This window comes from Primulina huaijiensis, chromosome 4, assembly GCF_012295235.1.
Source record: "Primulina huaijiensis isolate GDHJ02 chromosome 4, ASM1229523v2, whole genome shotgun sequence".
NCBI lineage: Eukaryota > Viridiplantae > Streptophyta > Magnoliopsida > Lamiales > Gesneriaceae > Primulina > Primulina huaijiensis.
The window spans coordinates 25,397,679-25,537,451 of NC_133309.1; the positions used below are offsets into that span (position 1 = coordinate 25,397,679).

Sequence of the window (139,773 nt, forward strand, 5' to 3'; positions counted from 1 at the left end):
TAAGTGGCAGCAAGCCTGAGAACGATCCAACTCATCCGGTAAAAATAAGGTTATAATTATATTACGTGTATAAAAATATAAAATATTTATTTTTGAGATATTTGCTATATGTCTTGTGGCCACCTTACGTTTATGGGTTTGGAAGTCGGTAGGCGCAACCGAGGACCTCTCCGCCCGATCACTTACGACCGGTTTATGATTATGTAGGGGTACGGACATCCAGTCCAAGGGCTGTGATTGATCTCTACCGCCCAGTATACTGTGGTTTAGTATGATCAGGCGCTCATGTTATGTTATGGGCCACTTGCTTAGAAACATTATCTCTACCAGAAAAATTATGATATGCTATGACAGAGCTCTATTGAGCAAAGCTTTTACGTATGATTTTCAGATATGCACGTAGTTATAATTATTCATGATACGATTTTCATCGTACGCTTTACGATACTTTATTTTTACGTTGCATGCGATTTTATGATATATTTACTTGCTATTCACGATATATATACATATTGAGTCTTTAGACTCACTAGACTTGATTGTTGTAGGTATTGATGAGGTCGAGACCGCGGGCGGCGACCAGTGAGCGATCTTGGGACAGCAGTAGTAAACCCGAGGAACTCATGATTTAATTTATGCACCTTTTATCATTCAAACTCGATTTTAACATGTTGGATTATTTTTAAATTGTGTTTGAAATACAATGTTGACTTCCGCTGTTATTTTAAGGTTAAAATTATTTACATATTTATTTTATAAATTGGACAAGTTATTTATATATTTAGAAAAATTTTAATAATTCCGCAAAATTATGAATACGAAATACGGGCCTTTACAGTATGTGTGCATGGCAACAGGTGAGACAAGATCAGGGTCGAAGAGATGAGGAGAGATCGTCATTAGAGTGGAGACTGCGGACTTTGATGTAGATAGGGTTTGAATACTTGACATTAGTAACTGAACCTTAGTTTGTATTGATGACAGATTGTACTAAACTTGTACTTTATTATATACTGAGATGTATATTAGATTGATTTCACTACGTTCCGCATTTAAAAAGGAAAAAAAAAATTTATGTCCCTAATTACTTGATTAGTAATTGATCCTAATGATGATTAAGAATTGATTTAGCGTCTGGGTCTCCACAATTATATACTTCATAAACTTAATAATATTATAATTTCATGAATTATCGAGAATCAAAATATGATTTACGATAATACGATACAAGGTCCTTACAAATTAATAGCATCAATTAAAAAAATGATATTTTCAAAATTGGGGATGGAAAATTCAGGAAAAATAGAAATAACTGGCCGAATCTTTAAATTCAAAATTTCATTTTGATAAAATTCTGAAAAGTTATTTTATATAAGATTGATTAAAATGAGATAACTTACGAGTCAATATTTATTTTTTCCTTAAACTTTATTGATTTGAATACAAACCAAAATAATCGATTTCTATTTGATTTGATTTCTATTTTTGAGTTAAATCAATTTTTCAGCTTTTCGATTAAACTGAAATTTTGGTAATATTATTGTGTTGTTCTTAATTTTAATATTTACTTCATTTCTAAAATTTTTAAAATTATTATTAAATTTTTTTTAGTTGCAAGAACCATTTATTATATATACTAAGATATAGAGTCTGTTATTTATGTCTTATAATTATAATTATAATATAATTTTTAAATAAATATAATATTATTACAAAAATGAATTGTTTCGGTATGTCAAATCTTATCGGATTTTATTTCCAACAATAATCTCACAACGGTCATATGGCCAAAGCCACAAAGCAATAGCAGCCCCAAATAAATCCATATCCCTCTCCGCTCCTCTGCCCCAAATTCGCGCTTCAAGTTGGACAGATTTCTCCGGCGTTCAAGAATCGAGTTTTTGAAAAGGTGAGAAGACCCATTCGATGCTTCCCCCAAATTTCAAACCTAACGTTCTTATCGATTATCCGTCTCCATTCCTCTCTTCCTACTTCTTTCATCGAGTTGGACAGATTTCTTGGCATTCAAGAACCAGCGATGCTTGATTAGGTTCGCGTCTTCTCTTCCTATCACAATAAATTTCTTACTTCGAAGATTTATATTAAACTTCAGTGTTCGCATATTCTGATCATCATGTTGCAAAACTTTTGAAGCTGATCATTACACCGAGTTTTGAACTTTTAATTTTGTTTCTGGCATTCAGCATTGTGTTGTGGACCAATAGCGATGGAGTTCTGTAATTAGATGATTTTTTTTCGATGACATACCTGAAATACTGATGAAACACAAGTGAATTGCTTTCTTGAAGATGATTTGACCTTGTTATGTTGATGTTGCTTGTTTTTGTTGATTTTTTTTTGCAATGCAGGCATGCATCGGTTATTTAATGATCTTCGCTAACGTTCTGGTTTTCAATTTTGAAGTTAATTGGGAAATCATGCATCTTGAGAGGTTTGGCGCTGGCCTTAATGAGGCGTTACCTGCTAAGGTATAAAAATTTCATATATCATTAAATTTATAATGACGTGCAAGAAAGTATTACAGTTTGCAATAGTTATTCATGATTTATAGAAAATCAAAATCATAAATTGGAAATCTCTGTGATGTTTATAAAGTATGAAAAGTTTCATATATCATCATATTTATGTTGTAGTACTAGAAAATATTTCAGTTTGCTATCATTATTGATGATTAATATAAAAAACTATATCATAAATTGGTTTGGTTTTTTTAATGTATTCTTGAGAAAATTTGATATGTATTGCAGGCTACTTAGTGGGGGTTTTTTTTTTTTTTTTTTTAAATCCTTACAAATAGTTATTTTATCGCAATTTTGTTTCATTTGACAATGTTGTACTTTTATGTAGATCTGACAAAAATTTGAGGCTTAATAATTTTTTTTTCATTTTTTTGAAAAAAATATGTAAAAATTAAAATCATTTAATATTATTGTTGTAAAAAATTCTTTCATTTCTATGCAGAAAATAGTTTTTGTGAAAAGTTATTTCATTATAAAATGTTAAGCACTTTTAATTTTTTTTTTCTATAGATCTTCGCTGACAAAACTTTGATGATTAATAATCTTTTTATATTTTTTTCATGAAAATAAAACATAATTAATACTGAAGTTTCTGTAATTTGAATATAACTGCCATTACAATTTTTTTTTCAAAAATATCAAATTTTTTGGGGTTTTTTTTGAGTTTCTTGTAAATTATATGTGCTAGATTCTTAAATAAAGCAACTTATCTGAAAAAAGGGGTTGATTACCAATAAAGAGGGAGTCTTTTTTTATATTTTAGCATCATCCTTGAATATTATAATTTTATGCGCTAGTTCTTTTTTTATGAGTATCATCAACTTGCGTCGATAACCTTGTGTTTTAAATTTTGTAGTTTATCAGGAAATCAAACTTTTTGAGAAGCTTGGCGTAGAGCTTGACAGGAAGATGGTTTGATTCTTTTATCCACTATGTATAAAAATGAAGAAACTGAGACATACATGCCTTTTTCTTATCTTGGAGATTATGCGACCTTTCTTTCAAATTAAGATAAGTAATTTTCTTCTTCCTTATTTTTATCGTTTCAAAATTTTTGGTAATAGAAAATTAGATAATTAAACATCCTAAAACCAAGTCACCTAAACTTTGATGTGAGAACTTAATTTTTGCAAAATAGTTCTTCTAACAGTTTTCATCCCAACGGATTTTTTTATGTTAGAGGAACTATTTTGTTTGGCAAGATTCTCAACAAATTAATAATTTTAATATGTAATTTGTTGTAAAAAATCATATTAAAATAGTTTAAATTTTTTTGGAGCTCATCTTTATTATTAACTGTTACTTGCAGTATTTGTTTTGACGTCTTCTACAACGATCAAGAACGAGTGGACGGTAATCTCGCATGATTTATGTTGACAACCTTCTTACTCATATTATAGAATCGGAGGTTGAAGTGTTACAAGTCTGATTGAACAATGAAATTCTCCTTTCTCAGCTCCTGTGTTATTGGGTTTTGCAGACTTGTTTATGGGTGCAATTACTCTATGACATTCCAAGCGAAGATAAGTGATTCTCCTCTTCCTTATTTTTATCGTTTCAAAATTTGTGGTGAAAGAAAGTTAGATAATTAAATATCCTAAAACCAAGTCACCTAAACTTTGATGTGAGAACTTGATTTTTGCAAAATAGTTCGTCTAACAGTTTTCATCCCAACGGATTTTTTTATGTTAGAGGAACTATTTTGTTTGGCAAGATTCTCAACAAATTAATAATTTTAATATGTAATTTGTTGTAAAAAATAATATTAAAATAGTTTAAGTTTTTTTGGAGCTCATTTTTATTATTAACTTTTACTTGCAGAATTTGATTTGACGTCTTCCACAAGGATCAAGAACGAGAGGACGGTAATCTCGCATGATTTATGTTGACAACCTTCTTACTGATATTATAGAATCGGAGGTTGAAGTTTTACAAGTCTGATTGAACAATGCAATTCTCCTTTCTCTGCTCCTGTGTTATTAGGTTTTGCAGACTTGTTTATGGGTGCAATTACTCTATGACATTCCAAGCGAAGATAAGTGATTCTCCTCTTCCTTATTTTTATCGTTTCAAAATTGGTGGTGAAAGAAAGTTAGATAATTAAACATCCTAAACCAAGTCACCTAAACTTTGATGTGAGAACTTGATTTTTGCAAAATAGTTCTTCTAACAGTTTTCATCCCAACGGATTTTTTTATGTTAGAGGAACTATTTTGTTTGGCAAGATTCTCAACAAATTAATAATTTTAATATGTAATTTGTTGTAAAAAATCATATTAAAATAGTTTAAATTTTTTTGGAGCTCATCTTTATTATTAACTTTTACTTGCAGTATTTGTTTTGACGTCTTCCACAAGGATCAAGAACGAGTGGACGGTAATCTCGCATAATTTATGTTGACAACCTTCTTACTGATATTATAGATTCCGAGGTTGAAGTGTTACAAGTCTGATTGAACAATGCAATTCTCCTTTCTCAGCTCCTGTGTTATTGGGTTTTGCAGACTTGTTTATGTGTGCAATTACTCTATGACATTCCAAGCGAAGATAAGTGATTATCCTCTTCCTTATTTTTATCGTTTCAAAATTGGTGGTGAAAGAAAGTTAGATAATTAAACATCCTAAAACCAAATCACATAAACTTTGACGTGAGAACTTGATTTTTGCGAAATAATTCTTCTAACAGTTTTCATCTCAAATTATTTTTTTATGTTAGAGGAACTATTTTGTTTAGCAAGATTCTCAACAAATTAATAACTTTAATATGTAATTTGTTGTAAAAATCATATTAAAATAATTTAAATTTTTTTGGACCTCATCTTTATTATTAATTTTTACTTGCAGTATTTGTTTTGACGTCTTCCACAAGGACAAAAAACGAGTGGACGGTAATCTCACATGATTTATGTTGACAACCTTCTTACTGATATTAAAGAATCCGAGGTTGAAGTTTTACAAGTCTGATTGAACAATGCAACTCTCCTTTCTCTGGCCCTGTGTTATTGGGTTTTGCAGACTTGTTTATGGATGCAATTACTCTCTGACATTTCAAACGAAGATAAGTGATTTTCCCCTTCCTTATTTTTATCGTTTCAAAATTGGTGGTGAAAGAAAGTTAGATAATTAAACATCTTAAAACCAAGTCACCTAAACTTTGATGTGAGAACTTGATTTATGCAAAATAATTCTTCTAACAGTTTTCATCCCAACGGATTTTTTTTTGTTAGATGAACTATTTTGTTTGGCAAGATTCTCAACAAATTAATAATTTTAATATGTAATTTGTTGTAAAAATCATATTAAAATAGTTTGAATTTTTTGGAGCTCATCATTATTATTAATTTTTGCTTGCAGTATTTGCTTTGACGTTTTCCACAATGACCAAGAATGAGTGCACGGTAATCTCTCGTGATTTATACTTTTGTATGGGTGCAATTATTGTCTCGCCTATCAAACGAAGATAATTGATTTTCCTCTTCCTTATTTTTATCGTTTCAAAATTGGTGGTGAAAGAATGTTAGATGATTAAACATCCTAAAACCAAGTCATCTAAACTTTGACGTGAGAACTTGATTTTTTGTAAAATAATTCTTGTAACACTTTTCATCCAAAGGGATTTTTTTATGTTAGAGAAACTATTTTGTTTGGCAATATTCTTACCGTTTAGTAATTTAAATAAGTAATTTTTTGTAAAACTCATATTAAAATATTTTAAATTTTTTGGAACTCATCTTTATGATTAATTTTTACCATGCTGTATTTGCTTTCATGTCTTTCACATGAACCAAAAATGAGTGGTTGGTGATCTCGCATGATTTATGTTGTCAACCTTCTTGCTGATATTAGAGAATCGGAGGTTGAAGACGTATTTTACAAGTTCTAATTAGAGAATCGGAGGTTGAAGACGTATTTTTGGATATTGTGTATATGGATTATTCAGTCTTCATTGCCTTTATTTTTTTAGGCTTTGTGATGTTTATATGGTATAAATATTTTTAATATATCATTAAATTTATAATGTAGTGCAAGGAAATGTGTCAGTTTTCAATCATTATTACCACTCAATTTAGGCTGAGCTTCCACAGGGTGGCAGATGTCCACCATCTTCAAGTAATCGTCGTGGTGGTTATCGGGGGTGCAATGGGGGAGGAATTTGAAAGGTCAGTTGATGATTATCACCTGGCTTTGTAAGCTGTAAGTTTTGGTCTTTGTAGCTCTTGTGTTATTTACTTGTGTAACATTTCAGGATTATATGAATAAAGCTAGGGATGTCTGTTTTGCTGAAGTTTATCACGATGGTGAAGTTTTTCATTTTCAGCTTTGTAATTTGATGTATGACTCTTTGCTTTTGTGTTTTTTTTGTTGATCATTACAAGCCATACACTTCCTTTTTAGCATTAATTTTTTCCTTCTTCGATCTTTGATATGGAGGTTTGAGGAACAAAAAATTGACCTTTTGGTCATGGATGAAGTTCAACATTTGCAAATTTGTTGTCTGAATCAGTAGCAACTTCTGAACTTTTTTTCGGCACTGAAACTTTCTATTCAAACAGGAACTTATGGCCTAGCTGATTATACTAATTATGTGGACTTGAGATATGCTGTAAGTAAATGGTAGACATTTGTTGTAGTGTTCCTTCTTCGGCCTCTTAGCGAGATTTGAAGTTCAGTTGATTATCACTTATCTTTTTACCTATTGTGTTATTTACTTGTGTAACATTTCAGGAACATATGAGAAAGAAAAGTAGGGAATGTCTGTTCTGCTGAATTTTATCTGACTCTGAAGGTGTTACATTTTCTTCTTTTTAATTTTATATATAGTTGTTTGTTCATGTTCGTTTTTTTATATATCATTAAGTCCCGTACATTTGTTTTTTATCATCCATTTTTTCCTTCTCAAATATATGATTTTGAAGTTTAATGAACAAAAAATTGACATTTTGGTCATGAATGACAGTCAACTTTTGCACATTTGTTGTCTGAATAGGAGCAACTCCTGAACTTTTTCCACACTGAAACCTTCTATTAAAACAAGAACTTGTGGCCTGGTTATCACACTAATTTTGAGGACTTGTGACATATTCTATAAGTAAATGGTAGACATTTGCTGTAGATTTACTTATGCTTTTGGTGTTTGCTTTTTGATAATATCTGAAGTATTTGATCAATCAGATTGGAAACTTGATGATACCGAGTTTAGAAATTCTTGGACTAGAACTTATATCTGGGTAAAGTCTTTATTCAATCTATGCTTTCCCAGGTATTTTGTTTTTTGACTTCAAAAAAGATCTTAAACTTTAATTTTTTCACCTTTCGGTTCTCTCTTATGTTTGCAAACTTTCTTGCATTTTAAAGTGTAACACATGACAAAATAAATGAACATCACTACTTGCTGTTAGAGAATATGGTGAATTGAAATTTCTCTGATGTCTTTGTAAATTCGATAATGCTAAAAACCATGTGCTGTAATTTTTTATTTGGGCGTGTGCTTGGTTTCAACATTAACTTCTGGTTAAGGGATACAAAGGTAGTCCAGTAAGATGTACGGATAGTTGGGTTACCCAAAAGAAACGATGTACGGATTTTATTCTCTAGGAGCAGAGACCCCTAGAGGAAGAGTATGTAATCCTTGCGTCGTTTATTCTCTTATTTTGAACTTTATTGAATTTTATGCTCATTTTATGTGAACTAGACACTTATAGGTACAAGGAATGAGTTAATTGGCTGTATATACTTTTAAATCATTCTTATTCCTTGTGGTAACATGACAAGAATGAGTTAATTTGTAAAAAGAAAATGTTATGAGTGCCAATGCAGGTTGAACCTTATTTTAGACTAGGTACAGTCAAGTTAACTCTGTCCATTGCAGATCGAAAACTTATTTTTCTATTTTCCCGGTCAGTTTTAATGTCTTGATTCGATATTCTTGAATTTTCTTTTAGTTACGACCTTAGAACTTTAAGCACAGCCTCTTAATCGATACGTGAACTTTTGGTTGTTTTGGTTTGGAATGATTGTCGGTTGATAGTGGATGGTCATTTATATTTACATATACATAATGGAATCTTTAGCCTAGCATGCATATGAATTACTCAGTCTTTATAACCTTAATTTTTAAAGCCTTGTGATGTAAAATTTTCATATATCATTAAATTTATAATTTTTTACGAATAGTTTTTTTAAAATTAATTATTTTATTTTAAAATGATATGTTTGTTTATTTTTACCTTGCTATTGATCTTCGTTGGCAAAACTTTGATGATAGATAATTTTTCTCATTCTTTTTCAGAAAATATTTGAAACATAATCCGTACATTTGTTTTTTATCATTAATTTTTTTCCTTCTCATAGATATGATTTTGAAGTTTAAAGAACAAAAAATTGACATTTTGGTCATGAATGACGGTCAACTTTTGCACATTTGTTGTCTGAATCGGGGCAACTCTTGAACTTTTTTACACACTGAAACCTTCTATTCAAACAAGAAATTATGGCCTGGTTGATTATACTAAGTGCGATGACTTGAGATATATGCTATAAGTAAATGGTAGACATTACATTTGTTGTAGATTTGCTTATGCTTTTGGTGTTTTCCTTTTCATAATATCCTAAGAATTTGATCAACCAGATTCGGAAACTTGATGATACCGAGTTTAGAGATCCTTGGACTAGAACTTTTATCGGGTATCGTCTTTATTCAATCTATGCTTTCTCATCTCTTGTTTTTTTTAAGCCTTCAATTTTTTTAAAAAAAATTAGATTGTATTCTTGAAGTATTTATGAGAAAATTTGATATGTTTTACATTATACTCGCCTGGGTTTTCTTTATTATTTTAAATCTTTACAAATAAATTTTTTATTTCATTTTAAAATGTTTAGCTTTAACATTTTTATTTTCTATAAATTAGACAAAAATTGACGTTTAAAAGTTCATACTTTTACAATTTTTTTTAGATTCTAGAAATTTAATGATTAATTAATTAATCAATATTTACAAGTTTTTTTCCATAATATATGTAAACAAAAATACAATTAATATTCAAACTTCCCAAAAATATAAGTTTGTGAATGCGCATGCATATTCCCAAATTTCATTGTTTCCCATCACTATATAAATGGGACATTGGGAGGATTTTGCTAGAAAACGGAGGAGTCGGAGTTGGAATGTGTGCAGGCGGTTGAGGTTCTTTCTGAATTCCATGTGATAATTTCTTCCATTTTCTACAAATTTCGTGAAATATTTTCGGAATTCAATCGAGTTTTCAAACTGAAAAATTATTGAAATTACAAAAGAATTCGTTAAAAATAAGATTTTCCAATGTGTTCCGCTTTTTAGGTTCTTGATTGATTGATGACATTTCTATCATATTGCTTTATTTACACTTTCTGAAACTGATGGGAACTCATATATCATATTGTTTGTGATGGTAGAGTTTTATTCTCTTTCCCTTTCAATTCCCAAGTCAAACTATTGGACTGCATTCGGAAATTTTTCTAATTCTTTAAGTGGCTTGGTTAAATTTTTACAAATCTCATCCAGAATAATGGGTTCTATTGAATGTAAAAGAGAAAAACGTCGCATGAAATTAATTTGATATTGAAGACATTATCAATCGTTACTTATATTTCTCTTCCCCACTTAAAAGATTTCGACCTCGAAATCTCACATGTACTTAAAAGATTTTGTTTAATGCTAAAATCAAACAGATTTTAGCATTAAACAAAATCAATGAATCTGAAATTTGTTCTTCTGTATCTTGTCTAGTCCACAATCTTATCAATGAAATAGATACCCCTGGAGATATCCGGGGTATCAAAGAGATACCCGAGTCATCTTTAGTCTGGGTTCTGGATAGTCAAGAAGCCGGGAAGGTTGAGCAAAGCCCACCAACCGCGTAGATCAGCCCGGGTATTAAGAGCTCACAGGTATGGGGAGCCCCTGTCTTGATCATCCTTGGAAGGTCTTTCGGCGCAAGTGAGGGTGATGGAATAGGCTGAAGTAGGTATGAGTTGTGAGACTTGATAGTATCAGTGAACAGAAGCATGGACGGCCATCTCGTCATGAGTAGCAGCTTGGCACTGAAAACTAATTTATCATTGACTTCTCTCCTATCAATATTAGGTTTGTTTGATATTAATTCATTCAGATATTTTCAATAAACACGCATACTCTCTATACGTTATCCTGATATAAAATCACTTGACTGACTTGAGCATCGGAATGGTTACGTCGGAGAATATTCTGGCGCCCCACTAACGATCTCTGTTATCTTAAGTGTGCAAATATATGAAAGCCCGGACATCCTTCATCCAAGATTCGATATATCAAGGCAGGAAGCAGCTCGACCCGGTGTAATTGCCCACCTCTTTGAAATCCAATTCACTCGGTCATCATCATTGGTGTCGTCTGTGGGAAAGATAGATCTGAGACAAAGATATGGTTTTGTGGGGACCCGGACGCTAATCATGTTCTTAATCATCATTGGGACTATTTGATCAATTATAAAACAGGGTCTAAATTTTTTTTTAAAATGCGGAACGTAGTGAAATAAAACGTATGTACATCTCAGTATAAAAGTACAAGTCCTGTATCACATACATTTATTCAACTAAGGTTTAACAGCTAATATCAAGTGTCCAACCCTATCTCTAATCCAAGTCCGGAGCCTCCACTCTAATCACAATCACTCTTCATCTCCTCAACCCTGAACCTGTCCCACCTGTTGTCATGGACACATACAAACACGACAACAGCCGGATAATTCCGGTGAAAATATAATCCCAGTATAAATCAACGAAACATGCAATCATATAAACAAATATAAAGCATGTAACAGATAACAGTAATATGTATCAAAATCTGAAACATAATCAATATCAGACTGTTGACAATGCTCGTAACTTTACAATTCAGACTAGACTCAATCCTAGTCTAGGGATCCCGGTTTCCAGAAGTTGGCATTCCATATCGATCACCAGTAATAGAAGAAATTCCGATTCTATCCACATCGATATGGTATCGATCACCAGTAATAGAAGAAGCTCTGATTCTATCCACATCGATATAGTATCGATCACCAGTAATAGAAGAAACTCCGATTCTATCCACATCGATATGATATCGATCGAAGTTACGATTATATCCACATCGATATAATATCGATCATCAGTAATAGAAGAAGCTACAATTCTATCCGCATCGATAGCCAATCATCCGATGACAGACTTTGGCACTTTCGCCAATACACTATCTTGTGACATCGTGCAATGTGCCCGTGGCGAGCCCGCCACTATCAAGCACTTCTGTCACAAGATTACTCGTCTAATACCTGCTATCTATAAATCAAGAGAACAAGTACATCAATCAAATCCATGCAATTATCAATGCAATAAAATAAAGTATGTGATTTAGGGAAACTCAAGTCTAAACCGACTCAAGTCGATCTCCCAATACCACATTGACTTATACCTTCCGTTTGTAGTCTTGGTCTGAAGCAATATCAGTTCTCATCTCAAGACTGTGTCTGTAAATCTGAAACGATATATCGAGAATCATAATATCAATATTCCATTCTCAATTCAACACTGAATCTGATTATTCTGGATTTAATTCAAAATCCACGGCATAACAGTAAAATCTCAATATCCTCATCAATACAACATGACCAGATAACAGTTACAATCCAGAACCAATATCCAATACAATCTATAATCCAGTCACAATTCAAATCTGTCCGGCATAAATCAATATACCCTGAAAATTCATAACAATTCCATAATCAGTCCGTTTCTCAATCTGACTTCGATTCTACGATGTCTAACATGCCAAGAACATCATATATGAATCCTATCCAATTCTGACAATAACATAATTTCCAAAACATATTAAAACGTAGCAAAACTTACGTCTAGTTAGAGCTCTCGTAGATAGAAACACCGTACCAAACTCAGATTGGAAATCAGACGGTCGGATCTTGTGCAATCTAATTTTAAATCTAAGATGAAGCTTGAGGGTTTCTCTGGAGATTCTCGATTCCTTCTTGCTGCCAAGCTGAAGAAATGAAACCAATTATATATATATATATATATATATCCAACTTGCATGCCAAAGAAACGTGGCTCATTTTTCACAACTTTCAGGCGGCGCTCGGGCGGTTAATCTTTACCGCTCGGGCGCGGCACCTTCTGTTCGACACATACTTTTGTTGAACACTGGCGCTCGGGCGGTCAAGAACTACCGCTCGGGCGCCAGACGTTCTGTCCAAAACATGCTCTTGTAATGCATTGGCGCTCGGGCGGTCGTCTTCTACCGCTCGGGCGCCACAGGTTCTGCCTGAAAATCTCATAACTCATATGTTTTAACCAATTTAGTCTCGGAGTGGTCCAACTACACTCACATTAATGCATGATCAATAAATCATATCAGATTCCGATAATCAATTTCTCGGGCATTACATTTCTCCCCCCCTAAGATATGATTTCGTCCTCGAAATCACAGGCAATCACATCATATCAGAAAGAAATGTATAATAGAAACTAAATAGGAAACTCACATCATCGAAATAACTCTGGGAATTCCTGCCTCATGTCCGATTCAGTCTCCTAGGTAGCTTCTTCAATGTCGTGACGAGTCCACTGCACTTTCACCAGTGGGATAGTTTTTGTTCTGAGTTTCTTTTCTTTACGATCAGTAATCTGTATCGGCTTTTCAACGTAACTCAGAGATTCATCAATCTCGGCCTCGTCTGGCTGAAGAATATGATAATCATCGGGGAGATACTTCCGCAGCATAGATACATGAAAGACATCATGTATCCCTGATAATGAAGGTGGTAATGTAAGTCGATAGGCACGATCTCCTATCTTTTCGAGAATCTCATATGGACGAACGTATCGTGGAGACAATTTCCCTTTCTTGCCAAATCGGACAACACCCCTGAAAGGAGAAATCTTCAAGAATACCCTGTCTCCTGCCTCAAATACCAACGGTCGTCGTCGAACATTGGCATACTTGGCCTGTCAGTCCTGAGCTGACTTCATTTTCTTCTGAATTAGTTTTACTTTTTCAGTCATATCTCTGATCATATTAGATCCAGTCTCCGGAACTTCAGAGATATCATCCCAATAAAGAGGGGATCTGCATTTTTTTCTGTACAGCGCTTCAAAAGGCGCCATCTCAATACTCGTTTGATAGCTATTGTTGTACGAAAACTCACAGAGAGGCAATGCATCTTGCCAATTAGTGCTTAGTGCTAAAATCGAGCACTACAGCTCTCAGCATATCTTCCAATGTTTGAATCGTCCGCTCTGACTGTCCGTCAATCTGTGAATGATATGCGGTACTCAGATGTAAATTCGTACCAAGAGCTTGCTGCAAACTCTGCCAGAAGTGCAAAGTAAACCGAGGATCACGGTCTGAAACAATTGACTTCGGCACTCCGTGCAATCTAATAACTTCTCTGACATAAATATCGGCCATCTGGTCATATCTGTATGTTATTTTATATGGAATAAAGCATGCAGATTTGATCAATCGATCAATCACGACCCAAATCGCATCACAACCTCTGGAGAATCTCGGTAACTGCGTCACAAAATCCATGGAAATGTGATCCCATTTCCATTCAGGAATGGACAAACTCTGCAACAATCCTCCTGGTTTCTTCCTCTCAGCTTTTACCTATTGGCAATTCAGACATTTGGCTACAAATTCAGTAACATCTGATTTCATTTGCTTCCAACAATATTGTGTCTTCAGATCATTATACATTTTCCTGCCACCAAGATGAATGCTAAAACGACTGTTGTGCGCTTCAGCTAGTATACTTTGGCTCAACTCCGAAACATTCGGCACAACAATACGATTGTTCACATACAAAATAATGTTTCGAACCTGATACTCTGATTGATGACCAGCTCGGACCATAGCAATCGACTTCTGTACGTTCTGATCAACTTTTTGTGCCTCTTTGATTCTCAATATCAATTCTGGTTCAGCGCGAATCGTATATAATCTCAGAGGCTGACAATCTGTTTCAAAAGCTAATCCGGACAAACAGCAGTTTTCTATCAAATTTGAAACACCAATCGTCGACAAGGATAAAGAACATACCTTTCGACTTAGTGCATCTGCTGTTTCATTGGATTTCCCCGGATAATATTTGATTTCACAATCAAAATCTTTCAATAAATCGAGCCATCTCCTTTGTCTCATATTTAACTCGGATTGTGAAAACAAATACTTCAAGCTCTTGTGATCAGAATATATCTCAAACTTTTCGCCGTACAAATAATGTCGCCATATCTTCAATGCAAAGACAATGACAGCCAATTCGGTATGGAGCCCCCAAAATCGGAACTGTACCTGGTATCAACTCAATGCTGAAGTCTATCTCTCTCATCGGCGGCAATCCAGGAATCTCATCTGGAAAGACATCAGCACACTCGCACACCACTGGCAAATCCGCCAATGATGGGCTCGATTTCAGTAAATAAACTGAATAAACCAGGAATCCATCCGCTCCTTTCTGCAACAATCGAGTCATATTCATAGCAGATATCAAAGGAATTCTTGCACGAGAACCCTTACCATAAAATTTCCACTCCTCAGCCATCTCAGGTCTGAATCGAACAATCTTGTGGAAACAATCAACTGTAGCTCTGTACTTGGTTAATATATCGATACCGATAATACAATCAAAATCAGATAACCCAAGCACAATACAGTCCAACTCAATCTCATCCCCATCATATTGCAATATACACGATCTAACAGACTTCACTGATATCAAACATGTCCCCAACGGAGAAGAGACAAACACTACCGCAGACAATGACTCAATAGGCAAAGAATGCATCAAAGAAAATCGCTCAGATATAAATTTATGCGATGCACCAGTATCAATCAATACATATGCAGGATAACCAGAAATAAAACAGTTACCTGCAACAACATCGTCAGGTGCATCCTGTGCCTGCTCCTCAGTCAAAGCGAACACTCGGGCCTACTGTCTAGGAGGATGGCTCGCTGTTTGGCTCCCTCCTGGCCTCGGCTGTGACTGGGTAGGCGGTGCTGGCTGGAAGGAATGAACGGCAGAAGAGCGTCTTCCTGTCTGAGCCACTGTTCCAGATGACTCAGCGGCCTGGGATCCCTGGGCACCTTGCTGTGGACACACTCGGGCAAAGTGGTCATGCTGTTTACAAATACGGCAGTTGCCGAACACTCCTCGGCACTGCTCTGTGGAATGCTTCCCTCCACAAGTGCTACAGTAAGGTCCTGTATAACTCTGGCCTTGACCAGTCTGTCTCGAGCCACTCGAACTGAAGGAGCTACTTCCAGATTTCTTGAATTGCTTTCTCTTAGCTTTCAGGAAATCTTTCTTCCTACTACCACTGCCGCTCTCAAATCGAGAAGATGGTGGAGACATCTGTGATCTCGGTGCTGAAGGCACAAACGAAACCTCTTTCTGTCTCATCAGACCGGCTTCGGCTCCCTTGGCTCTGTTCAAGGCATCAGTGAAATTGTTTGGCCTCCCGGTATTCACCAAGGTAAAGATTTCAGGATTTAGGCCATTTATGAACTGGTCCGCAACGGCCTCATCATGTTCAGCTACGTAGGGAGCAAATCGGAGAAGTGTAGAGAATTTGGTCACATATTCCTCAATATTTAGCTTGCCCTGTCTCAAGTTTGCGAACTCGGCTCCCTTGTCCTTCCGATACGACACTGGAAAGAACCTTTGATAAAATTCAGTTCTAAACACATTCCAGGTAATAACTGTACCTCGGTGTTCCAATGCCCGTTTTGTTGTGATCCACCAGTTTTTAGCAACGTCGTGTAACTGGTGTCCTATCAATTTCACCCTCCGCTCATCAATATACTCTAAAGACTCGAACATCATTTCAATATCGTCCAACCAACTCTCACACTCCACGGAATTCTCCGTACCCTTCAAAGTCGGTGGATGGAATGACTGAAACCTTTTCAACAATGTCTCCATTGGAGTGGCTGTAACGTCCATTGGAGGATTTGAAATACTACCCTGTTCAGGTACTCTTCTCGGAGGCATATCTGATAATCAAAAGGATTAGTAATCCCAATACACAAATATGTTTTAGTCCTCCTCCGATCATCTTACTGCTGATCCAGAATCGGTGCTGATTCATTCTCAATAACACATGTTTTCAAATCAAGTCAGATAAACATGCATTATAAAGCTGTAAATCATGCTAGCAATCAAAAGCAGGAAAGAACACACATTCTACCCCGCTCACTAGCTCCTTTCTCAATCTAAAGGATCTATCGCTCTGATACCACCTGTTGTGGGGACCCGGACGCTAATCATGTTTTTAATCATCATTGGGACTATTTAATCAATTATAAAACAGGGTCTAAAATTTTATTTTTAAAATGCGGAACGTAGTGAAATAAAATGTATATACATCTCAGTATAAAAGTACAAGTCCTGTATCACATACATTTATTCAACTAAGGTTTAACAGCTAATATCAAGTGTCCAACCCTATCTCTAATCCAAGTCCGGAGCCTCCACTCTAATCACAATCTCTCTTCATCTCCTCAACCCTAAATCTGTCCCACCTGTTGTCATGCACACATACAAACACGACAACAGCCGGATAATTCCGGTGAGAATATAATCCTAGTATAAATCAACGAAACATGCAATCATATAAACAAATATAAAGCATGTAACAGATAACAGTAATATGTATCAAAATTTGAAATATAATCAATATCAGACTGTCGACAATGCTCGAAACTTTACAATTCAGACTAGACTCAATCCTAGTCTAGGGATCCCGGTTTCCAGAAGTTGGCATTCCATATCGATCACAAGTAATAGAAGAAATTCCGATTCTATCCACATCGATATGGTATCGATCACCAGTAATAGAAGAAGCTCTGATTCTATCCACATCGATATAGTATCGATCACCAGTAATAGAAGAAACTCCGATTCTATCCACATCGATATGATATCGATCATCAGTAATAGAAGAAGTTACGATTCTATCCACATCGATATAATATCGATCATCAGTAATAGAAGAAGCTACAATTCTATCCACATCGATAGCCAATCATCCGGTGACAGACTTTGGCACTTTCGCCAATACACTATCTTGTGACATCGTGCAATGTGCCCGTGGAGATCCCGCCACTATCAGGCACTTCTGTCACAAGATTACTCGTCTAATACCTGCTATCTATAAATCAAGAGAACAAGTACATCAATCAAATCCATGCAATTATCAATGCAATAAAGTAAAGTATGTGATTTAGGGAAACTCAAGTCTAAACCGACTCAAGTCGATCTCCCAATACCACATTGACTTATACCTTTCGTTTGTAGTCTCGGTATGAAGCAATATCAGTTCTGAACTCAAGACTGTGTCTGTAAATCTGAAACGATATATCGAGAATCATAATATCAATATTCCATTCTCAATTCAACACTGAATCTGATTACTCTGGATTTAATTCAAAATCCACGGCATAACGGTAAAATCTCAATATCCTCGTCAATACAACATGATCAGATAACAGTTACAATCCAGAACCAATATCCAATACAATCTATAATCCAATCACAATTCAAATCTGTCTGGTATAAATCAATATAACCTGAAAATTCATAACAATTCCATAATCAGTCCGTTTCTCAATCTGACTTTGATTCTACGATGTCTAACATGCCAAGAACATCATATATGAATCATATCCAATTCGGACAATAGCATAATTTGCAAAACATATCAAAACGTAGCAAAACTTACGTCTAGTTAGAGCTCTCGTAGATAGAAACACCGTACCAAACTCAGATTGGAAATCAGACGGTCGGATCTTGTGCGATCTTGTGGATATNGCGGTTAATCTTTACCGCTCGGGCGCGGCACCTTCTGTTCGACGCATACTTTTGTTGAACACTGGCGCTCGGGCGGTCAAGAACTACCGCTCGGGCGCCAGACGTTCTGTCCAAAACATGCTCTTGTAATGCATTGGCGCTCGGGCGGTCGTCTTCTACCGCTCGGACGCCACAGGTTCTGCCTGAAAATCTCATAACTCATATGTTTTAACCAATTTAGTCTCGGAGTGGTCCAACTACACTCACATTAATGCATGATCAATAAATCATATCAGATTCCGATAATCAATTTCTCGGGCATTACAGGTTTCCACTCGAAAATCAGCTCGGAGGAACAATTCCAGAAGGGAGTCCTCAGAATTAGAGGTTCCACATACCCCATAAAACTTTGATGATCAATCCCGAACAACAACTGACTCAATGGATAGCATCGGCTGTCCAGAAAGCCATGATAGAAAAGTTACCTCCCAGTAGCGGTCGGGCACCCCGTGAAGAAAGATTCTGGGGACAATCTCCTACTCAGGACAAAACAAAAGAGGGGGAAGAAGAAAGCTCCAAGAATGTTTCAAAGTCTTTACCATGGCTGAAGAACTGGAAGATTTGAGACAAAAAGTGAAGAAGCTGGAAGGACAAGTCGGGTGCTCTCAAAATCCCTGAATTCAACCAAGAGGGTGTCCTTTCTCCACCCGCATAATCAATGAGCCCTTATCGGCCCACTATAAGTCAGCAAACATAAAGGAGTATGACGGAAATTCGGACCCTGAAGAGCATTTGGCCCGTTTTGAGAATATGGTCATGTTACATTGTTATAGTGATGAGATCAAGTGCAAGACTTTCTTAACCACGTTGGTGGATTCAGCCCAACGATGGTTTGACAAGTTAGATTCCCGGAGTATACAAAATTTTGAGGACTTTAAAAGTGTCTTTTTAAATCACTTCAGCAATAGCAAAAGGTACAAGAAATACTATTTTTAGTCTGTTCGAAATCAAGCAGAACATGGATGAATCATTGAGGGCATACATCTGAAAATTTAATAAAGCCGCATTGGAGGTACCTTCATGCGCCCCTGAGACCAAAACTACGACGTTCACACAGGGGCTCCTGGAAGGGGACTTCTTCCGGTCTCTGGTGAAAAAATTGCCAAAAGAGCAGAGAAATATATCAACATGGAAGAGGCTCAGAACAGAAGAGGGAGGCTATCAGAACAGAAAGAAGTGACCGACCGGGAAGGACGAAAGATCGGGGGAGCAGAAGGTTTTTCCGATTATACACCTCTAAGAAGGCCAAAGGACCAAGCAGTGCACCTTTGTGAAGAGAAGGCAACCAGCTCTCACTGACCTCCCCAGGGCCCAAGGCCAGCTTTAAAGTTATGTACATTCCACAGAGAATGTTTCCACGACACCAACGAGTGCAAACAATTGAGAAAAGATAATCCCCATCAGACCTCGTCGGGACCTGCATCATCCACCAGGGCCCCGAATTCCGAGCCCATGCTTGGAAATCACACCAGCCTACCCTCAATTGAAAGAGCCTGGGAAGAGAAGGTCTGGGAAAAATCTCCTACAATGTAGATATCTTCGCATGGTCCCCGAATTCCCAGCCCATGTAGCTGAGTACAAACTGAACATCCTCCAAGTTCCCGACAAGTGGTGCAAAAGAAAAGACCCTTCGGACCAAAGAAAGGCAAGATAATACCAAAGCAAGTAGAGGAGCTTCTGAAAGCTGGACAAGTCCGAGAAGTCCAATTTCCAACTTGGCTATCAAATGTGGTTCTAGTCCAAAAAAACCACAGGAAAGTGGAGAATATGCATGGATTTCATGGACCTGAACAAAGTGTATCTCAAAGACTGATACCGTTTGCGCCAGATTGATCAGCTAGTCGACTCCACCTCGAGTTATGAATTACTATGTTTTATGGATGCCTACCAAAGATTATCACCAAATCTCCTTGGCCTGGGAAGATCAAGACAATGTTATTTTATAACCTCTGGTGGTACATTTTGTTATATAGTGATGCCATTCGGTTTAAAGTATGCAGGGGCCACTTATCAACGGTTGATGGATAAAATTTTTGAGAAACAAGCCAGAACTAATGTTGAGGTGTACGTTGATAACATTTTGGTCAAATCTAAGGGGAAATCAAGCTTTATCTTAGATCTCGAAGAAACTTTCTCAACTCTCAGGAAGTATGTGGTCAAGTTGATCCATTAAAATGAACTTGTAGAGTCAAAAGTGGCAAGTTTCTAGGCTTCATAGTAACCGACAGGGGAATCGAAGTCAAACCGGAAAAGGTGAAGGCTATTTTTTGATATGGTTTCCTCTAAAATTATCAAGGATGTACATAAGCTAACGGGCAGAATTGCAGCTTTGTCCAGATTCATATCAAGAACAGCACATCGGAGTTATAATTTCTTTAAGATATTGAGGAATGCCCAAAGATTCGGATGGGATGATAAAACTGAGCAAGCCTTTCAAGACTTGAAGAATCATGAAGCTGAGTTGCCATCTTGGTTAAACCCAGGCTGAGAGAAAAGTTGTTGATCTATTTGTCTGCCACTGAATATGCCGTCAGCTTGGTCCTTATTCAAGAAGAAAGAACTGATCAGAATCCCGTGTATTATGCGAGCCATGCTCTTAGAGGTCCCGAGTTAAGGTATACTGAGCTGGAGAAGATAGCTTTGTCATTGATCATAACCACAAGAAAATTGAGACCCTACTTCCTGTCTCATCCTATCATTGTCCTTACGAGTAGCTCACTAGGGAAAATCATGAATAATCCGGACATCTTGGGGAGGCTGGTAGAATGGACAATAGAGCTCTGGGAGTATGACATCACTTACCAGCCAAGGACCGCCATAAAAGCTCAAGCTTTGTCAGATTTCCTGATCGAGATGGCACAGTCTGGGAAAGAAGAAGTTGGGAGAGTGTTTGTTGATGGTGCGGCCTACAAGGAAGGTAGTGGGGTGGAAGTCGTTCTAGTTTCTTCCACTGGAGAAAAGATAAAATATGCAGTGAGATTGGACTTCCGGGCTTCAAATAATGAGGCTGAGTAAAAATCAGTGGTAATGGCATGAAGACCGCCCGGGAAGCTGGAGCTACCCGAATCATCCTATATTCAAACTATCAACTAGTTATTCAGCAATTCAAAGGCTCTTATGAGGCCCGAGAGTGGAGGTTAAATGAGTATTTAAAAGTCATTCAAGAACTATCAGAAAGTTTTACTGAATAGAGTGCAGAACAGATTCTGAGGGAAGAAAATGCTGAGGCCGATGCACTCGCCAATATGGCATCCTTTTTGGCAGGAGAAGGTGGCAAGGATGTTATTCATCACACCAAGCTGACTTCTCAGGAAAATTCATGGAGAATGCCCCTACTCGAGTTCATTTCAACAAACTGGTTGCCCGGAGATCCTCAACAAGCTCAGAAAATAAAGAGACAGTGTTCTTGTTTTAGTCTCATCAATAGAGAATTGTACCAACGATCATTCCATGGCCCAATGCTCAAGTGTTTGGCCGGAGAAGAAACTAAATACGTGTTAAGGAAAATTCATGACGTGTGTTGTGGAGACCATCTCGGTACCATAGCACTCACTCGAAAAGCACTGCTCGCTGAATTCTGGTGGCCTGCTATGAATACAGATGCCCGAGAGGTGGTCTGGTCTTGTGAAGAATGTCAACGTCGTGGTAATTTTTGCACAGCACGCCCTCGTCTTTAAAGCCTGTTCGAGCATCTTGCTCTCTTGATCAACATAGCCTAGATATTCTGGGATCCTTCTTAGTAGCCCGGGCCCAGAAGAAATTCCTGTTAGTAGCAGCTGACTACTTTTCCAAGTGGGTGGAGGCCGAGCCCCTGACCAAAATCACTGAATATGAGGTATTAAAATTTTTATGAAAAAACATAGTTTGCAAATTTGGGCTACCAAGGAAGTTAATATCCAATAACAGCCGACAGTTACAAGGAAGAAAAGTTACGGCCTGGTGTAAAGACATGAAGATTATTCAGTCCTTCACTTTAGTAGCTTATCCCCAAGCTAACAGGCAAATTGAAGTCACTAACCGGGTAATTGTTCAAGCTTTATATGTTAGATTGCAGGATATGGGAAAAGATTGGGTAGAAGAAGTGCTCAGTGTTCTATAGGGTTATTGAACCCCTCCCCGGACTGCGACTAGAGAAAATCCTTATAGTATGGTTTATGGATCTGAAGAGTGGAAAATTTCTAGGCTTCATAGTAACCGAGAGGCGAATCGAAGTCAATCCGGAGAAGGTGAAGGCTATTTTGGATATGGTTTCTACTAAAACTATCAAGGATGTACAAAAACTAACGAACAAAATTGCAGCTTTGTCCAGGTTTATATCAAGATCAGCACATCGGATTTATCCTTTCATTCAGATGAAAGCCCAAAGATTCGGATGAGATGATAAAACTGAGCAAGCCTTTCAAGTCTTGAAGAATCATCTAGCTGGGTTGCCATCTTGGTTAAACCCGGGCTGGGAGAAAAGTTGCTGATCTATTGTCTGCCACTGAATATGCCATCAGCTCGGTCCTTATTCAAGAAGAAGTAACTGATCAGAAGCTCGTGTATTATGTGAGCCATTCTCTTAGAGGTCTCGAGTTGAGGTATACTGAACCGGAGAAAAGTGCCTTGGCATTGATCATAACCACAAGAAAATTGAGACCCTACTTCATGTCTCGTCCTATCATTGTCCTTACCAATACCTCACTGGGGAAAATCATGACTAATTTGGACATCTCGGGGAGGTTGGTAAAATGAACAATAGAGCTCGGGGAGTATGACATCACTCTAGCCAAGGACCACCATAAAAGCTCAAGATTTTTCAGATTTCCTAATCGGGGTGGCACAGTCTGAGCATGAAGAAGTTTGGAGAGTGTTTGTTGATGGTGTGAACAGCAAAGAAGGTAGTGGGGTAAACAAGACCAGAAAATAAAGAGACAATGTTCCCGTTTCAGTGTCATCAATGGAGAATTGTAACGACAATCATTCTAGGTCTCAATGCTCAAGTGTTTGGCCGGGAAAGAAACTAAATATGTATTAAGGGAAATTCATGACGTGTTCTGTGGAGACCATCTCGGGACCATAGCACTCACTCGAAAAGCCTCGCTGGATTCTGGTGGCCTACTATGAATACAGATGCCCGAGAGGTGGTCCGATCTTGTGAAAGATGTCAACGCAGTGGTAATTTTTGGCACAGCCCGGCCTTTGAAGCATGTTCGAGTATCTTGCCCTTTTGATCAACGGGCGTATATATTGTGGGACCCTTCCTAGTAGCCCGAGCCTAGAAGAAATTCATGATAGTAGCAGTTGACTACTTTTCCAAGTAGGTGAAGGCCGAGCCCCTGGCCAAGATCACTGAAGATGAGGTATAAAATTTTTTATGGAAAAACATAGTTTGCATATTCGGGCTTCCAAAGAAGTTAATATTCGATAACGACCGACAATTCCAACGGCGAAAAGTTAGGCCTGGTGTAAGGAAATGAAGATTATTCAGTCCTTCACTTCAGTAGCTTATCCCCAAGCTAACGGGCAAACTGAAGTCACTAACCGGGTAATTGTTCAAGTTTTAAAGGCCATATTTCAGGGTATTGAAAAAGATTGGGTGCGGGTGCAAGAAGTGTCCAGTGTTCTATGGGCTTATCAAACCCCTCTCCGGACTGCTACTAGAGAAACTCCTAATAGTATGGTTTATGGATTTGAAGAGTGGCAAGTTTCTAGGCTTCATAGTAATCGAGAGAGGAATCGAAGTTTACCCGGAGAAGGTGAAGGCTATTTTGGAGATGATTTCTCCTAAAACTATCAAGGATATACAAAAGCTAACGGATAGAATTGCAGCTTTGTCCCGGTTCATATCAAGATCAGCACATCGGAGTTATAATTTCTTCAAGATATTGAGGAAAGCCCAAAGATTTGGATGAGATGATAAAAATGAGCAATCCTTTCAAGACTTGAAGAATCATCTAGATGGGCTGTCATCTTGGTTAAACCCGGGATGGAAGAAAAATTGCTGATCTATTTGTCTGTCACTGAATATGCCGTCAGCTCGGTCTTTATTCAAAAAGAAGGGATTGAATATAAGCCCATGTATTATATGAGCCATGCTCTTAGAGGTCCTGAGTTGAGGTATACTGGGCTGCAGAAGATAGCCCTGGCATTGATCATAACCACAAGAAAATTGAGACCCTCCTTCTTATCTCATCCTATCATTGTCCTTACCAATAGTTCATTAGGGAAAATCATGATTAATGCGGACATCTCAGGGAGACTGGTAAAATGGACATCAGAGCTCGGGAAGTATGACATCATTTACCAGCCGATGACCGCCATAAAAGCTCAAGATTTGTCAGATTTCCTAATCGAGATGGCACAGTTTGGGCAAGAAGAAGTTTGGAGATTGTTTGTTGATGGTGCGGCCAGCAATGAAGGTAGTGGAGTGGGAGTCATTCTAGTTTCTTCCACCGGAGAAAAGATAAAATTTGCAGTGAGATTGGACTTCCAAGCTTCAAATAATGAGGCTGAGTATGAATCAGCGGTAATCGGCATGAAGACCTCCCGGGAAGCTAGAGCTACCCGAATCGTCCTATATTCAGACTCTCAACTAGTTATTCAGCAATTCAAAGGCTCTTATGAGGCCCGGAAGTGGAGGTTAAAGGAGTATTTAAAAGTCATTCAAGAACTATCGGAAAGTTTTACTGATTGGAGTGCAGAACAGATTCTGAGGGAAGACATGCTGAGGCAAATGCACTCACCCAGATGGCATCCTCTTTGGCAAGAGAGGGTGGCAAGGACGCTATTCATCACACCAAGCTGATATTAACCATAGATACCGATCCAGTGATTTTTCAGGAAAATTCATGGAGAATGCCCCTACTCGATTTCGTTTCAACAAACCGGTTGCCGGGAGATCCTCAACAAGCTCGAAAAATCTAGACGCAATATTATCGTTTCAGTGTCATCAATGGAGAATTGTACCGACGATCATTCCAGGGCTCAATGCTCGAGTGTTTGGCCCGCCCTGGGACAAAACTAAATATGTGTTAAGGAAAATTCATGACGTGTGATATGGAGACCATCTCGGGACCATAGCACTCACTCGAAAAGCACTGCTCGCTGGATTCTGGTGGTCTACTATGAATACAGATGCTCGATAGGTGGTCTGGTCTGGTGAAGGATGTCAACGCTGTGGTAATTTTTGCCACACCCCGACCTCGTCTTTGAAGCCTATTCGAGCATCTTGCTCTGTTGATCAATAAGGCCTAGATATTGTGGGACCTTTCCCAATTGCCCGAGCTCATAAGAAATTCCTGTTAGTAGCAGTTGATTATTTTTCCAAGTGGGTGGAAGCCGAGCCCCTGGCCAAAATCACTGAAGATGAGGTATTAAAATTTTTATGGAAAAACATAGTTTGCAGATTCGGGCTACTAAGGAAGTTAATATCCGACAACGACCGACAGTTCCAAGGGCAAAAAGTTACGGTCTGGTGTAAAAAAATGAAGATTATTCTGTCTTTCATTTCAGTAGCTTATCCCAAGCTAACGGGCAACTGAAGGCACTAACCGGGTAATTATTGTTCAAGCTTTAAAGGTCACATTTCAGGGTATTGAAAAAGATTGGGTGGAAGAAGTGTCCAGTGTTCTATGGGCTTATCGAACCCCTCTCCAGGCTGCTACTAGAGAAATTCCTAATAGTATGGTTTATGGATTTGAAGAGTGACAAGTTTCTAGGCTTCATAGTAACCTAGAGTGGAATCGAAGTTAACCTGGAGGAAAGGAGAAGGCTATTTTGGAGATGGTTTCTCCTAAAACTATCAAGGATGTACAAAATCTAGCGGGCCGAATTGCAGCTTTGTCCCAGTTCATATCAAGATCAGCACATCGAAGTTATCATTTCTTTCAGATATTGGAAATCCCAAAGATTCGATTGAGATGATAAAACTGAGTTAGCCTTTCAAGTCTTGAAGAATCATCTAGCTGGGTTGCCATCTTGGTTAAACCCGGGCTGGAAAAAAGTGGCTGATCTATTTGTCTGCCACTTAATATGCCGTCAGCTCGATCCTAATTCAAGAAGAAAGAACTGATAAGAAGCTCGTGTATTATGTGAGACATGCTCTTAGAGGTCCCGAGTTGATGTATACTGAGCTGTAGAAGATAGCATTGACATTGATCATAACTACAAGAAAATTGAGACCCTACTTTTTGTCTCATCCTATCGTTGTCCTTACCAGTAGCTCACTAGGGAAAATCATGACTAATCCGGACATATTGAGGAGGCTGGTAAAATTGACAATAGAGCTCGGGGAGTATGACATCACTTACCAGCCAAGGACCGCCATAAAAGCTCAAGCTTTGTCATATTTCCTGATCGAGATGGCACAGCCTGGGCAGGAAGAAGTTCGGAGAGTGTTTGTTGATGGTGCGGCGAGCAAGGAAGGTATTGGGATGGAAGTCGTTCTAGTTTCTTCCATGGGAGAAAAGATAAAATTTGCAGCTATCCGGATGGATGCTTATCGTGGATAGAAGAAAATAATGCAGCCCGGGCTCAATAATTGGACTTGATAAAAGAAAAAAGAGAAAGAGAAGCTATCCCGATGGAAGCTTATCGTGGACGAGTCATACGAGCTTATAACCAGCAAGTCCGACCTCGAGAATTTCAAGTCGGTGATCTTGTCTTGAAGAAGACCAACCTAGTTGGAGATGTGGGAAAATTAGAGGCCCAGTGGGAATGATCTTACAAAGTGGTGCGAAGACTTAGCTCAGGAGCATTATATTTAGAAGATGACCACGGTCAATCTTTGAAAATACTCTGGAATGCTTTTCATTTGAAAAAATATTATGCTTAGATTGTATTTATTATCAGAATATTAATGAAGTTATTTCACTCTCTTCAAATATGTGCAAGGTATTTTATCTAAACCTGGGAGGCATGTGGCCCCTGCATTTTACGTAAACCCGAGACACATGAGGTCCGGTTTTTACCTAAACCCGGAGGCATGAGGACCCAGAACTTTATATAAACCCGGGACACATGAGGTCCGGTGTTTTACCTAAACCCGGAGGCATGAGGACCCAAAACTTTATATAAACCCGGGAGGCATGAGGCCCCGGTACTTTAGCTAAACGCAGGAGGCATGAGGCCCTAGTACTTTATATAAACTTGAGAGACATGAAACCCCGGTATTTTATCTAAACCCGGAGGCTTGTACTCCCGATTACTTCCTTACACTTGGAAATTCTTTAAGATCTATAAACCCAAGGTTCTAAGCATTATGTCCTGGAATAAGTGTTGATAAACAAAAATAACCCGATTATTCTTAAACACTTAAAAGATTTTCTTTTCAAGATTTAGAATATTTTAATGTACTTTGATCCCAGGTAAATTAGCCAGCAGTTAGAATAAAGAAAGTAACGAAAATGCAAAACGAAATTTCATTAATAAATCCCGGAGGCCGGAAATACATGATTGATTACAAGCCTATTCTACATGAGCTGGACTTCAGACCCACTGGCTTCTTTGTCTGCTGCCTTCTCACCTTCTTTCGGAAGAGAATATATGGCTCGATCGAAGTCACAAAAGCCTTCCCTATCATCCGGAATAAGCCCGGCCTCCGCAAACTGCTCTTGGCATTTATCGTAGCCGGTCCGAAAGAATGAGTAAGCCTTGTCTTCTACGGCTGTTTTGAACTCACCCGAGTAGAGGAAGGTAGCTCCCCATTGTTCCTCGGATTGACGGTGGGCAATCAAGGCAGATTCAGCTTCAACAGCTCAGACCCTTTCAGCGTGGAGCTCCTCGACCAAAGAATGAACCTGTGCCTCCGAAGACTAGAGCTGGGCCCTTAGAGTTTCAGCTCGGACTTTTGCAGCTTCAGTTTCTATCCGGGCCAGTCGAAGATCCCCCTAGGCCATCTCCAATTGTCGATAATTTACCTCCGAGGTAGTCCTCTAGCCGATCACTACCTCTTCATGAAAACGGTTCCCCGTAAGCCTGAAAACTTTTGCAGTTTAGCCTGAAAACGGTTCCCCGTAAGCCACACACGCTTTCTTCATCCCCAATAAATATTAAATTAATTGAACTGTAAAAAATATTGACTTTTTTGCTGAATAAATGAGAAAGGACTTGTTTTATGTCTGATATTTCATTTTCTTTAGTCACTATATTAATGTTTGATTATGATTTTGACTTGATCATAAGCTAATGTCATATATTCTTCGATTTCTTCTGGAAGAAGATGGACTACCAAATCTGCCAAGTGATTATAAGCATTCATTAATTTGATAAACATAATTCCAACTATAATATTTTTTTTAGTTAAAATTCAGAATTAGCCAATATATCTAAATGTTGCTTCTTGATTTTGTTGTCACTATGGTTGCCTTATAGCTAACCATCTCAGCTCGGATTTGCAAAAAAGTCTTTCATGAAAATAATCATAGCTACACTCTGAAAATAAAAATGGCACAGCACAACACCACACACAAAATATTCCACCAGCAAACAAAAATTATCAATTTAGATACATTGCACACAAAGATTAACAAGGAATTTGTTCGTTAGAATACGAGAAACATAACACTAGTTAAAACTTAAGAAGAAAGGTGGTTCCCAGAAAATAGTAGAGTGCAAGCTGCGAAAAGAATGAGTAATCATCAGAAACAATTTGACCTGCTGTAATGACAAAGACTGTATTGAATTTGGGTGTAACGTCCCTAATTCGACGACTCTCCCCACTATATCAAGACGAGTCTTTTCAGCGTGCTTATGTCCTCACTCACACGCACCCTAGAAAAGTTCTCAGGGTCACCCATCCCAAAATCGCCTCAAATCAAGCACGCTTAACTTGGAGTTCTTATGTGATGAGCTACCGAAAGAAGATACAGCTTCTTGATATGAGTAGCATCGCCCCAAGTCAAGCATGCTTAACTTGGAGTTCTTATGTGATGAGTTACCGAAAAGAAGATACACTTTCTTGTTATGAGTAGTAATTATGAAATCTTTTAAGCCCTTCTCAACTGTACAGTCTCATACCTGAACAGTTTTGTAATCCCCCTCCTTCCGGTGTAAGATTGGTTCATTCATGTTCCTTTCGCATAGAATCCTGCCAGGAACCGCTCATTGTCCATGCAACCTCATGGCACTGACGATCAACCCCCGTCCTCTTCGGCCCCGTGCCATGCATGTTGTAAGGTCTAAAATACGATAACGTAATCCAACTGCATGCAAATCTAGGAAAAATAAAAAATGCCTAATTAAGTTATTTTAATTACATGAATTCAATGTGGTAGGAATGTTTACATGTTTAAAATATGGTTTTCTATTAGAATGCATAAAAACTGTGTTTTAAGGGTTATTCGAGACGCGATCGAGGAACGGAGAACAAGGACCGTATAGAAAGTCACAATTAATGATCTTAATTAAATACAAAGAAACGTATACGTATATGATGAAAGGAAAAGTATATGATGACAGGAAAAAGGTTTAAAATATGCATGTTCATGAAAAGTTATTTTATTAAAAGTATTTTTACTGTTGCTTGTGGATGTATATGTATTACTTGCTATCATGGTTAAGGTTTGCCGAGTCATTAGACTCACTAGGTGTGAATGATGCATGTGAGGATAATATTGATGATTTTGGAGGACTTGATGGTTGAACTGGCTGGACTGATGATGCACTTAACCCGATGACTATTGTTAGGTTTTCCGCACTATTATGATTTTACAATACTTTAGATATTTTATGAATTTTATGCTTTTGAGGGGTTTTTGAGAGGATTTAAGAGTTTATGCTATTTTTGAAAATACTAGTTTTATGTTTGGTTTAACGGTTTATTATTTTATGTTTTGCAATGCGTTCTTTTGGATATATATGTGTGTGTGTGTGTGTGTGTGTATTTCGACCGAAAGCATGGTTAGAAAAAAATTTCTAGTATATTTTAAAGAAAAACGAGTAATAGACGTTTCACAGTGTGCCTAGAAAAAAAAGAACAAATAAAATTTAATTTAGTCATTACATTTAGACTTGAAGGGAGAATTGTGAGAATTAGTTATCTCAAATCGGAAACAATTGGTCTTTGAGATTGTGAGTATACTCACGAACCTAAAATTTTGAACAAGAGGGTGATTCAGGAAACCGGGCCTCTTTTCATTGCATATCTGGGTATGATCTAGCAAAAAGTTTGGGAGAACGCATAAATCTAGGCCTTTTCTTGTTCATCTCTGCATCATGGGGCTACATCCTTTCCGTGATTTTTCTGCATCTCCATCAGTGTACCATTCTCCTGTGTGGTATTTGATCATTTCTTGTTCCAAGATCCTGATTGCCTTTACACCCAATAGAGGTTGAAATTTGCACAGGCTACACAAAAAGAGGAAAAAAAAAGATTATGGACCAACAGTGTCCAGCCAAATTGAATTTTTGTGAGTGTCATCCACTTACATACGGCGAGAAGATCTCTTGAAAGTTCATAGCTTCAAAAGGATAAAATGGTCTAAAAGGTGGAACAAAGTTCTGGTACAATACAGGATGGAATGGACTCAATTTGGGATAGGAATCGAAGATTAATAGTTTGGGAGGTTGCAATGTGGTGGCTGTTTTGTGTGTGCAAGGACATTCCAGTTTTCAATGTAAAGTGGCTGGTTGGCTCGAGTTTTCTGTTCTCTTGATCGAGACTTGAGTATTTCCTGCTACACAAGTCCTTATATGATAACAAATTTAATCAAATTGCACAATGTAAATAATCGAGCTAAACTTACACTGTAAAATCCTTAATAAAAATTTATTATATTGAAGCTCGAAATAATCGCAAGTGCAAGATATCAAGTAATAGTATGATGTACGAGAGTACGAGTATCGTTCCACTAGAGACTGTATTTTGCAATTATTATTTCCAATTATCAAATCTTTAGCAACAAACTTTGAATGATTGTTTTCCGCTACTACAATTAAATAAAAACTCAAAGATAAAATTCAAGAATTAAATAATGAGATATATAATTTAGAATGGTTAATTAAGATTCAATGAAAAATGATTTGTTGGGAATTTTGGTTCACCTACCCCTCGTTATTTACTTAATTCGCTCGACAGTGATTTACGCTTTTGACAGGATTTCCTACACAATTGAACACGCTCTCTCCAGCTATGCCAAACTAATTCTACTCAATGAAGTAATTAAATTTTTTATTTGTTTATAAAAGGTGAATCGCATGCCGATCTATGAAATCCCCTAGTTTTCGATCCTTAGGACTATAACTATCAACATGTATCCAACTTCATATTTCTATGTAAATTGTAGATCCACGGACTATGCTACTCGTTCCTATCACAAGCTATTCTATCGAAAGTGCTCGCGATATGAGATGATTATTAAAGTTAACTACGCTTTAATAACACGATAAAACAATAGTATAATCAAGAATAAATCAAAAGTCGAGACGTAAATTAATTAAATCAAAGTTCGGGGTAGGATCCCCTTAATCCCAACAAATAATGTAAATTAGTTACTTGATGTCATAATTAAACTAAGCAAAACAATGTTTGAATAAGAGAAAATAAACTCGAAATACTAGACGTGACGAAATCTGCGAAGAACGGTGTCCGGAAATCTCGAAATCTTCAATCCAAGCACTTGCTCCAAGCTTTTCTCTCCTTCTTCTCTTCCTTGGCTGCTGAATAATGTTGAAATTTCGTGCATAGGGTTACTTGTTGCAGCCTCCCCCTTTCCATGTTGAAAATAACCCAGAGTTGGAAATTTTTCTTTTTTACTCGTGCTTGACCGCCCTAGCGCGACGTCTTCTGTGATGTCGGTTTCTTCCACAGCCTCTCGCGCTGGGGCGGTCAAGTTTGGCCGCCCTAGCGCGAGGTCTCCTGTTTTATTCTTCAGCCTCTCGGGCTTGGGCGGTCAAGTTTGGCTGCCCTAGCGCGAGGTGTTCTGCTCGGCATCTCGTTTTTGCTGCACTCGCGTTGGAATGGGAATGGAGGCAGGTATGCCGGCGATGGTGGGTAAGCTGCGGTGTCGAGGCCCTTGTGCGGTGCCATCCCGTGTATTAGAGACTCCATCGATGACATGTGCGCGCTGTTGACGGTGTTATACTGATCTTGATGGACCGCAAAGGCACACAACTCGTCAACTTTATCAATAATGGACCGTCGGCGGGGCTGTGGGGGTGGTGGGGGTGGTTAGCAACTGCCTCCTTCTCGGGCACCTCTGGGAAGTCGATAGCACGCTTGCCTCTCTTCGTCTTCATCCACGAGTCGTCAATGTGCTTCATTGGTTGTAACCATTCGTCCTCCACATTGACAACTACCCCGGCTCGCACACACAGCTCGGTAATAATAGTGGGAATGAACAGGGCGATGCTCGAGCTGTGTATGGACTGCTGAATCTGAGAAAAGATCAGTCGGCCCACATTAATTGGAAAGCCCTCCATCAGTGCGTAGACCAAGATGGCGCGGTCTTTCTGAACGTCACTGGTATGTGACACCGGCATCAATCGCTTCGATAGAAACGTATACCACATCGCGAGCCTGAACAACAAATATTTTTCCAGAAAACAACTCGTAGTCTTCTACCTTGCCCCTGGGTAACATATGGTTTGCATAATCAACTCAAAATTTGGCTTGGCGATTAACGCCTCTAAAACAGACTCATCAACTACAGGGGTAACCAATAATGCATTCAGTGTGGCCGAGTCGAAAGAGACTAACTTACCCCGTACCATAGCCGCTCCATCAGTCTGATCGGCGGCGTTGGCATAAAATTCACCCACAATTGGGGCTACCGCGGCCTTAGGTTTACCACAGAAAGACTCCCAAACTCGGCCCTCAATATCTTGCAACAAATGTAGCGATCCAGCGGAGAAATCAAAGCCCCGCTCCGGAATGGAGCGCCTATGCACCTTAGCGTGTTCATATCGATTCCGAAACTCCTCATTAACAAATTTGCCTCTAGTATCAGATGATGAGGAAGAAGAGGCGTGCGTTACCTTCGATTTCTTCGGAGCCATGTAGGAATGTGGGTGTGGAGAGATGAGATGGCCAATCCGCGTAGCTTTGCAGATTTGAGAGAAAAGCGGAGTCACTGGCGTGCTTGAGTGGCGTGGGAGTGTATGAACTCGAGTGCATGCAAATCAAGAGGGAGAGATGGATGGTGAGGGCGTTTATTTTTTTCGTTCAGAACTGTCGGTGTGGGGAGAATTTGTGTGCGCGCAGAGTGAGAAGAAGAAGGGAAGGGGATGGCTTTATAACACGAGGCACTGGGGCGGTCAAGTTTCACCGCCCTAGCGCGCTGTGTTCTGGTGAAAATCAAAGTGGTCGCGCTGGGGCGGTCAAAGTATACCGCCCTAGCGCGATGCCCACTGTCCCCAGGGTGCCAGTGAGTCGCGCTGGGGCGGTAGAATAATACCGCCCTAGCGCAAGCTCCTCGGGTTTTTTGAAATTTTTTTTTCCAAAAAATAAGTAAAATAAATCAACTAAAATAACAAAATCGAATTAAGCACAAGATAAGGGGAAGAGAGGTAGTTCTCAATTTATAGTCAAGAGCTTGACTATCGGTCAGTTTTAGTTCGGACTGTCTTGGAACCGGGTGATTCCAAGTTGTGGCTCAATTTCGCCACCTATGTAGTGCTTCAGTCGCTGAGCATTGACCGTAAACGTCCCATCCTTTCCATCTTGCAGTTCTACAGCTCCCGATGGGTATACTTTGGAAATCACAAATGGACCAGACCATCGCGACTTCAATTTTCCGGGAAATAGTCGCATCTGGGAGTTGTAGAGCAGGACATTTTCATCTTCCTTGAATTCTCTTTCGATGATTCGCCTGTCATGGGCCCTCTTTGTCTTCTCCTTGTATGATAGTGCGAGATCATATGTCAGATCCGAAATTCTTCCAACTGATCCAATTGAAGCAGACGTCGTTCACCTGCATCAGTAAAATTAAAGTTCAGTGCTTTTGTTGCCCAGTATGCCCGATGCTCTAACTCTACAGGTAAATGACATGCTTTACCAAACAGTAACTTATATGGTGTAGTGCCTACAGGTGTTTTAAAAGCAGTCCTATATGCCCAAAGAGCATCATCTAACCTCACGGACCAGTCTTTCCGACTGACACCTACCACTTTTTCCAAAATCCGCTTGATCTTTCGGCTAGACACTTCCACTTGACCACTCGTCTGGGGGTGATAGGGGGTAGAGATCTTATGTGTGACACCATATTTGCTCAAAAGTTTTTCAAATAGTTTGTTGCAAAAATGGGTGCCACCATCACTAATGATTACTCGTGGTGTTCAAAATCTATTAAAAATATTTTTTTAAAAAAATTTCAGGACCACTTGAGCAACATTAGTGGCATATGCTTCTGCCTCTACCCACTTAAACACATAATCAACCGCAACCAAAATATATTTTTTTGTGAACGAACTGGGAAACGGTCCCATGAAGTCTATCCCCCACACATCAAAAACCTCACACTCAATGATATTGTTTAATGGCATTTCATGATGGTTAGAGATGTTACCTGTCCGCTGACATTTATCATAGGCAAGCACATAAGAACGAGCATCTTTGAATAGAGTCGGCCAATAGAAGCCACATTCAAGTACCTTAGATGCCGTCCTTGTTGGTCCAAAATGACCACCTATCTCACGGTCATGGCAATGGTCGAGAATTTGATCAAACTCTTCCTCTACAACACACCTTCTTATCATGGAATCTGCACAAATCTTAAACAAAAATGGTTCCTCCCAAAAATAATGCTTCACGCCAGAAAAGAATTTCTTTCGTTGGTGAAATGATATATTGGGTGGTGGTGTGCCTGTGACAAGAAAGTTAGCAAAATCTGCATACCAAGGACAGTGTTTCACCTCAAATAGCTGCTCATCAGGAAACCAATCATTAATGGCATGATCTACACAGTCATTACTAATAAGCTCCAGTCTAGACAAGTGATCAGCTACCACATTCTCAACACCCTTCTTATCCTTTATTTCTAAATCAAACTCTTGTAACAATAAAATCCACCTCAGTAGGTGTGGCTTTGCATCTTTCTTAGCAAGCAAATATTTCAGTGCAGAGTGGTCTGTGTAAACAATGACTTTGGACAAAACAAGATACGAATGAAATTTGTCAAGCGCGAATACTACTGCAAGTAATTCTTTTTCAGTGGTTGCATAATTCAATTGAGCTTCATCTAGGGTTTTGCTTGCGTAGTAAATTGTATGAAATACCTTGTTTTTCCGCTGGCCAAGAACAGCACCAACTGTAGTATCACTGGCATCGCACATGACCTCGAAGGGTAGATCCCAATCCGGTGCCACCAAAACAGGATCCGTCACCAAGCGCTCCTTTAAATCCTCGTATGCCTGCAGACAGTAAGAATTAAAATCAAACGGCACATCTTTCATAAGTAAAGAAGATAGAGGCTTGGTAATTTTAGAAAAATCTTTAATAAAGCGCCGATAAAAACCGACGTGCCCCAGAAAACTTCTAACTCCTTTTATGGATGTTGGAGGTGGTAAGTTCTTGATAACTTTCACTTTTGCCTTATCCACCTCTATTCCATGTTCCGATATTTTGTGCCCCAATACTATGCCTTCTTGTACCATGAAATGGCACTTTTCACAATTTAGCACCAAATTCGTCTCCTCACATCGCATCAACACCACCTTCAGATTCTGCAAACAGTCATCAAAAGAAGAGCCAAATATCGAGAATTCATCCATAAATATTTCAAGGAAAGTTTTTATCATGTCATGAAATATCGCGATCATGCATCGTTGAAAAGTGGCAGGAGCATTACACAAACCAAAGGGCATCCGTCTAAAAGAAAAGGTGCCATAAGGGCAAGTGAAAGTGGTTTTCTCTTGGTACTCAGGCGCAATCATGATTTGGTTGTAGCCTGAATACCCATCCAAAAAATAATAAAACTCATGACCTGCTAACCTCTCTAGCATTTGATCAATGAAGGGAAGCGGAAAGTGATCTTTACGGGTGGCATCATTCAATTTCCTATAATTGATGCACACACGCCATCCCGTAACTGTCCTAGTGGGTATTAATTTATTTTGTTCATTTGTGATAACAGTAATCCCATCTTTTTTCGGCACACATTGAACAGGACTCACCCATTCACTATCAAATATAGGACAGATAATACATGCATCAAGGAGTGATAGTTTCTGCTTTTACTACCTCTTGCATCTTTGGATTCAATCTTCTTTGAGGTTGCACAAGAGGTGAGTACTTGTCTTCCATCAATATCTTGTGCATGCAGACCGATGGATTGATCCCTTTGATATCCGCCACCTTCCACGCAAATGCACTCTTGTGCGCTTTCAAAACTTTCAGCAGTTTGCCTTCCATCACATCTGTCAAATCAGAAGAAATAATCACAAGAAGTTTATTATTCTCACCTAGATAGACGTATTTGACATTTGGAGGCAATGGCTTGATCTCAAGAGTTGGTGGCTCCGCTATGCTTGATTTCTGAGGGGTAAAGTCTCTTCGATCCCCCAGGTCCTCTAATCTCATCCTTATTGGCCTCTTCCATGGATGGTTGGTATTAAGGTATGCCACTATTTCAGCTTTCTCTTTATCCCATTCATCTTCTCTCAATTCAGTAGTGAGAGTGGCTTCCAAAAGGTCCTTAATAGCATTCTGCACATAGTTATACGCAAGCGAATCAAAAGCATCAATCCTAAAACAACTATCAGAATGCAGTGTGTGCTTAAGTGCATTAAATACATCAAAAGTAATCTCCTCTTCCCCCACTCTCAATCTCAACTGCCCTTCTTGTACATCAATTAGGGATTTGCCAGTTGCAAGGAATGGCATCCCCAATATCAACAGCATCTCTATGTCCTCCTCGATGTCAAGCACCACAAAATCTGCAGGAAAAATAAATTTGTCCACTTTCACTAGCACATCCTCAATAACTCCTCGTGGATACTTGACAGATCTGTCTGCTAGCTGTAAAGACATCCTCGTTGGCCAAGGTTCTCCCAACCCAAGTTTCCTAAACACAGACAAAGGCATGAGGTTAATACTTGCACCAAGGTCACATAAGGCTTTATGAAAAATAACATCACCAAGCATGCAAGGAATAGAAAAACTCCCTGGATCTTTAAGTTTCGGTGGGATCTTGTTTTGCACCAAAGCAGAGCAATTTTCATTTAAATTTACCGTCATGTGATCCTCCAACTTTCTCTTGTTTGCTAAGATGTCCTTCAGAAATTTGCATAGCTAGGCATTTGCATCAAAGCATCGGCAAAAGGAATATTGATGTGCAATTTTTTAAATACCTCAAGAAACTTACCGAATTGCACATCAAGTTTTGTTTTTTTCAATGCTGCAAGAAAAGGAGGAAGTATAACAATTTCGGATTGTGCAGTGGGTGCTGGTGTATAGTTAGAAGACTTAACTTTGGATGTCTCAGTCTGTTCATCCGGTACTTGACTTCTTTCCCTTTCCTTGGACTCTAAAACTTTCCCACTCTTCAATTCGATGGCTTTCACTTGCTCTTTTGGATTGGTCTCTGTGTTACTTGGCAAGGTGCTCGGCTCTCTACTTGCTATCATCTTATCTAACTGTCCAATCTGATTCTCTAGCCCCTTTATCGATGTATCTTGGTTCTGGAGTCTAGTTTCGGTAGATGAGATGAACTTAGACATCATCTGCTCCAAACTGGACTTTTCTTCTCTAGGAGGGTCAGATCTGTACATCGGTTGTTTTTCATATGACTGTCCTCTCTGTGGTCAATTTTGACTGTTTTGACCACCCCATGAGAAGTTGGGATGTTGCCTCCATCCAGTATTATATGTGTTCGAATACAGATCATTCCTTGGACGGTTTTGGACTCCCACTTGATTCACTGGTGCCTCGTTTTGCACATAAAAGAGATTGTCATTTTGACAGTCCTTCGCAAAGTGTTCACCTCCACACTTATCACAAAATATCTCTTGAAGACGCATAGCCGTGCCACCCATATTCAAGCCGTCCAATTTTCTGTTCAAGACATCAAGTTGAGCAGTAATAGCAGAAAGGTCAGTTACCTGGTGAACCCCTGCACTTCTCCGCTGGTTGTTCCTTTCAGATTGAGGATGATAGCTGCTAGCAGCCATCTCCTCCAACAACTCATATCCTTCTTCAGCAGTTTTTCTCAATAGGTTTCCACAAGCAGCAGCATCTATCATAGTATGATTAGGAATAAGCAGGCCATAATAAAATTTTTGAACGACTAACCCAAGTGGCAGTTCGTGATGCGGGCATCTCCGTAATAGATCTTTGAAGCGCTCCAATGCCTCATATAAAGACTCTTGCTCGAATTGAGCAAATGTGGTGATGTCTGCCCGCAGCTTCATGGTTTTAGATCGAGGAAAGTATTTAATGAGAAATGCTTTCGCCATGTCCTCCCATGTGGTGATAGAACCTACAAACAAACAATTCAACCAGGCTTTAGCTTTGTCACGTAAGGAGAAAGGAAATAAACGCAACCTAACAGCATCATCAGAAACTCAATTAAATTTAAAAGTATCGCAAATTTCAAGAAACTCTGCGATGTGCGTGTTTGGGTAATCTAAGGCAGATCCCCCAAACTGGACTATATTCTGGATCATCTGAATTATAGCTGGCTTGATTTCGAAGTGGTTTGCCCGCACAATAGGCCTCACAATGCTGGGGCGTGCACCATCCAACGAAGGCTGGGCATACTCTAGCATCGGTATGCTGCGTGGCACCTCAACATGTCTATCTTCATGGTGTTCCTCCTCATGCTCGCGCTCGTGCCTCTCCATCAGTTCCTTAAGTCTCTGCTGAAGAAAAGTTCTTTCAATTTCAGGGTCAAAATGCTCAAGCTCCACGGCAAATGACTTTGGCATGCACTGGAAAAGATACCTGGAATAGAATATGGAGTGTTAGCTCAAGAAAAATAAAACAATGCTAAGGAAAATAACTAAAAATAAAATTGTGAATTAACAGTCCCCGGCAATGGCGCCAAAAACTTGATCGAGCTAAACTTGCACTGTAAAATCCTTAATAAAAATTTATTATATTCAAGCTCGAAATAATCGCAAGTGCACGATGTCAAGTAATAGTATGATGTACGAGAGTACGAGTATCGTTCCACTAGAGACTGTATTTTGCAATTATTATTTCCAATTATCAAATCTTTAACAACGAACTTTGAATGATTGTTTTCCGCTACTACAATTAAATAAAAACTCAAAGATAAAATTCAATAATTAAATAATGAGATATATAATCTAGAATGGTTAATTAAGATTCAATGAAAAATGAATTTTTTGGGAATTTCGGTTCACATACCCCTCGTTATTTACTTAATTCGCTCGACAGTGATTTACGCTTTTTACAGGATTTCCTACACAATTGAACACGCCCTCTCCAGCTATGCCAAACTAATTCTACTCAATGAAGTAATTAAATTTTTTATTTGTTTATAAAAGGTGAATCGCGTGCCGATCTATGAAATCCCCTAGTTTTCGATCCTTAGGACTATAACTATCAACATGTATCCAACTTCATATTTCTATGTAAATTGTAGATCCACGGACTATGCTACTCGTTCCTATCACAAGCTATTCTATCAAACTTGCTCGCGATATGTGATGATTATTAAAGTTAACTACGCTTTAATAACATGATAAAACAATAGTATAATCAAGAATAAATCAAAAGTCGAGGCGTAAATTAATTAAATCAAAGTTCGGGGTAGGATCTCCTTTATCCCAGGAATGGGAAGTGGTTGTAAAAGTTCTGATGGTCTTTGATGTTCTGCCTTCACCATTTGACATGTAAGGCAATTCTTTACGAAATCTGCAACATCACGTTTCACGCCTTTCCACCAAAAATATTGCTTTAAGTCTTGGTACATTTTGGCTCCTCCAGGATGGTTGGTGAATCGAGATCTATGAGCTTCCTCTAAAACTTCCTTCTTCAAAGAAACAGGTATACATATTCGTTTACGATATAGTAGTATACCCTGATGGTTGGTGGTGAATTGGGATCTTGCCTTCCTTTGGTTTCTTTGAGCTTCATCACATTGGGATCAATGTCCTGGTTTTGCTTGATCCTGGTGTTGAATTCTGGTTCGACTCTTAGTCCTGCTAGATGTCCATGGGAAAATACTTGTACCATGATTTTTGGCGTGTATTCCCCAGATTTGTTAGCTTCCCTTCCTTCAATATGGGCTATACTAGCTTTCCTACTCAAAGCATCCGCCACAACGTTGGCTTTTCCGGGATGGTATATTATAGAGCAATCATAATCTTCTAGGAATTCCATCCACCGACGCTGCCTCATATTTAACTCTTTTTGTGTAAATAAGTACTTCAAGCTTTTGTGGTCAGTAAAAATGTCAAAGATTGCACCGTATAAATAATGCCGCCATTTTGCTAAAGCAAATACTATTGCACCCAACTCTAAATCATGAGTAGGGTAGTTATTTTCATGGATCTTTAACTTCCTTGAAGCATAAGCAATTACCTTCCCGTTTTGCATCAAAACGCAGCCCAAACCTTCTTTGGAAGCATCAGTGTAGACCGTAAACCCTTCTGTTCCTTTTGGTAGAGTTAAGACTGGAGCGCTAGTGAACAACCTTTTTAGTATTTGAAAGCTTTCTTTACACCTTTGGTTCCATTGGAATGTATTATCTTTGCGAGTAAGTTGGGTTAGTGGGGCTGCAATTTTCGCAAAGTCTTGGATGAATCTACGATAGTACCCTGCTAAGCCAAGAAAGCTTCGAACTTCGGTTACATTGCTTGGTTGTCTCCACTGCATTATTGCATCTATCTTTGTAGGATCTACTTCAAGACCATTCCCTGAAATTATGCGGCCTAAGAATGTCACATTTTCCAACCAGAACTCGCATTTGCTGAGTTTTGCATATAACTGATTTTCTTTTAGTGCCTGGAGAACTGTCCTTAGATGATGTGCGTGCTCTTCCTTGCTTTTGGAGTATACAAGGATGTCATCGATGAAAATGACTACGAACTTGTCTAAATATGGTTGGAAGACTCGATGCATCAGATCCATGAAAGCAGCTGGCGCATTTGTCAAACCGAACGGCATCACTACAAATTCGTAGTGGCCATACCGATTGTTAAAAGCGGTCTTGGGTATATCTTCTTCTCGGATTTGCAGCTGGTAGTATCCTTGCCTTAGGTCCATTTTCGAATAAACTTTGGATCCTTGGAGTGCATCGAACAATTCGTCAATTTGCGGCAGTGGATACTTGTTTTTTATAGTCACATTATTTAGATCTCGATAATCGATGCATAGCCTTAGCGTACCATCTTTTTTCTTCACGAATAACACATGGGCTCCCCATGGTGATGAGCTGGGTCGTATGTATTTTCTTTCAATAAGTTCTTGTAATTGAATCTTTAATTCTTTTAATTCTGCAGTTGCCATTTGGTACGGGGTCTTGGACTTGGGCATTGCTCCGGGTGTTGGTTCTATAGAGAACTCAATCTCTCTTTGTGGAGGCAAGGAATTGATTTCTTCTGGAAATATTTCGGGAAAGTTTTGAACAACTGGGATTTCAGATACCTTGAGTTGATCGTGTGGCTTGTTGATCAAATATGCTAGAAATCCTCTCCCTCCCTTTTTAATTATAGTCTGGGCTTCTTTGGCAGATATTGATGTTACGGGGAAAGACTCCTCCTTGCGGTTTCCAAATTTTCTGTTTCCCAATTTTGAGAGTTTTACCTTTTTGGAGTAACAATCTAATTGTGCCTGGTGTCTAAACAACCAATCCATCCCTAATATGACATCATAACATTGAATAGGGAGCTCAATTAAATCGGCCATATATGTTTCCCCATCAATTTCTAGAGGACAGTCTTTGTAGAGAACTTCGCTAAGTAACTTATTTCCCATTGGTGAACTAACTTCCAAGATATAAGGTAGTTTAACAGATGTTGTTTCTAGATTGTGAACAAAAGTGCTAGAAACAAATGAGTGTGTCGCTCCAGGATCAAATAAAGCTTTTCCAATTTTTGAAAGTAGAATAATCGTACCTTCAACTACAGCAGTGGGATCGATATCGTCTTCATTTCCTGTGAGTGCAAAAACTCTGGCTGGAATATTGGGTTTTTGAGCAGTTGGAGCTGGTAAAGGCCGAGATTTTTGTGGACATTCCTGAATGCGATGTTGTCGCTTCCACAAACCAAGCATTTCCCATTCTTTCTCCAGCATTTGTTTTCGTTGTGATTAGCTAACCCACAGTATCCGCATCTTTGCATGTTAGTTCCTTTTCAAAAATTTTGTTTTGATGGTCCTTCTTTCTTGCCATGTTGAATCTCGTTTCCATATCTCCTCTTCTTTTGGTTATTTTCGGGGAAATTGGGGTTACGAGATCTTTTTTTTTCTTCTCTCTTAAGGAGTGTTTTGATTTCTGATTCCACTCGTAGAACCTGGTTGACTACGATATTATAATCGGTTACTTCAGATGATAGCGTTGACCAGCGGATCTCTAGTTTTAACCCTTCTACAAACTTTCTCGTCTTCCTTGGTTCGTCTTCCATGAATTGAGGGGCATAGTGGATTAAGCGGTGAAACTCAGCCTCATACTGAGCTACTGTCATAGATCCTTGAACCAGGTCAATAAACTCCCTTTCTCGAGCGTTTCGTACAACTTGGGTAATATATTTTCCTTCGAATTCTTTTGTGAAGTTCTCCCATGTTCTGGGGGTATTGTTTCGGTTCCAGTGATGATCTGTGACTCTCCACCAATTGAATGCAGCAGCCTCGAATTGGTAGGTAGATAGATTTATTTTTTGTTCATCAGAGAAGTTATGAACGGAAAATATCTTCTTGATCTTGGTCAGCCAAGACTCAGCTTGGGTTGCATCCGGGGTCCCTTGGAACCTTGGAGGATTGAATCGAAGTAAACGTTCAAAGGTCCGATCGCCTGTATCCTGGTTCCTTGGTGGATTCTGGCAATACTGAAAGAATTGCTGCATCATTTCGAGTATATGACGAGGATTAGGTTCTTCTTGTGGTATGCGATTCTCTCTACGCGGATTATTTTGCTCTTCTTGACTCCTTGCTTGGTTGCTTCCATTCGAAGATGCCATGATGTTGCTATAGTGGGAATTTTCTTTCATAAATAAGATCTTGTGCACTTACAGTTGGGGCTAATTGATGATATATACGATGACATAATTATTAAACAACAAAAGCAGTCATCATTTATAGAGAAAAATTGATAACTACTAGAGATTTTACCATCCAGTCAGAAAAATTGATAACAGTTTTGCTCTTCTTGACTCCTTGCTTGGTTGCTTCCATTCGAAGATGCCATGAAGTTGCTATAGTGGGAATTTTCTTTCATAAATAAGAATTTGTGCAATAACAGTTTAACCTAATCAATAACAATACCATAATATAATTATCATACCACAAAAGCAGTCATCATTTATAGAGAAAAATTGATAACTACTAGAGATTTTACCATCCAGTCAGAAAAGTTATCACATCAAATAATTTACTAGACCTACTAATACGAGATATCGTTAATTGATACATAAAAAAAAGGTGGTGATTTTTTTTTTTCATGAAAACAATACAACTAATAATCAAAGTCTAGGACAACTCCTCAGTGGTAACAGTCGACTCGGCGACAGATGCAACCTCATCATCTGATATCTCGATGATAACATTATCAGCAATATCTCCAAGCAAAGGTAAAGGTTCCTCTCCCCAAAATGGTCCTAGCTGCATTATCAATGGCGGATCCTTAGGAAACTCCTCCGGGTCAGACTCGTACTCAGGGTCTGTCAGCCACCCATCTTCCTCTAAAGCTGGTGGTAATGGGGGTAACTCGGGCTCCTGAAGTGGAAGAACTGGTGGATCAGAAAGAGGAACAACTGGTGGATCAGCAAATGGAATGACTGGTGGATCAACTGATGGGACGACTGGTGGATCAACATCTAGGTGGTCGGTATGAATGTTGCTAGGTCCTGCTCCATCTCGAAGGATGGTAATACTTGCTAACACTGGCTCTAACCCATAAATAGCATAGTCGAACATAGTACGAACTTGAGTAAGAATATAATCAAAATGAATCTCAGAGTAATACTCTGCTCTGTGCAGGGCTCTCACCTCTCGATCAACAAACCCGTGTAACTCAGACAGACTCAAAATCATCATATCTCTTTCATACACCGCTCGACCTATGTCACCCCTATAGGGTGGAATCTGTCTCATTAGTGCATCATCCAAGGGAGTGGGATAATACTCCGGAATCCCCATGGCATCAAGGTGTCATCTATAAATAGCTAACTGGTTCCTCATGTCTTGATTTTCTCTCGAGTTAAACGATAAATCTCCTCTTCAAAAAAGACTCGATCAGTCGCCCTAGCGGCCCTCACTCTATCACTGTAACGCCCCGAAAATTTAAAGGTCCACGTAAACCACATGCATTTGAGTTATTAAATTCTTTTGTATTTTTAATTAAATGTATTAATTGCATTAATTAATTATGTTTTGCATAATTGCATGTTTAAAATATATTTTTCTACATGATTGCATTAAAATGTATTTTTAAAAGATATTCGAGTTGCGATCGAGGAACGGAGACTGAGGGCTGAGAAAAATAGAAAATGTTTTTATTAAAAAATTATTTTTAATTATTTAAAATATGGTTGATGCATTTTAGTATTTTTTGAAAATAAAAAGTTTTGAGGTGATTTAATACGCCGGGACGTAAATTTTATCAGTGTTGGTTTTTCAACGAAAATATGAACTTTTTGACAACTCGGCTAATAAATTCACAAACTTATTTAAGCAAAATTATTTTTAATATTTTATTAAGTACTAATGGGCCTAATTAATCTTGTTAGTGGGCTTAAGTTATCATTAGTACTTTAATTGATATTTAAAGTGCAATCCACCCCATATTTTGACACACAACTTCACGCCTCACCTCTTTAAAAATCTGAAAACTCTTTCTCAAAACATCACACGGCACACACCTTTAAATTCACGAGAAAGTTGCAAAATTTCAAAGGAAAATTCAGCCAAGGGTTCGTGTCATCGTTCTTCGCAATCGTCAACGTAAATTCGTGCGTAAATTACGCAAAGGCACGCCATACATCTCCTTTTCTCATCTATCACATCGTATTATCGTTTTAAATATCGTGTGCATGAAAAGCATGAATTTCTTATGATTATTTTCGGAATATTGCACATACATGTAATAAATTCATGAATTTTGATCCAAAAATTATGCTAAACATGTGTTAAGGGGCTGCCATCGATAGGGTAATAATATGGATTGGTCTATAGCCAAATCATGATAATTATTGAAGGACATTATATACACTGGAAACCGTAGGAAAAGAATAAAGAACAACCGTGAGTTTCTCTTGGAGTTTTATGTGCTCTTGTGGTTCAAGTTGCACGGTGGCTTTGCATGGTGCTTAGGGGTTCGACCAGGTCTTGAGGAGGGTTCGGTTGGGACGTGGCTAGGTCCTAGGAAGAGTCCTAGAATGGCTAGGACTCGTGGTTCAGGCTGGGGAAGAGTCCACGAAAGCTAGGACTCTTCCGAAGCAATTCACGCGCGCAGGAGTTCAGGAAGAAGAGTGGCCCACGGTTCAGGGTGGGCGCTGGCTAGGTAGTCCAGTAGGGACTAAGGACGATGGGTCAGGGCTAGGACGGGGCCTGGTGCAGCCAGGGCTCGTGGTGGCTCGAGGGAGATGAGGGCCGAAACCTTAGGAACAAGAGGAAGGTAGCGCGCAGCAGCTGGTGGATTTCAGTTGGTTCGTGCGCGAGTCTAGTGGCCTGGGCTGGTATGGGCTGGGTCTGGGCATGGTCCAGGGTTGGTTAGGGTCGGCTGGGCTCGGTGGTGGCTCGGCTGGAGGTGTCCTAGGTTGGCTAGGAGTCCTAGATTTAGCAAGGAGTCTCACGCTATGCACTTACAGAATTTGGGTCAGGTTCCAGGTGGGTTTTTGAGCGGGCCAGGCCGGGTTTTGGGCTGGGCTTGCACAGTAGGGTCCCTAGATGGGTTGGCTAGGTTTTGGTTCAAGGTGGCTCGGGCGTGGCTCGGGTAAATTAGAAGATGGCTCGGTGCGTTCGATAAGGTGTCAAAAACGAAAATTTAAGAAAGAAAAATTGATCCAAGGGTCCACGTGGGTGGCTCATGACTTGGAAGGGTAGAATAAATTCTAAAAATGTTATGTTAAAAATTTGGGATCAAAATAATGAGTTTTGGAATTTTCCGGGATTTAATCGCCGCACGAAACGCTAATTAACGAGTTGATTGAAACGCCTAGTTTTAAGCTTTATAAAATTATGAAAAATTATATTTAAACTTAAATAATTATTAGAAGTCTAAGTTTTAAGTTTTGGAATTTTATATTAAGTTTTGGGGTAATTCGAGATTAAAACGCATTAATACGTTATATTTAAAGATTAATTTAAAAGTCATAGATTAAAGCTAAATAAAATTATGAGAAAATTTATGTAGGCTTAAATAATTATGTGGGACATGTTAGAGTCAATGAAATTAATAAAATATCAAAAACGGGAAATTTTACGTCCAGGGGTAAAACGGTCTTTTCACACCTAAAAAGTAGTAAACGTCATGGCAGTGCCCTGAATGCTGTTTTATGTGCTAATATGATTATTTTCTATAGTTATGGATGCTTATGGAATTTTAAATGTTAAAATGATATTTTAAACGTTTATGGGATTTTATAAGTTAAAATGATATTTTAAATGTTTAGGGAATTTTATATGTTTATGATTTAATATGTCAAAATGTTATTTTAAATATTTTGAGGTTAAAATGATTATTTTTAAATGTTTATGAAATGTTCATGATTAAATTATGATTTTTAAATGTCTATAGGATTTTTATGATTTAAGGAAGACATTTAAAATACATGTTGCATGCTTGGTTTCAAAAATGAAAAATGTTATGTTACTCATGATTTTTATAAAGTGATGTGAATGAAAAATGTTGAAGGAGGTGAAGTGATTGTGACTAATTCGTTAATAATGGCGATGTCGTGAGGGTGATGGTCTCAGTGGGAGCCCGACGATCGTGTTTCCATTATTGCGAATATGAGGTTATGAGGTTTGAGGAAGAATGGGAATATCGTGAGGGGAGAAGGCCCCAGAGGGAGCCCATTTATGGGAGAAGGCCCCAGAGGGAGCCCCGACGATCGTATTTCTATTCGATCATGTTAGGCCAAGGCTCAGTTGACCGGTGAGAGCGTCGCTGATGTCCCCGCCGCCCAGTACTGTGGTTATATGTAGATGGATCCATCGATCATGTCATGTGAGGAAAGTCACAATTAACGATCTGAATTCAACAAAGGAAAAGGAAAATGTTTATGATCATGATAAAAGGTTTTATGTCATGTTTTAAGGAAAAAGAAAAGGTTAAGGTTTATGTTATGCACGTCATGAAAATGTTTATGTTTAAAGTTGATGCATCATTATGAAAAATTTTTTATTTAAAGTTCATGCATCATAAAAAGGTTTACGAAAATGTTAATGTTTTAAGTTTATGCATCTTCATGAAAATGATATTTTAAGTACAAGTATTTTTCACAGTTGCATGTGATTTTATATGTATTATTTGTTATAAAGATTATGGTGTGTTGAGTCTTTAGACTCACTAGGTGTGATGGATGCAGGTTATCATGATAATGCTAATGGAGGTCTTGATGGTTGATCCGACTGGACTGAAGGTGCACATGACCCGAGGACCGACGCTAGTTTCCGCATATATGTTATGATTTATGTTAAAAGATTTTATGACTTTTATCATGATCACGAGTGGTTTTTGAGATGTTACAATATGGGCTATACTTTTCAAATGTTATTTTTAGGGTTCGGCCGAATGCTATGTGAGGTTTTTAAAAAAAAAAAAAATTTCTAGCACATTTTAAGAAAAAGAAAGGCAGACGTTCCAATCACAATCCTCAACAATCTGAACAGTAACATGGTCGGGATAATACGATAAACCTCGATCTCCAGGCGTGAAAGTCAAGGTCGGGGAATCTGTGCGGACATAAATAGTGTCTAAACGACCTCCTTGGCTACTGGTAGAGTCGGACATCTTGTGATAAATTAATAAATTTATGGAAACAATAATTAGTGACTAGCATATATTAAAAGAATTATAATTTTTTTATATATAACATTTCTAGGTAACCTATCCTAGCCTGATGCGGCTCTGATACCACCTCTGTGGCACCCTGTCTTGAAACTGGACCTCAAGGAATGCCACATTCTCTAATAATACCTCATAAGAGAATTATGTCTCTTTAGAAGTATCACAGGCAGTAATACGAACTATTAAATATCTTTATTAGCAGAAGCAAAACGTACAAGTACTAGTAAAATACGATAAAGTTTTACATGTCCAAACTAACATAGACGATAAGAGTGACAATGACGTAAACATTTCAGACAAACTGACTCATAGACTAAATGACTTATTATGCCTTCCAGCAATTTATTCCATACAATAACTGGCGGATCATACATCGACATTTCTTTCTTTATCCAAATCCTGGTTACCTGGCTCTGGAAATTACAATAGATAAAGAAAAAATAGAGAGGTTAAGTCTTTAAGGACTTAATGAGAATTAAATGAAGGTAAATATGATATTCAAATTCGAAAGAATGATACAATAGACAAAAAGATCAACATCCGACTATATGAGTATACAAAAATAATGGTTATTAAAGAATAACGAGCCAAGTGAACTAATATACCCGGACCAAAGTCATGACTTTAATTGACTCAATCTCCAGACCAAAGTCCGTTGTCCAGGGCTCTGTTTTGGTCAATCACCTTATCATTCAGTCATTCAATCATTTATTCGATGATTAACCAAAACTTCATTCAGTGGAAGCTTGATAAGAATCACATTTAGTATGATGATATTACAATGAGAATGTTACATTGAAGTATTCAATCATTTCAGAAAGGTAGTACTGGCATGAATTAGGAGTCAGTAGGATAGAAAAGGACATTCAAGATGGGACTTATTTCATATGCATCAACGCGATTCAAAGATACAAAATTTATGCACAGGCGTAAGAAATCAATAATCCGTAGTGAATATCGTTAAATAATATAATATATCATATCAGAATTTCCAGGCCAAATGCCAAAGGCTATATAGGAAGAACGATAAAAGTAAATTCCTCACCTTTGAGACTTACTATAGATGAGAGTGAGAGTTCCAAGTTCAAGTCAATCCTAATGACCAATGTGATTATCATTAGTATAGTAAACACTTTTTGATATAGATTACCCCTAAATTTTTACCAAAATAAAGAATATAACTTTATAAACTTTATTTATTGACTAAAAGTTCATAAAAAATTATTTTATTTATTTAATATTTCTTTGTCAAAATTATTTTCTAATAGTCAAAACTATCTTTAAAATTTATAATAATTAATATTTGACTCCAAAAATTACAATATTTCCTATAACAACTCTTATTATAATATTAACTGAAAAAAATTCAAAATAGATAATATTTGAAATTATTTTATCATTAATCGATATATATAACATTTAATATATAACTCACAAAAATCATAATAAATAATTTGTGTGTCGAAAAATTATAAAACTTCATAGCTACTTCCAATGATATATTTTTTTCAAGTATTGAAGGCTATGAACATTTATACAAAGGTTTATAAGATCATATAGATAGTAAATCATATCAAAAAATCATAGTATTTTCCTTTAAAAATTCACAATAAATGCAATACTCATCCAAAATTTACGAAACTTGTACAGTAGCCTAGAATCATACCAAGAAACGTTCGGAAAATGAAATTTCTGTTTTTCACCGGCGCGTGCACCACACACGCCGATGCCGGCGGCGCGTGGCCGGCGTCCGGCCCGCGGCCACGCTTTTTCCAGCAAATGTAAAATACTATTTCCTACAACTCTTATGTTATACGTTTTCTGAAATTCTCAGCCAAAACGTGCCAGAAAAGGAAAAACTAGTAAAACTCGTACCTTGACTTCGGCTGCCGGAAAACACTATTTTCGAGGCCGATTCCGGGAAACCAAAGACATGAATGAGAAGTATGGCATACAATAAACAACTTTTGTGTTTAAACTAAGGTGAAATATGATAAAGAAAAGTACGAAAAATGGGAGTGAAAACAGTACCTGAAAAACGAGTTTTCCGGCACTATTCCCTTCCCGGACAGTAGCGATTTCTGAATTTTAACGAAAAATCGGCTGATGATTTTTTTGACACCTCCTTTTGTGGTATATTTCTGGGTAAGTTGAGAGTGTCGTGGAATTGTTATAGAATTTTTGGAAGGGTTTTGGGTATATAAAGACATTTTTTGCCCCTTTTCTCTACTTTTTGAGCTATAAACTCTCACCACTCCACCCTATATTAGACCCACTCCTTAAACTCGAAAATTCAGGCTGAGAACTCTTGAAATTCTTGAGGTGAAGGGTGTATTTTATAGGCAATGATCAAGCCTTATCTCCAATCTATGATGAACAAATCTTGATCACCGGTTGGGCAAGAAGGGAGGTGGTGTGTTGGTTAAGCAACTATGATGATGGTATGTATGTATGTATGCATGTATGAATGTGTATATATAAATATAATATATTAGTTATTTCATTCATTATTATATTAATAAATTTTAGTAATAAAATATAATATATGTAAATACCATTTAAGTTATGGGGTGCTACAAAATCTTATTTATTTTGCAAAGATTTCACATAGTTAAATCAAATCTCATCAAATTCCACCAAATATCAATCCCATTTTGAAATTCCATCTTTCCAAATATTAAAAATGGTATTTTCAATTTCAAATCCCACTAAATCCATGATTCCAAACATACTCTAAACATACACACCAAAAGTTACACAAGATCATCAATTGTGAGATTTGGAGTGCTTAGAAGACTCTCAAACAACTTGAAGAAATTCAAGGAGTTGTTCAAAGCGTTCTTCATATTCAATGAATGAAGGTAACATTCGATCTATTTTTTTCCGAATCAAATATCATGTTATTAAGTTTAAAACATGAATAAATTTATTACAACAAAAAACACACAATATTGCTCCAATATGATATATCATGCAACCGTACTTATATTTCCCCAATCTATCACTTTTTTATCTTGAAGATACACACCATCATCACGAGCATACCAAAGGCATTTGTTCGACCGGCATGTTGGAACCAGTGTATCAGTAAATGATATGAAACGTACTTGTTTCGACCCCCACACGAAATGGCAATAACAACCCTTTGGGTCCCCGGGAAAACTGCAAAGATCCCAGAAAACAAATTGGTCGCGCTTGAGATTTTTTTGTTGAACAACTCCATCTGTGCAAAAACAACTTGTTTGTAACGGCGTCGGATCTTGAGAGAGACGGTTGAACACGAAAACTCGGTAATGATAAAGGATGGAGCATACGGATGAGTCGATTCTAGTTGATTGAACGACCACAGCCATTGAATAAAGGAAGAACAAGAAGCTTCCCATACCAAAATATCTCATGTTCAATAATACAAAATTATGAGGTGCGATGTATTTTGCAGATATTTATAGAGTTAAAAAATATAGATTATTTAATTAGGAGAGAGAATCTTAATCTGATTTCTTTCTTTTTAATTGAAAGAGAATTTCAATCAGAATACTGATGGTATGAACGAATACAAAATAATATTTGTTCGAAAAACTTAGAGTAGGTCTCTTGTGAGACGGTCTAACGAATCTTTATCTGTGAGACGGGTCAGCCCTACCGATATTCAAAATAAAAAATAATACTCTTAGGCTACGATTGGTTGGAAGGATAGGATAAACTAATTATTAGTATGTAAATGATAAAGAAATTGATTGTGGTAGGATTGTAATATATGGTGTAAAATAATATTATGTTTGGTAAGATTTTTAAGTGTAGGATAATTTTGAATTTTTTGATGAAAAGACAAAATTACCCTTCCCCTTCGCGGCGACGGCGACAGTGGCGGCAGCGGCCGGCCGGAAACAGCCGGGGGGGCGGCGGCCGGAAACGACCGGCCGGAAATGTCGGCCGGCGCCGGAAGTGGGCGGCCGGCGGTCGGCCGGTGGCCGGCAGTCCGTCGGCGACGGGCGGCGGCGGGCAGTGGTGGTGAGTTTGAATATAAGAGAAGGGTAAAATTGGAAAAATAGGAGGTATTAAGAGTTGGATAAATAATCCTAGGGGGTGAGGAGGTATTATTTTAACCTACCTAATATAACCTAATCATTCATAAGAGGTATTGACTTGGTTAAATAATCACGAGTACCAAACAGCTGACTAAGTAGGATAAAAAAAATAATATCCCCTTATCCCCCAAACCAAACGCCCCCTTAGCATAAAAAGTAATATTTTTTCATGGATGACCCAAATAAGATATCCGTCTCACAAAATACGCCCGTGAGACCGTCTCACACAAGTTTTTGCCAAAAACTTATTAGTAATTAATGTAATAAAGTTTTGATCACTGTAATAAGAAATTCAATTTTTGTAAAAAAAAGTAATTTGTTGAAAAAAAAAATTCAGACCTAATGGATTTATTCTACAGTAAAAAATAAAATATGGTTCAATTAATTAAAATCTCGTAATCTTCTCACAAGGGAATGCTATCTCCAAAGAAATAAAAATTGCGACCAATTTGCACGGAATGAAATAGCTTGTAATGCATATATTTACATATTGTGAATCCTAGTTGTTTAAAACTGTTAGGCATTATTTGGTACATGGGATAAGGGTAAGATTGATAAATAATCCCACTTATCTCATGTTTGGTACCTTTTTAAAAAGCCCATGATTGATAAATAAATTTTGAGAAGGATAAAACATCTTTTTTAAGAGGTGTGATAATTTTAATAGAATGATAAAATACATTAGAAATGACTTAATTACCCCCAATTTGAATGCATTTAAGTTAATGTTAAATGTTTATTAAATACATACATATATACAAATATATAGATACATATATATACACATAAATATATATATATATACATACACACATGTATATATATGTGTGTGTGTGTGTGTGTATTGTGTGTGTGTATATATAACGTAATTTAAGAATTGAGATATGCAATTACAAGATCTTGATAACAATGAAATATAAGTTTGTGTGATAGGGATAATTTTGTCATTACAATTTAATATATAAATTTAATCACTCTTGTTAAAATCATACCAAACATTCAACATATTATCTTATCATTATATTTATCCTTGATTTAACATTATACTACATATCCCTTACTTATCATATCCTATGTACTAAACTGTACCTTAGGTTATTAACACAAGAAAGATATCATCTCCTAAATGATTTGTTCGCTGGGTGGTGTAATCTCCTCTTGAGTTTATAAGACACTTTTTATTAGTTTAATATATATAATATTAACAACACTTCTTACTCAAATGGTATTTATTATACACTACTAAAGAGAAGTCATTAATGTTTTGATTTTTTGACGTTACAATTCGAACACTCGATACTCGAATCTCTGGTAAAAAAATCCCACAATGCAAACATTAGAAAGGCTATTTTAAAGAAACTAATTAATGGTGGGGGGGATATCTTTTTATTGATTCTTTGGAGATCGCTTCAGCACTTTTTCCCTTGGTATTAAAATGCATGATCTCCTGCTGAGTGATATTTGTGAGTTAAGTTGTAGGGTTATTTGGCTGCATGGGGTATCTGATTGCTGATGCCAGGATTCTGTGCTGTTCAATCTGAAACAGTTCATGCAGTTTGCTCTTGAGGTAGCAGTACTCGTGTTCCAAAATTTCCAATGCTCTCAAACACCTGGCAATACCAGATCAATGTATCAGTTCTTTCTGACAACGTACGTAGTTGCCAAAAAAGAAAGTGAACTCTAGTGGAACATCATCTTTCATGGTAAGAAAAATGTAAAGATATGTATAATTCTGGTAGATGATGTAAGAAAAACGTGACACATGTTAAAGAAAAATCGTGTACAAATCGAAATTGGCGACGACCAAGAAAATTTAGATGCGTACACGCTTCTCCTTCTGAATCTCGGCTCCCGATACATTCATCGATGGTATGAAAAAACGCCTATAAATAGAGACGATTGAGGTCCCTAAGCACACACACCTCATAAGAAATATACACCATCTACAGAGATCGTGAAGTGCTTAGAAGGCTTCAACCGAAAGAAATCAGAAAGCTTCAACAAAATTTCAATGGCCGGAGGTAATTCTCGATTAAGCTTCCGCATATTACATATCATGTTTATATATACGTAGAAACATGATTTTAAGAAAAATATCTAAAATTTGGTATCAGAGCCGTGATACCTCAGCCTTGAAAATTTTGTTTTCATTTTCTGAAAATTTGCTATCAGGGAAAGTTTTACGTAAAATTTGAAGTTGAAAATTGGATAAAAAGATATTAAAAAACTTACCTGAGTATTTTGTTCTTGGTTGCACCTTAAACTTCTTCCTTGAAATTTTTAAAAAATTGGAGATTTTTTTTTTAAATCTTCGGAGGAGATGAATAAGAAATTGCTGAGAGAAAGAAGACGAAGTAATAATGCATTTCGAATGAATTCTTTCTGATAACTTAATTTAAATGAGCATGGCCCATGTATAGAAGTTGTCGTTGAAAGTTGGTATCATTCACGTGAAATGCTATGCAAATTTTTATTTTTTTTTATTTTTTTTTTGTGGGACCCACACAATTTAACATTTGATTACAAAGTGTCGGTTATAATTTTTTTAAAANAGATGTATCAGTTCTTTCTGACAACGTACGTACGTAGTTGACAAAAAAGAAAGTGAACTCTAGTGGAACACCATCTTACATGGTAAGAAAAATGCAAAGATATGTATAATCTGGTAGATGATACTTGTAATAATAGGAGTATTTTCTAATGCACAAAGAGGGAACAACCCGGGTCTGTTATTTTGCTGGGAAATGGCACGGAAGGCAACGCATACATTTCGAACTCTTTTGGCACCAATGCTGGAACTGCTCCCCACCAGCTGATTCAAATGGATTCCTATTTTTTTGTAATCCAACAACTCTATATCCACCCTAAACACATACACATAAACAATAATTTACACAATACCCACATTCAAGAATCAAATGACAACAAGGGATCGAATTAATACGTACAGCAACTCTCTGAGGTTTCTCAAGAGTTTCTCCGTCTCGTGAAAATATATGTTGACCACCTCAGAAACGAAGTCCGGAGACGATTCATCTTGCAGCTGTTGCAACTGCAAGAACTGCTCGTCCAACACTCCCTTACAAACATCAAGATTTTGAATACAGTTCAATCATACATGTATACTGAACCCAAGAAAGAATAGATTTTGACGATGAGTCAACAAAGAAAATAGACCTGGTGGAAGAGTAAATTGAGCAGCCGGTTCATGTCGGCCCGTAACAGCTCCTCATTGAGACCCAACATCCACAGCGGTAGACCCGTCTTGTCTGGTTTCTAAATTTGAATCCCACAAGCCTATTTACGCAGAACAAGTCAAAGATGAAAAGAAACGGAGATCACGTACGATCAAGCTTTCGTTCTTCTTTTCACCTTTCCTCGAGGTTTATTAATGGAGAATTTGCCGTTCTTCGCCAGTTTAGGAGTTGGTTACTTGTGGTGATGTAATTGCAAGCTAAGGGGCGGTTAATTTAAAGAGTGGCGATGGATTATAGCACCGAGTTAATGATTTAGTCTGGCATATTTTAGTCGGTAGGGTATTTGTATATTGATTAAAAGGTCTTGTGATCGAATCCTATTGTTTCGGTCTTCTCAGTTCAGTTTGTTGCACATAATTTATAGGCAAAAACTTGTTTGATATGATCTCACGGGTCATATTTTGTTAGATGGATCTCTTATTTGGGTCATCCATGAAAAAATATTATTTTTTATGCTAACAGTATTACTTTTTATTGTAAATATCGATAGGAATTACACGTCTCACAGATAAAGATTATTGAGACCGTCTCACAAGAGACCTACTCTAACTTATAAGTACAATTTACTTGATCAAAATAGTTTATAGATTACTACGTTGATATATAATAAAGGTTTTTATTTTAATATAAAAACATGTTTCTTAATTTAATTTAAGAGAAAGTTGGTGAAAAATCCCCAATCAAAATATTTCTTTGGGTTCACTCCCTACCCACAAAATTGTGGTACTATGTCATACAAAATGTGGTACACTTCATGTGAAAATGTGGTACTAAAAAAAGTAATCAGGGAGTGAACAAAAAAAAATCGACGACTGGACACTGAAAACCAATTTCTCGTTCATTTAACTATCCCACATTAATTAAATTAAATTAATTAAATTAACGTTCAAATTATATTATAGTGCAGGAAGTTATTAGCAGGGGTAGGGGGCGTGGTGGAAATCGAGATGAATGTGGGGAATCTACACGACCAAAGTTGGTATTTAGTCCTTTCAAAATTAGTGGCAGCTACTATGTTAGGATGTCTCCAATTATTTTAGTAAAATGAAATTCCATTTCAAATTTGTATGTTGGTAGTTTATATTTTATCTAGATTTGATAACAAATGTTGTCAAATTTAAATACTCTATATTTAATTTTTTTTATATATAAAAATGTAATTTTCCGAAAGTGTTGATATTACACCAACAAACTATCTTGCAATACCACGTCAGAATCTCAATGAAAATACCTAAATTATATATTAAAAAAAAGAAGAAAGATACAAACGTAAAATTGATTATACATATAGAATCAAGAATGAAAAAAAAGATATAAGACCAAAAATATAATTTTTTCGTTTACATATATTCAAGTATGAAATAGTTATATAAGAAGTATTTGAGCTCAATGTGATCAAACTTGGATCTAAACCAGCTCCGAATTCAATTCTAGAGCAAGTTAAAGCTTCACCGGTAGAATTTTTCTTCAAATCAAGGTCGTGTAGGGGAGTGCTCGACTTTGGTTAGAATCAATATTGTGGGGACCCGGACGCTAATCATGTTCTTAATCATCATTGGGACTATTTAATCAGTTCTAAAACAGGGTCTAAAATTTTTTTAAAAAAAAAAAATTTTGCGGAACGTAGTGGAATAGAACTTATATACATCTCAATATAAAAATACAAGTCCTGTATCACATACATTTATTCAACTAAGGTTGAACAACTAATATCAAGTGTCCAACTCGATCTCTAATCCAAGTCCGAAGCCTCCACTCTAATCACGATCTCTTTTCATCTCCTTAACCCTGAACCTGTCCCACCTGTTGTCATGCACACATACAAACACGACAACAGCCGGATAATTCCGATGAGAATATAATCCCAGTATAAATCAACGAAACATACAATCATATAAACAAATATAAAGCATGTAACAGATAACAACAATATGTATCAAAATCTGAAACATAATCAATATCAGACTGTCGACAATGCTCGTAACTTTACAATTCAGACTAGACTCAATCCTAGTCTAGGGATCCCGGTTTCCAGAAGTTGGCATTCCATATCGATCACCAGTAATAGAAGAAATTCCGATTCTATCCACATCGATATGGTATCGATCACCAGTAATAGAAGAAGCTCTGACTCTATCCACATCGATATAGTATCGATCACCAATAATAGAAGAAACTCCGATTCTATCCACATGGATATGATATCGATCATCAGTAATAGAAGAAGTTACGATTATATCCACATCGATACGGTACCGATCACCAGTAATAGAAGAAGCTACAATTCTATCCACATCGATAGCCAATCATCCGGTGACAGACTTTGGCACTTTCGCCAATACACTATCTTGTGACATCGTGCAATGTGCCCGTGGCGATCCCGCCACTATCAGGCACTTCTGTCACAAGATTACTCGTCTAATACCTGCTATCTATAAATCAAGAGAACAAGTACATCAATCAAATCCATGCAAATATCAATGCAATAAAGTAAAGTATGTGATTTAGGGAAACTCAAGTCTAAACCGACTCAAGTCGATCTCCCAATACCACATTGACTTATACCTTCCGTTTGTAGTCTCGGTCTGAAGCAATATCCGTTCTGAACTCAAGACTGTCTCTGTAAATCTGAAACGATATATCGAGAATCATAATATCAATGTTCCATTCTCCATTTAACACTGAATCTGATTATTCTGAATTGAATTCAAAATCCACGGCATAACGGTAAAATTCCCAATATCCCCGTCAATACAACATTACCAGATAACAGTTACAATCCATAACCAATATCCAATACAATCTATAATCCAGTCACAATTCAAATCTGTCCGGTATAAATCAATATACCCTGAAAATTCATAACAATTCCATAATCAGTCCGTTTCTCAATCTGACTTCGATTCTACGATGTCTAACATGCCAAGAACATCATATATGAATCCTATCCAATTCTGACAATAGCATAATTTCAAGACATATCAAAACGTAGCAAAACTTACGTCCAGTTGTAGTCTACGTCGATAGGAATACAGTACCGGATTCAAAATCTAACGAACGGATCGAAATATAAAGGCGTAAGGATTTTTGAAGCTTCCCTCGTAGCTATTCCCGATTCCCTCTAATAATTCTGAGGGATTTGCATATATATATATATATATATCCAATTGCATGTAATGATACGTGTCATCATTTTTCACAACTTTCAGGCGGCGCTCGGGCGGTTAATCTTTACCGCTCGGGCGCGGCACCTTCTGTCCGACACATACTTTTGTTGAACACTGGCGCTCGGGCGGTCAAGAACTACCGCTCGGGCGCCAGACGTTCTGTCCAAAACATGCTCTTGTAATGCATTGGCGCTCGGGCGGTCGTCTTCTAACGCTCGGGCGCCACAGGTTCTGCCTGAAATCACATAACTCATATGTTTTAACCAATTTAGTCTCGGAGTGGTCCAACTATACTCACATCAATTCATGATCAATAAATCATATCAGATTACGATAATCAATTTCTCGGGCATTACAAATATCATGACTGCCTCACCCATTTTGAAAATGATAATGTATAATAATTATATTTAATCATATAAAAATAATTTAAAATCGAAGAAAAAAGGTTTCATAATATAATATTATGAAACTACTTACGAAGCCTGGGTGATATATATATATATATAGATCAGTAGCCAAAAAGGTTGGCGTGCATTTAGGCAGCAACCTGGCTGCAGGAGTGCGCGGCGGTAATGCCTGACTCCCATCCCTCCCGACAGATGCCTGTGTATGCAGCCATTGCCCATTCGTTCACTCATTCACATTTCTGATCTTAAATCAACCCCACCTGACAGACTTTTCCCATACACCCCCCTACTGAACGAAGCATTGTTTTGTCCAGTATTGTTATTTTATAATATAAAATGGTAAACCTTTTAGCATCGAAGTTTGAGCACGTGTTTCAGGCGCCTGGTGAAAGAAAGGAGGACTGGTAATTATTTTTGACAACGCAGGAGAGTTAGTGGACACGTAGCGGGCATGGTGGCACATTTTCATTAGTTTTCCACCTTCTCTTTTCGTTTCTTTTTCCATTTCTTTATAAAAAGGTTGCATCACTTTTCTTTCTTGGGGAATTTCTTTACATTATGGATGTGCTATATATATATTGAGATATAGTAATTTTCTTTAGGTGCAGCGCCAAACGAACAAAAACTCAAATGTATTGGAAACAAATAGGACCCCGTTTGCCTAATGATGGACTGATCCAAAAGCCCATCTTTGCTTGTGGTTGGTGGTGGGCAACTTGACATCGAAGGCCAACCCTATGGCCTGAAGAAACTGAAACCATGTCATATCAATTTGCCACCATTCGAGCGCATGCCTCGCCGAGTACTCGAAGGCGTGGTGATTATCATGCCAACCCTCACCAAACGCAAGCAATGTACCCACCTAGAAATTCAAATTCAATTCAGTAATGGAGATGATCAATTAATTATTTCCAAGAATGATAATCCAACAAGCAATGGACAGTTGACGATTTCATTTCTGGTTCCGGACTTGGCTACTTTAAAGAATAGATAGATTAAAAAGCATAGGTACCAATTTTGAGATAGATCATCCGTATTCCACGCTTGTTTTCCCCAAACATGGCAAGCCGAGTTCATCAGTCAAGTGATTTGGTACACCCACACGATTCTCACACCCTGTGATACAAGAAATAATATAATGACATTCACAATCCACATTTAGCTGTAATGATTAAATCATAAAGTTCTTTTTAATGCTAATATTTTCCAAATATCATATAGAATTTTACGCAATAAAAGTACTATCTATTGGGAAGATCTCAGTTTCAACGAAATCCCTTGCAAGAGCTACTAGCTTCTAGCCTCCAATATTCGAAATATCATAAGGTTCCAAAAATAAATAAATAATGGACGGCCAACTACAGTGTTGTCGTTTCTACCCGTTCAGGTAGGATTGAATAGGAGGATGACAGATTTTCAAAGTCAATGGAACAAAATTTATATTCGAGTGTGAAAGTGAGTCTCATATTGCATGTTATTTAAAGAAACTTGTAAAAGAGTTGTTTCTCCAAATCACCAACATTGTAGTAATGAACATTAGTGCCACTCACCATTCCCCACACAGTGTATGGGAACCCCCGATGGCATATAGTAGAGCCCCAAGAGCAATCGGATGGACAACATAAGTTCTTTGAAGAAACTTGTGAAAGGGTTGTTTCTCCAAATCACCAACATTGTTGGGATTCCCGCACTGAAAATTATACCCATGAACGCTCGCGAGAGATTGTGTATATGTTTATATTCAAACAATTGCAATACTGAAAATACCCTTTCAGTTATACTGCTGGTATCGAAAGCAACTCATGTTGCTGAACCAGAATCCTTCGAGGGGGCTGTGAGGGTCTTTCTCTGTATCACAGAACTGATATTGGTGGTACCGATGTGTGCTCACTCAGTCAGTTGGATTTCCAGACAAAAAACAAAGCGCAAATCTTTATCCTTTTTTTTTCTTTTTTATTGATTCTACATCATGCGAAATCTTGGTTTTGTTGTACCAGGCAAAAGAATCCAACTTGAAGGGCTTGAACACCACAGTACGCGAAGAAGTACTCCAGCAATTTGGAAAGCTTGAAACTCGGTCCGGTGAGAAAGATTTCTGTGGAAAGAAAGAGTGATGTCCAAAAGGCCCGAGATGGCATACAATCCTACGGCAACAAAAGTTGATCCCTAATCGAATGTACAATGGAGCGGCAATACACAGCAAATGCATACCCACAACTACCCCAACTGTGGTCATATCCAAAGAAATCCACTTTCTGCCCCCCATTAATAAATATTCTTCCTCCCCTTAACTACAACATCAGATAGCAAAATTATGCCAAAGCTTGAATCTTTTTCATTTCCCGGGACTGGAATTGATGCTGCACTGAAATATGTCCGGACCCTTGTACTGTTTCTGTTTTTCTTTGTAAATACACCGTGAATTAGTGAATGATTTTTGTTTCTTAGGTCACTCCAACCCACTGCATTTTGCGTCACATTTTGTGCTATATTGATGAAACTTGAAAATCATTTCAAATTCTTATGCATTCCTACTACACTGTCATAGAATATTCTTCTTTATTTCAATATTAATATTTTTATTTTTAATAATTATTTATAGTTTGATAACACGATAATAATTAAATTTCATCATTTATATATTAAAATTTGAATTAATTATTTGAAATTTTTTATATTTTTAATAAAAATATTCTTTTATTTTTAAAAAACATAAATTAGAAAGAAAAAAATATGAGTATTTGATATTAAATAAATAATACAACACAAAAGTAAAATTATTGATCCAAATCTACTTGAGTATAATAAAAATCAACAAAAAATAATTTTTTTTAAAAAGACTTGAAGCCGAATGTCGAGATAATCATAACTTTGGATTTTATTTTGAAGATATTGGAGGATCAAGATCCGATTTACCTCATATTTTTATGTTTCATAATTTTGTTGTTTATTAGTTGTTGTTTCATAATATTTTTTGTTTGTCGTAAATAATTAGTACATTTTACTCACTAATAATTTAATTTGGTTGTTCGTTAAATTCATAGTTTTTATAGTTAATTAATTTCAATTCAAAGCCTTAAAATTTTATAATTTTCAAATAAATTAATTTAATATTTATTCATAATTAAAAAAATAAAAATATTATAATTTTTTTATTTAATTAAAATATAACAAGATAGAAAATAAAGATGAAGATCAAAATAGAAATGGATTGCATTATGAAACGAACAATAAAATTACTGATCTTGCAGTTACAAACAAAGCTTATCCTTATTTATGTTCCACGTGCGGTAATTTGGGATAATAAATATAAAAATAAAGAATAAATTGGATACCGAGATTTATGTAAAAAACGCTAAAAATTATTAGGGTAAAAACCACGGGCAATATGAAAAGAACACACACTCTCTTAATACAGGAGAACAAACACCTAACAAATATTATAGAATTAAGCACTCAAATGTTATATGTTGAGAGAAAACTCGAAAAAATGATATATTACAATGAGAGGAGGAAGGTTTATAGAGCTTCTTTATCAATGTGGAATACGTTTTCAGAAACGCGTTTTCTTCAGAAACAAATAACATGTTCGAATTCTCCACTGACTACTCATAGAAGTCTACCCCAACTTTAATGCATTGGGTGTCCTGTCATTCTTTGCCGACATTTCATACACTACTGTGGCTAATAGTTAACTGACCAATGTAACCATTCTGCTAAATTTTTCTAACAAGAATAACGAACTAATATTCCCCCACAAGGAATAAAATCTATTCATTAGGTTTTCTCGATTCTTCTTAGATTGGACTAGATCATTCTTGCAAACTTTATGGGCTAGCTGAAATAGATTTGTCAAGATCTGAGCTTTGTGCTAATTGAGATTGATCCTTGTCTAACAAAACTACATGTACGCAGCAAATTTTTTTTCCTCATTTTTTAAATAGTTTTTCAATGTTGCGCGACACGTGGCTCCAATCCAACGTCAAATGTGCTGCTTATTCTTAAAAAAAATAAAAAAAAAATAACAATAAGGCGGTAGAGGTTTTGTGGGGTTGAATTGGAGATTTTGCATGTATCTTATGAAAGGCTGCTGATGGAAAGATCAAGATTTTTTGGGTTCAGACAAGATATATGTGCAAGTCGCGCCTTTTGTCCTTTTCTGTTTCCTTAGAGATATTTGGGAGTGCAAAGTTTGTGTTGTGTGGTTGTGTTTATATCTCTATGAACCTCATCTCCTTCTTTATCTAAGTCCTCACTCCCCAGACATCTGTACATTGCTTGAGAAATGGCTGCGACAGCTGCTACAAGTGCTGCTCTGTTTAATTCTTCCAAACAAATTGTATCAAACTCTACTTCTTCAGGTACCCTTTTTTTTTGAAAGAATAATGATCTCTATGCGATCTTGATTCGTTGCCTGATGTAACAAAGCATATAACTAGTCTGTAATTGCTTGGATTGGAATTAGATCAAGGTCTTGGTGAATAGGATTCATGGTTATGTATCGAATACAAATGAGTTGGAGAAAATTCATGTTTTTTATGGTTAAAGAAATGCTAAAATCACGTTTTTAACGTGGGAGTTTGATAAAATTTACCAATCGTTACCACAATTTTTTCTTAAGCTCCATATTCATCAGAGTTTATCACGAGTATCTTACGTTATCGAACAATAATTTTTCTTGTAGCCACTAGTTTTTGGGGGAGTTCTTTGCCTAGAAATTCTCCAATTAAGAGAAGATTAATTAAGATTAGAGGGCAAGTAATTGATGCTGCTGCTACTGCTCCAGTTGCAGATGCCCCCATTATGGAAACTAAAGAGTAAGTTCATATAAATTTCACACCTCCATTTTTTTTTTACAAGATTAGAATGTCAGTTTTGAGTTTTGTTCAAACTCTTTATCGGTCAAGACAATTGCATTCGTGTCCATGAAGTCTCATGGTATAGTTTCTTGAATGCTGTTTTATAGTTATGTGCTTCCTAGATGGGCCGCCTTTGATCTCGGAAGAGCTCCAGTCTACTGGAAGACCATGAACGGCCTTCCCCCTGCAGCTGTATGTTAAATGTTTAGCTCTAAACTTGATTTCCTCTGTATTCTGTTCATGTGTGTGATTTCTTGACAAAATTAACAGGGAGAGAGACTAAAGCTATTCTATAATCCTATGGCAAACAAACTTGTTCCCAACAAAGACTATGGAATTGCTTTTAATGGTAATTTCTCACGCTCCATCCAAAGTTGGCTTCAATAGACTTTGTTGCATGTCATTCGCTTTCCAATAAACCATGAAACTGGATCAATATTGTTGAAATGCAAATTCAATTATTGATGTCTTATGTGCTCGAATATATAAGCTTGTGAATGGTGCATTTACCACTCCATTGTCTATCTTGAATTATGTGCTGTATGTTTGCATCTGGGCGGCGTTCTGTTAATCGACGCATTCTGTAGGAGGGTTCAATCAGCCCATCATGTGTGGTGGTGAGCCACGAGTAATGCTCCAGAAAGTAAGAGGAAAAGCCGATCCTCCTTTTTACACAATCCAAATATGCATCCCAAAGCATGGTATACCCCTTGCACAAATTCATTCTAGTTTATAGATTGCGGCATATTTCATTCTCTTGATGTTCTCTATTTTTTCAGCATTAAGTTTAATATTTTCATTTACGAATGGAGTCGATTGGGACGGTCCCTACAAGCTACAATTTCAAGTGCCAAAGGCTTGGCGGAATAGACCAATGGACTTTTTCTCTGAGGTGACAAACTGGTCTTCATCCTGTTTAGGGAATATTTACGTGCCTTAATACCAACTATTTCATCGTAAACATTTAATTTTTGTTTGCAGGGTCTTGCCGAGGAGCTGAGTAAAGAAGGTGCATGTGACAAAGCAATATTTCCTGATAATAACATAGTGGTCACTAGATGTGCTATGATCGGTAACTTAACTGTGGAAGGAGTAAGTTTTCTTATTCTTCCCTATTTTACATCACATTGTTGGGTAATATAAGTTACCCCTACTGTTCGGTGTGGCTGCCTATGTAGCACAACTACCGAAAGTGGTGCTTTTGGTTCTGTATCAGTAGCTTAAGTAGTACATACATGCTGAAGATCAACTCCACTGTCCCCATTTCGAAATGCAATATAAACTTTTTTATTGTCTATGAAATCGAGAGGGTTATTTAGAACGTCTAAAAGATGCGTAGATGATTCTTGGTTTGTTAAGCATCCAAAAGATACAAGCATAAAAAACCTGAAACTAAACTTTTGTCATGGATACAGGGTGACCGCTGCAATCTTGATCTCGTACCTGGATGTACTGATCCAAACTCGCTCCTTTTCAACCCACTGGCCAATGTGGACGATGGTTCTTGCCCTCCTTATTTAGATTCCGAGGACTAGCCACGACACATAGGATTCCAGCTCATACACCAGACGCTTTTTGCTGTGCGTAATTCTTAAAGGCTTGTTTATAGAACACATCGAAATTGGTGACAGTGTCAGTATATAAATGTAACTTCTTCTATTGGTTGAGCTGTGCTTGTATATAAAGCAACTTGGGATCAAATAAAGGCGTAATTTTACGTGATACAGTTCAGATTGTCAATCTTTGCAACTGAATATTGCATGTGAACATAAGACTGGTGATTGCTCAATCAACCCTTTGAAGGGTCTTTTTGCTGTTCCTTAAATTTCTGGATTTGTTGATCCAAACTCGTTTTCAGTTTAAGACATGTTGGACTGAATTAGTCGCACGATTAGTTGTGTGATGTTCAGCAAAGCAAAGGTTTTAAGAATTGTCCGAATCCCTATATGTTAATTTGCAGCCTTGTTGGAGACGAGATTCATATTTAATAGTAATAAAGAAACTATCGGTCAAGATTTTAGTTTCTGGTGGTGGGGAGCGCCTAATTAATAAGACGCTCGATAGGATTTGGCTGCAAAAAATTAGGCCAGGTTAAATTTAAATCACCCATTTAATATACCAGAAGATAGGCATGAAACAAAAATACTAGCAACTTTCTGGGGAAAGATAGAACTGAGCAAACTCTTGCCACCTAATTACATGGTTCGATACATACATATACCTAAATCCTATTTCCAACTTCCAAGAAAATCACAAGCATCTTTACAAATCACACGACTTTGACCTTTCTAAACATTGCATTGCACATATTTTCAAGATTCTTTTTCAAACATAACAGCTGAATATCTTGTTTTGGGGGAATTACACGAGCCACTTAAATCGTTTCATTACAGCCCACGCCATTTTCTTTCTTCTTATGTTCATACTTTCCGGCCAGAGAATCGAAGAGTATCCCAGCCCCAACACCAACTGCCAAGTCGATCGTGTAGTGACCTCTAGTAGTTAGTAACCTAATGACTTGCAAGACGTTTAGGGCATCAAATGTGTATGCGAATTCCCATCTTTGCATCCGTTTCATGTCTAAAGAAGCGATCACTGAGGCAGCTACATGGCCAGAATAAAACAAGAAAAATGAGACATTCCCCACTGGAAAATCTGCACCTGAACCCAAGAATTCCTGTCAAGAAACGATCAAAACATCACAAATGCTTGTTTAGATCACATATGTAACAGATAGACAATACTGTGCAAGTTATTGATTCTGGATCGATGTTGTGCCCTTGTCCTTAAATATATACTAAATTGGCAATCTGATAACTAAGAACAATCTAGTTGTCCTAAGCCCTACAGATGTTCAACTCTCTTATACCAGTTGATTGTAAACCTTTTGTTAAATAACTCATGTTTCTTGTTTTAAAAGAATTACAAATCCTTGCTTGTCTCGTGAACTGGTTGACCTATAATATATTTGATATCATATTTCCATCTATGCAATGAGATCGCTCAATTATCGACTCAAACTTCATTCTGATGGAGCTCAAGCTGTTTGAACCATTGTTTAACTTGAGCTCGAGCATATGAAATTAAAGCTCGAGTGTCCTTTGAGTTGCACAAGTCTTATAGATAAGAGTGTAGTTACTTCAAGTTTTGTAAAAATATGAACTTTTCATTCTTGACCAACTCGATCCAAAGTAATCGTGGATTGGGTTTGAATACACAACTCATGCATGGAACTCGACTCCATTTGTATTCAACACGGTCTATATCTCAGTTATGCGAATAATCTTCCACAAACTTGCATAAAAATTGAATTTTGAACATAGTTTCAAGGAACATATATAAATAAGAACCTGGGGCACTGGAAGCTGTGTGACATATCCAAGAATTCCTCTACATGTGAACATGAATAGCGCTGATAAGGTAGCTCTTGGTCTACCCTCAATCACAAAGGTACCTATTATGTAGGCCGTTTGCATGCCCACAAACACCTAAACCACAAAGATTCGAAATTTGGAAAATCTCATTAAACAATTCAATTTTATAACTTGGTATACAGTTTTTTAATATGAACCATCAATTCCAAAGCAAATCCATACTCAATCCTATTCCGTGGGACCGTTTCCATTCAAAATATATTATTATATGGAGCAAATCTAAATATAATGTAAATGGAACTTGTATCATATGTCAACATCAAAATTCAAAGGTAAATGCACCACCGCACTTTCTGCCATTTGCAATCAGCAACATTGACTGCAATGTGCAATTTACACATCGATTTAAAGTCAAACCCACCACTCAAAATTATTTACAAGTGAAAAAAAACCCATAAATAGGCTAAAATAGAAAAAAGTGGTAATTTTTTTAATCGAGAGAATGAAAAGCAATATTTCATTTACCGTATTAAGCCCAGCAAGAAGCGTATTGAGGTCGGGCTTGGCGGAGAGAGACCGGTGGAGGGCTGCGGTGGCTACAAAGCCCAGATCAAACGGCGGAGCAGTCGACGGAACCATGTTTAGCGTGTACTCAACCACCATGAAGAACAGGACGCAGGCAGCGAAGGCGCACGGCACGGGGTGATTCCTCGCAGTGCCGTACACGTCCCCCGCGGTCCATTTCAAGAAATGAGCGTTGCTCACGTGGAAACGGAGATTTTTATCGAAGATCGAGGATGAGGTGAAACTTTTCTGGATCATGTCGGGAGAATCCGAGGGTTGCTTGTGGGCGCCGTTGGTGGGTGCGGACTGTGTGGGTCTTTTGTTAGTAGAGGAACGGAGGCGGGTGGTGGCTCCGTTCATCTCCGGTGGTTGCTCCGATTGGCATGTAGAATAAAGGTGGAACGCACTAGTTTGTGTGTATTTATGCGTGTGACGGATTATACAAGGTGTTGGGGTTGAATAAATTGGTTGTGGAAATGTGAAATTTAAGTCAACATATTGAAATATATCACAAGTAGTTCCCATTACTTTTGATTTTCTTTTCTTTTTTTTAGTGGCATACCTCTGGGTTATGTAAATTATTATTAGTTAAAAAAATTCATTATCTTTTTAGTCTTCGTGTGAGACCATTTCACAAATATTTTTTTTAAACAGAGCATGTTTTTTATGATACGGTCAATCTGATTCATACATTCACTAAAAAATAATATTTTTCTTTGGTCAGATCAGAGATCCGTATAAAAAAATTGAGTCGTGAAACGATTCCATTAGAGTTTTTGTAAAAATTGAAATGGTAGGATATAAAATGAGATGAAAAGAGAAACACGATATTTGTAATTAGATTATTATAGTTATTTTTGGAATCGTAAAATAAATTCACCATCGTACCAAAATTTTATTCTTTCATTAGTTAAACTTTAATTAATAATAAATTATAGATACCAAGATTCTAAAAAGCACGAAATATGTGGATGTCGAGCTCTAAGATTTTCATGCTTAAAAAAGATTGATATAATTTTAAACCTAAAAAACATTGTTGATTCTTAGCGCAAATTCCTTCAACAAAACCTCAAGGTGTAGAGTAGTTGATTTCATTTGTAAATAGTACATGAGAAGGGTAATAAACATGATGATTTCATTTAAACATCGAACAATTTATTGGTATCCGATTGTCTTTCTTATGCTTTTCTTCAAGAAACATCATCATACTTTACCTGCATTGATGGCAAAAGTAGTCAAGGACATCCAAGAGTGAAGCACGAAAATCTAGTGAATCTTCAATCTTTCATCATTTTATGTTTGATTCCTGAATTCAATACATAAGTTTACACACCAAAACTGGATGATCCACACTTGAGAACGTTGGAGCGATGTTCAACAGATACATTTTAGGTGTATGACCCTTGTACATACCAGATATGCTATTTGTACCTCTACCGAAGTGGCTATGATGGATGGATCCCATATGATGCAACAGCCTACGTATATAATACGAGCCCCACGGCATTCTACTACAATGTAATGATACCTAGTGAAATTTGGACTTTGGTATGGATTTAACCATTGCTATGGTACCACGGCAGCTTCTTTAGTGTAAAGGAGGCCTGAGATTAATATTTCTGCCACAAATCTTGTAATGTGAATTAAATTCACAAATGTGATGAGTTCTTTGATTATTTTGTATCAGCCTGACCAGAAAATGTTTGTATCAGATTAGTGATTGTGTGTTGTTATGTTCTCTGGTAAATATGAAGTTTTGCCTCTTTTGAAAATTCGAGTGATCCTTTAGCCGAGTAAGCGCTGATATTGTATCCGGTTCTAAGAAAAAATACATAATTTCTTCTGTAAGGGAACTTCTTTCAAAAGGGAAAGGAGGTTCTGAGTTATTTATAGGTTAAGTGATACATGTGCATCATATGGCAGTATGCTAGCTACAAGTCACATGAATCCGAGCGGCCAAAAAAACTGTATCTGTTATCTGCGACGTTGTCATATACAAAATCTCGAATGAATCTGCAAAAATTAATAGCAAGAATGAAGTAAAACAATAGCGCTTAATTGATTCTTGGAAATGGAATAACACTACTTACAGTGGTATGAATTGCAGAAAGAGAGCAAGCTGGGGAAAGGGCAAGTTGATGTATTGCATTATCTTTAGTACAGCTTCTGACTTTATATATGACCTGAAATCAATGCTCAAATACTATTGAGTTTACACCCTGGGAACGTGATTTTGCTCGCTGGGGAAAATCTTTTTTGATCGAAGTGTTTTGTTTGGAAGGAAAATGTGAAGCTAGCTTGAATATTGCTTTCAAATGCCAACTTTAATAGTAAAAGGAGTGTTGGGAGATATACCTATCTTTATCAACAAGTACAACACTTGAAATATCATCTGGTGCTCTTCCAGATCTCTGAAGCAGTTTTTTGCCTGCTTCACTCTGTAGAGCTTCAAATCTAATGTTCCTGGAAAATAATTCCATGCAAAGTGATGAGAAGAAAGTCACTTGAATGGAGAATCAACATACCTTAGTCCAAGAGGGGTCAAATATGAAACAGATCCATCATAAGGGGGTGGTTTAAATCAAATCCAACTATTTACCAAGATACTACCTTTTTCTGCAGATAATCATAGAGAGCCGCCAATGCACCTCTACAAGTAATCGCTAGCATGTCGTTCTTAAAGTTTATAGGGAGATTTAAGCGAATTTGAGTTGTCACATTAAATTGTCTTGTTAGACATGGTTTTAGAAAGTCTGAAGATCACATACACAACTTCAGATAAAAAACAAAGTCAAGAAATGAATGGTTATGTTTTTTAGCAATAGATATCAAGAAAGTTAAGCCCACAAAACAGAATTAAATTTAGCAATTCTTGGAATGATTTATCAATACCAGCACCATCCAAATCCAAAAACAGATGGAAGAAGAATCAAAGGACAATACTTGCTGGTACACTCTTTATTTTCGTACATCATACTTGCAATCCAGCTGTATGACGGCGAGTTACCACTATTGAACAATAAAATAATGATTCTAACACAAAGACCTATCCTCAAGCAATTAAACCGAAGGATCAACACCAGTGCAGTCACCTCTCTTGGAAAATTCGATCATGCCCTCAGTTACTATGCGAAGGCAAAATCCATAACCCATGTGTTGGCCATGGGCCTGATCAATGTTGATCAATCCTTAACACTTGGGACACTGCTAAGATCGAATTTATCCATCTCTCTCGCACAAACAAATTTCAAATATATTGCCGAAACTATAATTTTAAGAACTGCATATTATAAGCCACTGAGCAAGATATAATGACAAGTATCACTCCAACTTATCTAGATTTAAACAAGCTTACTCTACAGAGTCAGATTCAAAATATTATACAATTCTCAGCACCTGGCAAAGATGAAATTATCAAGAAAGATGAGCTTTTTCATGTTCAGCCAGGTCAAAGATTAAAAGGCCATATTCCTAAAATTACAAAATAACCGCATTTAAATTCAATGTTTCAAAACAAGGTGAGGAGTTCCAACCTTTTTCGATCATTGTTTCGGACAAACTTCACGCCTCCATTACATAAATTGCAAACACCTGCCACCCAACAAAAGAAAATTTACGAATCCCATATATTTTATTTGTAACCTATCTAGTGATATCTTGAATTTTACCGAGCAAAACCCAAAAAAAAATCTAATCTTTAGCAGGAACCTGAAATCTTATGAGAACAACTTTAACAAAAACACTAGGATGTCGTACACGAAAAATCTATTGCCAAAAAAACCTTTACAGCAATCGTTCACTAAATTGGACAGTACCGTCGAACAACATGATCGGTCGAGGGTCCTTTTCAAAGAAGCTCGAAGTTTCTTTTACCCAATCCACCTCCGTCGAAGGCGACAAACTTGCCGAGTTGATAATCCTGCGACGTCGCGGGCTAAGGTGCTCTAGGAGGGGCACTGCCACGCTCGGGCACTTGGCAGGGGAAATGAGTGCCATACCAGTAAGGGAAATGTTGAGGTGCGTTCGTTCACAATATCTGATTCTGCGAATGGAGAAGAAAGCAGCAGACATTGAAATGACCACAAGCACCATGGGAGGCCGAAGGGGAGTGTGTAAGATTTGGAATTTCAGAGGGGTAAAATAGTAGTTTCAGCTTTCTGAAGTTAGTCACTCGACTTGTGCCACGTGGAGCTTCCTGCAACTCTACTTGTTAAACAAATAATAATAAAGAAATTCTAATTATGCTTGCTTAAAGAAAAATGAAAAATGAAAAATGACAAATGAAATAATCGAGCCACGGTATTTATATTTTATTCTTTTCTTTTATTAAAGATTTTATTTAACAGTAAAACAAAGTATATTTTTAATATAAAAATGAAAATGTCCTAACATATAATAAAAAAATAGTGTTTTTCAGTTGCGCCTGAAAGTTTATTAAGCGCACACTCGAAAGATAAAAATCCTCTTTTAACATTCCTGAGTTTCATCGTCATAAAAATAAAATAAAATCTTGAATTTTCTATCAAGTATCCTCTCCTCAAGTGGATAAAATTCTCTTCTTTAGGTGAAGTTTCTGAACACAACACTAGAATTGTTGGGCATCGGTAGTGGGTCGGTTCTTTCTTGTGTATGAACTATGATGAATCCCGTAGTAACTATTCAATTATATTACACGTGACCAACGCTTACCACAAGTGCAGAAGAAGACAGATCCCCATGCACTATACATTTAATATGATTTGCAAAGAAAACACCCCTGCCTAGATTAGCTGGCCCCCCTCGAGTCCCCCTCCCCTCGTGTGTAATAAAAAAAATGATTTGCAAACAAATATAAAATAAACTATGTTCAGGACAAACATGTACGACATTCAATAACCTAAGACAGCATTTTGAAAAGGAAAACAAAAACATGAGTCCTAACATCAACAGTGTCTCCAACAAGAGCACAATTTGTAATAATATTTGGACACAATACCACTACTCTACGTGGACTCAAAACTAAGGTAAACATCCAAAACCATACACCTATGGAAACATGATGGTCTGCGATTACATTTTCGCAGCTAGCTCTAGTCGTCACCATGGCCATTCTCGCCATCCTCCTGTGCAGCAGCCATTAATTCGTCGAAGTTTGCTGTTTTTCCCAACACTATTTCAATCTGTAGCAATATAATGAGCTGTATTAACGCGAAAACTCAATAAACAGTATAATTAGCCCATGATTTTGCTAATCAACTCATCTTATTACTCTGCAATAGTGCCATACAGAAACTGATGCAGGCTTTTGATTATTGATTAGATATGCAGTGTCAAATAACTTGCACCGGTTGGGAGCTGCTGTACGTAGAAGTCATTTTTTAATTATTTGTCAGTCAGTGAGATTGAGATATTATAATTCCTTCTACTTCCATGACAAAGCTGCTATAGCTAGCATCTATGAACTATAAAATAGTACACAAGAAAGCATAAAAATAATTCTATACATGAAAAGGTCAATATAAACCTAAGGACTCGTACATTTCACGAACTTAAAAGATTTTTATTAGTTAAAAAAATTGTGAACCAACTAAAAATGCTCTTTTGTAAATAAGGATATTTACCTTCGCTTTTTGAACGGGCCTCCCCCTTGAATCATCCTTTATCTCCACTGTGGATGTCATGATTTCTGAACATGGTAAATTAAAAAGTGTAAAATACATCTGAAACTTATGATATGCTTCACGATTTAAAATCTCTATGAAGTTAAAAAGCAAAAATAAAAATAAAAAATGCCAGGGTGTAAGTACTGAAACTCACTCTTCTCAACAGCAAAACCATTGTTTTTCAATATTTCAGCTATCGAGACAACTGTTGAAATTGCTGCAATAATATAACCAAAATAGAGAATCATTACATGTCTACCAATAGAACAATTAAAATCGTCATTCAGAAGCTCAAACAAAAGAGCCTTTTACAATCAGCAGCGATACACAAACAATAAGCATTCGTTCCAGTTACTCACAGTTGGAGGGCAGTGTTGCACAATCTGCATTAATAATCCAGATGAAACTTTTATAGTGATCTATTCATTAGTTTATGAGGCAGTATCAACAACTGGAATGATATTGTTTCATATATTTATGACAATATCATAAGCAAAAGAGTCTTAAAATCCTTCCCTTCATCATTCCACATAGCTCCATCCATGATTCATGTATCAGCATTTTCATTTACATATCCTTGGTCACAACAGAAGGTGTGCACACACATGAATTGACTTGAGAACATTTCTCAAATTGTTGAAAGGCCTTTTACTCAGCTCAGATTCAAGAATGATACCCAAAAAGAAAAGTTTGCTTCCGCTTCCTAAAAATAATATTAAACTTGAACGAGCGAGCATACTTAAAATCTATGAACATCTTCTGTTAACCGGCATATTTTTCCAATGAGGCATCATGTTACATTGTTTCACATTAGCTAAAGAATTTTGATGGTGCCGTCATTAGACATGTCATCCAAATCCGACCAGAACAAAGTTAAAACTCTTTAACTCGTTAACCCATCATTACCTTCTAATCAGCCAAACTCACATTAATTTAACATAACGAGCAAACAAATGCACAATAAGTACGAGTAATCGTAATTACCCATTCCAAGAGCCGAAAGCTCCACCTCATTGTACTGTTGCATGTATCTCTACACATTTATGAAAGGAAAACACAAATTAATAAACCTAATTTCAATAGGATTCACATTTGATCACAGGAGCTGAGATACCATTACCTTGGTGAGATTAACGTAAAAGAAAAGAGGCTTCTTAGTATGGGAGACTTGAATCCGGTTCTTCTTCTGGAATTCCACGATGTTCATCTTGTTCACTCCCTCCGTTATCTCCTCCATTAAATTCTCAATTTGCAATAAAAAAATTCAACCGCGCAGAGACTGGAAGATTACGCTAAAACGTATGCAACTGAGCTTGCTCCCAGTCTTCCTGCTCAAAGTTTGCGGCTGAGATATGATGGAGCTAGGGTTTTTTTAAAATCAGAATTGGGAATTTGCACCAGTTTTTCGGGATACTTGGATACAAGGGAATCCCGGCCTTTTGGGCTTTTTAGCCCAATATCTATTTGACACTTTCAATATTTTTTTTTAAAATAAAAATAAATTCATTCATTTTGACTATTTAGTTTACAATTTATATAAAAAAATATTTAAAACATAATTACCAAGGAATGACATTTTTCTCACTTTAACTATCATCTCAATATATTCTTTTTCACAAACATGGTGAAAATTTTATTTTTTGTTAAATCAAAACTAAACATTTAAATCTTTTTCATCATATGATTATTGAATCTGCAATGAGAATAATATTTTCATCAAATCATCTTATTAACCGTCTGATCTTATTAGATGCAGATATTTAATTTGGAGATCATCAATGTCAAGTATGATATTCACAAATTCAATATAATCACTTTTTATATTTTATTTGTTTTTAACAAGCTTATAGGAAATACTCTTTAATATTTTTTATGTAATAATATAATTAACTCNATATACAAAACCCATATTTATTTTAGGCCCAGTAAAGCTAATATGGAAATGGAGCAGGCCCCGCCCACTGCCTCTTAGTCTTACACATCCGTTTTCATCTGAATTTTCGGGGAGACAGCTTCCAACTCTCGCAAGCCAACCCGGGAAGTGAGTCCGGTTCTTCCCAAAACCCGACCGGGCGTAAGGAAGCACACTAGAACGAAGGGCGGAAAGGTAGGGCCCAAGGTGGTGTTGGCAAACCCATTTCAGGTGAGTTTTCGATTTGTGGTTTCTTTTTTTAGGGATTTATGATCAATGAGGACTTGATTCGGGTGTATTGGATGTTATAATAAGGTGAAATGGTTGATTTTACGGTGTGAAATGGCTTTCGAAGTTATAGTCGTCATTTGCATTTGATAAAGATTCGTGTTTGTTTGCTGAGTAAATATTTTATGTTTTCAGCAGGATTTGGAAATGAGGAATCTTTGAATTGAGGGTTTTACCAATATTTTGTTAATTGAATAGATACGTGAAATCCTAGTTTTGATAGTGCCATGGTTGAATGAATTGATTAAAAACATTATAATTATAATATCTAAAATGGGTGTTTGAATTAAACAATGGCTTAGCCACCAACACCATGGTGGGAGGGGGATTAAGAAAGTTGAAATGGGATGCTTCTGGTTTTAGATTTAATTTCTTCGAATCTGTTGAAACACAGAAAAAAATTTTTGTTGAGAGAATATATGCAGTTTATAAGGAACTTAAGGGAACAGAGGGAATTAAAAAAGGCGATGTGAAGCAGTTGAGAGATTGTTGGGAAAAGTTGAGAAAATCTGAGACTCTCGGAGTTGTTTATTTTAGTTTTGAAAGCTGCAGAAACGCAGCAAACAAAGAACATATGATGCTGAGGCAAATTTTGAAGGAACTTTTGGTGTAACATTTTGGTATCAGAACAGTTATTTTAATATGCTCCACTGTTATAAAATAGCAAATTAGAGATGTCCATATATATATCAGGGCGGAATATAAAAATCACTCGCCATGCTCATGTTTGCAGGCCACTTGTTAATAGGTTTACAGAGAAGCTAAATTCATAGAAGACAAAGAAGAAGAGGAAGAAATTGATGGCAAGTACTGCGTGCTTCATGATAGTAAGCAAAAATGATATCCCCATTTACGAAGCTGAAGTTGGTACAGTTCCCAAAGTATGATTCTTTTCAATCCCCCATCAATTTTAGATTTTTTTTTTAAAATTTCATTTTCGCCATTATGGCATCACACAATATGATTTATTCTGATAATTTTGAGATCTGAAGAAAGAGGATGCTGCTCATCTACACCAATTCATATTACATGCTGCTTTAGACATTGTTCAAGATGTGGCGTGGACTACAAGTGCTATGTGAGAAACCTACTTGATTAATTTGGAAAAAATTCATTGTTTATTGATTTTATTTGTGGTTTCGGAACTCTCATTCCCTTTTTTTTTGTGAAGTAGGTTTCTGAAAGCAATTGATAGATTTGATGATTTGGTGGTGTCTGTACACGTAACTGCAGGTCATATCCTTTGATTTTTTTTTCATTGGCTCAATCCTGTGCATCCTTTTTGGAAAATTTGTGAATGATTATGATGCTTATTTTTATTACTGTATGGAAAATTTGTGGATGATTATGATGCTTATTTTTATTACTGTATAATATGGGGCGAGTAGAGGATCTGGCTCCCAAATATGAATAAAATGTCAGTTTTGATGCTTAAAATTTTCAAGCTACAAGCTTTCTCATGTTGAGTTGGATTTCATTATTCTTCTGTTTTAATTGATGTGGATCTTGATTTATCTCTTTCCCCATTGGTATTAGTGGGCATTGATTATATCGAATCAGTTTTAATAAGCGTCATTGATTCACTTTATATTTTTCCTTGACCAATTATGTTCATACATACTCGACTGATGCTGCTCCACGATTCTCGTAATGATGATGGAATTAAGAGCTTCTTCCAAGAGGTTCATGAGTTATACATGAAGGCAAGTTTTATTATGCACTATGTATATCTGAAGTCTGCTTTATATTCCTAATGAAGTCTTATGGTAGCTCGCTTTAAGTAACTGGACTATATGCTACTTGTCATCGTTCTATACTACAAAATTCAATAAAGAAAATTAGAGTAAAGTTAAGGTGTCGAGTTGCTCCTATTTTATGCGCTGAGATATTTGTTCGAGCGAAATTGCTGATTGCTGTGTAGTTATTTTCAGACTGTTCTCAATCCCCTTTATCTACCTGGGAGTCGCATCATTTCCTCACATTTCGACACGAAAGTTCGAGCCCTTGCTAGAAAATATCTGTGAAGCTTTCATTATATTTGAGAGTCTCATATTAATTTGGAGTCAGATTTACTGTGTAAACCTATATTGCTCTGAACTTTTTGTTTCAATACTGTCATTCCTCTTCAATAAATTATCAAGAATTCTTCATATGGCATCAGCTATTACTTATTTACTGTAGAACTACATGAGGATCTTTTGTTGTTTCATTTTGTTACCATTTTTTGCTATGAAATACGTTGGTTTTTGTGAAGTTCATCAAAATTCATATAACCAAATTGTTGACATTTATGTCTATGCGCGCGCGCGTGTGTATATGTGTGTGTGGGCGAGCTCGTGCCAATGCGATGGATCCCTGAGAAAGGGAGTCGCGTGCCTACAACTTTGGTGAAACCTTTTTTTTAATGCCAAATAAAACTCATCTCGGATGTATTACAAATTCATTTAGCTAAATCAATAAAAAAAAAAATAGATTTGAAATTCACCAAATATAAAATCATTAAACAATTATATGAATTTCAAGCATTCTATTTGATGTCTTCCAACATTTGTGCATGGCAGAACACCATTTGGTACGAATCTTTTTATAAGACTACTTGTAACTAAAATTTGAAGTTTTTTGTAAAATAAAATTGGGACGTACAGATCAAAATTGACGATTTGGGCAGAGGATAATATTGATGGAGAATATGTCTGAAACTTATGGCCATTTAGTCGTGTTATGTAAGCATATTTCGTCCATTGTAATTTGTAAAGTATACGAAATATTTAAGTCTAAAGGTAATTAATGATGGACCACAAGAAATCTTAACATTGAACTAATTAGCATCCACTAGAGATCAACCTTAAGATTTAATGAAACCTAACTCGCAAAGAGTACTCTTTTATTCATTGAGCATCCACTCTCATTTTTCCGAGTAAGATGCTACTCGACCTATTTAAAACTCTAATCAGAACGTCAAATACGAAACTTACTTTTAATGAGTGAATAAATAAATAAATAAATAAATGTATATCATCTCTAACAAGAAACCATAGAGAAGGTTATTTTTTAATGTTCACATTAAATTGGATTTTGGTCATTATTTTTTAAACTATTGCTAACATTACCTAAATCTTGCAAAATAATTTGGTTTTTTTAATATATATTTTTAATCTTTTTTCCCTGAGTGCTAGCTAGTGTCATGCCAACAATATCATTGTTTTTTTTTCTAATTCAAAAAAATATATTTTTTAGATGAACTTGTATCTTAAATAATATTTAAAATGCAACTTCTAAAATTTTCATTAAAAATTAAATATATCATGAAACTAGAATTATTTTCATACAATTTTGAAATTATTTAATTCAAATATAATATAATTGTTTTAAATTTTTTTTAGAGAAACTTTTATGTTGTGATTAAATTTATGAATTATTTTGAAATATATACTTTTATTGTGATCATTCTATTAATGATTCTCTATAAAGATTTGAATGGATTCAAGATCTTGACAAGCATGTTGCCCAAGGAACAAAGGAATAATATATATAAATTCATATATCTAATAATTTCACTGAAAATTAAGGAAAAACAAAGCTAAAAACAATTGAGACAGTAACAAAAAGAAACTAGCAAAGCATCATTCAACACACGATCATCCCATGGGATTGAAATTTGAAAAAGACAAAAAAAAACTAGTTTCTGTTAAATATTTTACATCTTACATGATCTAAAAATCACATCGAGCGCTTACCGGACCTCGGTGGCCGCGGATGGCGGTTCTTTTGATCATGTTTTCCGAAAGCGACGGTGCAGAACCCACAAGCAGAAAACTTAGGAGACGGTGGCTCAGCAGCTGAAGTCACCTTTCTGGAGCTGAAACCCTTTTCTCCTCCTGTGGATCGGCTCCTTTGGATCCTTAATCCTGTGCCGGCTGTCGCTGCGTCTTGATTTTGTTGATTAATGAGCTGATTCAGCTTCTCGTTCCATACCAATCCCGAGGATCCTTGTCTCCTGAATGATACTGCAGATCTCTGCAAACCTGCCATCACGAAAAATAATAATGAACTTATATAAATATATATATATCTTTTTGCCCTCTCCTTTTAGCGATGTTTTAGTGAGGTTTTCTTCAAAAAAATTTCTTGGGGAATTGATTCTTGTTATTGTTTTCTATCTTGGAGGTTTTTGGAGAGATTTGTTGTTCGAGGGCTGTGAATTATTATTGGATTTGCATGCGTTGGGGGACTTTATTCGGATTTGATTTTTTGTTATGATGATAAATAATAATGATGTTCAATTGTATTATATATGGTGCTTTTATTTGTGTATGTACGTATCTATACATACAGGTATAAATAAATACATGCAATATTTAATATGAATATATGTTTAAAGTAAAATAATAATAATAATAATAATAATAATAATAATAATAATAATAATAATAATAATAATCACATATTCATATTAATTCATGCTTAATTTTGAATTTTTCCTTGGATACATATTCTTTAGTCAAAGGCTATTTTAATTTGATACTCAACATTTGAATAAAGACCTCTCTCATGTCAAATTTTTTGTTATGTTTTAAAATTTCAAGAATATGAGTCGTGTACTCAATTAAATTTAATTGAGTCTTTTTTTTTTTTGAAACAGAAACAATAGCATCTCCTGAGCACATAGCTAGTCAATAGAGAAATGTTTATTTTATTGCAAGTTGTGGTTAATTCAATAGCCAAATATAAGCAAAGTTCATTAATTTATATATTCTCTTTCGTAAGTTTAAAAGTTATGAGATTTGTAGGAAAATTTTATTTTTGATTTTGTAATTTTATTATTTTGATCTTCTATATTATTAAATTTTATTTTAATCACACGTATCCCAATTTTGGTTTTTTTTCGTTGTAAGTGTTGATATGACACACTTCACACGGCAACGACACATAAGCGTTGAATATATTTCATTTTAGCGTAATGACGGAAAGAGATTGAAATTGCAAAAAAAAAAAAAAATAAATATAAATATATATATATATATATATGATTATTTAGATTTTTAATTTTGTTAAAAATATTATTTAATAATATTAGAGTTTATTTTTTTTGGTTTAAATAATATATATAATTATATTTGATTATATGCATGTTTTTTAGATTTTAAATTTTGGTAAATATATTTTTTATTAGTTATATACATATTTAGGATTTTAAATATATTATTTATTAATTATAGTATTATTTTATATAATGTAACAGTTATTTGATCTGACTGTCCAATTGAATCGTTTTTACAAATAAATCGGTACGATCAACGATCTCATTATAAGAATATTTTCATGCATCATATAGCACTATAAAAACTATTACTAGCTTATGTATTATCCTTTTTCCATTAAATTAATTTAATAATATATATTTTAAAACTTTATTGGGCATATATGGATGATATGGACAAGCCGACAAGTAATTTGGTGTCCATAAGATAAGGGATTAGTGCTAATTAAAGAAAATCTAAAGAAAAATAATGGGAATATTTAATATTTAGTCATCCACTGATTGGACCTCGTCCTCTACTTTACTACAAATCCTTTTGTTATCATTAATCATTTGTCTTTAACATGTTTTTTTTTAATGTTCAAATAATAAGAATAGAAATTATAAAATTTTGAATTATTGATTGTTCGTTAATTGTAACATCCAATATCAATCTAAATTCCAAAGCACGAGGGATGCAAATTACCTGATCAAAATATGACATAGAAATGTTGAATTAAGATTCTTGCTCAAAAACTTCTATGAAGCGGTCTCACGAGTCAATTTTGTGAGACATATCCCAACACCCAAATCTAAGTATCATGAACAAAAATATTGTAGGGTTACCATTAATGATAAATTATCATACTTTATAACAAGACTAAGCATTGTCTATTGTAAGGCCCGAGATTTTATCATTTTAATCCGAGATTATTTAATTTATGAATTTTGGAATGTTGAGTCATATTCCATGGTTTTACAATTCCATAGGATTGAAATTAAATTAAAAGATTGAGCGGGGGCCGTTTTGCAAATAGTGAAAAGTTGAGGGACTAAAGTGCAAATATTGGAAGTTGAATGGGACACATGTCTTGCCATGCACTTCAACGTGTAAACCATCTATCCAAATTCAGATTTCCAGTAACGAGTTGAGAGAACCATAGCCTAAACCCTCAAGCTTCTTCATGTGTTAGAAATTTGATTTTTCAAGTACCGGCGATCTAATTTTTTTTCCGAGCACAGTTCTGAGATCCTCTCGTCAAGAGCTACACAAGGACGTAAGTTTTATTATGTTCTGTTATCATTTGAAATTATGATATTGGGGGAATTATTATTTGATCATTATATGGTGTTCTGGATATGTGAGATATCGTAGAATCGAAGTCCGATCGAAGAACAAGTTGAATTTGGAATTGTTATGATTTTTCAGATTATATTGAGTGAAATTGAATAGATTTGGATTATGGATTGATTACAGATGGTATTGGATATGGGTTATGAATTGTAATTGATATCTGTTGATATTGTATTGACGGGTATACGAGATAGTGCCGTTATACCGTTGATTTGAATTAAATTTAGATTGATCAGAATCAGTATTGAATTGGGACTGGAATGTTGATATTATTATTCTCAATATGTCCTTTCAGATTTACAGAGACATTCTTGAATTCAGAATTGATATTTCTTCAGACCGAGACTACGAACGAAAGGTATAAGTCAATGTCGAACCCGGGAGAATGACTCGAGTTAGATATAACTTGAGTTTCCCTAAACCACATACTTATTGTTATTATATGCATTGATTTGAATTGATATGCTTGTTCTATTGATTTATAGAAAGCGTGATTAGACGATTGGTCTTGTGACAGAGGTGCCAGACGGTGATAGAGTAGTCACTGGCCCATTGCACATTGTCACAGAGGAGTTATTGGCGGAGGTGCCAAAGTCTTTGACGGATAGGTCAAGACACTAGATGTTTGGTTTATATCGATGTTTGATTAGGAGTGGATTTACTTCTATTACTGAGATTCGATATAGTATGNCGGCTGTTGTCTTGTTTATATGTGTACATGACAACAGGTGGGACAGGATCAGGGTCGAGGAGATGATGAGAGATCGAGATTAGAGTGGAGACTACGGACTTTGACCTTGCTGTAGATAGGATTCAGCACTTGACATTTAGTTGTTGAACCTTAGTTTGAGTTTGATGTTTGTTGTACAAGACATGTACTTTTATACAGATATGTATATTAGATTGAATTCCATTACGTTCCGCACTATATTTTAAAAAAAAAAAATGTAGACCCAGATTAATTACATTGATCCAATTGTCCCAATGACGATTAAGAAGATGATTAGCGTCCGGGTCCCCACATCTATGGTACATCTGGAGTAACATTCCCATTATATTTTGATACAACGTGTTCAATTAATCATCTGAATGTAAAATAAAAATACGTTTACTCCACCAAATGATCAATATATTGTATTAAAACATAGGATCAATGTTACTCCATATATACATACACACACACACACACACACACACACACANTTTTTTTGTAAGTTGAGTGAAAATGTAATAAATGACTAGTTAATGAAAACCTAACCTCTTGAAACATTTCAATTCCAACAAGAAAACAAGCATTAATTATTATAATTGTAATGAGTAGAAAAAGATATTTTTGACTTCACCAATTAATAGCGTAGTTTGGCAGGCGATCACAAGTCAACAATTAGTGCGAGTTGAAAAAGATGTTTTGAACTATTATTTTATTTAATAGAGATGCAATGTGTTTTCATCAAAAATTTATTTTTGATCAGATACATAGTATAATAATGGAAACATTATGGCAAGATTTTGGTCCCCAAAGATTCCTTAGATCTCCTTTTGTGTTTATCAAGAATAACAATTGAGGACTTGAACGAGCTAGAGCTTCAACAAAATTGCGAATCGAGTCGAGCTCAAACATGATCGTCTTCTTACTCAAAGGCAACTCGACGTGTGTACACTCTTGCGCCAAAATATTAAGTTTTCTTCCTATTACCACTGCTACTAGAGCATTTAGATCCCTTAGACATGAAGGCATCCACCGCTGCCAATATCTGATGAACTTGTAATTTGTGATTCTTTAAAGCTCCCCTCACCTTCCGAACGACTTGCTGCTTCATAACTTTTCGTTCTGTCTGAGTAAGATTCGGATGGAAAAGATAGCCAAATTAAATGTAAATGTTGATTCTTTTCCTAACAATCACTTTGGATCAAATTATTTCCACGATATTTATATCTATATCTATAATGACAATAAACACAAAAAAAATACACAAGAATTTTTACTTGCAAAACCCAAATTATAGAAAAATCATGAGACGGAACCACCAAAAGAAATCTCTACTATATCAATAATGGGTACAAAACAATCCTACAACAACATAAGATAACAAATTTCAATCAAACAACTTAGGGGAAACATTACGAGCAAAGTGAGCTATAATAAACATAAAGTGAGCCAGACAAAATCATTATTTTTTCTAAAATAAATCAGATGATAATGTTCATATTAATATCTCATAAGTGTTTGAGATTTGTATCAAATAATTCTCGTGTCAAAACACTGAAATTTTTTATCTCAGACTTGCAAATATATCAAGTCCCTTTTACCAAATGAATGTATTAAAATGCATAATCAAAAAGGACTGTAAACAGGTTGTATAACAAAAGTGTTAACAAAAGCTTGTGTAACAATGCAATTTCTCTTAGTTTCAAAGCTCACTAAAGAAAAATGATATATGTGTTAGACCTCATACACTTGTCCTTACCATATATTTGTTTGCACGATTTCATATATAAATCGCATAAAAATGAAATTATATTCAGATCTCTTGATGTAAATTGAGGTTTTTATACATAAGATAAAAATAGTTTTGAGCTAAAATTATTTTGGCAAAAGCCCAAGAAGATGGATTAGTTGACAGTAAAATGGAGGAGGCTCATCAATTATTCAAATAATTTGAATTGGCCTGACAACTAGAAAATACTCAAACTAGTGAAGTGGGTGAAAGGTCGTGTGAAGTAAGAACCCCGTGAGTGGGGAAAACTTCCAAGAGTTTGAACAAAACAAGGGAGAATCAACACAAACAAACAAAACGTCAAACTAAAAAATTATCGAGCAATTATTGAAAATTTCAATTTTCAAATTCTTTTTATTTCTAGTTTGTCGTCCTAGTAGTTTCATTTATAGCCTTCTTTATCATTCAAACAGTAAAATTTTACGAAAATAAATACAATTTTTTTTTCTCAAAATTATGATTCTCAATTTGAAATCACAAAAGTTTTATATTCATTTGGATTATTAATAGTAATATCGTTATTATTATTATTAGTATTATTATTATTATTATTATTATCATTATCATTATTATAGGTTTCACGGGTTTATTATCTAATCCGTCTTAATTTATCTGAATACTACTAGCTATCACTGGTGTATTAAATTACAACCAATATCAAATACATGTTAGACATTTATTTAGAAATTACGTGTACGTTTCATATTTCCAGCTTTTGCACAATTAAAAAAATTCGAGAATGTTCATTGAACACAATACGTAAGTATATATATAGCAACATATTAATTAGCCTCACGGGTCATGAATAATTAAGTTAAAGTAAAAATTAAATAATATTAAAATTTAAAAATATAACATTCATTCCAAAATTACTATTAAATATTTGGCAAAAACTTGTGTGAGACGGTATCACGGGTCATATTTTGTGAGACGGATCTCTTATTTGGGTCATTCATGAAAAAGCATTACTTTTTATGCTAAGAGTATTACTTTTTATTGTGAATATCGGTAGGGTTGACCCGTCTCACAGATAAATTAAAGATTCGTGAGACCGTCTCACAAGAGACCTACTCTAAATATTTAGTATCAATTAACATTAAAATTTTGAGCATTAAAGGTTACTATCATATACTAAATCACATAATATATCGATTTTAAAAAACAAACTAATATTCTAATCGTCAATTTCAGGAATCACAAAAACAAATTATTTTCAACAAACAATGAAATTTCTATTCAGCACTGATAAATCAACAATAATAGCAAAAAGTCAGAAGCCGATATTATAAAGGATTAATAGATCATTAATATAAACGACATTTATTTGATAATTGATAATGATAATTAATACACTAATTGAACGTGGACACAAACTTTATCATCAGAAAATCAGTAAACAAAAGGAAGACGAAGGATTTGTCAAGGGCAAACACGAACGATCAAGGTTTCAAGCGCCTGGTGAAAGAAAGGAGGACTGGTAATGATAGAGTTAGTGGACACGTAGCGGGCATGGTGGCACATTTTCATCAGTTTTACATCTTCTTTTTTTGTTTCTTTTTCCATTTCTTTTATAAAAAGGTTGCATCACGTCTTTTCTTTATTGGGGAATTTCTTTACGTTATGGATGTTCCATATATTTAGATATAGTAATTTTCTTTAATTAGGTGCAGCGCGAAACGAGCAAAAACTCAATGTACTGGAAAACAAACGTAGATCACCCGTATTCCACGCTTTGATTCCCCCAAACATGGCAATTGCCGAGTTCACCAGCCAAGTGATGTGGTACAAGAAATACCATAAATGATATTCACAATCCACATTTAGCTGTTATGATTAAATAATAAACTTCTTTTTAATGCTAATATTGTCCAAATATCATATTGTTTTCATTAGTTTAGTAACATTTTACGCAATAAAGTACTATCTATCGGGAAGATCTTAGTTTCAACGAAATCCCTTGCAAGAGCTACTACAATAAAAAATACTCGAGCAAAGAGTTGAACCCCTCTTTGCTCAGTTTGAAACATCTTAGGCTTCCTGACTTGAGCCATAATTATTTTGGAGGAACAATCCCAACCTTTATTGGGTCATTCGCAAGCTTGGTTTATCTTGATTTATCTGACTCGGGATTTCAAGGAACCATTCCTTACCATATTGGAAACCTTTCGAATCTGCGCACCTTAAGTATCAGAGGGCCGCTACTGGAGGTTGATGGTCTTGATTGGTTGTCTCATCTTTCGTGTCTGGAGCACTTAGACATAAGTAAAGTGGATCTCGCCAAAGCTACAAATTGGTTGCAGGTTATAAATACACTCCCCTTCTTTAATTGAACTAAATTTTCGATCTTGCAGTCTTGGTATGATTGCTCCTTTAGATCATGTAAACCTTTCTTCTCTCACGGTTCTTGAATATCTTTCCATCAATAGTTTTCGAAATGCTACCATTCCAACTTGGATTTTCCAACTCGAGGAGCTTACTTTTCTAAATGTAAGAGGGTGTGATTTTAGCGGTCCTATACCAAATAGTAGCAACATCACTAAGCTTCAGCACATTGATCTTTCATGGAATAGATTCGATACAGCCATACCAAATTGGCTTTACCTGTGCAACAATCTTGAGTTTGCAAACATGGTACAAAACTTTTTGCATGGAACGATTTCTGAATCCATAGCCAATCTAACCTCCCTAAAATTCCTCGATTTATCCAGAAATCAGCTTATAACGGAAAAATATCACAAAAAATCGCAATAATCATGTGCAATCTGCAAAACTTGGACTTATCCTCTAATAAATTGGAGGGAGAAATGCAAGATATACTTGGAAGCATGCCTAACTGTGACATAGGAGCTATGAAGACACTACAACTTCTGAACCAACTTTTCTGTCACTTGCCTGATATATTTGGAAAAGACACTTTTTTTTTTATTATTGTTTTTTGCCACCTATTAATTAATTAATTCTAAAATAAATTGAAATTAACTACTGTTTTTTTAAATGGAATTTATACTCTATTTGTTTTAAAAACTATATTTTTAATAGAATTTAAAATGAATAGAAGAATAATAAAATTTATATTCTATTTTCAAAAAATGAATTATGTGCTTAACTATACTATTAATTATCATATTAAATTAACATAAAAAATGACTTAAAGAACTTCATGAACATGACAAATTGTAAAACAAATGATAGGATAAAAAAAAGTAAGCTCACAAATGAAATGAAAGTGTAATGTTCCAATGTTAGATATGTTAGATTTGAATCCAAGAAGTTGACGTGCAGAATCTATATTGGGTTAAGCCATAATATGATGTGTTTAAAATTTTGGAAGTTAGTATGTTATCCATGTTACAAGTCCAAACCCAATTTGATGGGAGCTGAATCAAACTTTTGGTTTAGTAATGTTTGGGAATAATGCTGATGCTTCATAATTGCGTCATATTCAACAAATTACCCTGATTATATAATATTTATTGAATCAGTATTACAATATTTAATTGTTCAGAATACTTATTGTCAAGTGAGCAAATTTAATATAGGACAAGAATATTAAAAAGCTACAGATTTAATAAATAAATTTTTCGGGAATAATATTATTTTGTTGCTAAATTTAATTTTCAGTGACATTCACAATGCCTATTCATAAGTTTTATCCTATATATTTGGGTCACATGAAACTAAGCAATGCGCAAATTAAGCATCTACTAAGACATGTCACCAAATACTAAGATTTATGATAGTAGGCGAGTCTATGATACATCGGTAATAGATCTCTCGGTGTGCTTGTATAAGATGATCGACTAATAGACCATATATTTTTTGTTTTCAAATGGGACGACCGGCTGATCATCTTATATAAAACAAAAACCGTGAGATCTACTTTCGGTGTAGTATAGACTAACCTAGTAATTAATCATCAAACATCAATATTCACAGAAAGCGAGTTTGAAAACATTCTATCACAAAAATCCATTCACAGAACTTCCATGCTCAAGTTCGATCAATACATAACATTTAGCGAGTCCTTTACCCTACATAAAGCATGTCCCATGTGTTTGTGAAAAAGCCAAAATATGCATCTCTAAAAGTCTTTTTAAAGATTATTGTGATGCAGATCACTAAGAATCCTGTTGCATATCCTGCAGCCAAGAACGCATAAGAACAATCAACTTCAGAGTTCGACGTGTGATCGTGGTTGATATTTTCTTGATTAGGGGTATCATTTGCATGATCGGTGTTGCAACGACTTGTTAGCGGAAGGCCACACAGATTGTTTCCAATGAAGCTAGAATTAGGAAGGCTTTGGAGTTGAGTGCTTTCTGGTATTCTTCCTGTTAAGTTGTTGAAAGACAGATTCAGAAAATTCAAAGAAGACAGAGTTGAGATGCTGTCCGGAATTTCACCAGAGAGAGTTCCGTGAGAAATCAAGAGATTCCAACTGCGACATGTTACCAATGGTTTCGAGGATCGATCCTTGCAGGCAATTCTGTGACAGATTGAGTGACCTTAATACCACCAACCTTGTTAACTCCCCGGGGATCTTTCCCGAAAAGTTGTTCTTTGATAGGTCGATATTTGTAACTAAGAAAAGAGTGGAGTCGTAATGCAATACTTATCCTTTTGCATGGACAAGTGCGCTATCTAATAATAAAGGAGACCAAGAGAAAATCTCAAAGACCCTTTTTTCTTGATTTTCCAACGTCCATTGATAGCCATCACAGTGAAATTTTTGAAACAATGAGGTAATATCCCAGAGGGATTATTGTTTGATAAATCCAATATTTGAAGAGAGCTCAGGTGACAGAGTTGCGGAAGCAGTTTTCCACTCCACTTATTTGAGCGTAAGATCAGAATTCATAAATTTGGCAGCGTGTTCCCAACCATTCTGGTACATCTCCAACAAATTCGTTGTAGGGAAGATCGATTTTGGCTAATTGTGAGCAATTTTGCAATGAAGAAAGTATTTGTCCAGAAAAGCTGTTATTATATAACTTCAATGATGATAATGAACTAAGAAGTCTTATGGATTTTGGGATGGTGCCTGACATCTTATTGTTTCCGAGATTCAAGTAGCTTAACATCTCAAACTTCATGAGACAATCTGGTATTTTTCTAGATAATTTGTTTCCTTCTAAATTAAGAACCTCGAGCGACGACGAACCACAAAGGGCTTGTATTATCCTTCCTAAAATGAATAGTTCGAGAGATCTAGCGACGAAATTGTTCTTACTCAAGGCAGTGGGCCACTGAATCTGTTTGAACTCAAAAGTGTGTTCAGAGGAAAAAATATTCTCATAAAGTTGATTATGAGAAAGATCCAGTAACACGTCAATGGAAGGGATTGTTAAGGAAAACCATTTTTCAAATCTTACAAAATTAACAATTTTTGAAACTTCTGGAAACCATTTTACTTTGAAAGTCGGCCCAATCGTGGAGCTTAGGCACTGATCAGACACCCATATGGCTCGAGACAAAAAAAAAAAAGAGCACATTGAAGTTCTCGACTTTTCTGGTACTAGACTAATCTCTGATCATATTCCTAGTTTGTTTTGGTCAATTGGTGTGTCACCGGATCTTTCTCATAATCAGCTTTATGGCAATATTACTGATTTGAAAAATGGTTTTCCCCTGAACACACTCTTGAGTTCAAACAGATTCAGTGGATCACTGCCTTGAGTAGGAACAATTTCGTCGTTAGATCTCTCGAACTATTCATTTTATGAGGGATAACACAAGCCCTTTGTGGTTCGTCGTCGCTCGAGGTTCTTAATTTAGAAAGAAACAAATTATCTAGAAAAATACCAGATTGTCTAATGAAGTTTGAGATTTTCAGCTACTTGAATCTCGGAAATAATAAGATGTCTGGCACAATCCCAAAATCCATAAGACTTCTTAGTTCATTATCATCATTGAAGTTCTATAATAACAGTTTCTTTGGACAAATACCGTCTTCATTGCAAAATTGCTCACAATTAGTCAAAATCGATCTTCTCTACAACGAATTTGTTGGATATGTACCGGAATGGTTGGGAACACGCTTGCCAAATTTGAGAATTTTAGTCTTACGCTCAAATAAGTTGAGCCGAAAACTGCTTCCACAACTCTGTCACCTGAGCTCTCTTCAAATATTGGATTTGTCAGACAATAATCTATTCGGAATTGATCCGTTAATCTGATTCCCAGCTAAATTCAAGACTTCAAGAGCAACACAGGCGGATACAGAGCTTGGAATCCCCCCAAAAATCTTATTAAATCCCAAGTTAAGAACTTTCAAATTTTTCAAACCATTAAAAAGAGCGGGCAAAGAGCCTGAGATCAAATTCCCTTCAAGGTCAAGATTCTCGACATTTTCCATGCCCCAAATTTCTGCCGGAATCTCACCACTCAGCTCATTGAAGGGCAGGGACAAAATCCTGAGTTCAGTAAGTTTTGCAATAGAAGGGCTCAGTGTACCCAAAATCTTACCTTTACTTTCCAGACAAGGCCTTCTAATTCCAAACCCGTACAAAGGGAATCTAGCGATTCTAGCACAAGACAAAGAATTGCCTCCACCAGAAACATTCAACGCCACGACCCGGGAACCCGAATCACAAGAAACCCCGGTCCACGCACAGTGATCCGGGCTATTCAAATCCCAGCTACTCAGCACACCAGAAGGGTCCGAAAGAGAATCCTTCAACTCCAAGAGCACGGATTTATCCGAATCGGAGCCCCAAACAGCTCGCACCTGAGCTGAAAACAAGACAACACAGAGGAAAACCAAAACCTTCAACGGCCTGTGTAGATGATGCACTATCATAAGAAAAGAACGACAACCCATTTCCGAAAAACCAAAAGGGTTCCTCATAAAGCCCCAAGAAAAGCTCGGACCCTCACTTGTCCCCCTCTTTCTTGGAATCAGGTAATGGAGTTCGCTAAAAAAACCCTAACCCTAATTCGGGATTAGCTTTTTCTTCTTCAAATTATACTCGTGAAACAGCGTCCACAAAGAGAGGAGAGAGGGAGGAGGAAACAGTGGGGCTGCTCTTTGTTTGTTCTCCTTTGACAAAACGCGTTGCTTCGCATTTTCATTGTCTCTGTCATCTCTTGTAATAATTTTCTTTTTCTTGTTTATGTTCCACCATTTTTTATATTTCAGAGAATTTTTCTTGGTCATAGCCTGCACTACGATGACTACAGATTGGACTTTCCCGAGTTAACGCATTTTCTTCTTATTAATTATATTTTAATAATACAATTTTTTCAATAAATATTTTAAATATATGAAATCATATATATATTTCTTCACCATGTACTGTGTGTGTCTTCTTATAATTACAATGTGCATTCGATTACCGATCGAATCGAATTTTACAAAATCGAGAAAACTAATTTTTCTCCTTACCGAACCGAATCGATTAAACTTTTAATCAAAGTCAGATATAAACGAATTCAAAATCGATTCTAAAACCAAAACTAAGACAATCAAAAACCAATGCCAAAAAACAAATAATCTAAGATTTAATATCAATTTCGAAGAAAATCGGTTATTTAGGTTCATTCACATTATTTTAAAAAAAAAATTGTTTTCATAAAACAAAAAATCGAAAGTTCAGATTAATCAAATCAAAATTTCAAATTAAATAACTTGGTTAGGTTATTTTGGTTCTACAAGAAAAATAATGGGACATATGTTTCTATATGTCTAGATTTTTTCATTTTCTAGTTGGAGACGAAATATTTGTTAAAATTAGATCTTAAATCCAATAAATCGTCTTAAATAAGTCATTTTTTATGTTAGTTTAATATGATCATTAATAGTATAGTTAAGCACATAATTCATTTTTTGAAAATAAAATGTAAATTTTATTATTCTTGTATTCATTTTAAATTCTATTAAAAATATAGTTTTTAAAACAAATAGAGTATAAATTCCATTTCAAAAAATGGTAGCTAAATTTCAATTTTTTCAATTTATTTTAGAATTAATTAATAGCTAGGAAAAAAACAATAAACCATGTATTTATTATTATTATTTTATTTTAAATTTCATAAAGATATAATTTTAAAAAAAATTGAAGTGTAAATTTTATTTTTCTTCAATTTATTTTAGAATATATTAAATTATAGATGGAAAAAACAAACAAGCAAAGATAAATATATTAATTAGTATTATTTACATTATTCATAGATGTTAATTTATTCAAGTTAAAAATAAAATTGACACAAACTCCTATGATGTTGTTTCGTGAGTCAATTTTGTGAACCATGTCTTTTATCTGACTTGAATTATGAAAAAACATTGTTTTTCAACCAATTGAGTGCAGTCCTCAAAATAAAATCAAAAGATAGTTAGTTATATCGGTCATTCTATCGTTCACGTTATCCAAATTCCAATGGTGAGTAACCTGTTGGTCAAATTTCACCAACATGCCAGATTATAAATCTCGACAAGGAAAACGATATAGTTCCATGGCTACCTCTTAATCTCAGAATTCCAAATGTAACAGACACAGACACTTGAATTTCTAAAATTTTTGTCAAATTCCAATTGACAGAAAGGAAAAACTTATGGCGCCGTTTGTAAAGAAATTTAATCAGGTCCCAACGAAGCATTAACACAATATTAAGAAAAGCAGTCATGTATTATTAATCATAAATACTCGAAAGGACGTCTACTTTGTTAGTGCTTACCAATTGAGTTGCATCACATTTGGATTGAACTTCTCTGCAACTGCTACGGCTCACTGATTTTGTGCATGCATATGGAGATCACCATGGCAGACTATATTGAACTCTGGGCTTGCTTATCTTTCTGAAGTGAAATCCAGAAGCTCAAAGGAGTGCAGGATTATTGAAAAAGGATGGAACAATTATTTTGTCCAGGAATTTATTATATACTGATATGTAAAAACAGAACCAAAATTTACGAGCAACTGGTGAAACAAACTGAAGCAATGATGGTCCTTTTCACCAATGTCAGAGCAGCTGCTATAATCATCAAAATCATAATCATCATCATCCTCATTGCTAGTAGGAGGTTCTGACACACTCAAAGCATTCCTTTGGAGCTTGAACTCAACCCCATTCTTCAAGACCTGGTTAAACGAGTAAAAGGAAGAAGACAAAAGATGAAGCAAAGAAGAAACTGAACAATGAAAAAAAACAAAAACAAAAGTGTATTTTCAAAGAACCGCGCTGGACAGAAGTAGTTATTGCTTTCTTCCATATGCGTTTAAAAAGCTGATTGAATATAAGGAAACTATCCATCTTCGGGGTTAAACATTCCCAGTTGCACACAGCATTTCGCACAACTAATCTATTAGCAATTCAATGGGCTATTTGCCATTTTAGGAGACGTGATAATTGTGAATTATCTATAGTTAATGAAGAACGTCACTTTCCTTTTTACTCCAGAGGAAAAACGAATATTAACTCATAATATTAATTTGGAAAACGGTCCAATAGTTGGTGGGAATTTAAATGATATGCATTGAATCCCCTTTTATTCACGGGTTCAGTAAAATCATAATAAATGAACCAACTCATCACATATAACATTCAAAACTGAACCCCCCCGGTCCCCTCCTCTCTCTAACACGCAATACCAAAAATAATAATAATAAACAAAAGAAGCCATTGCAGGCTCAGATCAATAAATATCGGTCTGCTCTCCTGAAGAATAGCGCACAAATTTTTTTTGGAATTGACTACCATAATTTCCTGCTTCAATCAATAATGAGAAAACAAGTCAAATAACTCTATACATAACCTTAAAATTTTGATTGCATTACACCAAAATCAATCAGGCAATACTCCGGCTTAATAACTCCAATGATTATCGAACTACATAACATATTAACACAATAGATCAAGAGGTTGTTTTTGTTTATTTTTTTAGTCAAAGTGGCAGCTAATTCATAAGATATATGATGGTGAATGCTGAAGTTTCAACCTAGAAGAAGTAAGGCCATACACAGGGACTGCATGGGAACTGATCTTCTCAAATTCTATCTATCCAAGCCAGCAACAACAAATGGGAAGAAGTCCAGTTATGATTAGAAGAAGTAAGGTCGATCAAAATCTTCAACATTTTGGGCCAAGTTCTATGCTATATATAACTGGATATTCCCATGTGTGTCACAACATAGCAAATGCCTCAAGAAACCTTTAAATTGCAGAATAAGCAAAGGTTCAAGCTACATGAAAGAAGATGTAACACCAAATATTTCCAAAGATGTCATAAATTTTCAAATAACTGCGGAATCATAACAAAGTATATATTCTATACAGGATCCTCATTGTTTTCAGGACATATGAGATATCAGTTCATCGAGAATTTTGAAGAACCCATCCAACATAATAATATCATCCACGCCTATAGAGTCACTCAAGATAAAAGTGGGGCGAAACCAACTTCCTCTATGTAAGCTGCAACCACAACTTATCTTTCACCATAAATAGTTAAAATAAACATAAGATCAAGATCAAACAACTACTCAGATTAAGAATTTAGAACAAGATGCAGAAATGTGATAAATTCAAAAGCTAAGAACAAACAGAAAACCACCTGCATTTCCATGAGCAAAGATACACTTCACCCCGTAAGGGCAGTTGCCGAATTTCTCCCACATGTTGCAGAGCTTCATTTTTTGAAAGATTCCCCTTTCATAATCTCCATCAGCATTCAAGCTCTCACATTCAACACGATCACATTTATGAAGAAACTGATCATTATCACCATATGGCCAGATTTTTCCATTTGAAAACCAACTGCATTTTGTTATTTTACCAACGTTACCATTTCTGTTAACTGAATGGCGACCATTACGAACAACCTCGAGTCCAGAGGAACTATATTTTTGGTTTCTCAAATTGATAAATGTCAGAATTAGATTGACCGGCAGAAAAATGTTGGTCATCGATTCTTGATTGAGGGTGGTGACCAAATGAATTCATCGTGTCGTCCATTTTCAAAAGATATTCAAAATCAAGAAAATGGGATTAGCCCAAAATGAAGTTTTAAGAATGAAATTGATGGAGGTAGAATTTCTTCCCACCAAAAATATGTGAGTGAGAAGAAGCTCTACTCTATTGTGATGAAAAGCGAGCAAGGATAAATGGTCAAACATGAGCAGTAACGCAGCATATATTTTTATTTAACAAGTTTGGTGAAAGAATCTATAATATTTCGAATATTTTTTAATCTTTAAATTTTAAGTATTATATTAAATCAGTTCTTATAGAGAAGCATAACGAACGAATGAGATTATCCTCCCAAATAAAGTCAAGCCTAATTAAAAGTGGAGCAATAATGCTAATTACTCTGTTTTTTGAATTTTTTTTTTACATTTTGACTTAAAAACTCTTAACTTTTTTTCGAAAAAATATATTTTATTGAATGAATCCTTTTTAAAACCATTTTCTCAGTAATATAATTTAAGAATAATTTCTTAAATTTATTTCAGTGTAATTTGCTCGAGTTTTTAAATAAAACCCTCGTTATATTATGTTATATGTATTGATATCTCGATTTCTTCATCTTTTTGTTATTTGTTATCTTTTTATTTTTTAAAATAAATAACATTTAATCTACTAATAATATAATTATATAGTGGTATGGTGGTGCGAAGGTTTTAAAAAAATAAAAAGAAAAGGGGAAAAATGCTTACAACACAGTAGTGGAATTAAATTTTCAACCCTTCATCCTTCCTCTGTACTTTACCTGGTGCAGTTGTCCCAACTCGAATTCAATCCCGATTCCTTGTTTCGCATCTCTTGCTGGAAGTAGAATCAGATCGTGAAGCCATTTTCTTTGCAGCATTTCTGGTATCCGAGGAAGAAAACCCTAGTTTCTTTTTTATGAGATAATTTTTCAGAAAAATTCATATAGAGAGGGAGAGAAGGATGTCTCTAACGAGGGTGAAGATGTCGGAGGAAGTGTGGTTGACATGTCTGACTCATGCATTGTCAACTGAGACTGAGGAGATCATGGGCCTTCTTCTTGGTGACATCAAGGTTTTTTTTAAAAAAAAAATTATTTTTCGCCTTTTTTTGTGGGTTTTTAGCTTTTAGCTTATACGAAATTGATGGTATGGGGAAAGATTGTATTTTTTTGGTGTTTTACTGCTGGGTTCCCTAATTCTTGTTTCACAGCTTTTTCTTTCAGTATTTTTTTTAATTGTAGTAGAGTCATTGAGTGAGTTTGGGATTGAGCTCAGAAAGAATAGAGATTTTTGTGATATGTTGTTGTATATGTTCTCATGGCACAGAATTTAAAGGCAATCAGGAGTTAGCTTTATATGCTTTTTAGCTCTGCATTTAGTATACCTATTGATGCAAAATTTGTTTCAGAACATGGGTTATGACAGTATATTTTGGGTTGAAATACTGTCAATTTGTCCCCCCTTAATGCTCTGAAATTGTTACTAGAAAAGGAAAATTTCTACTCCTTTTAATCTTCTATATCTGTCTGTCACTGGATGTTTGTAGCGGTTGTAACTGCAGCCGCTGACTTATGGTGTCAACCTGTGCTCTGCTAAATTTACTTGGTTAAAGTCTAAATGCAATCTTAGTTGTCTTTTTTTGCAAGCAACGTAGAAATTCAGTTACTTGTTTCTGTTCAGCATTCAAGGAATGGTAATGTAACTGCATTCATATGGGGAGCTCTGCCACAACCACGTTCTGATCGGCAGAAAGACAGAGTAGAAACTAATCCGGAGCAGCTGACTGCTGCATCAGCTCAAGCTGAGATATCCTTTTCTCTATTTTTAATATCATTGATCTCATGAATCTGAATGAGTGATGATTACAAAAGAACTCTGTGTTTTCCTTTAGTCGTTGAATCTTACGCTGCAACAAGCAATGGACTTTTCTATGTTCCCAGAGAAATTCTAGAGGGAAAAACTAGTAATTAAGGCAGCTGTTTTCTCAAATGACAGTTGCGTGTATAATTTTTTAAGAAATTATATATTTCAAATGGCATGTAAGTAAACATTGGCCCGCTTCTATTTTATATTTAGAGAAAAATCTGTACTTTTGTTTTTCCTAGCTGGTTTTTATTTAGTTAGGGTTACTGATGGCATGAAGTTGATTTCATCTAAATAAACAGCCTCTTATGGCCTTTACTGTGCCACTTGTAGGCAATTTCGTGGTTGTGGCTCTTTTGGTGCCTATCGGCTTGTATATTTCTTTTGTGCTTATAAAATGAATTTGTAAATTAACTCCATAGCACAGAATGACAATAGCGACTGGAACTACAACCAGAGTGATTGGTTGGTATCATTCCCATCCTCATATCACAGTACTTCCTTCTCATGTTGGTGAGTTTTAATTTGGCACAAAATTATAAATGCTTCTGTTGTAGTGTTTTGGTTTTTCATCTGATGATTTTTCATCGAATGAATGGGGTATGATTATATCCAGAAAGCAATAGGGATTATGTAATCATCTTCGCATGGGTTTGCTATTGCCTGTACGTTGACAAATTGTTAATTTATGCTGGCAAATAGTATGATTTTCAAGTTTTGGTCATGGCGGAAACAATTTATTTTGTCATTTGTTTCCGAGCATTGTTTATTAAGGTTAATGAATCTCAACTTTGCAGATGTTCGGACCCAGGCTATGTATCAACTATTGGATTCTGGATTTGTTGGGTTGATATTTTCTTGTTTCAGTGAAGATGCCCAGAAGGTTAGGGTGAATCAGATAGTCCAAGAGAAAGTAACTCTGCTAAATTTTCTTTCCGATGTTTAATTCAAATAATTACTATAGGTTGGAAGGATTCAAGTCACTGCTTTTCAGTCTTTAGATGGGAAACATAATCACGTGTTGAGACCTGTTTCAGTCTCCCATGTGCTTAAAAGTTCGGTCATAGATGTTGAATCATCTTTAAGTTCCTCAGACACAACAACGGTTGTATTTGGCTCTGCCAAAGGAGAAAATTTAGAACAGGACACTGGTGATTCAAGAGCAACTGCTACAACCTTTAAGGTAAGGCTACATCATCACGGATCTTGGCTTTTTTTTCTTGTCTTCTACTTTTATGAGTTCTACATGTGTTTGTATGTTCAAAATTTATATATTAGGTTTAGGGGCTATTCAACTGATACTCTTAGAATCAATTGACTCCAGTTGACTGCTGATTCATTTTGATTGGCTAGGGGGGACTCTTATCGAATTATTCCAGAATGGGAAATAATTCTCATGTCAGCAGTGTAAATGATGCAATCCATGATTTAGATCCGATGGATATGTCAGAAGGTATGCAAGAAGCGATGCATCTGTCAAATTTGGAGATGAGGTAATGTGAGTATGTCTGAAGTCATTATATTTTCATTTTAAACTGCATCTGAAATATAATGTTATTTTATTACGATAGTTCAGTGAATTTTATCTAATGGCCTGAATCTATATTTTGTTGAACTGTTGTTGATCTTTATGTTTCGGGCAGTGGTGCAGAATTTGTCAGAAAGGAAATCCCTCTTCTGGTTTTGCCTTCTTCATCCCTTCTTGTTCTTGACTCCCCTCTGTCATCATTTACAAACCTTCAACGAGTGCTATATGAAGAGGAAAGAAGTGCGTATAACCAATCATTGATGCAAAACAGGAGGTGATATTGATGTATTACTGTTTCCTCTCTTACCTCAGCATTTTGTATTGCCCCGTTTATTGACCATATAATTTCAATGCATCTCTGTAGGGATGGTAAAGTTCACCCTCTTTCTTTCATTCATCACACTTCGACATATCAAGCTTCCATTTGCAAAATGATTGAATATTGGTACGAGACCAAAAAGTCCTTCTTTTCCCTTATCTTGATAGCTTGTTTTCTTGCTAATAATTGTTTTGTTTCACAAAATCTGCAGCTTGAGTCCCGCCATGAGTGCTCTCCAAGATCGCTTGAGAGAGAACGAAATTCAGGTAACAGTCTGCTGTATATAGTGTGTCATAAGGCAGATTTAGTATGAGATGATCAGATAAATTTCTTTATAAATGAAATTTTTTTAAGTTTTCACGAGATATAATTTTCAACAACTTTTTTTGATCAAGCAGTTGAAGCTGCTGGGTGAAGAGGCCAAGATTTTGGAGTCCGAGCTTTTAGCAGGAAACAAATCAAATTCGACCCTGCCTCGTTCTCCATCTCATGGTATTGCCTCATCTGCACACAAAGACCTGTACCCTGTGGACTCAACCCTTGTTAAAAACAACACTGGAAGTCGTAGCAGAAAAGGATCTTAGCTCTATACTGAACTTAATTATGACTATGTACTACGCTTGCCCTTTTTTGCTTGAATTGGCATCTCCCTTTTCTGATGTTCCTTGTTTTACACCAAAATCATGCTGACTTTTGTACTTTTTGTCTTCCCCTGAAAGCAGGTTTTCAGGTTTATATTTGTGTATATCATGTGTTTTCTATTGTGAAGTGAGCCAAGGGATATAGAACTAAAGAGTGATCTTTATGGGTATACCGTGTATTGCCTATGTTTATTTATGAAGATGATCAAAGAAATCCCGGTATAATGACGATGAGCGACTAGTGCATCTACTTTCGACCATTGGTGGTAAAACGACACCTATGTTACACCGAGAGTTTTCAAATTCGATAAAGGTTGGTTGATAGTATATTTCATTATAGTTCTATCATCCGAGGGTGAGATCTGTATCGGTATTTGATCTATAGATATTAATATTATGATGATAGTGTTTTTCCAATGACATCATATGTACGAAGTTAATCTTACAAATCATTTTCCAGTTGTTAGTATGCCCAAAAAAATTGGATAAATTGCAAATCCAAACGAGTTACTTAAAAAAGATAATAATAATAATAATAAAATAAAAAAAAGAAGTTGATTTGACATTATATTTCAGGTAATTTCGAAACAATCCACGTATTCACGTATTACTGTCACAATAAATGACACATTGCGTATTCAGTCTCGATTTGTTCTCAATAATTGCCGACATATTCCACAAAAAACAACCCCGTGATGAAATTAATTAAAATATGAAATTTTTAATTAATTCATCGCTAATACGGCCGTGACCATCCTATCCGGACGGACGGTTGATGTGGAGACATCTAAATGATGACATTTAAATATAATGAGATTATGTTGGGTTTGGACCGATTTAATTAGACATTTCATATAAATTTCGTNATAAATTTAAATTAAATATGTGATGAAATTAATTAAAATATGAGATCTTTAATTAAATCAGCACTAATACGACCGTGACCATCCTATCCAGACGGTTGACGTGGAGACATCTAAATGATGACATTTAAATATAATGAGATTTTGTTGGGTTTGGACCGATTTAATTAGACATTTCATATAAATTTCGTTGTTACTATGAATTTCGAATTAAACATAAATATAATCATATATGGACAAATCTTAATCTTGATGTGATTATAAACTCCTTTTCATTTCAATGTGATTCTTGATTTGCTTATTTAAAGTTTGCAATTGCGCGTTCTCAACACTCACATTTTAGATTTTACACTTAAAATGAATAGTTGGGAAAATAAATTCACGGACATGGACTTCATTCTTTTCTGAGAGAAGTAGAAAGACGATTATCTCATTTGTTAATTCTGAAATTGAGTGTCGAGTCAAACTAATTTATAATTGAAATATAAATTGAACAACTCAGTAGTAAATTAATGATAAAGGAGGATAATAAGTAATTGAAAAAATAAATAAAAAATTTCTAGTCTCAATTACGAGTTGTCTACGGAAGATTAATCCATATGTAATGATTATAATTATTCTTTTTGTAGAGTAAGATATTCTATATATATTGAAGAAGAATGCAATTCCATATTTTTAGTGAAGTAATTATGGAATCAATAAGTTAAATAAATTAATTAAAGAGTTTAATTAATTTATCTAATTTATTGAAGCTTCTAATTACGAGTACATGGTTCCTGGTACGTCTTTCATATTAATGATGCATTATGAACACAATTTAGAAATTATACGTGAAGATAGAAAATTGTTTGCATAACTTCAAGGGTTTGAGGATAAATATAATTAATTGTGAGATATTAATTATATATAAATGATAATTATAAAATAATTATAAATTTTTATAATTATGGTAATACTCAAAAGGTGTTAATAAAATCTTTAATATATTATGAATAAATTTTAGATATTATTTAATATCTAAAAATAGGATTTATGAAATCTTCTAACTTTTAATAAAGGTTTTTGAGTTTCTACACGCTACCATCTATAGAAATGATCGTATTAAAAATTTGTGGTTCTTACGTTACTTGGATTCACAAAAGGTTAAAAACTACCATTGGTTAGTTTTTTTTTTAAAATAATTTTGTTTAAATTTATCGTTGTTTTATATTCATATGCTCGATTATAATTTCATTATAAAATTATGAAATCGTTTTTGTTGTATTATGATTAGATGAAAAATAATTATTTATTGTCGGAACTAGGGGACCGTAATTCCCAACAACAACATACAAAGCCAGTTGTCCGTATAGGGATATAATCGAGTCGAGCCAAACTCTTGAATGTTTGAGCTTGAATCGTTTATAATCGAGCCGAGGTCGAGCTTTATTTAACGAATATATTCATGACTCACGAGCTTATTCAGGTTTTTGTCGAACCTAAACGAACTTAATAAATATAAATTATACATTTAAATCTTCATTAAAATCATTAAAAAGTAAATTATATATTTAGATAAAAATATAACATTTTTATTAAAATTTGTAAATTTATTATAATATATAAATTTAATAGATTTTTCAACATATAATAAGTAATGTGCAAAATCAATACATCAAATATCAAACCATTATTTTTTCATCTAAGAGAAGACTCATGAACTTATCAACGAACATGTTCATAAGCTAACGAGCCGAATATTGTAAAACTTGAGCTTAGTTCGTTTATCTTAAAGAGCTTCATTAAATGATTTTTATCAAATCGAGCTTCAAATAGCTCATAAACGATTTAGTTTATTTACATCCATGTATCCGTGTATCGAAACAAAATTAATTTTGGAGGACTATAGAATGAGCTGTCCTCCTAATAATGGGAAGGCAACTTTCTAGATTACTGCCTTCTTCTCTCGATCACTTTATATCATTTATTATTTTATTTCATTAATCAATATTTTCAAAGCTACTTGTAATTATATTTAAATATGTTGTGAAAAAGTAAAAATTTACGGTAAAAAAGTAAAAATCTCAAACTCTCAAAATTATCACACTACACACTTTATAATATTTTTCTCTCAACTCAATTGTGATTTTCTTCACAAATGAGAGATCTATTTATAGAAAATTTTTACAAATAATCCAAAAATAAAATACATCATTACCTACATCATCACACACTAATTTTCAATATTCAACACCTAATTTTACCTAATTTTCAACATTCAACATTCACATTTTCAACACAAATATTTAACACATTTTTTAAATAATATTTCAACAAAATAATCTTTCTTTCTAGCAGTTTCATCATTTAATGTGTCATATTGTCCTAACTTTTGATTAAAGTATGTGTACACACCCATTTTAATTTTATTGTTTTTTAATAGCCCTTTTAGTACATTTCCAAATTTTTATATTACATATAAAGTTTTAATGTAAAACGTAGAGTTTGTGCATAAACAATGTACTGGGTGCAATAATTGTTCCTATTTGGTAGAACAATCGAACCGTGGTGCTTGAGTTGTTGTGCGATATAAAAGATTTGAGTTACACAATTACCACCGACTATAGTTTTTGGTAAAGCGGCAGGAGCTCGGTCCTACTATTGATATCAGAGACAAGGTGAAGGGTTCGATTCTCATTGATTACAAGGAGTACAATTATTTGGAGGAAGATTGTTGGGTGCAATAATTGTCCTTGCTTAGTAGAGCGATTGAACCGTGATGCTTGTACTGCCGTACAATTTAAAATATTTGAGTGATACCATTACCACCAGCTATAGTTTTTGTAAAGTAGCAAGAGCTCGATCCTACACAATGTGTATGGCAAAGTGGGAGGAACCGCCTGAAAGAATAAACAAAAAAGATTGAAATCATCGTAAAGCTCTCGAAAATTTCATCAACTATCAACTCAAAATTATAGCAAATAAAACTCTCTGCAAATTTAATGAATTTTAATTAGCCTAATTATGCCACATGTTTCCATTATATTTTTTTTGTTTCCTTCAACTTTTAGCATATTCCTCAATCTTTTTAGATGTAAAAACTCATTCTGATTCATATGCATAATTAAATTAGATATTGTTCATAGATTTCTTATGCAAATTTCATTAGATTCCTTGTTCAAATGTTATCTTTGTGGCTTATCAAAGATTTAAAACTAACAACCGAAATCAGGATTTTCGCAATGCTTGATCGTACAAGTGAGATATTCAAAACTTTGGCATGATTTTGTATCTGAAACGCCCACAAAATTCAAAGCAAACAAGTACATTTAAGCGTCAACATTTGTTATATCATTTTATTTAATTTCAATTATAGTTTTGAGTTTTGTGTTACTTTTACATATTTAGCTATAATTATTCTCATTCATATTAAATAAAAAAAATATATTTTTATATAATATTATATTTTCAAACTTTTTAAAAAAGAATTTTCGTAAATTATGATACATTGATTGTTTGTTAATTGTTATTATTATTATTATATTAATTAAAATTTCAATATAAATATTTTTAATATGTACTAAAAAATAATTTAAAAAATTTTCAATAATATAATTAATACTTACTAATTTTAATAAACACTTGACCTAATAAGTAATCTACATACGTGGCCCTGTAGACCTTCACACAAGCATAATCAATCTATGAAAATATGAAAATTCATAAAATAAACTTTAAAAAAATTTAATTTTCAGTAGGTTAATGTTGCATGGGTACGTAGCCTTTCCACGCGTCTTGGAAATCACACACTTGGCATCTTCCTTCCCTCCCCCGATCTCTATATATACAACCATTTGCCACTCTGTGATAGCTCAATCAAGCATCTTGCAACTTGTGAATTCATTACTCGAAAAGCACGTTTCGTATCATTAGCAATCTGGACACTTTTATTTGTTTGCAGAAGAAAACTCGCGATTGAAAATGGCATCCAACGATCAGATCAGCTACAAAGCCGGTGAGACCAAGGGCCATGCTCAGGTACTCTCTCGTTATTGATCATTTCATTATTCTGGTTTGTGGAGACGATGAATTTTTAGGTTCAGTTGAATGTGGTAAGATTAGTTTTGAGTGGTGATTAATTGTCTTTACCATTACAGGAGAAGATTGGACATGGAGTCGACGCTGTGAAGGATCACACCGAAGGAGCCAAAGAGAACACCGGAAACTTCTTCACCTCCGCCAGAGACAAGACTTCTGAAACCGCTCAAGCCGACAAGGACAAGGTGACCGGCGCAGGCCAAGCCACCAAGGACAAGGCTTGTGAAACTACAGAAACCGCCAAGGGGAAGGTGACCGGCGCAGGCCAAGGCACAAGGGACAAGACTTCTGAGACCAAAGACGCCGCCAAGGATAAGACCTGCGGGGCAGCCCATGCCACCAGAGATCACGCGTCAGGAGCGGCGGAATCCGGCAAGGAAACAGCTGAATCCGGCAAGGAGAAGAGTGGCAACGTCTTACAGAAGACGGCGGATGCCTTCAAAAATACTTTTGGCATGGGTGGGGAGAAGAAAGCCGACGAGTGAAGCAATAATCGATATTAATATTTGCTATTTTGTCTTTGTTATAATAATAATTACTTGTGAGAAATTTTATTTTATCGTATATTATGTTTGTTAATATTTTATATACTAGTGTATCGATGCACATATTTGTATAATATTTTTTATAATTCATTTGATTTATATTTAAATAAGAATCACAATCTAATTATAAGAAATAATGTGAGATTTCATTATAATTTTGATAAAACAATTTTGGTTCATAATATTTGTTTAATGTAATTATAAGAAATAGTGTTGAATTTTTTTTATTAGGCTTTATATATGATTTATAATATTTGTTTAATGTTTTTTTATATTAAGTATTGTACATAATTATTTTTATTTTTAATTTTTTATGAATAATATGTTTTATTATGATAAAAATAGCATATTTCAATTATTAATTTTATATATAATTTTACCCTTTCCCTACTGACTCTTATTCGAAAAACAAATAAATTAAACCCTTCAATAGCTTCGAACTGTGGTAGAATAAGGGATCGATTTTTGCTCGACGAAGGAATTCATTAAAGACGTAGATAGTAATCTCATCAATGGGACGAACAACTTCAATTTTCCCATCCAAAAGGTTTGCAAACAACTACATTTTTTTATACAAACCGCATTTACTTTGTTTGTTTTATGTTGTGTGTTGTTGATTGTTTAGGGTAGGAAAATATTTCTCTGGTTCGGTTACCAAAATCGACATCAATCTTTGGGTTTTGCTCATTTAGTTGTTTTCCCCCCAAATTATGTATTGCGAGTAATGTAAGGTTTGAGAAAAGTCGGGTGGAGGAGATGGATTTGGCAGATGAGCCGAGGTGTTATTTTGCCTAGACGATTAGTTTATTTGTGACATTTTATTAAAGTTCAAATCGATAATGGAGTATGTAACCACAAGCTATATGATATAAAGTTCTCATTTTTTCAATTTAAATCCAAGTTATCTTTTAACCACAAACTTTATCACACACATTGAAACATGACTACGAAAAATTTTGAACATGACAGGTAAGTTCTATGTTTTTTTATGCTGGTGTTGTTTTGTGTTTGTTAGTTGTCTCACATCGGTTGAATAAAATTTCTGGGAGATGTATATATGGTCTTGGGCAATCCTCCCCATTTGAGCAAGTTTTAAGGGTTGAGTTAGGTCCAAGTTCCAATCTTAACATGGTATCAGAGCTCAAGTTCCACCGTTATGTGTTGGACTGTCCATAGTTAGGCCACCCGTTCTACTCATAGTTATGTTATTTGTAAACTTCACGCTCCAAATATCCATTCCTAGGCATGAGGTTATGTGTTAATTGTCCTACATCGGTTGGATAAAACATCTGAGAGTTGGATATATGGACTTGGACAATCCTTCCCTCTTGAGCTAGTTAATTTTGAGGTTGAGTTAAGTTCAAGTCTCAATCTTAACAGGGTTTTCGGTTATGTTGTCTGTATTGTATTACATTTGTATATTTTATGCTTATTGATTTATTCACTTTGTGATTGACTGTAATGCAGCTGTTTATTGTTGTTTAACTTCATAATTGGCTCTTAATACTTTTTAGTGATTTGTAATCTGGATTGTTTTAGCTTATGAAGCTTTTTCCCTATAAACAGAACAAGTCAATGTTCAAATATTCAAATTCGTTGATTGAAACACGTCCTCGACGGATAAAGAATGCGGTTCAGCCAAGAAAAATGGAAAAGAAAGAGATAATGTCATATTACTCACAGCTGTTACACATCAAGGTTAAAAAAATTCCTTAGTCATTCATTTCCAATGAATATGCTGCCAAATATTTTAATACTTGTTTATGCCTTCTGGAATTTCTGGAATTAATATATAATTATCTTTGCTTCTCTTGTTCATAACATGCAGCAACAATAGAAGTACGTGAAATGAATTCAATGCTTGTGTGTCATTATTTTCTTCAGTTTTTTGATGTGGTGGTATATTGCATCATATTTGTCAAGTATTTGAAGAATCTGCTAAATTTTGGTGAAGTTGATAAATGGTTTAGGATTAGCTTCTGTAGTGTCAGGACATTTTTCCTATGTTTCAAATACATGTTGACATGATTGTGTTAAATGTGCTTTTACCTTATTCTGTTGCTGCGAAAAATGAGGGTGTCAACTACTTAAATTGCACCACGTTCTTGGGTATCAGTAGGGGTACTCTGTAGAGATATTTTATGGAATTCGGAAACCCCTATGTTTATTTAAGATGATAGGAGAGATGAGTCTACATATAGAAACCATAGTGAATTGTTATCTGAATTATTGATCAGTGAGAGGCAGCCAGAAACTGATGGGATAACAACCACAAGGCCTCAGGAAGAAATGTCTGCTTAGAAGCATCCGATATTTAACTTATTCTACTACTTTTCTTCTGTAAATCTTGTCCCCATAAGGAGCGTGCCATCAGACTCAAGTGTACACATCAAACTCATATAACTCTTGCCAAATAAAAGAGGTTCACAGAAACTACAAGCTAGCTCCTTCAGTATCTTTTTTAAAAATAGATGTCATATAAGTGAAATAGAGAAAACAAGAGTCAGCGAAGAGGTAGATAACTCATGCAGTCCACAACCCAGAAAGTCATGAGGTTCCTGCGACGGCCCTCGTTAAAACCTCTTCGTAGAAAAACCCAAAGGGAAAAACCTACGAAGAGGAAAAAGAGTCACAGTTAATTGATAATAAGGGGAAATGACTAGCTCCATCGTTTTATACAATTACAAATTACCATATTCCATATCTCAAATGGACTACTCTAAATCATCTAAATTTGTTCCTCTCTACCCGAAAATTGGTTCTTCTCAATTGAAAGTTCTTCCCAAAAAGATCATCTAAATTTGTTCCTCTCTACCCGAAAATTGGTTCTTCTCAATTGAAAGTTCTTCCCAAAGATCATCCATGTTGTAGGCCGATGGTATGAGAGGCCTATAAATACCAGCGATTGAGGTCCTAAGCACACATTTCATAAAAACAAAATACATCATTTACAGAGAGTGTTGAGTGATTAGAAGGCGAAGGAAAACAGAAAACTTATAAATTATTCGATGGCCGGAGGTAATGCTCGATTCGCTTCTACATATTGTTTATCATGTTAATACTTCATAGATTTGTATAAACATGATTTTTTTAGAAGAAAAAAAATCTAACATTTGGTATCAGAGTCGTGATAATACCTATGTCTTGAAAATATATGTTCTTCATTTTTCTGAAATTCATATATAATGAACTCTTCGGAAATTTGATTCTCAAATTTTGATACAAGATGAGTAAAATTTTTGAAAAATCTGGATGAGGTCAAGAGGGTCGTAACTTGTTTTTCTGAAAGACGAGAGGTTGAAGATGATGCTACAAGTCTGTGTTTAAAATGATAATAAATAATTGGTCTTTATTGCATGCTGTTGGTCAACAATAATGAGATTTTCAGATATGCATTGACTAGTTGATAAGAGATAAGAAATTGCTAGTCGGCCAATTGATTGGAGCAAATGGCGTATGGGCCGTGTTGTATTAAATAATAATAATAATAATAATAATAATAATAATAATAATAATGAATTTTATATTATAAAATTCAATGAAGGTAGGCAAATAATCGGTTTTATATGCATTTGTACAATTTATAAATCGTAGATGAGTGCAAGTTTGCTCTGAAATTGTTTGATAAAATGGAATTTAATAATTGATTAATGTTGCATATCCGAATAATATATCGAAAATTTGGATATATAAATATAATTCCGAAAATCCAATTTTGGAATTTTGCCTTTTCCAAAATTTAATTTGAAAATAATTGGAAAATTGCATTGAACTTAAATGTAATTCCAAATCAAAATTTATTAATTTGAAGTTCAATGCAATTTTCTAATGAATGTTTAGAAGTTATTTTTGTATGTTAGATATTATGTCAAATATTATGAATATTTATTTGATATGAACATGTAAATTTAATATTATGCTTGCATTTATTCTTGAAGTTTTTAAATGCAAATTATATATATTTTGGTAATTGAAGATTCACATTTTGTTCGTATTAAATTATATAAAGTTGTTTATAATTTTAAATAAATATATCAAGTAAAAATGTGAATATAAAGTTATTTAATGAAAAGTTTTGGTTTATAAAGATTCACATAAATATGTATAATTAAGTCGAATAATAATTATAAGGTGACGTAAGGAAACATGATCTGAGGGAGTTCTTCATAAATTGGTTCTTCATAGATTGGTTTAAACTATCTTGACTAACCACTGGTCTCCCTGAGGAACGTTGCTCTGTCTAGGAGTTAGGTATTTAAAGAGCTTTAGCCATACCTATCTTTCCTTGGAGTACTATTGGAAAGTGTTGATTGTTTTACTAAATAATTATTATATAAAACATTAAGTAAAGGCAAATTTTCTCCAGTGAATCGTAGGAATAGCCACAACATCTTTAATTATAAAAAATTATGCATTAAGTAGATTTGGATCACATAATGGACATCAATTGTAATTAATTATATAAACATAATAAATTTTACCCCACGGGGATTTTTGTTATATTTATATAATTTATTAGGTTAAAATATCAAAATTATAATTTTCTTAATTTACCCACATGAATTAAGATTGATAGTTTTATCATAAAATTACAAAAAAAATCTTATTGAATTAAAATTTTATCTCTTTTATGTCACTAGATTTTTAAAACGTGATTTACATTGGTAAAACATGATATTACCTCAACAAAATTTAAAAAATGATAAGCAAATTATATTTTTATGTAGTTATGCAACATGTAAGTTTTTCTGATATGAAATATAACATTCCCGAAGTGAAGGGTGATAATTATAAAATATGAAAAGAAAGAAATAATTCTTTTTCAATTGGGATGGATGAATATTGATTATATTATACGGAAAGACGATCCATCTGCTATTACTGAAAACAGCATTCCAGATGATGTTGATATTTATGAAAAATGAGAGCGATCTCATCGACTCTGCGTAATGTTCATAAAGGCCAAAATTTCTACCGGTATGCGTGGTTATGTCAGTCAACATAATAATGTCAAAGAATTGCTGAAAACTATTGATGAACAATTTCATTCTTCATATAAGGAACTTGTCAGCACCCTAATTATGGAACTATCTTCATTAAGGCTCACCAGTGTGAGACGTGTGCGAGAGCACATCATGAAAATACGGGACATATTGGCTCGACTCAAGACACTTGAAGTAGAAATGTCTGAAACTTTTGTTGTGCACTTTATTTTATGCATTCTTCCACAACAATATGGACTCTTCTAAATTTTTTACAACACACATAAAGATAAGTGATCTATAAATGAATTAATGATCATGTGTGTTCAAGAGGAATGAAGGTTGTTAACGGAAACGAGTGATAATGTTTTAATGACTACACAAAGAAAGTATAAGAAGCAAGCCAAAGTCAAGAGAAATGAATAATTCCACCACAACCTAACATCAAGAAAAAATTCAAGTGTTTCTTCTGTAAAAAGACGAGACACATGAAGAAGGATTGCAATAAATTTAAGGATTGACTTTTTTCTATTAGTTTTTACATATCCTAAATGGATTATGTACCATTGTCACAAGAACGCGTGTGTAAAAGATAAAAGATAATTAACATAATTAATTTTAAAAAACGAGATAATAGATCACTTGTTATTAGGGGAAAAAAGAATAAATAAATTCTCATATATTTAAATTCGAACAAATCTACCTTATTGGACTTGTTGATATGATTTATCAGAAAACAAGAAATTGGACATACAAAAATCCTATATATTTTTTTGAAAAAAATTCGAAACCCATACCTCAAAATACGTATTTGTGTGAATATATGAACGAAAATACAAACTTCAGAATACACAAAGATCCAGGTATGTACGTATTGCAAGCATAATTTTTTTATACAATTTATTCCTTCTTTTTTGATTCATAGAGTTCTATCAACTTCGAAGATTATTATTTCTTCTCTCACGGTTTGATGAATATGCGTTTATAAACAATATTGTTTGTTTTTCCGAATAAGTCGTCAACTATATATTGATATATATAGTTTATGTTTTTTCTTTCTTGTTTTCAGATATTTTAGAAGAATAATTTGAGTTATCATGGATCAACTTTTAAATCAAGACGGTCGACTTTCCCATGGGGTTGCACTTCGTCCCTAGTGACGAAGAACTCCTCATCTACTTGAAAAAGAAGATCAATGGCGAGTTTGTTCCATACGAATTCATCCCTAACATCAACGTTTACAAGAATGATCCACAAAAGTTGACGGGTACTACATGCATGCTTCTATTTGTTTAATTTAGTTTTACCTATATTAATTAAATTAGTCTATTGGGCGAATATCAGATTAAACTCTATAATTAATTATGAAAGTAGGTCCAAATAAATAGGCACACACTATATAAGTATCGCACAATCTAAGTTAATTTGCTAGTTTAAATGTTGTTATTATTATGTACTGTTTAAATTGTGTTTTTTTGGATTAATTCATCTTAATTGATGTTTGGTTGTGTCCGTGTACAAAATTATTTGTGAGATAAAATATGTGAATTGATATGTGAACGAGGATGCATTAATTTTGTTTAACTATTATTATTATTATTATTATTATTATTATTATTATTATTATTATTATTATTATTATTATTGTATATTGTTTAAATTGTGTTTTTTTGGATTAATTTATATTAATTGGTGATTGGTTGTGGTAAAATCTGAGCATCGATTTGTGAAAGAGGTTTATCTATATACAAATATGTTTTTGTTCCAGATTTTATATATTTTGAATGATTGGTTAGTAATTGTGTTGTAATATTATGTTTAATTAATTTCGGTGGGCCCATCCAACTTTATGTATTTAATTATAATTGAAATATATTGCATGCAGATGTATATCCGAGTTTGGGCATGAACGATTGATACTTTTACACTCCAAGAAATTGAAAATATTTAAATAGAAACTGACCGAACCGTGTTAGATTTTTTTTTCTTCTCAAAAAATCATGTTTATACAAATCTATGAACATGATAAACATTATGCGGAAGCGGATCGAGCATTACTTCCGACCATCGAATAATTTGTAAGTTTTCTGTTTTCCTTCGATTGAAGCTTTCTAAGCACTCAACACTCTGTATATAGTGTATTTTGTTCTTATGAGGTGTGTGCTTAGGGACTTCAATCGCTGGTATTTATAGACCTCTCTCATACTATCAATGAGTGATTACGAGAGCTTGATTGTCAAAAGAAGAGGCGCATGTGTGTCTCAATTTTCTAAAGTTGAGGCTGTGTACGCATATGTTGTCAAAAGATGTAGACAATGGTCGTCGCCATTGTCGACACGTTTAATAATTCTCCTTTTGAAATGATATGTTTCATTTTTTCTTACATTTTCCCACTTGGCCCATATATCGTTTGCCATAGGAGAAAACGAAGCACATGAATCGTGGTGATATGTCTTCTAAAAGCGAGTATTATCTTCCATGTTTACAATGTATTATATATCTCTGAATGAATAAACCCTATGTTTATTCGAGGTCCAACTTTATTGATATTTTCTAATTGATAGTATGAGAGACCTATAAATACTAGCGATTGAGGTCCTTAAGCACACACCTCATAAGGAAAAAAAATACACCATCTACAGAGAGTGTTGAGTGCTTAGAAGGCTTCAATAAGAGGAAAACAGAAAACTTACAAATTATTCGATGGCCAGAGGTAATGCTTGATCTTCTTCTGCATATTTTTTATCATATTTATAAATTTGTATAAACATGATTTTTTGAAAAAGAAAAAAATCTAACACGGTTCGGTCAGTTTCTATTTAAATACTTTATATCTTTTGGAATGTAGAAGTACCAGCCGTTCATGCCCAAACTCGGTTATGCCTCTGCATGCAATATTTCAATTATAATTAAATACATAAAGTTAGATGGGCTCATCGAAATTAATTATACTTAATATTACAACACAATTACTAACCCATGATTCAAAATATATAAAATTTGGAACAAAAAACATATTTGTATATAGATAAAATGATAAGCAAAATTCATCGATCCTCTTTCACAGATCTATGCTCAGATTTTACCTCACAAAATAATATCGTACTTGGATACAACCAATCACCAATTAATATAAATTAATCCAAAAAACATAATTTAAACAATATACAATATACAATATACAATAATAATAATAATAATAATAATAATAATAATAGTTAAAAAAATTCATGCATCCTCGTTCACATATCAATTCTCAGAGTTTACCTCACAAATAATTTCGTACTTTGACACAACCAAACGTCAATTAATATGAATTAATAAAAAAAAACACAATTTAAACAGTAATAATAACAACATTTAAACTAGCAAATTAACTTAGATTATGCGATTCTTATATAGTGTGTGCCAATTTATTTGGACCCACTTTCATAATTAATTATAGAGTTTAATCTGATATTCGTCTAATAGACTAATTTAATTAATATAGGCAAAACTAAATTAACAAATAGAAGCATGCATGTAGTACACGTGAACTCCTGTTAATCATTCTTGTAAACGTTGATGCTAGGGATAAATTCATATGGAACAGACTCGCCATTGATCTTCTTTTTCAAGTAGATGAGGAGTTCTTCGTCACCTGGGACAAAGTGCCAACCCCATCAGGAAAAGTCGACCGTCTTGATTTAAAAGTTGGTCCATGAAAACTCAAATTATTCTTGTGAAATATCTGAAACAAGAAAGAAAAAATATAAACTATATATGTCAATATATAGTTGATGACTCATTGGGGAAAACAAACAATATTGTTTATAAATGCATATTTATCAAACCGTGAGTGAAGAAATAATAACCTTCAAAATTAATAGAACTCTATGAATAAAAAAGAATGAATAAATTGTAGAAAGAAATTAAGCTTGCAATTCGTACATACCTGGATCTTTGCGTATACTGAAGTTTGTAGTCACGTTCATATATTCACACTAGTACGTATTCTGAGGTATGGGTTTCAGATTTTTTTTTTCAAGAAAATATATAGGATTTTGGTATGTTAAATTTCTTGTTTTCTGATTAATCTTATCAGCAAGTCCAGTTAGATTTGTTCGAATTTAAATATATGAAAATTTATTTATTCTTTTTTCTTCCTAATAACAAATGATCTATTATCTCGTATTTTTTAAACTTAATTATGTTAATTATCTTTGTAACAATGGTACATAATCCATATCTAGGATATTTAAAAACTAATGAAAAGATTTGTTCAAATTGAAAGCACGTGGGGATCATCGATTTTTAAGTTAACATGAAATTAATTTTTCTAATTATCCGAAATATTCAAGCAATTATTATCAAGGAATTAAAACTTTTTCACAATCATCTATTACAGAAAACAAAAGTGTTTTTCCCCCAAAAGATAAAGAAAGACTTAAGTTGGTTGCCGCAGCCGCTTGTTTACTAGTTTTCCCAGGATCATTCTACTAATCCAGACTTCTTGTTACTTGCATGTTTCTGGATCAACAATTCTAATATGGACGTCAGCACCCGGATTAGCATAGACGCCACACATTCTATCTTGCCAATCGACCATAATCTCATTACTTTCTCCATATGCACAGTTTTCAGCTAATTCTTTGGAATGTGCTCCAATCCCTTTAACTTCAAGATTGTCGTGTGGTAGTCAACGGTTTGGACTTTACTAAACAACTCTTTTTCTAACTCGCTGAAATCCATATGATCTTTGGTAGTTTCTGCGAAGAGAAAATAGTTAGACGATCGGGAGGAAACTTATTCAAATGTTTTTTTGTTTATTTGATCAAACAAACCTGATATATTCTGGGAAGATGATCTGTAAGTATTTCCGTTGTTGAAGGGAAAAGAAGCAGAGATCATGATTTGAACATCCATGACTCGTACTTCTTTATCTTCAGTTAAAATTTCAACTTTGGTGCCAGATGAATCCCAGTTAACTGATTGTACTAATGTGTTGCAGTGGAATTTTTTGGGCAGGCGTTCGCTCAGCTTTTTCCAAAGACTTGTGTAAAAATACGAACAGAAAAACATTTCAGAAATCAGTATTTCTGCTATTGAGTGTTTGTGACCTCCTTCGTCCTATCAAATTGATTTTTTCATTAGATTTTTTTCAATGATGTTTACACATTTTCCATCCAATTGCAAAAATGTTTATGGAATTTTTCTTTACCAGGTTTCAACCTATCTCCGCTTCTTTGTGCTTCATTCGATATTTACTGATAATAGCATCAATCTTTGTTGAAGATTTCATAGTAAATAAAAATTTTGCTTTAAAAAGCAGGAGAAAGAAAAATACAAATCACACTACGAACATTTGTGTTACAAAAATCATGAATATTGCAGCTTAGTACCTTGATATCATACAGAGCACGAATTAAATTTAGATTGTTGAGATGATAAGTGCAGCATGGAAAGTGGGGATACAGCCATTCTAAAAGCATATTGCTTCCTGCTGGAGATTAAAGAGAATGGGAAGAAGTTCGATTTCCCATATGTATGGAGCCCCCTCACGATGTTGTCTCATTACTATGTTCCTCTCAGGAGAAAGACTGTCACACTCATGCATGACACGAAGATATCGACACTTGAATTGCCTTGATCAACTTTGCAAGTCATCAATCATGGCACCTTCACTCGCTGCACCAGAGCAGCAAACTGAGCTTTTTTGCCCCCTTTGGTGAGGATGGATCACTGGAGGGAGGGTTATCAATGAGTCTGCATGGAGATTCACAAAATCTACAATAATACGTTATCTAGAACATGTAAATTCAGTGGAAACTATATCGAGTTAAGGAAGTATTCTAGGTTTGAACACCATTCTAATCGTCTTTCTGTGGCAGGTCCAAGTTGAATTGGATGATGATGGAGCATCAGAGAGACATTGCTTTGCACAACTCTCAAATTTTTAGGATGACAAGGATGGATGTCCTATCTTGGATGAAATGTGAATGGGTAGATGATTTTGAGAGTGATGGGAGGTTTTTTAACTTCTTGATGCCTGAGATTTAGGACAAATTGATTGGCTATATGTTAAGAATTGGTGGGCTCTTGCTGTTGTATTGCATTAATTTGTCAAGAAGTGTTAAAAGATCCAGAGGACATCGACAACAAAGCTAGCCACGTAATCAAGAAGAAATGTGTTGCCAAATCCAACATCAATATCAAAAATGATCAAGCAATTTCATCCTCAGGATGAAGTTATCAGTGGGAGAACGGCATGACAATTACCAGATCTATATGAAGTATTGCAGGAATAATGGTCGACCACATCAAAGTCAAGTTTAAGATCTAGATATAAATTATATGGTTTTTTTATTGCGTGATGCTTTTATATGCTGTGTAAAATGTTGTCTACAAGTTCCAAAATTTTGATGAAATATACATATTTCTAAATTTTGATATCAAAATTTCAACTATGATTTTTAAGTGAAAGTATATGATGTCTTGACTGTATTTTGAGACAATTGTTGTGAAAATACTCATGCACACAACACAAGGAAGGAAGGAAAGAAAATATGCATATACATCCATAAAAATATGCCAAATTGATTACAGAAACAACACACTATCACCAACAAAATACCCAATCCAAATCATACGTTAGTAGTTTACAAGAGCGACAACTCAAAACTTTATTTAAAGAGTCAAAACTGTAATGGATTAATATCAACTTCTATCACTCTGCAAGCCAATTTGTCCCTTGTTATTGCCTCTCACCAACTTTTCTTGTGCTGAAAAGCATGTTCGTAGTTCGAATCCTAAAGTCCCAACCTTGTGTGTAACCAACTGCTAACCTCATCCATCTCCTTAGGCACAGTATAATGACCGATCCTAAACAGCAATCAAACTAAATATAGTTAACTGTTGCTAAGATAGGTGAGTATAAGTCTAGAAGAAGAAAGTCTCGAATACCCGTCATATGATTTATATACTAGATTTCGAAATCCAGCTTGGCTTAATGTATGATAGGACCTCTCGCCATATTTGTGAGGAACCACTTCATCACCTGTCCAAGAATCCAATGAGGTTAATGTGCTTATTTCTGAGATTGTCTGTTGATACACAACAAAGCTGTGTGATTCGATTGTTATGCCATACAGGTTCTGTCCCGGACAAGCTTACACGGACACAAGATCATACATAAGATTGTGTGCAAAATGTGCGAGATATTGGGAAACATTGACCATGTTTGGCATGGGATCTAACAAATGTTGTGAAATTTTAAATTCTTTTGACGAAAAACAAGACATACAAAGTCCATGGGAGAGCAATATTGGCAGATATGAAGCACGTCTTTCGGCTTCATGGGACCCCTCAATCTTATGTCTCACACTCCTGCAACAACAGAAGACCCAAGGTTTGATCACGAACGAGGCCAAGAAGATACAGAGATTCAAGTAGGTGGCCTGCTTTTTGAACTTTAGTGTGTGATATGTGATAATGGTGAACGTGCTTTGCTTATATATCTGATATGAGATTTAAAATTTATATGATTGAGGAGAAGCAAAGCGGAAACCCACCTAGCACAGGGAAGCCAACCGCTCAGACCAACAACAGCCCTCAGGTTAACCGGGTATGGGCTGCCATTTCCATATTTTCCTTGTGCGAAACAAGTAGCAGAATAGAGAGCAGTTGCAGCACCCATACTAAAGCCCCCAATACCAAGTTTAACTGCAATACATCGTAAATCAGGATTACAATAAGCATATCCAATTCCATGTTTTGAAGACTATGGTAATCATATTCAATTCTACGATCTCCTCTCCAAACAAGGAAATGGATTCTAACATATGAAGATATAGAAGTGAGGATGAAGACAATTTTGCCTTAATTCTTTAAGCCAAAAGCACAAAAACGAAATGATAAAGGTGGAGTCTGTATGAGTGACAATTACTCTCAAGCCAGTGAAATGGTATTTGGTACATGCAATTTGTCACTGATAAAATTTGAGTTGTGCTGCTATTATCAATTATTTCTCCATCAAAAAACAAGTCCTATGTGCTATAATGTAGAATAAGGATTTGAAAATTTGAGAATATTACTGTCAGCAGGCTCTGTAGACAACAAGTTAGCAATATGTGCTGTTGAAGCGTCTAAACCTTCAAAATCATCTGGACCATCTTCAGAAAGCTCTCCCACATCAAACCCTGACAAATTAATCATAACGCATAAACTTGATCAATGTCACTTTCAAAATAAATGTATCCATGAACTCGAATATCGTATTATTTATTTAGTTTTGCTTACATGCAGTACAAGGAAATCCTCCAAGTATAGCCACAGGGCGAGTCGGGGCAGTAGGGCATATCCATTTTATCTGCATGACATAGTTTAAACCGTGCATTGAATTCTGGAAAAGGGTCTCGATTTGGTTGCAACAAAATGTAGTACAAATTCATGCATAACAGAATATTTTAGATGATATTTTTAAGAAACTGAGTCTTACATTCGGGAGAGGAAGATTCTCCAATTGTTGTGACCAACTGCGGAAACAAATATAGAACAAGATTACTGATATTATTCTAATGCATGGTGCTTAAGAGCATACGTCTATCTTAAATCTTCATATAGTTTTAGCATTTCCTTTTATCTTCTGAAATAGGTAATAACAGTAGATAACAAATTACTTTTCACATGACAAGTTAAAGTTGAATGAGAAAGAGCTAAATATAACTAGTAGTGGAGATTAAAGTTGAATTTGCTATGGTTGGAAAAAAGATGAGCATGTTAAAAAAAATATTATGAACATTGCATACTGCCAAATTTTGTGAATATTCTCAACAAAAACTGTTGCTTCTGCCTGTATATTGAGGTAAAACTTTGAAAGCGAAGTGGTGGTGGTCCCATAGAAACATACAAAGAATGAAGCATATATGCCATAACTTATATAAATTCAAAGAATAGGAAAATTTGAAATATAGTTCAAGTTTTGAGATGCCACTTGTTTCTTGGAAATCAAAATAAATAAATAAAAATTCATTTGAGTGGAGAGATCAACCCTTTTTGCTTGTTTTATCCTTGCATTACCGGTGGAATCTTACCTCATGGGATGAGTGTAGCCATTGACATTTGGCTTCGATGAACTTTTCTTATCTTCCTTTTGTGATGGAAAAAAAATCCCATTAATTTTCTCTCCACTTTATGATAAAGTAAAAACCAATTTTCGGAGGAAAAACAAAATATCAGCAAGATTTTGCTGCTGTGAAGTATGTGGACACATTACCCCATGCTAATTTAAGGTTGTCTATTCTTAGCATCTTAGAATAATGATAGATCAAAATAGGCCTCACTTTCTATTACCTGCATAATTGATTATACTAGTTACCATTTTCCTTGATAAAAAAAATATATTATAAAGTCGAGATATTTTAGAAATGCATCGAGTTCACTGGTTCTTCATTAGGTATACGTAGCAGATAAGAAAATGATCAAAAAGGGTAGTTTTGGTATCTAAATTTGATTAAGTTGAAATTACTGTAACGCCCTTGATGATTAGGGAAAGCATGGAGAAAGAGAGATTTTACCTGGAACCATTATCACCAAGGCCATGCATCCAAATTATTGTAGCTTGGTGTTTTCCTTTAGGCCTAACCACATATGTCCTCCCAAATTCAAATGTTTTTCTTGCTGTTCTGCTTCCTGAGAATTATCGTATAAGAATTCAGCTTTCTACGATTGAGTTCAACAAATTTACTTGGTAAATTTTGGATGTGGGATAGGTTTGTACGAGCATAAGTTTCCCATTGTCATTCAGTATGGTTACTTTAGTCAGCACGACGATCAAAGCATGACATTTGGGCTACTGTACTTCTAAGATTTTTTAGCCGGAGTGCTTTATAGATTCGGGCAAAAATTGGAGAAACAGTGGTGCATTTGAAAATTTGTAGCTCTTTTGGCTAATGGTAAAACAGAGAGCCAAATTTATCGAAGTTCTTGAGCCAAGACAAAAGAGAACTAAATGGCAATTTCTCACGAAAAATGCTTCTCAAAATATGAAGAGCCAGTGACTTCAGTCATCTAAAGGTGAATTTGGCCACAACCCTTGAATGATTTTACGTCAAATGACAGACATTCAAGAAAAAGATTCAAGAAAGATGGGATCTTGATGCTTACCAGAGCCCACTGATGAATTCGAATGGCTCATTCTTGCCGACGAGAGATGAACCTCGAAACTCTCAAGAATTCCCTTCACAAACGTGTGGTAAAAATGAACTACAAACTTGATGTACAATTTTAAGGAACAGCAACAGAGACTCCTATATTTATACTCGAGAAGGTTAGATGAAAATGGAATAAAACAGCTGCACCTTACCTAGCTAGAAACTCAAAAGAAAGAAAGAGAGAGAGAGAGAGGGGCATCCATGAAAAGGAAATGTAAAGAAAAGGGCACAAAGCAACCAATCTTTTCATCTGCAAAGAGAGAATCAAAACCAGCAAAAGTATATAGCTATTAAATTAGAGTTATGTAATTCATTCAATCCATAATTTCCCTGAACCGTTCAGGTTGAAGGGCTACTGTCACCCTACGTGGCCCTGCAAGAGGATTCAGTACAACAGGATATCATTAACTTATAATTTACCACTTCATTAAACAGAGACAACTAATTGAAAAATTAGACTTTGTTCATAATTATATCATTGGAAGAACATTTAGGACAGCAACGAAAACATTGTAATAATTTTATTTTATAAAGAAAAGTTGGGAAATAGTGTCACATTCACCGAACTTGTGGACCATGAGTTGACAAGCATTTCATGCCATAATCTTCCTGAACCGTTGAGGTTGGAGTGGCTGAATTTTGCAGCATAGAAAGAGAATCTATGCTCTCTTAGGCAGTGGCAATTAAATAAGAATTCCACGTACTTACAATTTCAAGAATATTTCCTGAAAACTGTATAGAATAATTCATTTTGTGGGAAGAAAACATTTAAATCTTTAATTCAATCATTTGTTTATGTATTCCTTGTGACTGATGGATACCCGTTGTGGTATTATATCCATCGTGAATTTCAACTGTCCGTTTTATCATAACCATGCTCACGCATCAATATTCTAGTATTATGATGCACGCAACCTTGTTCAGCCCATTTTTTTACGAAAAACTAAAAAAAAATTCATGATTAAAAACATGAAAAAAAAAAAAAACCCCATTGCATCCTACCAAAAAAGGCGGTCTACCCCCTCCCCTTAAAATAAATAAATAAATAAAGCTATGAACACGGTGAAGAACATGATACAAAAGCTGCATAGAATTCATGGTTGGGTTGAAAACTTGTAAGTATTTAAGAAAAAGTATGTTAACTTTATATCTTTTACACTTTCTTGTTTTACATGATTTTGTCGTTTGCATAAATTACTCCACTGATATTTAGAACATTTTATATGTATTAAATTTATATATGTTACAAATATGACAATTAAAATTCAGTTGTTTCTGCACATTTTTACTTAAGCACTGTTGAGATGAGACTCAGATATTAGATGTACAATTTTTTTATGTTTCATCACATTTAATAAGTGAGTGACACTTCATCGGTGCTCACTTGTGCACAGAGTTTATCAAAACTCAATATATTTGTTTTTTTATTTTACTTATAGAGTAAAAAGTTATCAAATATTTGAAGTTATATATGAATTCAAAAATGGAGCCTTTTAGTACATGACACATATTGTGAGTGGAACTGGGCAAATACCTTCTGGTGTGTCTCTTTGCCTGTTGGCTGAGCTGTTTTCAATATATAATTTCATTAATTATTTGTGGAATTTAGGGACCTCAAAGAATTTTTGTACACTGTATCATGTGGTGGGACTAGTTTGTTGAGTCTTTATGAATTATGCCAAAAACTTGTGTGAGACGGTTTCACGAGTCATATTTTGAGAGACAGATTTTTTATTTGGGTCATCCATGAAAAAATATTACTTTTTATGCTAAGAGTATTATTTTTTATTGTGAAGATCAGTAGGGTTGACCCGTTTCACAGATAAATATTCGTGAGACCGTCTCACAAGAGACCTACTCATGAATTATTCTTATTATGCACCAAATTTTATATAGGGTTTGCCAGAATTATTATGAATTTCGACGTGAAATGTATTGCTTTTAAAGATAGTGAAGTTTTTATATATGTTTTGAGTTTAAATCGCGTAATAAACAGCTAAGTCGTTGAATATTAGAAGAATTATTATGTAAGAACGAATATATGTCGTTTTACCAAAAGTTATAGTTACGTCGTAACGGTTCGATTGCTCAGTAACAAATTACACATATGTGTCAAACTAAAGGCAAAATGATTATATGTATTAATTTTTTATTTTTTGGTAAAATTTATTAACTGTGCCCTTTGTTGGAAGGGCCCTCACAGGGAGATTTACCAATAAGTGGGCCGAGTCAGAATGGATTCTATGGCCCATTAAATAGTCCTTTTCCTCGTCAGCATTCGGGCCCATTTCAAGTAATAATTATAATATCTTTGACTTTGATCAATTCTATTCATTAAATAAAATTATAATATTTGGAAGGGCACAAATTACAAAAAAGATCATAATGATTTACTATTATTAAACAAGGTAATGATTAGAAATAATCAGAAAAAAATAAAATAAAATAAAATCTAGTGGAGATCATATTTTGCTCGTAATATAATTTAATTTGATCATTAGGAGCAAGTTTTATTATATTTAAATCATGTTCCATTATCATGAATTTTTATCTGAATTTATAATTTTAAAAAAAATCATGATTTTGAAAAAGAAAAAAAAAACTTTAAATCCTATGTTACTACACTATTGGAAAATCAAGACATAAGTATTTAAATAAATGATACTCAAAATAAATATTATTTTAAATCGAATGATTAAATTCATTCTTAAAAGAAATCTCTGAATTAATTCATCGAACTAAAACAGAAGTTCGAAGTTAACCGGACTCGAATTTTACAATTTTTTTTATATCTATACGTGCTAATTCGATATTTCGACACGACATCAAAAACTAAAACTCACCTAGGTGTAGAGACATTGATCAAATAACATAGAGCATCTTTACTTTTTATCAACAAAAGACTTTGCAACCTAATTCTACCCTCTTCTATAAGGAGATCAAGTTAAATGCAAACTTTTTTAATGTCAAATTCCCACTATTAACCATTGTCCTTTCACATAGCTAGTGAAATTTCAAGACCTTAAATTTTTTGTGTATATTTTATGTAAAGATAACGTTGATTCTGCATGCACTAATTCTCGACTAAATTTATTATATATTTTAAATTAATTTGTTAGGTTGTACGTGAATCACATTACCAGAATTTGCAAATAGAACATGACTAGAAATCAAATGAAAAATTTGAGTGTCTACGATGCTTGAGATGCAATTATTGTCTTTGCTATAAAAACATCGTTAATAAAACGATAAGAGTTCAATCTTAAAATTGATATCAAATGCTCGATTATCTGATATTGCAACGAACACAATTATTGAGATGAGGGTTATTGGAGTACAACGGTTGTCCCTATTATGAGAGCATCTGAATGTGCACTTTAGTTATTGTATAATTTAAAAAATTTAAGTTACAATCAACTATAACTTTTGATAAAATAACTCGGTTATTGTACTGAAATATTTAGATAAATTATGAAAATACATGGGTGTAATTGATTAAACATGAGTTATTTAAAATCTTTTTTTTTTTTTGGGTATAATCAGTAATTTTTTGTCGTGGCTTGAAAAATCATTGATTGTGGTCGCATGCCACGAAAATCTGCTCGAAGAAGTCCAGGTTCTTATTTTATGTATCTCTTTCAAAAGTTATCGAGTGTGGAATAAATTCTCACCTTTAATGTTTTCTCTATTTACCTTTATTTTCTCTTTTAAGAAAACAACACTTTCGAAAAAAATGAAGTGACTAATTATTATATCGATCGCTACTTAGCAAACTCAAAATTCAAAAGAATTGGGAAATCATTTATTAGCGATTCCTTTAGTCAAATAAAATACATATTTAATTTGAATTTTATATTTCATAAAATAAACGGTGGGGAGATGTTATTCCTTTTAAATGGAATTTAANACATAAAGCACATATCGTTCTTTTCCCATTATTGGTAAGATGGAGACATTGGAGAACCTATGGAATCAATTCTACTTTTATAGTTTATTTAAGGATCGATTTTTTTTTTTGGGTTATGTTAATTAATTCTACAAACTTTAATGGAAAAAATGGAACTCCACCATTGAATTTTAAAAATAAAAAATATATATGCATTTATATTTGTTGGGCACTTGTTGATTCCAAAACCGTCTCCAAGTTTCTTGTCGAAACAAGAGATTACACAACAAAAAATCAGCAATAAAATGAACAAATTTTGTGTTCAACATTATTATTATATCATGATGAATGAGAGAGGGTGAAAGTCCATATTTCCTATGGATCGTGTTTCAAATCACCACAACCATCAAGAAATAGAGAAACAAGTGAACTTGTTGCCTAAAGCAACTGCCTGATTCATCCAAAAAACACTCAGAAACAAGTTATAAGCTTTTAAATGCTGAAGAATATTACATAATTTCTTGCTCATACGGTTACCAGATCTTGTTCTGGCAGCAAAATTGCCAACCACGTTCAGTGGTGATGATCATCTTCATCGTCTCCATGTCCATCGGGTGGTCCACCTGGGCCAACCACTTCCAACTGCCAACAGAACGAGGCCATGAACATTTTTGAATGAAATAACAAACGGGAACTACTCAAATCATTTTGGACATTAACTCAGTGAAGGGAGCATGTACAGAAAGTTCAATCTATGCTAGATAATTGAAGGACCCTCATACATACCACAAAGTACTGCGAACATACTGGGCATTCATGTGGTTTGCCTTTCTCTAGCCAGAACCAAACAACATCATGCTCATCCTCTGTTGTGTTCTCACAGAGAAGATATGGTCAGTCAAAATCATTGAATGGAGTTAAATGACTAAATATAATTATCATTGTACGAACACAAGAAAGTAGGTTAAAACTAACCTCCTTCTACTCCAGGGCATCCCACAATTCTTTTGTCATAATAAGACTTGATCACAGCAGGTTCTTCCTGCAAGAGTTGATAGATGATGGATGACGATGAATTGTGAAGAAAGACAGAAATTTTAAAATACAACATAGAAAAATTAAGTACAGGGGACATAAATTTAATTATAACAGCACTCATGGGGTGAATGTTCATTGAAGTTTAAACCATTAACTGATGGAGTTCACACAGTTATTTCACAGCTTCAGGATGGTGTAGTGAGGCAAAATTTTAACAGGTTCAAATACAGAATCATGGTCGTTCAAATTCCAACTAATCGCATTATAAAGAAATAATAGTAAGTGTTTTATAATTAATTCACTGAAATCTTTTTTTTTTTTTGGTTTACAGAATGAGGTTTCCAGGACTTAATAACTGGCTCGAAACTTATTAAGTAAATAATTAGAATTTCATACTCTTCCTATTAAGCAGGATAGGCTTGGTTGGAATTTCAAGATCCCAATTTAATTCCAATCGAAACTTTTAAAACCTATCGATTTTATTTTCTTTTCTTTTATTTTTTTAAATTGTGGATATGTCGTGTATGTTAAATACTCATAATATGTTAAACTTATACATGTATATACAACACTACAACAGAAATGGAGTATCTATGGTTCTCTGGAGTTGATCATAGGCCTGTAAACGAATCCAGTAGATTCACAAGTTTTTCGAACTAGCTCAATAAATATTTGATTTGTATTCGGATTTATCGAACTCTAGCTGAACTTGAACATGTTCAAACTTTTTTCGAGTCGAACTCGAACCAAAATTATTTTGTTCGATAGTCACTCGCGAGCCTTAACTTTTTATTAATATAATATAATTTATTGAATGTATTTATATTTAGAGCCTTTTGGACGTTTAGAGAGCTTTTGAACCCTCATTCTCGAATTTTATTATCCGAGTAATAGTTTGAATAGGTCGTGAATAATTTTGAGTCGAACTCAAGCTCGAACTTCTTTTTGAGCCGAACTCGAGCCCAAAAATTAAATATTTTCGATATTCGAATCGACCTCGAACTCGAATATACTTCGAGCAGAATTCGAGCATTTAATTTTTCTTCGTTTACGCCCCTAGTTGATCCCACCCCTTGTACTAATAGTGGCTCGCCATTTGCCAACACTAGCTCATCAACAAGCAAGAACAAGACTCAAATTCTAACAGTGTAAAATGGAAGAGGTGATAAATCAAACTCTGCACGGCTTCTATACATGAATCTTGAGAGTAACCTAAGCCAAAAGCGTTTTCACAGACATCAAAGATGGTAAAACCCAGGCTTAACATTTGAAACCGGCAATTGAGTCGATCTCAGAACCTTTCTAGCAAATACATATTTCAAGCTAAGAGTATTCAAACTGACCTTTGTTCCGAATGGACCAGACGGGTAATTTATTTCAAGAACATCATGTCCCTAATACAATCAATTCGACACAAATAGGTTACATTAATCAAAACCATCAAAATGTTTGATTTTAACAGTCAAGGTGCACCAAGACAACAAGTCAATGCTGAAAAAAACACTCACTTTAAGAGACGCTTGGAGCTCCTCGCGCTCATGACCAGTGGCAATTGGCATTACATCCTCCACACTTTTCGTTACACTCACATCCCCTTTTAAACACATTCGTTTACAGAAAAATAAAATTAGAAACGAAAAATTCCCAAAAAATCACCAAAATCAATTGACATATCAATACATCATGATAATCCCAGAAAGGAAGGGATTTTACTTTTCAGGATCTTGAAAGTCAAACAAGGAAGCAAAATGTTAGAGACACACCAGAATCGGTGCTGAAATGGCGTAAGACGACGGGGAATAAACGGCAGGGATTCTCCAGGCCTGCGGAAGTTCCAACGGCGAATCGGCCTGATTTGGGAGCGGATAGGATTGGGGCAAGAGTTCGGAGCTGCAGCGAGAGTCTTCTCCACATATTTCTTCAACGATGATCAATAGGGTTTTCGGATGTGATCTCAGCTCGCCACTTTGTATAGCGCAAATTAGAATTAAGGAGCTGTAGAGGAAATCCTTCAGGTCGGGTGGAACTGCATCCATTACTCTCGCACGTGCCATATGTTTTGCACGTGTTCAAAAAAAACAAGATTGGCTATTTTTAAAAATTAGGAATTACATAGGTGAGTTTCTTTTTATCTATGAAACTAATTGATTTGATTCATCATTATTATTAAAAATAATATTTTTATTATAAAAATTTACTTTTCGGGGAGTCCAATTTGGTCTCACTTAAAACATACATGATAGGCCCATCCGATTTTAAATTATAATTGTTGGCCCGTTTACTTTCTCCAAAGTAAACTACAAAACAAAACCCAAAGATCTTTGGGTCCAGTGACAAAGATGAGCCTCAAAATCTATATGATATTGGATTCCAATCTCAATTATATGTAGATAATATGAAATTCCTACACCCTTTTTGTACATAAAAAAATGGATTATAAAAAAAATAGACAAAAACTTGTGTGAAACGATATCACGGATCGTATTTTGTGAGACAGATCTCTTATTTGGGTCATCCATGAAAAAGTATTAATTTTTATGCTAAAAGTATTACTTTTTACTGTGAACCACGAAAAAGTATTACTTTTTATGCTAAGAGTATTATTTTTTATTGTGAATATCGGTAAGGTTGACCCGTCTCACACATAAAGATTCGTGAGACCGTCTCACAAGAAACCTACTCAAGAAAATGATACGGTAAAGAAATTTTAATGCAAATTCCAATTATACAAAACATCATATAAAAGCATGAAACAAAGTATTTACATATCGAAACACAAAAGATAGAAATGGGGAAACAAATAACACTTGAAAGGGAGAGCCATTTTTTAACCAAAAAAAACTAACACGCTACGAGTTAAGACTACGAAGCACCTAATCAAGATTCATCCATCTAAAGTTAATTAGTTAGAATCCTAACATTTTTCCTAAATGAGACGTGTGAAACTCATTTTAAGTAGCAGCATTGATTTCCGTTTTCCACCCTCCCTATAATTTTCGGAACACGATGGGTGCACCATGTTGAGGGTGTAGGAGCATGAGAACCGAAGGGGAATGTTGATAACCGGGCGAGAGCTCGAAAGAGAAGCGTTGGAGGATTATGGAGATGGCTAGTTTGGCTTGTAATATGGCTAGGTTTTGACCTATGCAGCGGCGGGTGCCCAAGCCGAATGGCATGAAAGCCATCGGGTGCTTGGCCGCGTGGGCCACGCCTTTGGCGAATCTCGCTGGGTTGAACTCGTGCACGTCGTGACACCATAGAGTCGGGTCGTGGTGTATGGCTAGTATAGGGATAAGAAGCTCCGTCCCACGCGGTATTTGGAGCGTCCCTAGCTGTGTATCGGCCTTGGCTCGCCTGATTACCGCTACCGCTGGCGGGTATAGCCGCAGTGATTCGTTTAGGATCATTGCCAGCTGCAAATTAGTTCCAAAACATTAAAATTAATCAGTTCTTTTACTTGGAAACAAGTATTTAAAACCAAGTGGCGAGTAAAATGTGTATTAATTTCATAATCTGCGCCTCTTCAGATCAAGAATCATTTAACTCAGTTCAAACAACAAGAATTAAAGTAGCATTTTTTTAAAAATAATTATCACATTATTATATCACCATCATTAATAACACTCAAAAAGATAAGATCCCTTTTCGCGCATCAAACACATGCTTAAGTTTTGCTTTTTATTTTGCACTACTTCCGAGGAAGAATTGTCCTTTTTCGAAAAGAAATATATATAATCATTCGCCAGCGTAGGACGGTAGAGGACTTTTATTTTATTCTATAGAAAGCAAAAGATTTTAACTTTCATTTACGTTTCTTTAAATTATTGTCATTATTAGAAGCTACAAGTTTTGATTATGATAGCATTAAATTTGTAAAGATCGTTGAAATTTTTAGATATCTATGCTATTAATTTTTGTTATGTTAATCTCTTTTTTTTTAAAAAAAAGAGAGAATATAAAAAGAAGTACCGTTTTGAGCTTGGCGAGATCATCTTTAGTAGGGACTTCACGTGATCCACACACCCTCAGCACCTCCTCACGTGCCTGTTCCTGCCACTGGGGATGCATCGCCAGCAGCACGGCCGTCCACGTCAGCAGATTCGACGTCGTATGAAGCCCGGCGAAGAACATCGTCTTGCACTCCTCGACGATGTCGTTCGGCGTCACCGCCAGCGGCGGCGACGACTCATCTCCTGCTGCCCGCATCATCACCTCCAGCAAGTCGTTGGGACATTCGTCCGACAACGCCGCCGCATGTCCGCTCGAATCTCCCGCGGACCTTCGCCTGCCGTCGATCACTTTCAGCAGCGATCTACGGATTTCCTTTTCCAATCCCCAAGATATTCTGTTCTTTTTGGTGGGGAAGAACCTGGAAATCGACAAACAAACGACTTTACATCAGGGATTTAACTACACAAAAATGGGGTGGGGGTATCAACTAGTATCATGTGTCGCTTCGCTCGATTGAACGTGCACCAGTTTCGAGGGGATGGAATAAAGATGATTTCTCATGCCTGATTTGAATTTTTTTATTATTATTATTATAATTCCAAACATCGTCTCAAATTAAATTTAAAATATTTTAATAATAATTTATGATAATAATTGTTATCTGGGAATAATTGGAAAAGACACAGTAATTAGTATTAAAGAAGTTACCTATATCCAGGGATGAAAAATTTCTGATAGGCTTCGGTGGCATGGACCATTTGCTGTGCTAGCAGTTCAAAAATGGCTCTCCCTTCAGAATAGCTGCTTCCAAACGTCACTCTTGTTATTACATCTCTCACTATCTTCTGGAACCAATCAGAAACATCCACTTCAACCTTACCGGAATCCGACATTTTTTCCGGCCAAGTCACCAACGCATCTTCTATGCTTTTTCCCATCAAGGGCACCATCATCTGTTAACATTCGACGTCATGTTTAAATAAATATTAAATTATCTAGACTATTTTTTTTTTAATAAGAAAAATGTTGGCTTGCTTAAATCGATCGAGCTAATTGGAAAGACTAGATCAGTATGTACTTGTTTTCTTGATGATATATAAAATAAAATTAATCATCTCAAAGTTCAAGTATTTAAGATAAATACTAGATCACTACGTTTTCTTTTCTATTTGTTTGTTTGTTTGTTATTCCTTGTTCAATCACGATTACTAAAAGCTAAAGTGAATCGTGATTGAATCTTGATGATTATTTTTAATAATTACCTTGAGATTTTCTGTGTGGAAAGTTGGTTGGATGATCTTTCTGTGGTGAGCCCATTTCTCTCCTTTGAGACTCAACAAGCCGTCGCCTTCGATCTTCCTCACTAACACTGGCGACTCGTTTTTCTCGAACAACTCCGATTTCAGGACGAAGATTTCTCTGATAAGGGCTGGATCAGAAAGTGTCACACGAGGTGTTGGTCCAAACCATATAAGAAACATTGAGCCTGCAACAATGTAAATAAAAAAAAAAACTTTTATTATTAATTAGGGTTTATCTTAAGTAAATCATATATATATAAAGATTAAGTATATCGGTGTTTACCAAAAGTGGTAGCACAAAAAAGAAGTGATGGATTCATCATTTTGTCTAAAGAAAATGGATAGTGTAGACCCTACAGAAACACACTCAGAAACACACAATGATCCTCACACCAACTTTCTTGAATAAGTAATTAATGTGTGTATGTATGGAAGGGAAAACAAAATGTTAAAACAAATTTCCAACAAAGTAAAAAAGAAAACAGAAAGACAAGATTTTTGCGAGGCATGAAATGATGCAAAAGAAGGAGAGGAAACAAGATTAATTAAGTACCATATATTTTCTTCCAATGATGATAGAAAGAGAGAACTCTTGGCAGTATATTGTGGGAGAAAGGCATAGATTGAGTTGAAGCAATCAAATTCAAGCTAGAAATCTCCTTCATGTTTCCCAGCAAAAGTTGGTATTTTGGACCCTTAATCCCTTGCTTCATGAAATGACTCCCAATTTTTCTTGGTATCCACCATACATGAACCACGATCTTCAGCACAAAAACCAGCAAAATACATGAGATCAGAAGTGACCCGAAGAAATTAAGATTGTAATAATCTCCCATGTTTTAAAATTTTCTTGATTTGGGATTTCTTGAAGGTGAGGGAGAATGAAGAATATTGTTTTGTCCGGTTGGCTGGATTGTGTTTGGTTTTATACAGAGATGGGAAAAGTGGAGGTTTCTTGTCTTTGTATGGGACAATGGGATGAAGATGGGCTTAAACTAAGGCTGAGGGAAGAAGCATTAATATTCTTCTTTTTATTTGAAATTTTTGAAAATTACTTAAAGGTCAACTATTTGAGCAAATGAGGTGTCATTTTGTGTTTGTTGACAGAATTGCCCCCCATCGATTTTTCTTAATTATAATTTTTCTCGATATATATATATATATATTGTACGTAGGCACATAATAAATGAGACATGCATAATGCATTGATGTGGGCTGTGGCCAGTGCTATCGATCATGTTATGTTGTCTACAAACAGTACTTTGGCCAACCTGAAAATTTTAAATCTATGTAGATCCTGGCTTTCTAACTGAGTCCAACTTATGCCGACGTTAAAACTTCAGTTTTCCGATTTTTCGAGCCGGATCGATCGTTTTCGTTGCAAGAACTCGAAGTCGATGCTTGACTTGAGGGTAGTGTAGTCGAGCGTCGATGTTTTATATTTCGCAAAAAGAAATATATAAAAATTTTCAAAAAAGAAGAAAGTTTATTCTAGTCCACTAACATATTCAATTTTGTGTTTTGGTCTACCAAAATTTCAAAGTATAGTTTTGGTACGGTAATTTTTAATTTTCGATTGTTTTGGTTAAATTGTTAACGTCGCACTAGAAAATATTGACATAATATTTTAAAATTCTAACATGACACTGAAAATCGATGATGTGACATTGAATATTGATGACTTATCAGAAATTGATCCAAAATTAAAAGTTAATGTACCAAAATCCAAATTTTTAAAAGTTAATGTAACTAAAATTTCATTTTCCCATTTGAAATTAAGTATTATTTGCAATGGGGAACTTGGAGGTGCGTTAACCAAAATTATAGCTTTGGAAATATATATACATAATGAATCACTATTATATTGTTGACAATTTTTAAAATATTAGAGAACATAGACATTTAATCTATGTTATAGTGGCATGATATAATGATAATTCGGAATATAGTTTATAATTAAGGAAAAAATAAATGTCATCATGAAATATTATGTAACTGATAGTGAAGTTGTCTGCTGAAGTGTTGCTATCATTTTGGGATCAACGCCAAAGGGTAGAATAAGTGGTCGAACATCTAAAAACGAGCAATTAATTTTTGTCAAATAATTTTTTTTTTTAATTTCAAAAATATATATTGTATATACTCTATTAAACGGATTTGAATCATTTACTGTGTTCAGCACCAAGTATTGTGCACCTTTTACACGAGATGATCACATAATCATCTCGTTTAATTTGACAATTTGTGATTATCTCGTGTAAAAAGTGCACAACACCAAATACTGTATTTTCAGCATAGCAGGAGATCCAAATCCCTACTAAACTCAATTATCTGTTTTCAAATATGTTAAATCCCTATAGCAAGTTAGTTATTATATGGATTCGCATCCCTAAGACAATAAAATTTTATATATATCTTCAAGCAAAAAAAATATTTTGGTTCACTAACTTTTTATATTTCGGATTTTGGTAAAGTAACTTTGATCTTCTTTTTTTTTTAAGTCTTGATTTGTCAAAATGTTGCCGTGACATCAGAAAATGTTATTTTAGTACCAGAAATTGCAAGAAATTGAAATTTAGTGCATCAAAACCAAAGTTTTATAAGTTAATGAATTAAAACTCAAAATTAGAATTCAACTCTCCTTAAAACACTGACTTCTCCTCATTATAAAAGGGAAATATATTATTCTATATTAAATTTTGGAGAATAATATATAATATAGAATTCAACTCCCCTAATATTTTTTAAAAAAAGAAAAAATAAATATCTATATACGTCATGGCCATTATGTGCAATTTTTTTAATGCTAAAAATAAGCATCATGATGACTCATTCTTTAATTTTATATAATATAATATATAGTATAATTATTGGTTATATAATATTTTCAAAAAACAAGTGCATAAAAAGATCATATAATATTTTTAGATATATCTTGTTATAATGGATGTATGATTGTGAGAAATAATAGCTTAGGCACATGCATATTTGACTCTAGCTAGCTACTTTATTAGGGATTTTAATTGGAAATTATATAAGAGACATAAAATTACAATATATTCTCTATTTGAAAAACCAAAGGGGGCTCGAGATAATTTTGTATGTATTTCCTTTCGATTGATTGATATATCTGCCCATCATTTTCACTAATGCCCTTCACAAGTTATGATTTTATACCTAAATTAGTCTGCCCCGCTTATTAAATTCAATGACTAGAAGCTGCACACCTACCGGAACAAAGACGCATAGACCTTCTTTGAATTTTTTATATTATATATATAATCGTCTTACGAAAATAATTAATTTAACTATGTCTGATATACTTCACACTCATGTCTACCCATACGTGAGTGTAAGATGGACGGCTATAATAACTACTTAGAATGCATAATCGTTTTACGAAAATAGTTACCTCGAGTTTTTATAAAAGTCTAGTTTCAAGTATTTTTTTCTAACCAACGTCGGATAAGGAGGTTACAATGATGTAGTCGATTAAATTTCTGGATCTTTTAAGTGACATGCAGCTTTTTTTTTTATTTTTTTTGGTGAGTTGAGGAATTCAATTATTGATATATACATAAGAAACCCCAAATTTAGAATCTTGTCCCCTCATTATCAATAACTTATAAGGAGAAAAGATTGGGAAAAAAGATAATAAGCAAACAGGGATTTGTTTGATACTTGGTTTTTACTTTTATTTTAAAATGTAATTATAGAAGTCAATGGATGATAGATAAATGTATTAGACTAATTATCAATTCACAAAAATTCTTGTGAGACAGTCTCACAGATCAATTTCGTGGGTCGAATATCTTATTTGGGTAATCCATGAAAAAGTATTATTTTTTATTATTAATATCGATAGAATTGACCCGTCTCACAGATAAAAATTCGTAAGACTTACTCTTATCAGTTTCATTGGTGATTTGGTGGGGGATAATTATCAATGCTTTACCAAACCAGAAATAAAAAAATAAACGACAAGTTCATATTTATTGATATTACAATTATGATTTCAAAAATTCAATTTTATTATTTATTCGTATCGAAATTTTCATGCATAACATGATTTTCGTTAAAATTTAATAAATATAAAGTCGTATCCACACACTATAATTTTTTAATTTTGTGTTCTAACATCACGATAGTTATGATCCGGGTCGATCCAACGAGAACATACGTGTATAGCAACACTTCAAATAAAAATAAATAAATAAATAAATAAATAAATATCTTCAAATTTGAAGTATATATAATTTTTCCAAGAGAAAAAATAAATTTTTTATATATTACATCTAGCCGACGGGTATTAATAAAGAAATGGTGGTTCCCAGATTAAAAATTTGCTGATAAATTATTTAAATATAATCTCATTCTATATAAAATATATGATATTAAAAGAAGAGAAGAGAAGGAGAGGAAGCATTGGACAAGTTGTGGTTTGGAAGGTTGCTCTTAAATTGATGCACATGGGAACAAGGCTGTCTATTATATTGCTCCTTTTTGCTGTGATAACGGGGGGATGTGCTTTGCTTGTCTCAAAACAAGGGTACCCCATCCCTTAATCTTGTCTTAATAATACCAAAACATCATGGGGGCCATTTCAACCTTAATTCATCCCTACCACCTTTAATATTTCCTTCATTTTCTCAACAATTTACATCATCCATCGTCGTCCTCCAATTTTTTAATTTTAAATATATATAATGAACCTTTACAAATCAAAGATATCGGACTAACACTGTAATTTGATAATATATAAAATTAAAATTAAAAAAATCTAACATATTGACCAGAAATAAAAATTTACCTTATGAAATTACTCTTAGGTAATTGAAGAATCGCGTCTGTTCTGAATCGAATTTTTTTCTATATATATGACATCATTAGATCAAGAAGTTTAGTTTGTTTGCGTTGGATTCTTATTTGATTTAGTCACTTACAAATACAGAATATCTTCATTGTATCTTAAGAGAAATTTTTCATAACCATGTGACTAAAGTGAAGGAGAAAACATTTCTTAAAAGAAAACATTGCAAATGTGCCTTGGAGTCCATTCACAAAATATTTATATTCGAAATATTTTTCTCAACAACAAATATATAAAAAATTAGTTAGTAATACCTTGCCTCAAAAGGTCGTAATATAATGTATGTTGTTTGTAATAATTGTTTTTGTAAGGAGAATAATCGAACTGTGATACTTGTGTTGTTGTGTAGTTTAAAATATTGAAGTTGTTCCATTACCGTCAGCTATAACATTTGGTAAAACAAAATCTTATAATTAGTATCAGAGTCAAGGTCACGAGTTCGATTTTTATTGATAGTAAGAAGTGTAATTATTGATAGTGAGATTGTTGTGGTGCAATAATTTTCATTGTTAGTAACAATGACGTTTGTGTTGCTCTATTGTTTTAAAATATTGGAATTGCACAATTACCACCAATTATAGCTTTTAATAAAATTGTAAGCGTATCGATCCTACAATGTATATTGCATGCCATCCTAATTTCATCAATAACTGGAGCAGACATCGCTAACGGAGAATTATGATTAGCAAACATGCCTTCGGAAATTGGTTTAAAGACTTTCCGAGAAGATAAATGTTAATTTCTCCCTCTTTTGAGAAAAATTATAATATATAATAAATATTTTGTCTGTTTTCTCAATTACATGCTAAAATTATATATGAGAATAATGTCAAGTAGCTAATTCTATAATTAATGATTTTTTGTTCCCACAAAATTTGGTATATATGCTTGCTTTTATTATTGTTAAGCTGAATATTTGTCCTTTATACTCTTACATCTTAGGTCTCACATTTACCCAATTGTGCTCAATTAACCTATGTATCAACTGCGTCGTAATCGCCTTCGTTCTACAAATTAACCTGGTCGACCCAATCACAATAGGATATAGTAATTTATATGATAATAATTTGTCACATATATGATAAATCTTAGTATTTCTATTGTCAAATGTTTTTAATACCGTTCTGTCACATCTAAAATTTTACATCAGATCTCTATTAATGACTTTCGTCTCACGAAAATAATTAACTCAAATTACAAATGACGACTTGACGCGTGATATATTTTATATCTTGACATTTACACACCAAGTAATTCTAGGGGAGGAAACATGAGTATAAACGTTTATTTGGAAACAAAGTACATATGGAGCTAGAAAACTTATTTAATTTTGTTTCTTATCTATCCACCAGTCATACTCGATCCACTAATTTGCCATAAATTTTAATCGGTAATAGTACGTACTTTTTTTATTTTTGTAATTTGTCAACGACAACAAAAGACATTTGCACTCAAACAAACAAATAAAATTGAAACAACAAATTCATGGATTGGAGGATTCAGATCTTGGAAATGATATTCAAGTAGGTCTTTTTTGAGACGGTCTCATGAATTTTTATCTATGAAACGGGTCAACCCTGTCGATATTCACAATAAAAAGTAATATTCTTAGCATAAAAAGTAATACTTTTTAATAGATGACTCAAATAAGAGATTCGACCTACGAAATTGATCCGTGAGACCGTCTCACAAAAGTTTTGTGTTTACATTAATGTACTTAATAAATTACTCACATAATTTTCATCTACTTCTTTAACTCCATTATTATTATTATTTAACAAAAAGGGAAAAAAACATATTCTTAATTGTATTCAAAACTTATATATTACTTGAAAGCATTGAGCTTCAAACCCGATTCGAGATTATTAGGAAAAATATCGTTTCCTCGTGATCCCGTTCGATGTCGGGTGGACGAAAGTTTTACACGTACATTTTTTATGATTTTATATGTGAAATTAGGAACGAAATGTATGCAAATTACTTTAATTATACATATTAATTTTTATTTAAAAAAGATGACTGGTTAACTAAAATAACACCAACAAAATTACTATAATATAACTAAAATTAAATTAATATAATAATATAGCATAAGTAAAATAATACTAACAAATTAAATATACTATAGTATAATTGATATACACTATAATAATATATATAATATTACACTAGCATTTGTACTATAATTTAACTAAAATTACACTTGCATTATCCTATATTATAACTAAAAAAACACTAGCAAAATAACTAAAGTAAAACTAAAATCACAAAAACTCTTGTGAGACGGTCAATTTCGTGAGTTGAATATCTTATTTGGATCATCCATTAAAAAGTATTACCTTTTATATTAAGAGTATTACTTTTATACTAAGAGTATTACTTTTTATTGTGAATATCGGTAGGGTTACCCTTCTCACAGATAAAAACTCGTGAGACCGTCTCACAAGAGACTTACTCAACTAAAATAACACTAGAAAAATTACCATAGATGCAAAAGAAACACACAAATAATTTATTAACTCGATACCTAGTTAATAATAACAAAGAGATTTTTAATATAATTCGTGCGAACGAGAAATGATCGAACCACGCCCCCAGACCATACAATGAGAAAGGTCTGAAGTTATCCCTATCCCTCGGCACAATTGTACTCAAATCTCAGAATTCAGAACACTAAGTTAATGCAACAATTAGTACATATTTCTAAAGACTTTGTCTGCCAAGGGACGACCCTTTGTAAATGGTGTGTATATCCCATTGCATGTGATTTCTTAATAAGAAATAAAAGCATCGGAATGCTTTCATTGTCCTCAATTTGTCAGCCCAACAACTGTTAATTCCTACGGTTGTGTGCATAAAACTCGTCACTCGGTTATTATACATGACTCAACGTTACAACGTCGTCGAACTATGAAAGATATGAAAAAAAAATTTGTAAATCGTTACGTAGAGCGAGTTCACTCGGACTGATTCCTCATGTGATGTACGTAGAACATGAAGGTAGCTAGGTGTTTATTTTGTAAGGATATTTTTTGCCAGCTTTCCCTAATTTGAAGGGTTAACTACCGACATGTTGGTTAAGTTTTAAAGTGTATTTTAGGTCAACTCTTGACTTAATTCGTAGCAAAGTAGGTTTACTTTTGTTTTTAAATATGTTGACGTCTCACGTAATTAATGGCTTTACAACAAATGAAACAGAGGATGCGTACGTATTTTGGCTTTCATTTGGGGAAAAAAAAAAGAAGACAAATTTGTTTTGGATGTATACGATAGAAATTCCTGCTTAACTTGCGTCGCAGATAATGCTAAATTTCGAATTTTCACATCAGATGTAATCCCATTGGGGGGAGAAGTCGAAATGGGAATACTTCTAATACACGTTTAATTCAAGCCCGACAAGGAATTTCCTCCGCATTATTTTGTTTCTGATCGGGTAATTCAAGGATGAACAGAAAATATTTTGATTCATCCCCATATATATATCTATAAAAGATGTCTTTGGTAAGATTGGTCGATCTGGTCTATATATTACCCATTTGGACAGTAAAGAATCCAAAATCTTGGAAAATTTATTTTCAAGAAAAGGTGATCACTGTGGGTTTTTTGGCCTTTATATTCTTATCATGTCGCTGCAACATCCAATCATGTAAAGATTGGCTTTCCCCTACTCCACATATCCAATGTAAAGGCTGCTTCATTTTACTCCTCAGTTGCTTCCAGCTCTTCCCTTGTTTTCCTCCTACTCCACACAACCAAACAAGCCACATTCAATATATTTCTCTTATATAT

The 139,773-nt window shown here is 34.9% G+C and overlaps 13 protein-coding genes, 3 long non-coding RNA genes, 1 other non-coding gene and 2 pseudogenes across 22 annotated transcripts; 7 read left to right on the plus strand and 12 right to left on the minus strand.

Moving 5' to 3' along the window:
* Nucleotides 1-7,639: 7,639 nt before the first annotated feature.
* LOC140975757 (uncharacterized) lies at nt 7,640-8,846 on the minus strand. Its single transcript, XR_012175030.1, has 2 exons — nt 8,304-8,846; nt 7,640-8,272 (listed from the first exon to the last, which is right to left on the minus strand). It is a non-coding gene; the product is annotated as an uncharacterized lncRNA (long non-coding RNA).
* An 11,591-nt stretch (nt 8,847-20,437) lies between these two features.
* LOC140975034 (uncharacterized) lies at nt 20,438-21,477 on the plus strand. The gene is made up of 2 exons (XM_073438522.1): nt 20,438-20,610; nt 20,946-21,477. The coding sequence occupies exons 1-2, from the start codon at nt 20,438-20,440 to the stop codon at nt 21,475-21,477; spliced, it is 705 nt and encodes a 234-aa protein (XP_073294623.1).
* Nucleotides 21,478-33,306: 11,829 nt separating this feature from the next.
* Nucleotides 33,307-72,398, minus strand: LOC140975760 (DCC family protein At1g52590, chloroplastic). Of its 2 annotated transcripts, XM_073439655.1 has the most exons (6): nt 72,107-72,398; nt 71,825-71,882; nt 70,647-70,754; nt 70,382-70,474; nt 70,182-70,304; nt 33,307-33,316 (listed from the first exon to the last, which is right to left on the minus strand). In XM_073439655.1, the coding sequence occupies exons 1-5, from the start codon at nt 72,381-72,383 to the stop codon at nt 70,223-70,225; spliced, it is 618 nt and encodes a 205-aa protein (XP_073295756.1). In that variant the 5' UTR covers nt 72,384-72,398; the 3' UTR covers nt 33,307-33,316; nt 70,182-70,222. The 2 variants fall into 2 exon arrangements, with proteins under 2 accessions (XP_073295756.1, XP_073295755.1); XM_073439654.1 differs by lacking the exon at nt 33,307-33,316 and having other exon boundaries at nt 70,108-70,304.
* Nucleotides 38,678-38,783, plus strand: LOC140975983 (small nucleolar RNA R71). The gene has a single exon (XR_012175119.1). It is a non-coding gene; the product is annotated as a small nucleolar RNA R71 (small nucleolar RNA).
* On the minus strand, nt 53,975-56,126 carry LOC140974823 (pseudo histidine-containing phosphotransfer protein 6-like). The gene is made up of 4 exons (XM_073438316.1): nt 55,838-56,126; nt 55,609-55,739; nt 55,381-55,524; nt 53,975-54,270 (listed from the first exon to the last, which is right to left on the minus strand). The coding sequence occupies exons 1-4, from the start codon at nt 55,904-55,906 to the stop codon at nt 54,129-54,131; spliced, it is 486 nt and encodes a 161-aa protein (XP_073294417.1). The 5' UTR covers nt 55,907-56,126; the 3' UTR covers nt 53,975-54,128.
* On the minus strand, nt 60,063-61,760 carry LOC140975035 (palmitoyl-monogalactosyldiacylglycerol delta-7 desaturase, chloroplastic-like; annotated as a pseudogene).
* Nucleotides 63,646-66,172, plus strand: LOC140975759 (protein POST-ILLUMINATION CHLOROPHYLL FLUORESCENCE INCREASE, chloroplastic-like). Its single transcript, XM_073439653.1, has 8 exons — nt 63,646-63,855; nt 64,179-64,311; nt 64,461-64,545; nt 64,624-64,702; nt 64,941-65,054; nt 65,133-65,245; nt 65,335-65,445; nt 65,769-66,172. The coding sequence occupies exons 1-8, from the start codon at nt 63,780-63,782 to the stop codon at nt 65,886-65,888; spliced, it is 831 nt and encodes a 276-aa protein (XP_073295754.1). The 5' UTR covers nt 63,646-63,779; the 3' UTR covers nt 65,889-66,172.
* Nucleotides 66,483-68,764, minus strand: LOC140975758 (phosphatidylcholine:diacylglycerol cholinephosphotransferase 1-like). Its single transcript, XM_073439652.1, has 3 exons — nt 68,253-68,764; nt 67,704-67,841; nt 66,483-67,030 (listed from the first exon to the last, which is right to left on the minus strand). The coding sequence occupies exons 1-3, from the start codon at nt 68,649-68,651 to the stop codon at nt 66,728-66,730; spliced, it is 840 nt and encodes a 279-aa protein (XP_073295753.1). The 5' UTR covers nt 68,652-68,764; the 3' UTR covers nt 66,483-66,727.
* Nucleotides 72,399-73,101: 703 nt separating the features above from the next.
* On the minus strand, nt 73,102-75,336 carry LOC140975761 (uncharacterized protein At2g34160-like). Its single transcript, XM_073439657.1, has 5 exons — nt 75,054-75,336; nt 74,918-74,966; nt 74,088-74,150; nt 73,892-73,956; nt 73,102-73,450 (listed from the first exon to the last, which is right to left on the minus strand). The coding sequence occupies exons 1-5, from the start codon at nt 75,168-75,170 to the stop codon at nt 73,361-73,363; spliced, it is 384 nt and encodes a 127-aa protein (XP_073295758.1). The 5' UTR covers nt 75,171-75,336; the 3' UTR covers nt 73,102-73,360.
* Nucleotides 75,337-75,852: 516 nt separating this feature from the next.
* Nucleotides 75,853-78,290, plus strand: LOC140975762 (transport protein particle 20 kDa subunit-like). 2 transcript variants are annotated; one of them, XM_073439659.1, is made up of 6 exons: nt 75,853-76,076; nt 76,867-77,014; nt 77,126-77,211; nt 77,308-77,368; nt 77,750-77,836; nt 78,065-78,290. In XM_073439659.1, exons 2-6 carry the CDS (start codon nt 76,934-76,936, stop codon nt 78,155-78,157), a joined length of 408 nt encoding a protein of 135 aa, XP_073295760.1. In that variant the 5' UTR covers nt 75,853-76,076; nt 76,867-76,933; the 3' UTR covers nt 78,158-78,290. The 2 variants fall into 2 exon arrangements, with proteins under 2 accessions (XP_073295760.1, XP_073295759.1); XM_073439658.1 differs by having other exon boundaries at nt 75,902-76,076; nt 76,890-77,014.
* A 1,346-nt stretch (nt 78,291-79,636) lies between these two features.
* Nucleotides 79,637-80,381, minus strand: LOC140974824 (MAPK kinase substrate protein At1g80180-like). The gene has a single exon (XM_073438317.1). It carries the CDS (start codon nt 80,163-80,165, stop codon nt 79,854-79,856), a length of 312 nt encoding a protein of 103 aa, XP_073294418.1. The 5' UTR covers nt 80,166-80,381; the 3' UTR covers nt 79,637-79,853.
* Nucleotides 80,382-88,946: 8,565 nt separating this feature from the next.
* On the minus strand, nt 88,947-92,201 carry LOC140975036 (uncharacterized; annotated as a pseudogene).
* A 1,203-nt stretch (nt 92,202-93,404) lies between these two features.
* LOC140974825 (uncharacterized) lies at nt 93,405-96,196 on the minus strand. Its single transcript, XR_012174877.1, has 3 exons — nt 95,555-96,196; nt 93,935-94,082; nt 93,405-93,818 (listed from the first exon to the last, which is right to left on the minus strand). It is a non-coding gene; the product is annotated as an uncharacterized lncRNA (long non-coding RNA).
* Nucleotides 96,197-96,653: 457 nt separating this feature from the next.
* LOC140975763 (uncharacterized) lies at nt 96,654-100,385 on the plus strand. Of its 4 annotated transcripts, none has more exons than XM_073439661.1 (10): nt 96,654-97,002; nt 97,611-97,736; nt 98,219-98,306; nt 98,591-98,706; nt 98,788-98,976; nt 99,147-99,286; nt 99,437-99,595; nt 99,686-99,766; nt 99,852-99,906; nt 100,039-100,385. In XM_073439661.1, the coding sequence occupies exons 1-10, from the start codon at nt 96,892-96,894 to the stop codon at nt 100,222-100,224; spliced, it is 1,251 nt and encodes a 416-aa protein (XP_073295762.1). In that variant the 5' UTR covers nt 96,654-96,891; the 3' UTR covers nt 100,225-100,385. The 4 variants fall into 4 exon arrangements, with proteins under 4 accessions (XP_073295762.1, XP_073295761.1, XP_073295763.1 ...); XM_073439660.1 differs by having other exon boundaries at nt 98,591-98,676; nt 98,758-98,976; XM_073439662.1 differs by having other exon boundaries at nt 98,591-98,676.
* A 4,597-nt stretch (nt 100,386-104,982) lies between these two features.
* On the plus strand, nt 104,983-105,840 carry LOC140974826 (uncharacterized). The gene is made up of 2 exons (XM_073438318.1): nt 104,983-105,161; nt 105,281-105,840. Exons 1-2 carry the CDS (start codon nt 105,105-105,107, stop codon nt 105,704-105,706), a joined length of 483 nt encoding a protein of 160 aa, XP_073294419.1. The 5' UTR covers nt 104,983-105,104; the 3' UTR covers nt 105,707-105,840.
* Nucleotides 105,841-106,182: 342 nt separating this feature from the next.
* On the plus strand, nt 106,183-116,892 carry LOC140975764 (uncharacterized). The gene is made up of 2 exons (XR_012175031.1): nt 106,183-106,313; nt 116,237-116,892. It is a non-coding gene; the product is annotated as an uncharacterized lncRNA (long non-coding RNA).
* A 391-nt stretch (nt 116,893-117,283) lies between these two features.
* LOC140975766 (uncharacterized) lies at nt 117,284-121,663 on the minus strand. Its single transcript, XM_073439665.1, has 10 exons — nt 121,501-121,663; nt 120,892-121,034; nt 120,303-120,417; nt 119,225-119,261; nt 119,026-119,095; nt 118,821-118,925; nt 118,299-118,449; nt 118,031-118,113; nt 117,691-117,784; nt 117,284-117,609 (listed from the first exon to the last, which is right to left on the minus strand). The coding sequence occupies exons 1-10, from the start codon at nt 121,584-121,586 to the stop codon at nt 117,537-117,539; spliced, it is 957 nt and encodes a 318-aa protein (XP_073295766.1). The 5' UTR covers nt 121,587-121,663; the 3' UTR covers nt 117,284-117,536.
* A 3,467-nt stretch (nt 121,664-125,130) lies between these two features.
* LOC140975767 (putative cytochrome c oxidase subunit 5b-like) lies at nt 125,131-127,892 on the minus strand. Its single transcript, XM_073439666.1, has 6 exons — nt 127,626-127,892; nt 127,371-127,456; nt 127,206-127,256; nt 125,800-125,866; nt 125,611-125,690; nt 125,131-125,466 (listed from the first exon to the last, which is right to left on the minus strand). The coding sequence occupies exons 1-6, from the start codon at nt 127,774-127,776 to the stop codon at nt 125,398-125,400; spliced, it is 504 nt and encodes a 167-aa protein (XP_073295767.1). The 5' UTR covers nt 127,777-127,892; the 3' UTR covers nt 125,131-125,397.
* Nucleotides 127,893-128,559: 667 nt separating this feature from the next.
* On the minus strand, nt 128,560-132,130 carry LOC140975768 (cytochrome P450 734A1-like). The gene is made up of 5 exons (XM_073439667.1): nt 131,668-132,130; nt 131,076-131,299; nt 130,522-130,766; nt 129,832-130,231; nt 128,560-129,275 (listed from the first exon to the last, which is right to left on the minus strand). The coding sequence occupies exons 1-5, from the start codon at nt 131,948-131,950 to the stop codon at nt 128,850-128,852; spliced, it is 1,578 nt and encodes a 525-aa protein (XP_073295768.1). The 5' UTR covers nt 131,951-132,130; the 3' UTR covers nt 128,560-128,849.
* Between the last annotated feature and the right edge of the window lie 7,643 nt (nt 132,131-139,773).

Bases quoted from the DNA above. Each gene is read 5' to 3' on its own strand.
- LOC140975034 (XM_073438522.1), top strand. From the start codon at position 20,438: ATGCCATTCGGTTTAAAGTATGCAGGGGCCACTTATCAACGGTTGATG. The intron at 20,611-20,945 runs GTATGTGGTCAA...GGTTAAACCCAG, and splicing joins ACTTTCTCAACTCTCAGGAA to GCTGAGAGAAAAGTTGTTGA.
- LOC140974823 (XM_073438316.1), bottom strand. From the start codon at position 55,906: ATGTTGGGTCTCAATGAGGAGCTGTTACGGGCCGACATGAACCGGCTG. The intron at 55,740-55,837 runs GTCTATTTTCTT...GATGTTTGTAAG, and splicing joins TCAATTTACTCTTCCACCAG to GGAGTGTTGGACGAGCAGTT. The intron at 55,525-55,608 runs GTACGTATTAAT...GTATGTGTTTAG, and splicing joins AGAAACCTCAGAGAGTTGCT to GGTGGATATAGAGTTGTTGG.
- LOC140975759 (XM_073439653.1), top strand. From the start codon at position 63,780: ATGGCTGCGACAGCTGCTACAAGTGCTGCTCTGTTTAATTCTTCCAAA. The intron at 64,703-64,940 runs GTAATTTCTCAC...CGCATTCTGTAG, and splicing joins CTATGGAATTGCTTTTAATG to GAGGGTTCAATCAGCCCATC. The intron at 65,446-65,768 runs GTAAGTTTTCTT...TCATGGATACAG, and splicing joins GTAACTTAACTGTGGAAGGA to GGTGACCGCTGCAATCTTGA.
- LOC140975758 (XM_073439652.1), bottom strand. From the start codon at position 68,651: ATGAACGGAGCCACCACCCGCCTCCGTTCCTCTACTAACAAAAGACCC. The intron at 67,842-68,252 runs GTAAATGAAATA...TTTGTGGTTTAG, and splicing joins TTCTTGCTGGGCTTAATACG to GTGTTTGTGGGCATGCAAAC. The intron at 67,031-67,703 runs GTTCTTATTTAT...GTTTCTTGACAG, and splicing joins CACAGCTTCCAGTGCCCCAG to GAATTCTTGGGTTCAGGTGC.
- LOC140975760 (XM_073439655.1), bottom strand. From the start codon at position 72,383: ATGGTGCTTGTGGTCATTTCAATGTCTGCTGCTTTCTTCTCCATTCGC. The intron at 70,475-70,646 runs GTATATCTCCCA...CATTGATTTCAG, and splicing joins GTACTTGTTGATAAAGATAG to GTCATATATAAAGTCAGAAG. The intron at 70,305-70,381 runs GTAAGTAGTGTT...TAATTTTTGCAG, and splicing joins TTTCTGCAATTCATACCACT to ATTCATTCGAGATTTTGTAT.
- LOC140975761 (XM_073439657.1), bottom strand. From the start codon at position 75,170: ATGGAGGAGATAACGGAGGGAGTGAACAAGATGAACATCGTGGAATTC. The intron at 74,967-75,053 runs GTAATGGTATCT...ATAAATGTGTAG, and splicing joins TTTACGTTAATCTCACCAAG to AGATACATGCAACAGTACAA. The intron at 74,151-74,917 runs GTAATTACGATT...ATATTATTGCAG, and splicing joins GCTTTCGGCTCTTGGAATGG to CAATTTCAACAGTTGTCTCG.
- LOC140975762 (XM_073439659.1), top strand. From the start codon at position 76,934: ATGGCAAGTACTGCGTGCTTCATGATAGTAAGCAAAAATGATATCCCC. The intron at 77,015-77,125 runs GTATGATTCTTT...TGAGATCTGAAG, and splicing joins AAGTTGGTACAGTTCCCAAA to AAAGAGGATGCTGCTCATCT. The intron at 77,212-77,307 runs GTGAGAAACCTA...TTTGTGAAGTAG, and splicing joins GCGTGGACTACAAGTGCTAT to GTTTCTGAAAGCAATTGATA.
- LOC140974824 (XM_073438317.1), bottom strand. From the start codon at position 80,165: ATGGCAGGTTTGCAGAGATCTGCAGTATCATTCAGGAGACAAGGATCC.
- LOC140975763 (XM_073439661.1), top strand. From the start codon at position 96,892: ATGTCTCTAACGAGGGTGAAGATGTCGGAGGAAGTGTGGTTGACATGT. The intron at 97,737-98,218 runs ATATCCTTTTCT...ACTCCATAGCAC, and splicing joins CTGCATCAGCTCAAGCTGAG to AGAATGACAATAGCGACTGG. The intron at 98,707-98,787 runs GTAACTCTGCTA...ACTGCTTTTCAG, and splicing joins ATCAGATAGTCCAAGAGAAA to TCTTTAGATGGGAAACATAA.
- LOC140974826 (XM_073438318.1), top strand. From the start codon at position 105,105: ATGGCATCCAACGATCAGATCAGCTACAAAGCCGGTGAGACCAAGGGC. The intron at 105,162-105,280 runs GTACTCTCTCGT...TTACCATTACAG, and splicing joins AGACCAAGGGCCATGCTCAG to GAGAAGATTGGACATGGAGT.
- LOC140975766 (XM_073439665.1), bottom strand. From the start codon at position 121,586: ATGCTGCAAAATTCAGCCACTCCAACCTCAACGGTTCAGGAAGATTAT. The intron at 120,418-120,891 runs GTAAGCATCAAG...GATAATTCTCAG, and splicing joins GAATTCATCAGTGGGCTCTG to GAAGCAGAACAGCAAGAAAA. The intron at 117,785-118,030 runs GTATGTCTTGTT...ATTCTTGGACAG, and splicing joins ATTGCTCTCCCATGGACTTT to GTGATGAAGTGGTTCCTCAC.
- LOC140975767 (XM_073439666.1), bottom strand. From the start codon at position 127,776: ATGTGGAGAAGACTCTCGCTGCAGCTCCGAACTCTTGCCCCAATCCTA. The intron at 125,867-127,205 runs GTCAGTTTGAAT...CAACTCTTGCAG, and splicing joins CTGGTCCATTCGGAACAAAG to GAAGAACCTGCTGTGATCAA. The intron at 125,691-125,799 runs GTTAGTTTTAAC...AGAACACAACAG, and splicing joins ATGCCCTGGAGTAGAAGGAG to AGGATGAGCATGATGTTGTT.
- LOC140975768 (XM_073439667.1), bottom strand. From the start codon at position 131,950: ATGGGAGATTATTACAATCTTAATTTCTTCGGGTCACTTCTGATCTCA. The intron at 131,300-131,667 runs GTACTTAATTAA...ACATTGTTGCAG, and splicing joins TCATTGGAAGAAAATATATG to GCTCAATGTTTCTTATATGG. The intron at 130,767-131,075 runs GTAATTATTAAA...GAATGTTAACAG, and splicing joins TCCACACAGAAAATCTCAAG to ATGATGGTGCCCTTGATGGG.